The sequence below is a fragment of the Macaca thibetana genome, chromosome 9 (genome assembly GCF_024542745.1).
Source record: "Macaca thibetana thibetana isolate TM-01 chromosome 9, ASM2454274v1, whole genome shotgun sequence".
Lineage (NCBI taxonomy): Eukaryota > Metazoa > Chordata > Mammalia > Primates > Cercopithecidae > Macaca > Macaca thibetana.
The window spans coordinates 39,650,656-39,782,803 of NC_065586.1; the positions used below are offsets into that span (position 1 = coordinate 39,650,656).

Genomic DNA, 132,148 nt, shown 5'->3' on the forward strand with positions numbered 1-132,148 from the left:
ATGGGTGAAAATTTTTCACAAACGAACACTTTTGAAAATAATGTCAAATTTATATGAGACAGAAGTGCTGTGTGTGCAGGTTTGCATGTGTCTTTTTGGTAGAGCGTTGTATTTTCTTTGGGTATATACCCAGCAATGAGATTGCTGGTTTAATTAATTAATAGCTCTCTTTTACATTTTTTGTGAAATCTCCAAACTGCTTTCCATAGTGGCTGACCTCATTTACATTGCCAGTGACAGTGAATAGGAGTTTCCTATTGTCTGCAGCCTCGCCAGCATATGTTAACAAATATTTATATTTCAGGCCTAGATTGTCTGTTAGTTTTGATTTAAGCACATCCTGTGAAGAAGATATGTTTTCCACAACCAAAGATGATTCCACTTTTCAAACATATTTTGTTTTTGTTTTTGTTTTTCTGATGCTGTGTGGAACTTTCTGTCTTTCTCAGTTTAAGGTATAGGTTAAGAGCATTGTACCTTGAAGTGACCCATCTCAGTGGCCCCATTCAGTGTTCTGTCCCAGAACTCTTCACAAGCTCTTTTCCCCTGTGGTCCCAGTGTGGAGAGGAGCCCCCTGATAGTGTTACACTATTAGTGACCAACCAAAGTATTACCACAATCATGTGTGACTGTTCTCAAGGTTCCCAAACATACAAAGGGGGACAGTTGCAGGCAACAAAGCTTTATTAAAGGCAGTAACATCTCACTCATGAGAACTCTGCCCCCATGATCCAATCACCTCCCACTAAGCCCCACCTCCAACACTGGGGATTACAATTCCACATGAGATTTGGTGGGGACATGCATCCAAATCACATCAGCATCTTTGGCAGGGATATCGCAGAAACACTGTGTTCTTGTCATGGCACCCTACCTAGGACACACGACTTCCATTTATCCCATCGATAAGGATCTTCACTTTGATCACTGAAGTCTGCCTGGCTTCTCCATTGCCAATGTATTGTTTCCCCCTCTTGTCATTAAGGTACTTTGATACAGTGCCAATATCCTTGTTCCCCACCAGACTCTAAACTTATTCTTGAGTCTTTTGGTCCCTAATCAAGGCAACTTTGTGCACTGCCCCCCCACCCCCACCCCACAAAGGGATATCTGGCAACGTCTGGAGACATTTTGGATTGTAACACCTGTGGCCACTAGAAAATCTAAAATGTCATTGGTGACTGGCATCCTGTCTGCTGGATGACACTAGTCTAAAGCACTGGTATAGCGGGTGGAAGCCAGGGATTGTGACACACATCCTGCATCACACAAGGCAGCCCAACCTGTGACAAAGAATTGTCTAATCCAAAAGGTCAACAGCATTGGTATTGGGAGATCACGGTTTATTTAGTTATACTTGTGTGGCTTTGCGGCTTCCTATTTTAGCTGATGGGTTATAATCTATCATTATTATTTACAGTGATACTCAAATTGTCCCTGATTTGGCCAGTATGAGTCCATCCAAGCTGGCTTCTTAGACCTTTTGACACGCCCCCTCATTCTTGCAGCACTTTCTTGCTTTCTGGCACAAGATATTCAAGTTCATCTTGTATTTTTCTGCCACAGCCCTGGAATCAGGCATTTCTCCCATGATCTCTAGTTCCTTTTTGTAGGAAATATTTATAAGCCAAAATCCAGGCACTAGATGTGCTCATTGCTATGGGGGGGTTAGGTACTTTCGGCCCCTCTGAGTGGTCAGAGCTAGGGAATACACACACTCCTAACACCTATATTGATTTCACTGTCTATTTCTCTTTTTAAACACCATATCTTCACTCTAATCTACCCAATTCCAATACATCTCAGGGCTCATTCTAGTTTTCTCCCTTCCCATATTTGTAATTCTCTCCTTTAACAGTGGAGAACTCCGCTTCCATGGTCTTTAAACTGTTTACTCATTTAATAAATATCCCTCTAAATAGGTGCGTAAAACAGTTATCTTACAGTGAAACCGGGACAGCTCTATGCTCATTTGCAAGGAAACCCTCGTGCCCACTCTTACTCAAGATAAGGAGAAGCGGGAAAGTTTAAAGTTAAAAATGCCCCTGGTGGTCCCCAGGGCCAGCTTGATCACACCATTCAGGGAGGTGCGGATTGATGCCTTACACCTGGTCACAGGGCCTGGGTTAACTTTGTGACCAAACACAGAAGACAGCGCTCGATGTTTTTGCCCAGTCTCTCCTGACACCAAGATTCCTTGGACACGTCTTGATAGTTTATAATCTAGAGACAAAATGTGCCCTGTGCAGCCAACGAGTGGCCCTGGGTTGCCACACCAGTGTGTCTCTTCGGTCACCGATGCTGGCTTGTGCTTTCTTCCTCCAGCTGAATCACCTCCTGTGCTTTTATTAAGTCCTCATTTGAGTAGTCACTGTGGAATCTTGTGAGTCCTTTCAATTATCTAACACGTGCTCCACTGCAGCAACCAATGTCCCCACCACCCCTTCCTCCTCACTCTGCCCTGAACTCAATGCTACTAAACTCCATGCCAGGCCACCCCCACCAGGACACCCTCCTCGCTCTACTCAGGCCCTGACTTGCCCAACCGGCATGGCTGCTCTTCTCACCCACTAAGGTGCCAGTGTTCTCCCACAAGCCACCCTCTGAATGCCTCTTTTTTCCTGTCCCATTGATATGGTTAGGCTGTGTCCCTGCCCAAATCTCACCTTGAATTGTAATCCCCACGTGTCAAAGGTGGGGCCAAGTGGAGATAATTGAATCATGGGAGTGGTTCCCCCTTATTGTTCATGTGACAGCAAATAAGTCTCACGAGATCTGATGGTTATATAAATGGGAGTTCCCCTGCACACGCTCTCTTACCTGCTGCCATGTAAGATGTCCCTTTGCTCTTCCTTCATTTCCCACCATCGATCTACCAGCACCATCAAACATCTCAACGTGAAGAAATTTCAGTTTCCTACTGAGTTTGCCTAGTTTTACAAATCATTACAGCACTTTTCCTAGCTATATACTATACCTCAGACAGAATAACTGCATTTTCCTCTATCATGCATATCTGTTGAGATGTAAGCTATGGCTGAATCATTTAATATCTGCATGCTAGTGGATATCTATATTCTTTACCTGTTTATTCATGTAGGCTGAGGTCTATACCTTTCTAGAAACCTGAAACATTGGAATTATTCTTTTATTCACAGTAATAGCTATAGCATTCATAGGTTATGTCTTACCATGAAGAGAAACAACAATCACAAATTTACTATCAACTATTCCATACATTGGCACCAACCTGTTAGAATGAATCAGAGGCGGATTTTCTCTTGACAAAGGCACCTTCACACAATTCTTCACCTTTCATTTTATTCTGCCATTCATTGTTTCAGCTCTAGTTATTGTGTACCTTCTATTCCCACATGAAACAGGATCAAATAACCCAAGGAATCTCAACCAATACAAATAAAATCCCATTCCATCACTACCACACAATTAAAGGCATTTTAGGATTTGTTTTTCTACTATCACTTCTACTCAAACTTGTTTTATTCTCCCATGACTTTTTAGGAAACCCAGAATACATTCCAGCAAATCCCCTCAATATACCACCACATATCAAACCAGAGTAATATCTTCTATTTGTCGGTGAAATTTAGGATCTATCTCCAATAAACTAGGAGGTGTTGTAGCCCTTGTGCTCTTAATCTTAATTCTAGCAATCATCCCAATCCTTCAGTTATCTAAACAACAAAGCATGATATTCCAGCTACTAAGCCAATGCCTATTCTGGGTTCTAGTATATAATAACCTCATATTCACACAAATTAAAGGTCAATCAGTAGAACACCCTTTCATTATTATTGAACAAGTATATCCATTGTGTATTTTTCCCTTGTTCTTATATTAATGCCAATTGCTAGCCTAATTGAGAATAAACTTCAATGAAGAGTTCTTGTAGTTTATTAAATTTGGTTTTGTAAACCAACAATGGAGAGCACCTCTCCCCAGGGCAGTCAAAGAAAAGCTTTTCACTCCACTATCAGCACCCAAAGTTGAAATTCTATTCCCTGATTCTTATACTGAATGCAAAGAGACTGCTCTTGAGTTCTATATCAGTATGGAAAAAATAAGCATAAAATCTAATCACCTTGTGTACACCATGCATTATGTAATTTACCCCATTAATTATGCACTAGTACTATAAACACTTCATCATACATTATACATTTATATCTTATAGTGCTTTAAAATCCATTCCCCATGCATACAAATATGCACATCAAACTAATCACAGTGCCTAATACATTAAAAGTACATATAAATGTATTTAAAAATGAGTGTTGTTCCATACAATAAGTTCTTCATTTTACATAGGACATAATATTATTGACCATACATAGCACAGGAAGTCAAATCCTTTTTTGACAACATGCATATCACCTCCAATAGGATTTCTTATCTACTAAGCTTTGATTAATTAGCAGTCTACTCAGGAAGTGTCCATCTTCTCACTCTGGACTCAGAAAACTTGGGGGTTTCTAGACTGAGACTATACCAGACATGTGGTTCTTACTTAAGGGCCATGAGCTTATAAATATCCAGTCATTCCTCTTAAATAAGACATCTCAATGGACTAATGACTAATCAGCCCATGATCACTCATCACTGTGGTGTCGTGCATTTGGTATTTTTTAATTTGGGGGGATGATGTGATCCGACATGGCTGTCAAGGCCTTGACACAACTTGATTGTAGCTGAACTTAAACTGAATGTTATTTTCCCACATAAAAACCATAAAGTGTTAATTAATCCATGCTCAATGGACATAATAAAAACAAGATACAGTCACAGATGCATAATTATTCCCATTATATATGATTAACTCTGCAAATTCCCTCTAGTCCCTTACTTTGAGCTGTTACAGTATTTATGTAAATATAAATCTTTTATTCTTGCTAAACTCCCCAAACAAAAAATCTTTTATCTGCTGATTATTACCTAAGGCTCTAATATGTACCCACATATTATTAAATTCAATTATAAACTTATCTGGAACATTATTTCAGCCTAACTCCTAATTAAAGCATTTTCTAAAACAAACAAAAAAATCCATTAAAAATTTGATTTTCTAGGCTAAAACTTTGTTCCTTAATAAGATTATCAAAAGTCTCTCAATACTAGAATAACACTTAAATTTAGCAATTTCCCCTTGAGAGAGTATTTTCTAGATACAAGTTGTTGTATCTTAATTCACTAAAGCAAGCCACTGAAAATGCCTGGATGAATTCATGTAACTTCATCAACACACAGCTTTGGTCCTGGCCTTTTTATTAATTCTTAGCGAGATTACATATGCAAGTATCTGAATTCCATTGAGAATGCCCTCCAGATCAGCAAAAGATCAAAAGGAGCAGATACCAAGCACATTAATTAGTATCTCATAATGCCTTGCTCAACCACACTCCCATGAGAAACAGCAGTGATAGAAATTAAGCAATAAACAAAAGTTTGAGCAAGCTACAGTAATTCCCCCTAGGGCTGGTAAATTTCGTGTCAGCCACTGAGGTCATATGATTAACTCAAATCAATAAAACCCAGCACGTTTGTGATTATGTCTAACTAAAGCTGTAAGCCATAAAAGGCAATAGCTAAAATGAAAATAAACTACGAAAGTGACTTTATTATGTTCTGAATTCATAATAGCTAAGGTCCAAACTGGGATTAGATACCCCACTATGCTTAGCCATAAACTTAAATAACTGAATAAACAAAGTTATTTGCCAGAGTACTACTACCAGCAACAGCTTAATCTCAGAGGATTTGGCAGTGCTTTATATTCCTCTAGAGGAGGCTGTCCTATAACTGATAAACTCTGACAAACCTCACCATCTCTTGCCAATTCAGCCTGTATACTGCTATCTTCAGCTAACTCTAAAAAGTCTTAAAAGTAATCACAAATATTTACATAAAAGCATTAGGTCAAGGTGTAGTCTATGAGATGGGAAGAAATGGGCTACGGTTTCTAATTAAAGAACACTCCACCTATAATAACCCCTATGAAACTAAAGGTCAAAGGAGGATTTAGTAGTAAATTAGGAATAGGGAGCTTAGTTGAATGGACATGAACACACCACCTATCAGCCTCCTGAAATACTTTAACAAACCCAAATTTACAATTAACACAAATTTATGTATAAGAGAAGGTAAGTCACAACAAAATAATCCTACTGGAAAGTGTGCTTAGGTAAACCAAAATGTATCTGAATTGAAAACACCTGGCTTACACCCAGAATATTTCATATTAAACTGACCACTTTGAACCAAAACTAACAAAACTCAACAATTATACATATTTAAATGAAAACATTCATTCATAACAAGTATAGAAGAAATTTATTTAGGTGCTATAGAAAGAGTACTGTAAGGGAACAATGCCAAGAATAATTTTTAAACTCCAAAAAAGCAAAGCCACGAGGTAGTGATGCCTTGTAGTTTTCATTTACATTTCCCTAATGATTAATGATGGTTGAATATCTTTTCATGTGTTTGACAGTTGTTTATCTTCTATAGATGACTGTCTATTCAATTCTTTTGCCTATTTATTTATTGGGGTGTTTGTTATTTAATTTTGTGGTATTTTTCTATATTTTGGATACAAGTACTTTATCAGATACAATTTTCAAACATTTTCTTCCAATCAGAGGCTAGTCTTTTCATTCTCTTAATAGTGTCTTTGTAAGACCCAGAGTTTTTAACTTTGATGCATTCCTAATTATTGATTTATTCATCTAAGAAATCTTTACCTAACTCAAGGTCACAATCTTGCTCTCCCGTGTTTTCTTCTACAAGTTTTACAGCTTTAGGTTTTATATTTACATCTATGATCCATTTTGAATTGCCTTTCTTGTCTTTTGTATATGGTACTATATATAGATCACAGTTTACAATTATGTACATGAATATCCACTTGTTTCAGCACAATATATTGATAATACCATCCTTTAGACATTGAATGGCTTCTGCAACTGTGTCAAAAGTCAGTTATCTAATATATGTAGGTCAATTTTTAGGTGGTTTATTTTGTTCTTTTGATCTACTTTTCTGCCTTGATGCCAGTAGCACACCGTCTTGATTACTATGGGTTTGTAAGAAGTCTTAAAATCAGGTAGTGTTTGTTATCCATTTTGTTCTTTCTCAAAGTTGTTTTCATAGTCTAGAGCCTTTGTATTTTTACATGCATTTTAGAAACAGCATAGTTTCTTTTAAAACTATATCAGGATTTTTACTGGGATTGTTGTGAATATATAGATCAGTTTAAACAGAACAGGCATCTTAACAATACCGAGTCTTGCAACTCATGAAGACAGTATGTTTCTCTATTTATTTAGGTCTTAATTTCTCTTAGCAATGTTATGTGGTGTTCACTATACCGACTTGTCACATGTTTGGATAGATTATTCCTAATTATTTCATATTTATTGGTGCTCTTACAAATGCCACTATTTTGAATTACATTTCTGCATATTTTATTTTCACTGAGCTGTCAGTGGCCAAATGTTTAACTGTAGCTGTTAGCTAACTTTCTAGGTTGAGATCTCAGACTATAAAATGGAAAATGTACCTGATACTTAACAAGCATTAGCCTGTGTTTCCATGTCAACTTTCAGAAGTTATTGAAAATGTACTGTAACTACAGGAAAAAATGTCCCAGAGACAAATCAACAGGTCATCTCCAGAAAAATCCATCATAAAGTAGTTTAGTAGATTTCAACTTTATATGTGGTCAGAATTTATCTATTGAATTGTGGGGTTTGTAACCTACTCCCCACCACCAGCAATCCACCTCAATGAATTCCTGGGATCTTAGGTGGTGAGAGAGAGAGAGAACATGTATGTAAGTATGTGGGTATGTATGTGTGCATGAATGTGTATATTGCTGAAGCTGTCAGGAAGATTTATTGTGAGGAATGCTTCAGGTTAATTACTGCACTCATATCAGACCAGTTCAGTTCCTAGGACATACTACAAAACAAATCAAAGTGATGCTTATTTTTCTTTTCCGAGCTATCTTGGCCCACATTGTTACCATGGTGACTCAGTGACTGCCGTGAGATTGGGTGAAGAATGAACATTCATTTATGTTTTTTGCCTGAATCACGTATTATTATGATAGTTGTTAAGTGGCTGTTTTCCAATTTTGATATTCCTTCTGGAATTTTTAGTTTGCATTTGAGAAAAAGAGCTTTTTCTTCTCCCTTATTTATCAATGTATTTATTAACATTTATTTATGTCAATATGACTCAGAGATTCCCATGTTCCTCAAAGGGTTGCCCTCTGTAATTATTAGTATATAGTTTTTGTATTAGGCCATTCTTGCATTGTTATACAAAAATACCTGAGACGGTATGAAGAAAAAGGTTTAATTGGCCCACGATTCTATAGGCTGGATAGGAAGCATGGCCCCAGGATCTGCTCAGCTTCTAGGGAAGCCTGAGAGCTTTGAATTGTGACAGAAGGCAAAGCAGTAGCAGGCATGTCACATGGCAAGAGTGGAAACCAGAGAGACAGACAAGGGGAAGGTTTCAGACTTTTAAACATCCAGATCTTGCATGAACTGAGGGAGAACCCTCTTAGCACTAAGGGGATGGCACTAAACCATTCATGAGAAATCCACCCCTATGATCCAGTCACACCCCATCAGGCTTCACCTTCAACAATGGGAATTGCAATTCTACATGAGATTCAGAGGGGACAATATCAAAACCATATCAATATTGGTGCTGAAGTGTTCTCAAAATTGGCCAGTGGGAGCCCCTTGAAGTAGGTCTCATGTCCATTTGAAGCTTCCATAAAATTCTTTGAATATGTACTTGGTCCTCTAAGCCTCTTATCCATCATCTGTAGAAAGGAAGCTCTGATGTCAGCCTCAGAACATCACTTTGAGGGCTTGAAGAGAAAAAGCCTGAAAATAACCTACAGTGTGTGGTACCTAGTAGACCATCAGCAAATGGTAATTCCCCATTCCAACTTGCCTCCTCCATTCTGTCAATGGAATGCCTCTGGCATTAACATAATGGCCTAACTACTAGAGCGAATACTTGGAAATGTAACATCAAGCAGCAATAAGCCCACATTTCCATTATGTGTGAGTTTCAGTGTCACCGCTGTGTGTGGGAGGGGTTCTGGGATGGAGATGAGAAAGAGGAAAAGCATCATTGCACAGCTTCCAGTTAACCGAGTGGGGATAGGCCAGACATCATCGCCCCATCCCCTGCATTTCATGTGTTTTCTCATCCTTTTACTTTCTTCTCTATTCCATGTGCTTTCTTATCCCCTTACTCTCTCTTCTAGTTTAGCATCTGAGACTCTGAAAGCCTCTTAGGTTACTGGAGCAAGAGGAAAGAGACCCAAGTCACATCATGGGGACACTTTAGGCAAGTCATACCTTTCTGCCAACTTTGTCTATCCAACAGGATAATAATCCTCACACCTCTAGACCACCCAGAAATACCCTGAAATTTAAGTGTGATCTCGTGTGGCAATCTGCTTTCTTATGTGCTAGGGAAGAACCAGTGCACTTTTAGCTAATATGTTAACAGAGCAACTGCAGATATCCCAGAACTTTGTATGGTGGGCATTAAACTTATGGTACCCAATTCCGAGCTGTTTAGGTCAGGAGTTTTACAAGTGTGATCTACGGACCACTTCATCAGATTTGTCCACGGTTGCTTGCTAAACTTGCAGATACTTGGGCCCAGCCTAGATCTGCAGAATCAAAACCAGGGAGGTGAGGTGAGAGGTGTCTACGTTTTGAGTAATTTCTTTTGTTGTTTCTGTTACTCATCCATGCTTGAAAAGCACTGCTGTGGATGGCAACACGGTCAATGAAAAGTTCGAATCCTTTGATGTTTAATTTCATTGTTAGTTGCTCCTGCCACTCAGCTTTAAATTTCTGTGTCTTCTCTTCCGTGTCCAGTAGGTAACAATTTTTTCAATTCAGTAATTTTTATTCAGTGATTATGTGTGAGACACTTGAGGAAACATTACAGAGAATAAAACAAGAAGAATCCCTGGAGCTATCATTCTAGTTTGGGGAAACTGGCAAGAAGCAGGTACACAAATCAATGAGTGGGGCAATTTCATATGGGGGTGTTTTGAAAAAAATTAACAGGTAGAGTAGAAAATGACCGAGACAGGGATTATTATACATGGGTTGTCAGTGAGGCTCTTTCTCAGGAAGTGACACTTGAGATGAGTCCTGAACAACAGGAAGAAGCCAGGCATGGAGAGGCCATTTCATCAGTGTCCCTGTGCTGTGTGTGGGCATCACTGATCTAGGAGCAGAGGACAAGTTGGACTGGCTGAAGCTTGGTACATAAGTGCAGACAGGTGGGAGATGAGGTTGAAAGGGCAGACAAGAGCCACATGGTTTGGATCCTATAAGGAGTTTGGGTTTTATTCTGAGTAAGGAAGTTTAGAGTACAGGAGTGACATGATCTAATTCTTGTCAGAAAGTGATTCTGGCCACTGTGTGGAGAATGGACTGGAGAGGGACAAAATAAGGAGTGGGGATAACCATTAGAAGAATATTGCCGAAATTCAGGGAAGAGGCACAGGTGAATGGCACCAGGACTGCAGCTGTGTGCAGAGGAAGGGTTAGACCTGGACAAGTCGTGTTTGGAGGTAGGGCAGGGGGGACCTGCAGTGGCTGTGTGTGTCGGGTTTGTGGGGATAAGGCACAGTCAAGGAGGACGCCTCGGCTGTTTGGCCCTGCAGAGAAATGGTGGGCTGTTTTCTGAGATCAGTCCTTCCAAGTGCTTTTGAGGCATTTTTAATGTAATTAGTCAACCAACGGTGGTTGTAGTGAAAAAAAAGTGATTTTAAAAATGCATCAGTTGATGACTAATATTCATCACTGAGGGTAGAGGGAGAGAGGAGAGTAAGGATTGAAAACTACCTGTCCAGTAGTATGCGTATTTCCTGAGTGGCAAAATAATCTGCATGCCAAACCCCTGTGACACGCAATTTGCCTGTATAACAAACCTTCACATATACTCCTGAACCTGAAATCAAAGTTAAACAAAAACAAAAATTAAAAAAAATAAGTAAAATCAAAAGCCATATAAGGGCAAAGATAGGTAAATTTGACAGCAAAATTAAAAACAATTATTTAACAAAAGATACCTCAAACAAAGGTAGAGGACTCCAACAGATTGGAGGAAAATATGCCATTTTTATAATAAAGTATGAGTATCTGCATCATAAATAAATAAGAAAAAGGAAAAAGAAGACTCATTTGTAAGACTATTAAGCTTTATTGAATTTATTGAATTGGCTTGATTTAATCTTTCCACAATGTAAACATCTATCAAAACATTACAGTGTACCCCATAGTATATGCAATTATTTGTCAGTTAAAGTTAACACTTTAAAAATACCCGAGTTAATAAATAGGATTCAGTTGGAAGACTATTAAGCTTTCTTTCCCCAATATCTCTGCCTTAGAATTTTCAAATTAATGTGATCCCTGGCCATTTATATTTTTAAAAACCAGAACACAGAGACTTTTTTAAAATTTAAGTTCCGTGGTACATGTAAAACATGTTTTGTCCTCTATTGTAAGTACTATATAATCCTGATTTTACTGATAAGTCTTTGAGTGATTTTATGGTGAAATAAAAGTATTCAAAGTCACAAGGTTTTTACATGGCAGAACTAGGGTTTGTCTCTAGTCTGTATCCAGAGCCCACACTCCTAATCAGTACACTTAGGAAGAAGAAACAGACATTTGTTGAACTATGTCAGCCCATGGTGGCTGGTGTAACAGTGAGACCATAGCTCTTTTATCTATGTTTCTGTAGTCATTCTACATTGTAGCAGATGGTATTTATTTAAGAAAAAGTAATAATTTTAAAAATAAAAACATTAATAAACATCATAGTTAATTGTACTAGACAACTTGGCTGTTGATGCAGATAATTCCTTGGACTCCCCCATAATGAATGAATTATTTTTCCTTTTAGGAACTCAGAGTGGTTTTCCAGATGGGAATCACATTGCTCTCTGTCCCTGAGATCTTGCAGGAGGCAGGGATACTCAATCCCTCTTTGCCAGGTGAGCATAGATGCAGTGTGGTGACTTACTCAAGGCACCTAGTGTTAGTGGGATAGGTCTGGCACTGTGGCCGAGTATGTCTCCTGTCTCATATCCAGCTGCATGTCCATTATACACAGGTGTATTCATTTGTTTTAACACTCCTAATAAAGACATACCCAAAACTAGAAACAAAAAAAAAAAGGTTTAACTGGACTTATAGTTCCACCTGGATGGAGAGGCCTCAGAATCATGGTGGGAAGTGAAAGGCTCTTCTTACATGGCAGCAGCAAGAGAAAATGTGGAAGAAGCAAAAGCGGAAACCCCTGATAATCCCATCAGATCTCATGAGTCTCATTAACTGTCACAAGAATAGCATGAGAAAGACTGGCCCCCATGTTTCAATGACCTCCCTCTGGGTCCCTCCCACAACATGTGGGAATTCCAGGAGATACAATCCAAGTTGAGATTTTGATGGGGCCAATGGGGACACAGCCAAACCATATCATTCCACCCCTGGCCCCTCCAAATCTCATGTCCTCACATTTCCAAACCAATCATGTCTTCCCAACAGTCCCCCAAAGTGTTAACTCATTTCAGCATTAACCCAAAAGTCCACAGTCCAAAGTCTCATCTGAGACAAGGCAAGTCCCTTCCACCTATGAGCCTGTAAAATCAAAAGTAAGTTAGTTACTTCCTAGATAGAATGGGGATAGAGGTATTGGGTAAATACAGCCATTCCAAATGGGAGAAACTGGCCAAAACAAAGGGATTTATAGGGCCCGTGGAAGTCCAAAATCCAGTGGGGCAGTCAAATTTAAAGGCTCCAAAATGATCTCCTTTGGCTCCAGGTCTCGCATCCAGGTCACACTGATGCAAGAGCTGGGTTCCCATGGTCCACCCCATGACTTTGCAGGGTATAGCTTCCCTCCTGGCTGCTTTCATAGGCTGGTGTTGAGTGTCTGTGACTTTTCCAGGCATATGGTGCAAACTGTCAGTGGACCCACCATTCTGGGGTCTGGAGGATGGTGGTTCTCTTCTCATAACTCCACTAAGCAGTGCCCTAGTGGAGGCTCCAACCCCACGGTTTCCTTCCACACTGCCCTAGCAGAGGTTCTCCATGAGCGCCCAGCCCCTGTAGCAAACTTTTGTCTGGGCATCCAGGAGTTTCTGTACATCTTCTCAAATCTAGATGGAGGTTCCCAAATCTCAATTCTTGACTTCTGTGTACCTGCAAGCTCAACACCACATGGAAGCTGCCGAGGCTTGGGGCTTCCACCCTCTGAAGCCACAGCCTGAGCTGTATTTTGGCTCCTTTCAGCCACAGCTGGGACACAGCGCACCAAGTCCCTAGGCTGTACACAGCATGGGGACTCTAGGCTCAGTCCATGAAACCACTTTTTCCTCCTGGGCCTCCAGGCCTGTGATGGGAGGGGCTCCTGTGAAGGTCTCTGACATGGCCTGAAGACATTTTCCCCACGGTCTTGGGGATTAACATGAGGCTCCTTGCTACTTATGCAAATATCTGCAGCCAGCTTGAATTTCTCCCCAGAAAATGGGTTTTTCTTCTCTATCACATAGTCACGCTGCAAATTTTCCAAACTTTTGTGCTCTGCTTCCCTTATAAAATGGAATGTCTTTAACAGAACCCAAGTCACCTCTTGAATGCTTTGCTGCTTAAAAATTTCTTCTGTCAGATACCCTAAGTCATCTTTCTCAAGTTCCAAATTCCACAAATCTCTAGGGCAGGGGCAAAATGCTGCCAGTCTCTTTGCTAAAACATAACAAGTCACCTTTACTCCAGCTCCTAAGAAGTTCCTCATCTCCATCTGAGACCACCTCAGCCTGGATCTTATTGTCCATATCACTATCAGCATTTTGGGCAAAGCCATTCAACAAGTCTCTAGGAGGTTCCAAACTTTCCCACAGTTTCCTGTCTTCTTCTGAGCCTTCCAAACTCTTCCAACCTCTGCCTGTTACCCAGTTCCAAAGTTGCTTCCACATTTTCGGATATCTCTTCAGCAACGCCCCCACTCTACTGGTACCAATTTACTATATTAGTTCGTTTTCACATTACTGATTAAGACATACCTGAAACTGGGAACAAAAAAGGGTTTAATTGGGCTTAAGTTCCACATGACTAGGGAGGCCTCAGAATCACAGTGGGAGGCAAAAGGCCCTTCTTACCTGGCAGTGGCAAGGAAGAAGCAAAAGCAGAAACCCCTGATAAACCCATCAGATCTCATGAGACTCATTAACTAGCACAAGAATAGCATGGGAAGTCTGGCCCCCATGATTCAATTACCTCCCCCTGGGTCCCTCCCACAACACATGGGAATTCCGGGAGATACAATTCAAGTTGAGATTTAGATGGGGACACAGCCAAACCACATCAACAGCATTAGCTGTATTCCTATCTGTAGTGCTTCACTTTTCAAGGGCTCAGAGGATATGTGATTCTCTGAGGTTAACCCATGGATAATATACGATAACACTAACTACCATCAAATAAGAAAAAATGGGGTGTTGAATTTTTTATGTAGCCCAAATTGTAATGGGAAATTAGAAGAAAAATTCCTAGAATCACACATCATATTCTCTTTTCTAATTTTTTCATTCACTCAACATACTCTATGTGAGATTTTCATTTATTGTTGTCTAGAGTAGATCATTCATCATCATTGCTGGATATTGTAACATTGAGTGGATATTTCACAATAAGCATATCTGCTCTGTGGATTTTTTTCTAGTTTTTGCCATTATGAATAATAGCATTATGAATGTCTTGTACATATCTTTGGATAAACATTTATTTTTCTTTCTTTTGGGTGCATACCTTTCCCAGACCTAAGAATGAAATTTCTGAGTTGTAGGGTGTATGTATGATCAGCTCAGTCAATACTGCCAAGCACTTTTTCAAAGTGGTTGTCAAATTTATATTTTCACCAGTGCTGTGAGAATTACACAGCTTCCATATCCTCACCAACACTTGGTGTCTTCCATCTTTTTCTTTTTCTGGTGTACATATGGTGGTATCTCATTATGGTTTTAATTTTACTTTTTAAAAATTTCTCATTAATTTAAATCTCTGGAGTTTTAAATCTCTTTTAATCTAAAGACAGTCCTTTCTCACTTTGCTTTTGCTTTTCAATTTACATAATGAATATCCCTAATCTACAAATCCAAAAGCCTCCAAAATCTGAAAATTTTTTATCATTGACATGATGCTCAAAGGAAATGCTCATTGGAGCATTTCAGATTTTGGATTTTCAGATTAGGGATACTAAACTTGTATTTGCTTATTACACGAGATCTTTGGTTTGTGGAGTTTACATTCTCGATTTTGCTGATGTGTCCCCATTGTGCTGGTACTTACATTGCTCTGGCCCCTCCTATTTTCTGTAAATTAGTAGAGTTAGAGGCTTCATCCAGTTCAAGAGTTTTTGGCAAGAGTACCTCAGATGTGTTACATACTTCCTACATCCTTACACCAAGTCTTAGTTCAGGCTGCTTTACCAAATTACCATAGACTAGGTGGCTTAAATAACAAACATTCATTTCTCATGAGTCTAGAAGCTAGAAATCTAATAAGGGTGGCAGTATGGTTGGGTTCCTGGTAAGGATCCTCTTCCTGGTTATGTCCTCACATGGTCTTTCCTTGGTGTGTGCATGCAGAGAGCAAGGGCTCCACTTTGATGACCTAATTATTTCCCAAAGGTCCTATTTGCAAATACTGTCACACTGGAGAACAGGGTTTCCACATATGAGTTTTGGGAGGACACAAGCGTTCAATTCATGGGCATACCAGGAGCCTCATTGTGTCTGCTTGTCACTCCTACGTTGACATTAAGATTGAGCATTAGGCTCAGGTGTTATTAGACTGATTCATCCATTATGAAATTTCCCATCTGCTTTTTACCTCATGATTTTTTACAATCTCTTAAGATCTTTACCAAGATCTGCATTTCATTAAAAATTCTAAAATGATGATGTTTAGATTCTACAATTTCTTTTGCATTTATTAGCTGGACATTTTCTGTAAGAGAAACTACCCTCCCCACCCCCGCCAACCATTAGGCTTAACTGAGGTATGGCACACACAGGGACAGAAGGACAAATATTGATTCATTTTGAAGTATTTCCAGTTTCAAAAATAAGTACTGTTTCTGTAGGATCCTCCACAGATGAGCAGTGAGTTGGTTTTGTGTTTTTTCATTTAGAGTGTCATCACGACTCAGAGATTTTTCTGTATGTGATGTGTTTTAACTCACTGTAGGCATTAATGTTTTTGATGTTCAAATTATTCTTTTTTGGTCTGTGGAAGTCCTATCAGGTTGGCTTCTGAGTCTTTTTGACATGTTTGCTGGTACAATCATTCAGTCCAGACTCATCTGGTACACCTCGACCACGGACTTGGATTCAGCCATTTTTCCTTGTGCCATTTAGTGGATAATATTTTTAAAGGACTCAATCTGGGTACTAGAGTTGCTCATTGCCACTGGGTTGGCCACTATTTCTTTTTAGTGCATCGGACCAGTAAATACATTTTTAAGATAATATACATGATCAGCTTCCATCCTGGGTTGCTACTCTGTTCCCTTATAAGTAATTATTTTTATCAGTTTTTGTCTTAACCTACAAGTTTAAAGAATAGAATATTATATGGATATTAGTTTTCTCTTCTCCTCAGAGGTAAAAAGAGGCATATTCAACCTCAGTCAAATTTCTAGAAGCTCAGAGGTGTGGCGCATGTTGAGATATCCCTTCTGAGGTGAATGATAAAGAGTTGCACCTGGCCTCTCCTACAACCGAAAAAGAAGTACACCATCTGGTGGGCTTCTTTGGATTTTGGAGGCAACATACTCCTCATATGGGTGTGTAACTCTGATCCATTTACTGAGTGACCTGAAAAGCTGCTAGTGTTGAGTAGGGCCTAGAAGAAGAGAACGCCCTGAAACAGGTCCAGGCTGCTATGCAAGCTGCTGTGCCACTTGGGCCATATGATCAAGCAGATCCAATGGTGCTTGAGGTGTCAGTGACAGATAGGGATGCCACTGGGAACCCTTGGCAGGCCCCCATAGGTGAATGGCAACACAAGCCCTGCCATCTTTCCCAGATAACCACTCTTTTGAGAAACAGCTCTTGGCCTGCTAATGGGCCTTAGTAGAGACTGGAAACCAAGTTTTCATGTGACCTGAGCTGCCCACCATGACCGTGTGTTATCCAACCCACATAGCCATAAAGTTGGGTATGTACAGCAGCACTGCATCATCAAAGGTAAGTAGTATATATGAAATCGAACTCAAGAAGTCACTGAAAGCATAAGTTACAAGAGGAAGCAGCTCAAATGCCCATGGTCCTCATTTTTGCCACACTCCTTTCTTTCTCCAAGCCTGCACCTATAATCGAAGTTCCCTATGATCAGTTGACAGAGAAAGAGAAGTTTGGTTGACAGATAATTCTGCATGATATGCAGGCACTACTCAAAAGTGGACAACTGTAGCACCCTGAAGGACAATGGTGAACGGAAACTCTCCCAGTGGGCAGAATTTTGAACAGTGTACCTAGTTGATCACTTTACTTGGACAAATGGCTGGACCTGCCATTTCTATATATACTGATTTACGGACTGTGGACAATAGTTTGGCTGCGTGATCAGGAACTTGGAAAGAACATGATGGGAAATCGGTGACAAAGAAATTTTGGGAAGAAGTACTCAGATAGACCAACACTTACACATTGGGAATCAAGTTTTCAACACATAAACTTTAGGGGACACATTCATACTGCAGCATTCTGCCCCCAGCTCATAAAATTCATGTCCTTCTCACATGCAAAATATTCTGATGCCACCCCAGTAGCCCCAACGTCTTTACTTGTTCAGGCCCCAGTTCAAAAGTCCAAAGTCTCATCCAAATCAAATATGGATGAGACTCAAGGCATGATTTATTCTGAGGCAAATTACCTCAAGTTATGAGCCTATAAAATCAAAACAAGTCCTCTACTTCCAAAATGCAACAGTGAGACAGGCATAAGATATTCTAATTCCAAAAGGGAAAAATAGGCAAGCAAAGAGGAGTAACTGGTCCCAAGTAAGTGCAAAACTGAACAGGGCAAAGAACATTATATCTCAAAGCTGGAGAATAATCTTTCTTGACTCCATGTCCCACCTTCTGAGCACACTGGGGTATGGGTTAAACCCCCAGGGACTCAGGAAGCCCCACCCCTATGGCTTTGCTGGGCTTGGCCCTTGCAGCAGCTCTCATGTGTTAGAGTCTCCTGCCTGCAGCTCTTCCAGGCTGGGGCTGCACACTGATGGGTTTACAGGTTCATGGTCTCAGTGGCAACCCTATGCCTGTGGCTCAACTAGGCATTACCCTAGTGAGAACTCTGTAGTGCCTCTGCCCCTGCAGCAGGTTTCTGCATGGGTCACAAGGATGTCTGATACACCCTTTAAAATCTAGGTGGATGAAGCAGTGCCCCCACAGCTCGTGCATTCTGCTCACCTGCAGAATTAGCACCATGTGGGAACCACCAAAGCTTACATTATGCCCCCTTCACAGGAGCAGCCCGAGCACACGTAGGTCCACTTGAGCTACAGCTGGGGCTGCCAAGCAGCATTGTACTAGAATGCAGGAATCAGAGTCCCAAGACAGCTCTGAGCAGTGAGCCCATGAGGGAGACCCCAGACCTGTCCATTGAAACCACTCTGCCCTCCTAGATCTCTGGACTTGTAGGAAAGGGGCAACTTTGAATATCTCTGAAATGCCTTCAGAGTCTTTCTCCAATGCATTGTCCTGATGAACAGCACCTGGCTTCCTTCTATCCATGCTAATCCCAATATCAAAGAGTCACTTGGCTGCACCCTTGCATGCTTTTTCATTATTTATATGACATGAATTTCAATTTTCTAAATATTTATGTTCTGATTCCTTTTTTCTTTCTTTTTTTTTTTTTTTTTTTTTTTTTTTTTTGAGATAGTTTCATTCTTGTTGCCCAGGTTGGAGCACAATGGCGCGATCTTGGCTCACTGCAACCTCCACCTCCTAGGTTCAAGTGATTCTCCTGCCTCAGCCTCCCAAGTAGCTGGGATTACAGGCACCCACAACCATGCCTGGCTAATCTGTGTATATTTAGTAGAGATGGGGTTTCACCATGTTGATCAGGCTGGTCTTGTACTTCTGACCTCAGGTGATCTGCCCTCCTTGGCCTCCCAAAGTGCTGGGATTACAAGCATGAGCCACCATGCCTGACCTTCTGATTCCCTTTTTAATTATAAATTATGAATTCTGTCTTTAAATCATTTCTCTTTTCTTATATCTTACTGTATGCAGTTATAAGATGCCACATAGTTCCTCCAATACTTTGCTTAGAAATTTCTTCTGCCAGATACTTTAGTTCATCACTCTTAAACTCTGCCTTCCATAAAGCCCTTGGGCATCAAAACAATTCATTCAAGTTCTTTGCCCATTTGTAACAAGAATTGCCTCTATGCCAGTTTCCAATAATATATTCCTAATTTTTATCCAAGACTTCATGAGAATGGTCTTTACTGTCCATATTTCTACCAACACTCTGATCACAATCACTGAGGTAATCTCTAAGAAAATTCAGACTTTTCTTACAGCCATACTCTTCTTCTGAGCCCTCACCAGAATTGCCCTTAATGCTCTATTTATGGCAATGTAGGCTTTTGCTAGCTGGCTCCTCCAAACTCTTCAAAGCCTCTAATACCCAGTTCCAAAGCCACTTTCACATTTTCAGTTATTTGTTATTTCAAAACCCCACTTCTTTGGTACACATTTTCCTAATCCATTTTTTGTGCTGCTAGAACAATGTCACAGACTGTGTAATTTGTAATGAAAAAAAATGTATTGGCTCACAGTTCTGGAGGTTGGGAAGTCCAAGATCGAAGGGCTGGCATCTGGTGGGGGCTTCTTATTGTATCATCCCATGGCAGAAGGGCAAAGAGAGGAGGAGAGACAGCAAGAGGGGGAACAAACTTGTCCTTTTATGAAGAACCTACTCCCACAATAACGGCATTAATCTGTTTCTGGGTGCAGAATCACCATGACTTACACATCTTTCAGGTCCCAACTTCCAATACCTTTATATTGGGAATCAGGCTTCCAACAAATGAACTTTGGAGGACACATTCAAACTATACCATTGTGGATACCAATTAGAAACAAGTCACTAACTCCAGCTCACACACAATGAGACAGATTATACAAAGGAGAAAATAACAAGAAACAATAATAATTGGGGGCGTACTTAGATTCTACTTATCACAACATCATTAGGCCATTTCTCTTTACTGATTACTGGGAATGCTTCATATGTCATGATAATTAGACTCATAATATTATAAATTAAAATTACATTTAAATACTATAAATATTTAATAATTTGATATTATGTATTATATAATTTAGTATTATAGTTTTAAAGTAATATAGTTCATTATGTAAATAAATTAAGTAATACCCGGGGCAGTATTGCATGTGAGCACAGAGAGATTAGAGCATTCAGATTCCTGGTGGCTTCAGGACACAATGCCTTAATGAAATTCCATTTACTACTGAGCAGGCATTACGAAGCAATTTATCTGATTTACTTAACTGTTCCTAAATTCCCATAATTTAATCTAAATTATACATTAAATAATAGGCTACTTGAATACATGTTAAGATGAAAAGAGACGCAAATTAGAGCATTTCTTGCTCATACTAGTTTTGTCAACATTAATTTTCTACCCTCCATGTCATCTGTTCCAGAGGAAACACTTGTTGTTCTGTCTGAGGCCCTGCCTGTCATCTTAAAAGCCAGTCAATTCATATGGTCTCCATATCAAGGTCTCTTGTGCCCAGAGAGAGGATTTCATTTCAACCACCACCATCACCACCATCATCATCATCACCAAGAGGGGTTGCTGAGTGAGCATCTGGGGAGGAGGGTAAAATGATCAGTTTCAAAGTCCTAGTGGCCCATCATCTACATAAGAGGTCACTGGGCAGAGGCAGTGTTTCTCTCACCTTCTTTCATTCTTGTCCCTGTTTTGGAAGACTTTTAGACATGTTCTTCCTCACACATCCTTTCTGCCAAGAATGTAAAAATTTAATACCACAGGTAAAGTGGTAACTGTTTATGTATTGTGGTACTTTGCAGGACCACACACCATTGTAATGTCTACCATACTCCTTACCATCAAAAGCCAATTTTCAGCCCCTTGGGCATAATGTTGCCTCTGTTGACAATGCATGAAATACTGTGATGACAGCAAAGGTTGGACCACATTCCTGCCCCTTAGTTGATGTGTGACGCTGAAATCCTTTCTTAGGCTCTGTCAGCTTGCCCTTAGTCATCTGTAAAAGGAGACTCACTATGTCTTCCTTATATAACTAGTCTATGGTGTAAATAAGAAATCCTGTACACCATAGATGTCACCTAGTAGGACATCAACAAACGTTCATACTGAGCCACTTTTCTCCTCCCTCCTAAAGAAGTGATGACTGTTACCTAAGCCAAACAGCACAACTGCCATAGAGTCCACCTGGAAACACAGAAGCAGTAAGAAGTTAAACCTACTCACATTTGCATTATGAATGAAGTTTGGGAACTATTTCTGTATTGCAGGAGGACTTTGCTGAGGGATCGGGGGAAAGGGAAGGAGATAATTAAAACATTTCCTTTAATCCCCTGTCATTTTCTGCCCCCTTGTTTGATCTTCTAGATTGATATTGGAAAAGCAGTTTCTATTGAGCACCCAAATGAAGAGAGAGCGCAGAACAAGAGGCAGGACTCACAAGTCCTTGACCTTCTCATTAGACTCATTAGCACCTACAGGACCCTGCATCAAGATTTCATCTGCATTATCAGCTTCTTCAAAGAGACAGAGGTTGTTGAGTGAGTACCCACAAGGGCACAGTACTAAAAACATGTAAAATTACAAGTGTGTACGTCCTAAAAGGTTATGATCTATAAAAAAGATAGCTAGGTGTCCTTTGGGGAGGGTAAAGTTAGAATGCCATTTCTGCTCTTTACTAGATGAGTCTGCAAAATTGATTTTACATCAGCTAGTTTAATATAGTAAACTTCAAAATGGTAATGATTTATCCACAGTTATGAGAGAATAATGCAAAATATATGACTACATATTTTAGCTATAAATATATAAATGATATAATAGAGTAAGTGCTCTTTTGAAAATTTTTATGCTCTGAAAATAGTATTACTTAGATATATCTAATAAAGTGATTTGATATTCCTTTAGATATGACTAGCCATGCTATCTTGACCATCTTACATATATGCTGTCTGACCTAAGAGTACAGTGGGTGACAGGTGCCTTGCTTTCTTCTCTCATAGATGTTGCCAAATGTCTCTGCAAAGAGTTTGTACGAATTTATCCTCCCTAGGCCATGTGTGGAGTTTTCATGGCCCCACATTTTCCATTTAGAGAAGATGCAGCATAAACACCAACTCACTGATTGAGTTTTCTCTTCAAACACTATAATTATTCCAGGAAATATTTGGGACATAAAGTGGGATCATTATCTTTGCATTTCATAATTTAAATGTGAAATATGCCATTTATAGGAAAACAGGAAAATGAAAAATAATCTAACATTCCAACAAAAGTATATCACATTTGCAAATACTAATAATATAGTGAAATCCATTATTTGTACAGATCTTGAAAATGAGTGTTCATATCTTGTATTTCATTGTGACAAATTAGTAAAGAGATTTTAAGGTGAATTAGACAAATGTTTAATATTCATGCTCTTTGAGGAAGCAGTGCCATTTGTGGGAACTTATACTCTATAGTTAACAGCCTGAGAGGCCCCTGCCATCATCAATCATGTGTCCCTCCTGCTCAGTGCTGAGCTGACCATTTGCCTAATTGGCCTGGTGCCTTAAGGACTCCCTGACCCTGTTCCATCCATCCTTTTATCCAAAGAGAAAAATAGGTTTTATGGCTGGATGCCCAATTTCAATGGACCATATACTGATCAAACCCAAGGGTTGATATGGAGCAGTGCTCAGATCCTTATTCCTGGAAGGACAAGTAGATCTCTGGCCTCATCCCTATCTGGGATAAATCTCTCTTTCTCTCCTTTCTCTGTGTCCTCAGAGGCCCTCCCTTTCCTACCAGATAACAAGCAGCCCAATCTTTCCCTTAAGTTTTCCTAAAGAATGGAAGAAACTGGAGTCAGACATCTTTGGCTCCCAACCCTGCCATAACCCTCCTCTAAGGCAAGGGGAAGGAACATCAAGCCTGGTTCCTTGCTGGAAATGCAAGGAGGGTAAACATAAGGAGGACAGACATTAAATTCCTCAACAGTATGTGTTCAGATACATTTGCTAAAGATCTGCCACCAGCACTTAAGGTGCCCAGGCTGCCAGTTACTATCCCTGGCTCTGTCAGTTTCTGTGGTGATCAAATCCTTTGCCATTCTACTTTGCCCTTGCTCTTCTGTAGAAGGGGTTTCACAATGCCTTCCTTAGACAAGTTTTCTGTGGAGTAAATGAGAAATCCCACACAAAGTAGATGCCACCTAGTAGAACTTCAATGAATGGCCATCCAGGCCCACCTTTTTCCTCCCTCCCAGAGAAGAGATGACTGTTATCTAAACCAAGCAGCATAACTGCCACAGAGACCACCTGGAGGGGGAGCAGGAAGATGGAGCATGTGCTCACACTTACATTATCCATGAACCTTTGGGGCCATTTCTGTCTTGCAGGATGGTTTGCTGAGATATTGGGGTGAGGTGAGAAGACTGTCAAACCAATCCCCTGTCATTTTCTGACCCTTCATTTGATCTTCTACATTGATTTGGAAAAGCAATTTCTATTAAGCCTCAAATGAAGAGAGGGTGCAGATGAAGAGGAGGCAGGAATCACAAGCCCTTGACCCTCATACCAGACCCATTACCACCTATAGGACCTTGCAGTGGGGTTTCATCTGCACCATCAGCTCTTTCAAAGAGAGAGAGGTTGTTGAGTCAGTACACATGAGGGCACAATCTTGGCAACATAAAAAACTATAAGTGTTTAAGTCCTAGATGGTCATCCTCTACAAAAGGAGACAATGTGTTGTCCTTTGAGGAGAGTAAGAGTTACATTCCCACTCCTGATCATTACTAGATGCCTCCACAAAATTGATTTTCCATCAGTGAGTCTTAGTTGGTCATCTGTAAACTAGAAATAATGATGCCTTCCTCAGAGACTTGTGAGAGAATTATGCAAAATATATAACTGTACATTTTCGGCTATAAATATTTGTCCTATCGTAGAGTAAGTGCCCCTTTGTACCTTTTTCCCCTCTGAAAATAGGTTTCTGAGATTTCTCTAATAACGTGATTTGGGGGCTGTTTAAATATTATGAACCCTGACCATTTTTGTACCATTGCCCAGGCTGCTTGATTCTATCCCAGGCTCCATCAGTTTCTGTGGTGAGCAAACTCTTTGCCATCCAGCTCTGTGCTTAGGAGCAAGTGCGTTGTAGTCATATACGTCCATGAAGAGAGCATAATCGTACCTCACTAGTAGGGTTGTCATGAGAATTAAATTAAGTCATTAAAGTGAAGAACATGGGGCTGGACCCTCTAAACAATGTGCTCCATCAGTATTAGTTGCCTTTCCTCTCTAGATCAGAAAACTAATGTGGCTCCTAACCTGACCCCTCAGGTAGGACTCCTTCACTTGCATGTACATCAGAATTAGCTTAGAGATCCTTTTTTAAACCTTCAGCAGAAACTCACTTGTTGTTGGAAGTAGGACTTCTGTATCAAAGTCCATTCAAGTGATTAAGCCATAGTAATATGGACCTCAGAAAGTAGATATTTCATTTGACAACTGAGGTGTTATATGAAATCTCATTTCCCCTTCATTCCACCAGTACCAAATATGACCAGCTTTTGCCTTTACCGCCACTCTGATCGCTCATTTCCTTAGACCTGCCCATTGAAAGACTCCCTCAGATAATTGTTAGAGATTCGCAACTCTTGTTCCTCTGTGATATCTCCTGTTTCAAGAACTCAACAGGAAAATATGGCATGCTTCTATAACGTTAACCTGCTGATAAAAAGAGGACACAAAATAGATTATTATCTGGAAATAGGATGCTGATTTTTAACTCTGACCCCGAACGTCATGAATGAGATGATGAGATGGCAAGTGACTAATGATGCTCTGTTCTTCACAAGATGCCATCAGTTGGAGATGGAAGCCCCAGTGTGGGCTCCTGGGGCTGCCTGTACTTCCCTCACTCCCTGAATTATTTTCTGTGGACTAAGATTTGTGCTCTGTTTGTGGCTCTGATGGTGCTGGTGTGTGCTTTCTGGGAAGTAGGAATGGGGAGAAACGCTAGGGAGGTGTCAGCTGTTAGGGAAGCCCTGAGAGGAGGGGATCCTGATGTAAGAAAGGAGTGAAAACCATGGCCCTAAGTCAGGTTAGTCCGGCATGCACGTGATGTCTAATAATAAGGGTGGCACACTTCCCCTCCTAAGAGGCACCTGAATTTCCTGTCGGGGGATGTCCCTGCCATGTTTGCATGCCTTGGATTTCTGACACTGTAAGGACAGCATTAGTGTTGTCCTCAGAAGGCTGGGTGGTGGGGTGAGGGTGGGGGAAGATTGAATCCTCAGAGCAACTTTAAAGACCCTACTGACAGAGACAAAACAGCCTGCTCCACATGAGAGGAGGGCAGGAGAGACAACTAGGTGGGCAACAGGTGTCTCTTAAAGCAGGAACCTTACAGTGGTACATGAGGACCTGGACCATCAACTCTGGCTGAGTGAGATGTGAGATGCTGGCCTGAGATGTTAGAGCACTTTTACATGCTTTGATGAGCTGGAGGTAGAACACAGGTGCTGATTGTCAGCTCTGTGCTCTCATGAATAACTGCAAGCTGCCTTTTCAAAGGAAAGGCAGACTTGGTTCTCACTATCTTGGAGACAGTTTCCTAATCTCAAAAAAGGGAACTGACACCACTCCTTTTATAGGGCGGTCCTGAAGACGGACTGCTATCCTGTGTGTGCAGAAAACAAATTCCAAATATAACCCTATTGACATTAATGAGACAGACCCTGGGGTCATTGGAAAATGGAAGGCTCAGCCAACGGTGCCGTTTGCTCAGAGCACAGAGTGCTTGGCACACAGGGCTAGAAAGTGTAGGCTGGGTCCATGGTAGGAGGTGCCTCTGGCAGGGAGAGAAGGTGGGTTGCTTTTCAGGATATTTCGAAGGTATGATTATCCACTTTCTTAACAGTGCCAGCATTACCTGGGAGTGCTCTTCCTTCCAGAGACTGTATTTGTCTCTGAGCCTCTGTTGCTATACAAAAGCCACCTCTGAGCTCAGAGCATGATTCAGCGATACTGGTCTGGGCTGCTGCATCCAGAGTCCTGGGGATGAGATGACAGAGAGGGAGTGGGAGAAGGTCTGGGAAGTCTGTACAGGAGTGGAGTCTTGGTGTCTGGAATGGCCTGCTGTCTGGGAGGGGCCATCTCTAGAGTGAAGACATGTCAGCCACCACTGATGAGAGACAGAGTGAGTAAAGGAGATGGATCAATGAACAATATATATGGAATAGACATAAAATGAAGCTTATGCTTAGCTTTTAATATACATAGGAATTTTCCAAAAAGAATTGGCAACACATTCTCCAAACCATTTCACGAATGACTCTAAAGAATAACATCTGTTTGGTCATCTAAAAAATTAGGAGCTTAAATTTTTAAGAAAGGAAAACCAAAATGGTGACAGATGCCCTTTGCCCATAATTGCAGCTCTAGAATTCTCAGATGGGGACTCAGCAAGAGTGGTAGGAGGGGAGTAGGGACCTACACATGATGGTTATCAGCCAGAGCTTCTGGAATTTTCCACACATTAATAATCTTCTGTATTCATCACTATCTGGGATCTCTAAGCCGTAAGATAGATAGGAAGCCCAGCCCCTCTCTGAGATGGAGAGAAAGCTGTATCTGGGAGTGTGTATTTGGCATGATAGAGTTTAAGCCCTGAATACACAAATACACACAATGTTGTTGTGTTTCAGCAATAGACACACACACACATACAAGTACACACACACCTACTATGTCTAGGCAATTATTTCAAACTGCTGCTTCTCCCACGAGCAATATGTTTTGTACATATTCCAAAAATAGTAGATGTATGAGTTTTTGTCAAACCATGTACAATTTAGTCTTAAAATTATTACCTCAGTGGTTTTCTTGATTATAACATTTCAAAAAGTAAAAATACATATTTATAAAATGAAATTTACATATATGGAGAGAGGGGAAAGAGAAAGTGATAGAAATTATTACTACAGTGAAGCACAGTAACATATCCATCTATTCATATAGCTATAATTTTTTTGTGAATGCACTTGAAACCTACTCTTTTACCAAATTTACAATGTACATTATATAACTATAGTCATCATGCTGTACATTAGCTCTCTGGGCTTATTTATCCTTCATAGCTTCAATTTTATACCTTTGAACAACAGCTCCCTTCTTCCCCAACTCCCCACTCTGGTAATGACAGCTCTATGCTTCTATGAGCTTGGCTATTTTAGATTCTACATGTAAGTGAAATCATGCATAATTCTTCTATATCTAGCTTATTTTACTTAGCATAATGTCCCCCAGGTTCACTCATGCTATCACAAATAGTAGGGTCTCCTTTTTAAAGGGCAAAATAATATTCCATCGTGTTTGTGTGTGTGTGTGTGTGTGTATTATACACACATACATACATATATATATTTACGATACAATATTCCGTTGTATATATAAAGTCCTTGATATAAAACAGGGTGGTATTCCCATATAACCTATGCATATCCTCCCATATACTTTAAATTATCTCTAGATTACTTATGATACCTAATACAATGTAAGTGCTACGTAAATAGTTGTTATACTAAATTGGTTTTAAAATTTGTATTTTATAGTTGTATTGTTTATATTTTCTTTTCAGAATATTTTCAGACGGAGGTTGGTTGCATTCATGTTTGCAGAATCCACAGATACAAAAGGCTAACTGTACTTATTTCTCACCACAACCTATGAGAAGGATCTATCGTTGTCTGACTTTAGACATAAGGAAACTGAGGTACAGTGAAGACAGAGTTAGCAAGTGGCAAGGCTTAGATTTGAAAACAGGTTGTGTGGCTCCCGAGTAAATTCATCTATCCAGCATATGCTGCTGCCTCTCAAATGATAAGAAAAATCTTTTTCAGGGCGGGCGCAGTGGCTCCCGCCTGTAATCCCAGCTACTGGGATCACCCGGTGATCTCAGTGTTAGATAACACCAGGTAAGCAAAGTGTGGAGTTTGCCTAATGGCTGCTCCTGGACTGTTTGCAATGTTACTGTATTATAGGAAAGCAGGGCATGGTGGCTTACCTTTGGAGGCTGAATCGGGTGGTCAGGAATTCGAGACCAGTCTGGCCAACATGGCAAAACCCCGTCTCTACTAAAAATACAAAAGTAGCCAGGCATGATGACGCATGTCTGTAATCCTAGCTGCTACTCAGGATGCTGAGGCAGGAGAATTGCTTGAACCGGGGAGGCAGACGTTGCAGTGAGCCAAGATTGCACCACTGCACTCCAGCCTGGGCAACAGAGCGAGACTCCATCTCAAAAAAAGAAAAAAAAGAAAAAAAATCTTACTTTTTCATCAGGGCATAGCACAAGAAAACAGTGGGTTAGATTGTGTCCCATCTGATTGGAAATGTGTATATTAAAGCACTTTCTTTTGCTCTTGACCCCAAATCTACCTCGCATTTATAGATTTATCTCTTATTTCATCAGTGTAGGTTAGGTTGGGGTGTTCACAGGGTAGAGGAGTCCCTTCCAGAGAACAGGATGTCTATCCTTCATTAGCCCAACCTGTACAGGCTTTCCAGACCTTTGCCCACCCTTCTTAGTCTCCAGGACACTGTGAACATAGCAGCCCAGACCCCACCCCACTGCCCCTCTCCTCTGTCAGTCACCTCCTGCTGGCCCTGCCCCACCTTATGCCTTCCAGCCAGCAACTATCAAGGGGCAGTAGAGCTACCTGGTGTTCCATCATATGGATGCCCCAGAGTATTTTTTTTTTTACAGTCTTCTTTTGCAGTTTTTTGTTTTTTCAGGCAGAATTTGAATCATTCGAATGATTCCATACAGGTTCATAAGCTGGGTTTTTAGGGAGGTATTGTATTTTTTGGTTTTTGCATGCAATTTTTTGCAAAGAAGTTTGATTAATGGAGGTACACTGGTGCCACCTTGTAACAGAAGCCTGAACTGCAGCCTGAACTAGTGTAAGCTGGAAGGTGAAATGGAGGGACTGTCGCCCAAACTTACAAGATAGAACTTTCTGGAAGTCTGGATGTAAAAGGTGGCATACACAGGCAAAAAAGATATTGGGGGTCTCTAAGTGGGAAGTGCAAATTTTTAGTATGTTAAAGATAAAGATGTTTGTGAGAGGAAATAAAAGATCATTTTAATATTTATGCTTTGAGACTTGTGGTTAAATAGCTAGAAGCCTACATAAGCAAAAATGGGATCAGACCATTTATGATTTTTGTAACCCACTTTTACTGTTATTGTGATCACCTTTCTGTGTAAATACATTGTAAGGATAACATTTGAAATAACTACAACAAATTTTAGTTTCATTTTGTTAATGGCCTGGGTATCATCTCATCATGTGGATGCCCTAAAATTTATTTAATTGATATCCTAATTATAAAAATTTAGTTCCCTGTTTTTTTATATTACAAACAATAGTATACTTAACACTATGCTCATACAGATGCAAATATCTTTGTGAGCATTTAAAATTCCTGAAAATGTCATTTCAAACCCTTTGAACTATATTCTTCAAAATACTATTACTAATTTATATTCCTTATATCACAGTATGAAAATACCTGTTTTTCCACACATGTGAATCATTAATCTCATGTGCAAGAAATCATGTTTCCATCATTATTTTTATTATAATTTGTTTTTGCTACCTTCTAGGATTCCATCCTATGGATGTGATATTATCAGTTTTACAACTCTACGTTATTCAGAGTGTTCTGATAGTTCCTATTGCTGACATTCTGTGGATAAAATATGTTCAGAGTTTGTGCACTGCAGAAGAGCACAGTTCTGGGCACAGTTCCTGTAACTGTTTGTACCGGTGAGCAGAATGTGTCCTCCTAGAATTCTGGTATTGTGATAACAGAACATGATTGTTGTATGAAAGAGAGTCTGTGTGTGCTGACAACTATGTTTCCCTCTTCCTTCTGCCCCTTTATGGCCTTACGTCCCATTTGGTCTCTAAATTCAGGCTCTGCAGTGAAGGAAGGGAATTATCAGGATGAGAGGCCTTATCACTAGATCCTCATCAATATCTTCCACTATGTCCTGAAGATAAACTTCTAAAAGAGAATTGTTGGTGCAAAGGGTGTACACCTATGTAACCCTTTGCTAGGTATTGCCATACTGACACCCATAATGGTAGTTCCATTTAGGCTCCCCAGGTGGAGTCATGTGGCCACAGAAGAATGAAGAAACTGTAATATTGACACCTAGTCACACAGGGCAGACTCTGGACTTTGTCACGGATCAACTCTCAAGGCACTGCCATAATTGGAGGATGTGGAAGTGATCAGAAGTTATCAAATTTTGCACACAAACAAAATCCAAGGTAGCACAAGGGAAAAGGGTACACTCATTGCTTGGAGGAACACAGGAAAGAGTTAGCAGATTGAGATATAGCAACAGTTGTGTACATTCATGTTTATATGAAGCAAGTACATCATATCAATATCAGAAGGCCAGATCCATACATTTTTAACAGCTTTCTTGCAGCTAAACTTACAGACAATACAATTTATGCATTTAAAGGGTATAATTTGATGAATTTCATTAAATGTATAGAGTTGCTCAACCATACCATAATTTTTAGACATTTCCATCACTCCAAAAAGTCTCATCATGCTTGAATGCAATTAATCCTTGCTCCCACCCCAAGCCTCAAACCACAGATACACTTGGTGTCTCTGTGGATTTCTTTACTCCAGAAATTTCATATAAATGCAATTATATAATATTTGGTCTTTTGCATATATCTTCTTTCACTTCACATATGTTTTGACAATTCATCTATATTATAGCATATCCATACTTCATTCCTTTTATTGGCAAAGAATAATCATAATATATCATATTTTAAACACATTCATCAATTAGTGGACAGTTGGGTTGTTTCCAGTTTTGGGCTATTGCAAATAAGGTTGCTACATACATTTATATACAAGCTTTTATGAAGATATATGTGTTGATCTTGGGTGTGTACCTAGGAATGGAATTGCTGGGTCATATAACTCTATCCATGTGAGAAACTGCCAGACAATTTTCATAACTGATAGTCTTGAGGATTACAGACTTAGTTTCTCTTGTGATTAGACCAGTGTTACGGGTTTTGAGAAGGAATATCACAGAGTTGAAGTGCTCTTCTTGTCACATCATATCTGGGTTTACATAATGCCCACATGAAGTCACTGGGATAACATTTCCTCACTTGGTTAAAGTGGTGTCTGCCAAGTTTCTAATAACTGTTTTTCATTCCCTACTCTGTTCTTTAGAAGAAAGTCACTGAATCAGTCCTGCCCTCAGCAAGTGGGGTACAGAACTAAGCTTGACCTCAGGGAGAGCAGATAGTTACATATTTCACTTAGAATTATTTGAAAAAGACAATTTTCCTCCTCTCACCCATTTCTTTATTAACTCACACTTTTATTTATATTGGGATGGATTCATGCATACCTATGTTAAATGCTGGGATATTTTATTGAACAAATGCATCGCAATAGAAACTCCAACATTTTGGTATCTGTGGTGCAGATTGGAACTTGAGTGCTAGGGAGATTAGAGCACTCAGATTCCTGGCAGCTGCAGGGCACAAAGCTTTAATGAAATTCCGGGTTCTATTACTGAGCAGGCATTAATAACATAGTTCCCCTGATTTACTTAACCTCTCCTAACTTCCTATAACCCGACCTAAACTATGGATTTCACAACAGGTTACTTGGATGAAGGTTAAGGTTAAAGGATATACAACTTAAGAGTATGATATGATCACATTAGTTTTAAAAACATTAATATTGTCTCTCCCAGAAGAAATACCTGTTGTCTGACTGAGACCCTGTCTGCCATCTCAGAAGACAGTTCACATGGTTCCCATACACAGGTTTCTTGGCCCTAGGGGCAGGATTTCACTTCCATCATCATTATCCTCATCATCACCAAGAGGGGTTTTTAGTGAGCATCCATGAGGGAGTGTAAAATGACTAGTCCCTAAGCCTTGGTGGCTCATCATCCACAGAAGTCCCCGAGTAAATGCAATGTTTCTTAATTTTCTTTCATTATTATGATCCAAAGGAGGCTTTTTAGACATTCATTTTTCCCTCATTAGCTCCTTCCTGTCTGGAACATGAAATTTTAATAGCACAGATACAGTGTTAACTGTTTATGTGCTGTGTGGTTCACTGTAGTGCCACAAACCATTGTAACGTCCACTATTCCCCTACCCTCCAGAATCAATTTTCAGCTCCTTGGGGACAATATCTCCTCTGTTGAGAATGCATGGATATTGTGGTGAGGGCAAAAGCTGTAACTTCATTCCTGTCCCTTACTTGATGTATGACACTGGAATCCTTTCTTAGCCTCTGTCAGCCTGTTCTTGGTCATCTGTAAAACAAACGCACGCCGGGCGCGGTGGCTCAAGCCTGTAATCCCAGCACTTTGGGAGGCCAAGACGGGCGGATCACGAGGTCAGGAAATCGAGACCATCCTGGTTAACATGGTGAAACCCCGTCTCTACTAAAAAATACAAAAAACTAGCCGGGCGAGGTGGCGGACGCCTGTAGTCCCAGCTACTCGGGAGGCTGAGGCAGGAGAATGGCGTGAACCCGGGAGGCGGAGCTTGCAGTGAGCTGAGATCTGGCCACTGCACTCCAGCCTGGGTGACAGAGCGAGACTCCGTCTCAAAAAAAAAAAAAAAAAAAAAAAAAAAAAAACAAAATCACAATGCCTTCCTCACAGAACTGTTCTGTGGGTAAGTTGGAAATCCTGTACAGAGTACATGGCACCTAGTAGGATTTCAACAAATGTTTTTCCTGGCCCACCTTTTCCTTCCCTCTCAGAGAAATGATGGCTGTTACCTAATCCAAACAGCATAACTGCCACAAAGGGTACCGAGAAATGGAGCAGGAAGAAGTAGAACATTATGAATGAAGCATTGGGGCCATTTCTGTGTTGCAGGAGAACTTTGCTGAAGGATGGAGGGAGGCTGAATAAGCTCAATGAACCATTTTCTTTAATTCCTTGTCATTTTCTGCTCCCTTGTTTGATCTTCTAGACTGATATTGGAAAAGCAGTTTTCCATTGGGTCTCAAATTAAGAGAGAGTGCAAATAAAGAGGAGGTAGGAGTAACAAGCCCTTGACCTTCATACTAGACCCATTACCATCTACAGGACCTTGCAGTGGGATTTCATCAGTACCATCAACTTCTTCAAAGAGAGAGAGATTGTTGACTGAGTACACATAAGGGCACAATCCTAGCAACATAAAAAACTGTAAGTGTTTAAGTCCTAGACGGTCATCATCTATAAAAGGAGACCATGTGCTGTCCTTAGACAAGAGTAAGAGTTACATCCCCACTCCTGACCATTACTAGATGCCTCTGCAAAACTGATTTTCCATCAGTCTGAGTTGGTCATCTGTAAACTGGAAATAATGATGCCTTCCTCACAAACTTGTTGTGAGAGAATTACACAAGGCATACAATTGTTTCCATACTTTTAGCTAAGTTAGTGCTATTATCCAGCTTTTCATTCTATGAAGATAGTGTTTCTGAGCTTGTATACCTTTTCTGGTGCAACACACGTGATTCTCTCTATAGTTCATAATTAAGAGAGTAGCAGCTGATGGGGGCCTCATTTTGTTTTCTCATAGATGGTGCCAAATGTCTCTGCAAAGAGGTTGTACCAATTTGTTCTTCCCCATTAGTGTATGAAGTTCTTTTCACCTATGTTTTCCATTTACATGGCATGTGGTATAAACACACACTATCAGTTATTAGGGTTTATTTCTAAACACAAAAATTATTCTATGATATATCTGAGGCATAAATGTAAACTATGTCATTTATTTAAAAACGTGATAGAAAAAATGAAAAGGAATCTAACATTATAATACCAGGATTATCAGATCAGCAAATACTTAAAAAGTCTTGTGAAACTTACTTGTTCAGATCTGTAAAAGCAGGTGCTCTCTTCTCATTGTTGGTTGGGATACATATTAATAAAAAGATTTTACAGTTCAATTAGACAGTACATCAATGTCAAATTTTCATGATTTTTGAGGAAACAGTTACAATTCTGCGAATTTAGCCTCCTGATATAGCAGGAAGAGCCCTGGCAGTCATCACTCATCTGTCCACATGACTCAAGGGAGAGCTGCCCATTTTCCTAGCTGACTCAGAGCCTTCAAGTCCCCTCTTCCTGAAGCCTTGTTTTACAATGTAAGTTTTATTATTATTTAGGATAGTGAGGCCAAGGGATCAGGAGACAACTGCCATTAAGGAGATAGTTTATTACTCAAAATTCCCAAGAGGAGGCACTCTCTATTCTACATAAGTCCACTCAGTCCACCAATTTAGGCAGGAGGCAGATGGAGCAGGAGGTAAACAGGGAAACTCTAAGACAAAAGGGGAGGAAAAAACAAGGAAGACACAAGAGAAAATTTTACCCTCTGACACCCACAGCTACAAAAATGTGAGAACTCACACTAAAAGCCTATTTACCTCAGTTCCTTTTACCCAATACATCATGCCTGGCTTAGAACGAAATTACAAGGTACTCTGAAAACAAAAAAATACCGGCTAAGGAGAGAAAGCAAAAGAAGCACACTCAGATATAGCAGATATTTTAAAGTTATCTGACTAGGACTTTAAAATTACTATGATTGATATGCTAAGAGCTCTAATAGAAAAAGTAGACAACATGCAAGAAAAGATGGGTAATGTCAGCGGAGACAAAAGCCCTAAGAGAGAATCGAAAGGAAATACTAGAGATCACAAACACTGTAACAGAAATAAAGAGAGCCTCTGACTGGCTCATTAGTAGAATGGATACAGCCAAGAAAAGAAGCAGTGATCTTGAAGACATGTCAACAGAAACTTCCTGAACTGAAAAGCAAAGAGAAAGAAGAGGGGAAAAGTTAAACAGAATATCTAAGAAAATGTGAAAATTATAAAAGGCATAACATGCACATAAAGGGAATATGAGAAGAGAGAAAGGAACAGAAAAAAATGTTTAAATAACTCAGAATTTTCCAAAATTAATGGCAGAGACCCAACCACATATCCAAGAAGCTCAGGGAATACAAAAAAAGGATAATTACCAAGAAATCTACACCTACATGTATCACATTCAAACTATAGAAAGTCAAAGACAAAGACAAAATATTGAAGGAAGTCAGAGGAAAAAAAAAAAAAAAACACCTTACTTATAAAGAAACCAGAATAAAAATCACATTGAACTTCTCTTAAGAAACCATGCAAGCGAGAAGAGAGTGGGGTAAAATATAAAGTGCTGAAGGGAAAAACACCCTCCAATCTAGGATCCTGTATTCAATGAAAGTATCCATCAAATATAAAGAAGAAATACTTTCTCACCAAAATAAGAATTGAAGAGACATAAAATGTGTTAAAAACAAGCTTGTCACAGAGAATAAAAATGATACAGCAGAAAATAGCATCTACATAAAGGAAGAGTGTTAAAGAATGAATAAAAGTAATATAAAATTGTTTGTTTTTCTTATTCTTAATCTAACAGATCACGGATTGTTCAAAATAGTAACAGCAGCAATGTGTTGGTTGATTACAGTTTACGGATAAGTGAAATGAGTGATAGCAATTCTATAAAGGACAGCAGGAAGGAACAGGAAATGTTTGATTTTAAGGCATCTGCACTGGCTCTGAAGTGGCACAGTGTTATTTAAAAGTGAGTCAACATTAATTGTAAATATATATTGCAAACTCGAGGGCTATCATCAAGAAGTTTTTATTCCTTGCCTTATCCTCCTTCTAAAAACAAGAAATTTTTACATGTAAGTTTGCTGAGAGGAGAGAAAATGGAATATGTTGTGAGGAGAGAAAATGAAATCATAAACATGCTCAAAACCATGGAAAGCAGAAAAAGAGTGGAAGACAAAAAAAAAAGAACAAGAATAGAAAATATTTATTATGTAGGTATTAATCTAAGTAATATCAGTGATCACATTAAATGTTGATAACCCAACATGCCAATTAAAAGACTATCAGGGTGGATGTTTCTTTAAAAAAAAAAAAAAAAAAAAACAGGATCTAATGATATGTTATCTATGAGATATCCACTTTAAATATAAAATATAGAGAGAAATAAATTAAAAGTAAAGGGATGGAGAAAGATAAGTGACACTAAACACTAAGCAAAAGAAAGCTGGAGTAGTCATGTTAATTTTAGACAAAGCTGACTTCAAAGCAAGGAAGATTATCAGAAATAAAAGGCGGTATTATATGATGATTAAAAGGTAAACTTTCCAAGAAGACACAGTAATCCTTAATGTGTATGCATCTAACAACAGTGTCAAAATAATAAGACAAAAACTTACAGAAATATAAAGAGAAAGAAACAAACCCGCTATTATACTTGGAGACTTCAACACTCCATTGTATTAATAATTGACAGATCCAGCAGGCAGAAAATCAGTAAGGACAGAGTTAAAAACACACTACCACCATCAATCAACTGGATATAATTGGCATCTATAGACTACCCCATCCAACAGAAAAATATACATTCTTCTGAAGCTTGCACAGAACATTCATCAACATAGACCACATTCTGGGCCATAAAACACCCCTTAAAGAGAATAGAAATTATATAATATATGCTCTCAGTCCACACTGGAATTAAACTAGAAATCAAACAGAAAGATAGCTGAAAAAGTCCAAAACATCTGGACATTAACCATATATTTCTAAATAACACATGTCAAAGAAATCTCAAAAAATTTTTAAAAATATTTTAATTAAATGAATATACTACTTATCAGAATTTGTGAAGTGTAGGGGCTGGGCACAGTGGCTCATGCCCGTAATCCCAGCACTTTGGGAGGCCGAGTAGGACAGATCACGAGGTTGAGAGATTGAGACCATCCTGGCTAACATGGTGAATCCCCGTCTCTACTAAAAATACAAAAAATTAGCCAGGCGTGGTGGCAGGCACCTATAGTCCCAGCTACTTGGGAGGCTGAGGCAGGAGAATGGTATAAACCCAGGAGGCAGAGCTTGCAGTGAGCAGAGATCACGCCACTGCACTCCAGCCTGGGTGACAGAGCAAAACTCTGACTTAAAAAAAAAAAAAAAAAAAAAAAAGAAGCACAGCAAAATCAATGCTAAAGGAAATTTATAGCATTAAATTCATGTATTACAAAACAAGAAAGTTCTGTTAGGTTGGTGCAAAAGTAATGGCTAAACGGCAATTACTTTTGCACCAACCTTATAAAATCAATAATCCAAACTTCTATCCTAGGAAACAAGAAAAATGAGAATGAATTGAACTACAAGTAAACAGAAAAAAAAATTAATAAATATTAGGGCAGAAATCAGTGACACTTAAAAGGGAAATCAATAGAGAAAATCTCTGAGTCCAAAAGCTGATTTTTGGAAAAGATCAATAAAACTGGTAATCCTCTAGGGAGACTAGCTGAAAAACAAAAAAGAATTACTAACAACAGAAATGAAAGAAGGGCCATTACTACTGATTTCATGGATATTAAACAGATAATAAAGTAACATTATGAACAACTCTATGTCCAAAAATGTTATAACTTAGATAAAATGGACCAACTGTTGGAAAGGCATAATCTACCAAAACTCACACAGGGAGAAATAGATCATTTTAGTAGGCCTATGTCTATTAAAGAAATTGAATCAAAAATATTAATAACCTTCTAAAATAGAAAGCACATGCCCAGATAGGTTTACTCAGGGATTCTATCAAACATTTAAGGAAGAAATTATACCAATTCTCTACAATGCCTTTCAGAAAACAGAAGCAGACAGAACAATTCCTAACTCATTCTATGAGGTCAGCATTAAGCCAAAGACATTACAAAAAGGAGAAACTACAGAGGAACATCTCTCATGAACATAGATACAAAAATCCTCAACAAAGCTTTTGAAATTAATTCAAAAATGTATTAAGAGTATACACAATGACCAAATGGAACTTACTCCAGGTATGCAAAGGTGGTTCAAATTCACAAATAAAAGCAATCCATCGCTTCAAACAGGCAAAAGAAGAAAATCCATATGATTAATTCCATAGATGCAGAAAAAGCACTGGACAACATCCAACACCCATAAAAACCTCTTAGCCAACTAGGAATAGAGGAAAATTTTCTCAACTTAATAAAAAATATCTACGAAAAACTTACAATTAACATGATACTTAATGGTAAGAAACTAGTTGCTTTCCTACTATGGTTGGGAACAAGGCAAGGATGTCCCCTCTCAGCACTTCTAGCCAAAATCATATGGGAAGTCCTAGTTAATTCAGTAAGAAAAAGCAGAAAAATATATGCAGATTGGGAAGGATGAATTAAAACTGTCTTTATCCACAAATAATATGATGTCAATGTAGAAAATCCCAAATCATCAACAAAAAAGAACTGAAACTAATAAACAACTACAGCAAGGTTGCAGGATACAAGGTATATACAAAGGCAATTGCTTTGCTAAATAAATAATTAGAATTTTAAATTAAAAACACATCATTTACATTAACACCAAACAAATTAAATAGTTAGATATATAGCTAACAAAATATGTACAAGATCTATATGAGAAAAGCTTCAAAACTAGTATGAAACAAATCAAAGACCTAAATAATGAGATATCCCATGCCCATGAATAGGAAGACCCACCATTGTTACGATGTCAGTTCTTTGCAAGTTGATCTACATATCAATTCCAGTCAAGATACTAGAAAGTTTATGGATATCAACAAACTGATCCTAAAATTTACACGGAAAGGCAGAACAGCCAATGCAATATTAAAGAAAATACAATTGGAGCATTGACACTGCCCAACTTCAAAACTTAATATTAGAGTGTGGTATTGGCGAAACAGTAGACAAATAGATTAGTAGAATAAAATAGAAATCCCAGAAATAGACCACACAAATATAATCAACTAATCTTTGGCAGAAGTGCAAAGGCAACTCAGTGGGAAAAGGAGAGTCTTTTCAACAAATGGTGCTGAAACAGATGGACATCAACACACACAAAAATCAATCAAGACAAAGACCTAACACCTTTCACAAAAATAAACTCAAATCACAGACCTAATATAAAACACAAAGCTATCAAAATTTCTAGATATAACAAAGGAGAAAATCTAGTTGACCTGAGATTTGGCAATGACTTCTTAGATACAATACCAAAGGCACAACTTATGAAGGAAAAACTTGATAAGTGAGGCTTCATTATATTTAAAAATTTCTGCTCTGTGAAAGATATCATTAGGGAAATGAAAGACCAATTCAAACAAGGAGAAAACATTTGCAACACACATATCTGATAAAGAACTGGTATCCAAAACATATAAAGACGACTTAAAACTCAACAACAAAGAACCCAATTAAAAAGTACATAAAAGATCTGAATGGACATCTCACCAAAGAAAATATACATATGGCAAATAACATATGAAAAGAGGCTCAGCATCATATAGTCATTAGGGAACTGCAAATGGAAATAATGAGATACCACTGCATACCCACTAGAATGGCTAAAATCCAAAACACCAACACCACCAAATGCTGGTAAGGATGTGGAACAACAGGAAATCTCATTCTTTATTGGTAGAATGCAAAATGGTACAGCCACTTGAGAAGACAGTTTGATAGTTTCTTACAAAGCTAAACATAGTCTTATCACATGATCCAGTGATCACATTCCTAGGTATTCACCCAAATGTGTTGAAATCTTCTGTCTACCCCAAAATCTGCACAAGAATGTTTACACCAGCTTTATTCATAATTGTCCAAAGTTAAAAGCTGCCAAAATGTCATCCAACAGGTGAATGGATAAGCAAACTGTGGTACATCCAGACAATGGAGTATTATTCACTGCTAAAAAGAAATAAGCTATCAAACCACAAAAAGACATGGAGGAATCTTAAATGCATATTGCTATGCAAAAGTAGCCAATCTGTAAAGACTATATACTGTATGATTCCAACTATATGACATTCTGGAAAGGGTAAATTATAGAGACAAAGGCAAACTGTAACATTTCAGTGGTTGTCTGAGATTCAGGAGGTAGATAATGAGGGAGAGGGGATGAAGAGGTAGAGTGGAGAGGATTTTTAGGGCAGTGAAACTGTTCCATATGATACTGTAATGGTGAATACATGCTGTTAATTTGTCATAACCCATAAAACTATACTATATAGAGTGAATCTTGATGTTAGCTATAAAATTTAGTTAATAATAATGCATCAACAGCCTGGCCAACATGGTGAAACCCCGTCTCTACCAAAAATTTTTTAAAAAATTAGCTGGGCATGATGGCACATGTCTGCAATGCCAGCTACTTGAGAGGCTGAGGCAGAAGAATCACTTGAACCTGGGAGGCAGAAGTTGTAGTGAGCCAAGATCATGCCATTGCACTCCAGCCTGGGTGACAGAGCGAGACTGTCTCAAAAATAAAAATAAAAACAATAATAATAATGCATCAATATTGGTCCAGGAATCATAGCAAATGTAACACACCAATGCAAGATGTTAATACGGGAAACTAGGAAGGGGAGATGGAGGAGAGATGTGAATCTGTACTTCCCACTCCAGTTCTCTGTAAATAGAAAAGTGCTCTTAAAAAAAAAAAAAAAAAAAAAAAAAAAAAAGATAGCAGATAGCATATGCATAGAAACAATTGCTTTTAGCAATACTGACATTAGTAAAATTAGTATTGTTAATTGTGTGTTGGGTACCAAACATTGTGAGATTATATCATCACCAAAATCTGTGAGAGGCAGGGCTCTGAGATGAAGGGAGAAGGTCCAGATGAGGCATCGAAGAAGGAGTTAAGTAAAAGCCTTGCAGTCTGTTATGTATTTCCATCGGAACTACCAGTATAAGCTCACGAGGCTGACAGTCTCATGACTTAAAGGGAGAGTGACTGGGAGGAGCAGCAGCTCCTAATGTGCTATTAATGTTTCTTGCTATGAAAATCTGTCAACTTGGCCGGGCGCGGTGGCTCAAGCCTGTAATCCCAGCAATTTGGGAGGCCGAGACGGGCGGATCACCAGGTCAGGATATCGAGACCATCCTGGCTAACACAATGAAACCCCGTCTCTACTAAAAATACAAAATAATTAGCCGGGCGAGGTGGCGGGCGCCTGTAGTCCCAGCTACTCGGGAGGCTGAGGCAGGAATGGCGTAAACCCGGGAGGCGGAGCTTGCAGTGAGCCTAACTGCACTCCAGCTGGGCAACAGAGCGAGACTCCGTCTAAAAAAAAAAAAAAAAAAAAAAAAGAAAATCTGTCAACTTGTACTGTTATATATGCACTTATCTATACGAATACTTCAATAAAGTTTTTTGGAGTAGGATTTTTTTAAAAACTATGTGTATTTTTGGAAGATGAAGGTTCCTGTTTCCCTGGTTCAAACGGTATCAACATAGGTAGGTTGCATCCCTGAATGCATTCCTAAATCGATACAGAATCATCAGCCCAGACAGGGCAGCTACCATGGCTTCTAGAACATGACCAGATGGCCACAAGCACTCAGCATGCTCGCTGAATTAGCCGTTCATCTTCATCTCCTCCACGAGGTATGTGTACATGACTGTCAGAAACGAGTAAGGCAAAACAGGGTAAGCTAAGAACACTGCTTCTAAGTCTGCTGGCGTGGGTTCAAATCTGAGCTCTACCACTTATTTTCTGGGTGACTTTAAGCAAGTTAGTGAAGCTCTCTAAATCTGTTTCCTTACCTATTGACTAGATAATGATAATAACAATTAAACTGTGAGGTTTGAAAGATTAATCCATAGAGGGCTTAGCACAATGCCTGGGACATAGTAAATGTGTGCGTGTATTAATACATCCCATGCATGTATGGCATGGTATTTCAATCCTATTGTCTATTATTTTCATCCTTCTAACAAAGGGTGCACACTTTGTAGAATACAAATATATAATAAATCATATAGGTATCTTTGACACAGCCTAAAGACTTAAGCATTTACAGCTGTTTTATTATTTGTTCATTTATTTTGAAACAGGGTCTCACTCTTGTCACTCAGGTTGGAGTGCAATGGCGTGATCTTAGCTCACTGTAGCCTCCGTCTCTCAGGTTCAAGTGATTCTCCTGTCTCAGCCTCCCAAGTAGCTGGAATTACAGGCGTGGACCACCATGCCCAGCTAATTATCATATTATTAGTAGAGACACGGTTTTACCATGTTGGCCAGGGTGGTCTCAAACTCCTGACCTCAGGTGATCCACCTGCCTTGGCCTCCCAAAGGGCTGGGATTGCAGGCGTGAGCCACTGTACCCGGCCTCACTTATAGCTGTTAAGAAAACCAAGTTACATAGACCACCATTCAAATACTTAGATTGCAAACCATATTACCATTCCCTGGTCTGGACTATGTCGTGAAAAACTATGAGGCCAAACCCCTGTTCCAAGTAACTGCCTGTTCTGATGTGTGCCTTTCATTTGGCCTCACCCTTAAAATTATAAGCTACACAGAGTCCAAAGGAATAATTAATGGATATGCAGAGAAATAGATGAAATAAAAAGGATATTTTTGAGGTATGGGTACTGTAACTACAACTACCATTTAATGTAATTCATGTTTATTCTGTTTGATACATGAACCAATATTTCCCCAACACAATCTTTTCCAGCACCATACTTTGTACTGTTTTAAACTAATGTTCTAAGTTTGAAGAGAGAAGAAAATGAATTAATATATGGTATAAAAAGATCTTACATATGATCATTCCATTCTGCTGAGATAAATAGTTTTTTAGGAAACCATGAAGAAAGTGGCCAGGGTTCTGCTAACATTGATCAGATGGAGATTAAGTTGCTTCTTATGTTTTCTTCAATAGTTAAAGCTCTGCAACCATCCTGTAAACCCAAGTTTCCAAGCTGGCAGGGTTAATCCAATGACATGTTTTATTTGCCTAACACAGTGTTTTAAAGAATTCTGAAAATGAATGCCTTAAGGTAACACAGGCCCTGGAAGTCACCTCTCCTTGGCATCCAAGCCTGGCCCCGGTTAGCCCTTCAGGGCTAGGAGACAACAGCACAGTATCACAGAGCAAAGCTTTCAAACACATTCAAGAGTGAACTCCAGCTGGGCACGTTGGCTCACACCTGTAATCCCAATACTTTGGGAGGCCGAGGTGGGTGGATCACCTGAGGCCAGGAGTTTGAGACCAACCTGGCCAACATGTCGAAACCCCGTCCCTGTCTCTACTAAAAATACAAAAAATTCACCAGGCGTTGTGGTGGACACCTGTAATCCCAGATACTCAAGAGGCTGAGGCAGTAGAATCGTTGAACCCAAGAGGCGGAGGCTGCAGTGAGCCAAATCATGCCATTGCACTCCAACCTGGGCAACAAGAGCAAAATCTCATCTTTAAAAAAAACAAAAACAAAAAACAAACAAACAAAAAACCAGTGAACTCCATTTCCACCACTGCCTAAGTGACACTGGGGACTTTATAGAATCTTGAATCTTGATAGTGCTCTGCTTTCTCATCTATAAAATGCTGATGATTATCAGGTGAACTGAAGAGGGATGTTAGGAGTGTGAGAAGCACTTATCACAGCGTAGGCACATCAGGTCTGTATCATCTGAGAACTTCCAATCTAGATGTTATGGAATGAACTATGTCTCCCCAAAACTCACATGCTGAAGCTCCAACCAACCTCCAATACCTCAACATATAACTATAATTGGAGACGAGGCCTTTAAAGAGGTGATTAAGTTAAAACGAGGTCCTTGAGGTGGACCCTATCCCAATCTGACTGCTGTCCTTATGAGAAGAAGAAACTGAACACACTGACAGACACCAAGGATGCAGAGGAAAGACTACGTTGAGGACACAGCAAGAAGGCGGCCACCTGCAAACCCAGGAGAGGGGCCTCAGGAGCAGCCACCCCTGCTGACACCATGATCTTGAACTTCCAGCCTCCAGGACTGTGGGAAATAAATTTCTGTTGTTGAAATCACCCACCTGTGGTATTCTGTTTTGCAACCCTAGGAAATTAATAAAGTAGGTATTGTTAATCCTATTATTGGCCTTTTGGGCCTTGCTAGCACCTCAAACCTGAAATGCTGTTTTACATCATTAAGCATCACACACTGATGGAATCTGCTCAATGGGGACACTGCAAATTCCATTTCCTTTGATTGGATACATACTCTGATCAGTACTTCTCTACTCAGAGGCCACATACAAGGCAGCTGTGAAACACGCCAACCTCACAGATGCTCTGGTTGACTGTAACATATGTGAGATTTCTTTCACTGTGAACTAGACAGATGAAATGTCATTAAGAGTCCATCTCTTTACCCAAAGAAAAAGCCTGGTGAGCAAAGGTAGAAGAACTGTAGAGGCAGCAAAGGCCAGTGCAGAGATGAGATGTGCTGTGTCCAGCCTCGCAGCCCAGGAGCAAACCACACGAGCTCAACACTGACCCCTGCTGATCACACACTTGATCTAGAACAACTACTCCTTGGCCACATTTTTACATTATCTTTTGGTTTAAAAAATAAAAAATTTGAGGAGGGGTTCCAAGATAGCCGAATAGGAACAGCTCCAGTCTACAGCTCCCAGTGTGAGTGATGCTGAAGACGAGTGATTTCTGCATTTCCAACTGAGGTACCGGGTTCATCTCACTGGAGTGTGTCAGACAGTGGGTGCAGGACAGTGGGTGCAGCCCACTGAGCAAGAGCCAAAGCAGGCTGAGGCATCGCCTCACCCAGGAAGTGCAAGGGGTAAGGGAATTCCCTTTCCTAGCCAAGGGAAGCCATGACAGACAGCACCTGGAAAATCAGGTCACTCCCACCCTAATACTGAGCTTTTCCAAGGATCTTAGCAAATGGCACACCAGGAGATATATCCTGAGCCTGACTTGGAGGGTCCCACACCCATGGAGCCTTCCTCCTTGCTAGCACAGCAGTCTGAGATCAAACTGCAAGGCGGCAGGCAGCAAGGCTAGGGGAGGGACACCTGCCATTGCTGAGGCTTGAGTAGGTAAACAAAGCTGCCAGCAAGCTCGAACTGGGTGGAGACCACCGCAGCTCAAGGAGGCCTGCCTGCCTCTGTAGACTCCACCTCTGGGGGCAGGGCATAGCTGAACAAAAGGCAGCAGAAACGTCTGCAGATTTAAAGGTCCCTGACAGCTTTGAAGAGAGGGGTGGTTCTCCCAGCATGGAGTTTGAGATCTGAGAACGGACAGACTGCCTCCTCAAGTGGGTCCCTGAGCCCCGAGTAGCCTAACTGGGAGGCACTCCTCAGTGGGGGGAGATTGACACCTCACACAGCCAAGTACCCCTCTGAGACAAAACTTCCAGGGGAAGGATCAGGCAGCAACATTTGCTGTTCAGCAATATTCGCTGTTCTGCAGCCTCCACTACCAGTACCCGGGCAAACAGGGTCTGGAGTGAACCTCCGGAAAACTCCAACAGACCTGCAGCTGAGGGTCCTGACTGTTAGAAGGAAAACTAACAAACAGAAAGGACATCCACACCAAAACACCATCTGTACCTCACCATCATCAAAGACCAAAGGCAGATAAAACCACAAAGATGGGGGAAAAAACAGAGCAGAAAAGCTGAAAATTCTAAAAATCAGAGCACATCTCCCCCTCCAAAGGAACACAGCTCATCACCAGCAACGGAACAAAGCTGGACGGAGAATGACTTTGATGAGTTGAGAGAAGAAGGCATCAGTCGATCAAACTTCTCAGAGCTAAAGGAGGAACCACGTACCCAGCGCAAAGAAACTAAATACCTTGAAAAAAGAACAGATGAATGGATAACTAGAATAATCAATGCAGAGAGACCTTAAAAGAACTGATAGAGAGGAAAACCATGACACAAGAACTACGTGACAAATGCACAAGCTTCAGTAACCGACTCGATCAACTGGAAGAAAGAGTATCAGTGATTGAAGATCAAATGAATGAAATGAGGCGAGAAGAGAAGTGTAGAGAAAAAAGAGTAAAAAGAAATGAACAAAGCCTCCAAGAAATATGGGATTATGTGAAAAGACCAAATCTACGTCTGATTGGTGTGCCTGAAAGTGACAGGGAAAATGGAACCAAGTTGGAAAACACTCTTCAGGATATAATCCAGGAAAACTTCCCCAACCGAGTAAGGCGGGCCAAACTTCGAATTCAGGAAATACAGAGAATGCCACAAAGATACACCCTGAGAAGAGCAACTCCAAGACACATAATTTTCAGATTCACCAAAGTTGAAATGAAGGAAAAAATGTTAAGGGCAGCCAGAGAGAAAGGTTGGGTTACCCACAAAGGGAAGCCCATCAGACTAACAGTGGATCTCTCGGCAGAAACTCTATAAGCCAGAAGAGAGTGGGGGCCAATATTCAACATTCTTAAAGAAAACAATTTTCAACCCAGAATTTCATATCCAGCCAAACTAAGCTTCATAAGTGAAGAAGAAATAAAATCCTTTACAGACAAACAAATGCTGGGAGATTTTGTTACCACCAGGCCTGCCCTACAAGAGCTCCTGAAGGAAGCAGTAAACATGGAAAGGAACAACCGGTACCACACACTGAAAAAACATGCCAAAATGTAAAGACCATTGATGCTAGGAAGAAACTGCATCAACTAATGAGCAAAATAACCAGCTAACATCATAATGACAGGATCAAATTCACACATAACAATATTAACCTTAAATGTAAATGGGCTAAATGCTCCAATTAAAAGACACAGACTGGCAAATTGGATAAACAATCAAGACCCATCAGTGTGCTGTATTCAGGAGACCCATCTCATGTGCAGAGACACACATAGGCTCAAAATAAAGGGATGGAGGAAGATCTATCAAGCAAATTAAAAACAAAAAAATGGCAGGGTTTGCAATCCTAGTCTCTGATAAAACAGACTTTAAACCATCAAAGATCAAAAGAGACAAAGAAGGCCATTACATAATGGTAAAGGGATCAATTCAACAAGAAGACCTAACTATCCTAAATATATATGCACCCAATACAGAAGCACCCAGATTCATAAAGCAAGTCCTTAGAGACTTACAAAGAGACTTAAACTCCCATACAATAATAATGGGAGACTTTAATACCCCACTGTCAACATTAGACAGATCAACAACACAGAACGATAACAAGGATATCCAGGAATTGAACTCAGCTCTGCACCAAGCAGACCTAATAGACATCTACAGAACTCTCCACCCCAAATCAACAGAATATACATTCTTCTCAGCACATCAAACTTATTCCAAAATTGACCACATAGTTGGAAGCACTCATCAGCAAATGTAAAAGAACAGAAATTATAACAAATTGTCTCTCAGACCACAGTGCAATCAAACCAGAACTCAGGACTAAGAAACTCACTCAAAACTGCTCAACTACATGAAAACTGAACCTGCTCCTGAATGACTACTGGGTCCATAATGAAATGAAGGCACAAATAAAGATGTTCTTTGAAACCAATGAGAACAAAGATACAACATACCAGAATCTCTGGGACACATTTAAAGCAGTGTGTAGAGGGAAATTTATAGCACTAAATGCCCACAAGAGAAAGCTGGAAAGATCTAAAATTGACACCCTAACATCACAATTAAAAGAACTAGAGAAGCAAGAGCAAACACATTCAAAAGCTAGCAGAAGGCAAGAAGTAACTAAGATTAGAGCAGAACTGAAGGAGATAGAGACACAAGAAAACCCTTCAAAAAATCAATGAATCCAGGAACTGGTTTTTTGAAAAGATCAACAAAATCGAGAGACTGCTAGCAAGTCTAATAAAGAAAAAAGAGAGAAGAATCAAATAGATACAATAGAAAATGATCAAGGGGATATCACCACCGACCCCACAGAAATACAAACTACCATCAGAGAATACTATAAACACCTCTACACAAATGAACTAGAAAATCTAGAAGAAATGGATAAATTCCTGGACACATACCTCCTCCCAAGACTAAACCAGGAAGAAGTTGAATCCCTGAATAGACCAATGGTAGGCTCTGAAATTGAGGCAATAATTAATAGCCTATCAACCAAAAAAAAGTCAAGGACCAGATGGATCCACAGCCGAATTCTACCAGAGGTACCAAGGAGGAGCTGGTTCCATTCCTTCTGAAACCATTCCAATCAACAGAAAAAGAGGGAATCCTCCCTAACTCATTTTACCAGGCCAACATCATCCTGATACCACAGCCTGACAGAGAGACAACAAAAAAAGAGAATCTTAGACCAATGTCCCTGATGAACATTGATGCAAAAATCCTCAATAAAATACTGGCAAACCGATTCTAGCAGCACATCAAAAAGCTTATCCACCATGATCAAGTGGGCTTCATCCCTGGGATGCAAGGCTGGTTCAACATACGCAAATCAATAAACATAATCCAGCATATAAACAGAACCAAAGACAAAAACCACATGATTATCTCAATAGATGCAGAAAAGGCCTTTGACAAAATTCAACAGCCCTTCATGCTAAAAACCCTCAATAAATTAGGTATTGATGGGACATATCTCAAAAGAATAAGAGCTATTTATGACAAACCCACAGCCAATATCATACTGAATGGGCAAAAACTGGAAGCATTCCCATTGAAAACTGGCACAAGACAGGGATGCCCTCTCTCACCACTCCTATTCAACATAGTGTTGGAAGTTCTGGCTAGGGCAATCAGACAGCAGAAAAAAACAAAGTGTATTCAATTTGGAAAAGAGGAAGTCAAATTGTCCCTGTTTGCAGATGACATGATTGTATATTTAGAAAACCCCATCATCTCAGCCCCAAATCTGCTTAAGCTGATAAGCAACTTCAGCAAAGTCTCAGGATACAAAATCAATGTGCAAAAATCACAAGCATTCTTATACACCAGTAACAGACAAACAGAGAGCCAAATCATGAGTGAACTACCATTCACAACTGCTTCAGAGAGAATAAAATACCTAGGAATACAACTTATAAGGGATGTGAAGGACCTCTTCAAGGAGAACTACAAACCACTGCTCAATGAAATAAGAGAGGACACAAACAAATGGAAGAACACACCATGCTCATGGATAGGAAGGGTCAATATCATGAAAATGGCCATACTTCCCAAGGTAATTTATAGATTCAATGCCATCCCCATCAAGCTACCAATGACTTTCTTCACAGAATTGGAAAAAACTACTTTAGAGTTCATCTGGAACCAAAAAAGAGCCCACATTGCCAAGACAATCCTAAGCAAAAAGAACAAAGTTGGAGGCATCATGCTACCTGACTTCAAATTATACTACAAGGCTATAGTAACCAAAACAGCATGGTACTGGTACCAAAACAGAGATATAGACCAATGGAACACAACAGAGACCTCAGAAATAATACCACCATACAACTACAACCATCTGATCTTTGAAAAACCTGAGAAAAACAAGAAATGGGGAAAGGATTCCCTATTTAATAAATGGTGCTTGGAAAACTGGCTAGCCATACATGGAACACTGAAACTGGATCCCTTCCTTACACCTTATACAAAAATTAATTCAAGATGGATTAGAGACTTAAATGTTAGACCTAAAACCGTAAAAACCCTAGAAGAAAACCTAGGCAATACCATTCAGGACATAGGCATGGGCAAGGACTTCATGTCTAAAACACCAAAAGCAATGGCAACAAAAGCCAAAATTGACAAATGGGATCTAATTAAACTAAAGAGCTTCAGCACAGCAAAAGAAACTACCTTCAGAGTGAACAGGCAACCTACAGAATGGGAGAAAATTTTTGCAGTCTACTCATCTGACAAAGGGCGAATATCCAGAACCTACAAAGAACTCAAACAAATTTACAAGAAAAAAACAACCCCATCAAAAAGTGGGTGAAGGATATGAACAGACATTTCTCAAAAGAAGACATTTATGCAGCCAATAGACACATGAAAAAATGCTCATCATCACTGGCCATCAGAGAAATGCAAATCAAAACCACAATGAGATACTATCTCACACCAGTTAGAATGGCGATCATTAAAAAGTCAGGAAACAACAGGTGCTGGAGAGGATGTGGAGAAATAGGAACACTTTTACACTGTTGGTGGGACTGTAAACTAGTTCAACTATTGTGGAAGACAGTGTGGCAATTCCTCAAGGATCTAGAAGTAGAAATGCCATTTGACCCAGCCATCCCACTACTGGGTATATGCCCAAAGGATTATAAATCATGCTGCTATAAAGACACATGCACACATATGTTTACTGAGGCACTATTCACAATAGCAAAGACTTGGAACCAACTCAAATGTCCATCAATGATAGCCTGGATTAAGAAAATGTGGCACATATACACCATGGAATACTATGCAGCCATAACAAATGATGAGTTCATGTCTTTGTAGGGACATGGATGAAGCTGGAAACCATCATTCTGAGCAATCACAAGGACAGAAAACCAAACACCACGTGTTCTCACTCATAGGTGGGAATTGAACAATGAGAACACTTGGACACAGGAAGGGGAACATCACACACCGGGACCTGTCGTGGGGTGGGAGGAGGGGGGAGGGATAGCATTAGGAGATATACCTAATGTAAATAACGAGTTAATAGGTGCAGCACATCAACATGGCACATGTATACATATGTAACAAACCTGCACGTTGTGCACATGTACCCTAGAACTTAAAGTATAATAAAAATAAATAAATAAAAATAAAAAATTAACCCACCTGCACAAACTTGCTATCCAAAGAAGCAAAAGGTCTTTATGCAGCATTAAAACAAGTCATCTCTAGTGTTTTCTCTGTAACAATGGATCTCCTGTATCTAAATTATGTTTTCTTTCAACCAGGTTCATGTGAATTTATGAACAAATAATAGAGGGTATGGTTTTCAATTATTATCCATACCAATTGTAGCACTGGTTATAATGGCAAAGCAGTGAGTGTTATGGTTTCTTATGGTGAAAATATAACTACTTCACATCTAATAAACACCTTATAGTCATCGTAACATAGCAAATAATACTTTGTCACTAGATAATTTTAAAATTCAATATAAGGCTGGGTGCAGTGGCTCACGCCTGTAATCCCAGCACTTCAGGAGGTCGAGGCGGACAGATGACTTGAGGTCAGGAGTTCGAGACCAGCCTGGTCAACATGGTAAAACCTCATCTCTACTAAAAATACAAAAATTAGCTGGGCCTAGTGGTGGGCGCCTGTAATCCCAACTACTTGGGAGGCCGAGGCAGGAGAATCACTTGAACCAGGGAGGCAGAGGTTGTAGTGAGCCGAGATCGCACCACTATACTCTAGCCTGGGCAACAGAGACTGTGTCACAAAAAACAAAAAAAAGAAAAAAATAGAAATAATAAAATTCAATATAAACTCCCAAACGGACTCTACTTACAATAATGCCTATCATAAAAAATACATTCAATAAATTGTTATTGCAGGACATAGAGTATTTTAATTATTAGTTAAAAAATCACCAGTTTCTAAAGCATGTCTTTCATTCTCAACAGAAACTTGGCCACAAGCACATCCCAACAAAAGTCCTGCTGCTGTTGCCCCAGCCACCCCCTGGGCTATCCACAGCTCTGAACTTGCCAATGTGTGGCCATAACTGTTCCTTTTGATCCCAGCACACTGGGCCCAGCCACACTTCTGGGAATTCTGAATCAGATGAGGAATGAGGCAGTGGGTGTGCTGGTACGATGAGACCATGAGACAGGTAGGCAAAGACCACTGAGAAGTACCATCACCAAGATTTCCAAGAAATAAAGAGATACTGTTTGGCATTGGTTATACCATCACAGATAAAACGGTTTTTAAAATAGTCATGCACCGCTTAATCATGTTTCACTCAACAATGGACCATCTGGGAGGCCAGGGCAGGCAGATCGCTTGAGTCCAGGAGTTCAAGACCAGCCTGGGAGACATAGCGAAATCCGATCTCCACAAAAATTATCCGGGAGTGGTGGCATGTGCCTGTAGTCTAAGTTACTTGGGAGGTTGAGGTGGGAGGATCAGTTGAGCCTAGGAAGCTGAGGCTATGGTGAGGCGAGATGACGCCACTGTAGTCCAGCCTGGGCAACAGAGTGAGACCTTGTCTCAAAAAAATAAACAAACAAACAAATGGTAGACCACAAATATGACAGTGTCCACTAAGAGTACAATAATGTACTGCATTTTTGCTGTATCTTTTCTATAAAGACACAAATACCACTGTGTTACAATTCCTTATGGTATCCAGTACACTCACATGCTGTGCAGACTTGTAGCCTAAAAGCAAAAGCCTTAGTCACAAGCATACTATCTAGACCAGGTGTGTAGTAGGCTATACCATCTAGGTGCGTGTAGGGACACTCTATGATGATCGCACAATGACAAAACCACATTAAGCATTTCTCATAACATATCCCCATCATTAAGTGATGCATGACTGTACTAATAATAGCGAGTATTATTAAAACCAATAGGTACCAGGTGGTACGCTAGACCCTTATAGATATTAACTCACACCGACCCTATGAGGTGCTCTTATTATTCCCAATTTATAGATGAGGCACCTGAGGCACAGAGAGGTTAAGCAACTTGCCCAAGGTTACACAGCTAGTAACAAACAAAAAAGATGCTTACAAAAAAGCCACTGTGGCCACTGGGGCCGGAATGTCAGAGGGCTGAAGAACAGTCAAATGTCATTACTGGCTCAGTTATACCAAAGAGGCTATAACTTTTGTTTCAATGAAACATTTCCCGTTTAACCCTATCCTACAATCAAAAATAGAAGTTGTCAGTTCCATCTTGTTCCTGATAGCTGGAAACTACTTCACTCTGGAAACTGGGGAGAAACCTGCAGGAAGGAGACAGAGTACATGCTCTTTCTCAAGAGCTATGCTTTCTCCCTTAACTAACCTGCATCTCTCTTTTTTTTTAGATGGTTTTGAAAGAAAATTTTCTTTTTTTTTAATTATTATACTTTAAGTTCTAGGGTACATGTGCATAACGTGCAGGTTTGTTACATATGTATACTTGTGCCATGTTGGTGTGCTGCACCCATCAACTCGTCAGCACCCATCAACTCGTCATTTACATCAGGTATAACTCCCAAAGCAATCCCTCCCCCCTCCCCCCTCCCCATGATACGCCCCGGTGTGTGATGTTCCCCTTCCCGAGTCCAAGTGATCTCATTGTTCAGTTCCCACCTATGAGTGAGAACACGCGGTGTTTGGTTTTCTGTTCTTGCAATAGTTTGCTGAGAATGGTTTCCAGCTGCATCCATGTCCCTACAAAGGACACAAACTCATCCTTTTTTATGGCTGCATAGTATTCCATGGTGTATATGTGCCACATTTTCTTAATCCAGTCTGTCACTGATGGACATTTGGGTTGATTCCAAGTCTTTGCTATTGTGAATAGTGCCGCAATAAACATACGTGTGCATGTGTCTTTATAGCAGCATGATTTATAATCCTTTGGATATATACCCAGTAATGGGATGGCTGGGTCATATGGTACTTCTAGTTCTAGATCCTTGAGGAATCGCCATACTGTTTTCCATAATGGTTGAACTAGTTTACAATCCCACAAACAGTGTAAAAGTGTTCCTATTTCTCCACATCCTCTCCAGCACCTGTTTCCTGACTTTTTAATGATTGCCATTCTAACTGGTGTGAGATGGTATCTCATTGTGGTTTTGATTTGCATTTCTCTGATGGCCAGATGAGCATTTTTTCATGTGCCTGTTGGCTGTATGAATGTCCTCTTTTGAGAAATGTCTATTTATATCCTTTGCCCACTTTTTGATGGGGTTGTTTTTTTCTTGTAAATTTGTTTGAGTTCTTTGTAGGTTCTGGATATTAGCCCTTTGTCTGATGAGTAGATTGCAAAAATTTTCTCCCATTCTGTAGGTTTCCTGTTCACTCTGATGGTAGTTTCTTTTGCTGTGCAGAAGCTCTTTAGTTTAATGAGATCTCATTTGTCAATTTTGGCTTTTGTTGCCGTTGCTTTTGGTGTTTTAGACATGAAGTCCTTGCCCATGCCTATGTCCTGAATGGTATTACCTAGGTTTTCTTCTAGGGTTTTTATGGTATTAGGTCTAACATTTAAGTCTCTAATCCATCTTGAGCAGTAACATTCTTACTTCAATAAATTTTTCCCAAGCATTATGCCAAGTAGAGAGACATTTCAGCTAAGTTAGACGGGATGGTGGGTCAGAACTGAGTATACTCGAGGGGCTTCCTGGAGGAGGTGACATGAAATGGAGTCATGTGAATAAATAAGTCCTTTCTTCTTTCAACAAGCACTGACAAGGGGGCAAGGGCTCGCTGGAGACAGAAAAGGGAAAAGAGCTTCTCAGGCCAAGATGTGGGATGTTTAAAAACACAAAGGTGGGCACATACACACAACTTAGGGGAGTGAAAACATAAATGATTTTAAAGCCAGGCACAGTGGCTCACGCCTGTAATCCCAGCACTTTGGGAGGCCGAGATGGGTGGATCACTTGAGGTCAGGAGTTCAAGACCGAGGCAGGTGGATCACCTGAGGTCAGGAGTTTGAGACCAGCCTGGCCAACATGGTGAAACCCCATCTCTACTAAAAATACAAAAAATTAGCTGGCCATGGTAGCACACACCTGTAATCCCAGCTACTCGGGAAGCTGAGGCAGGAGAATTGCTTGAACCCACGAGGTGGATGGAGGCTGCAGTGAGCCAAGATCATGCCACTGCACTCCAGCCTGGGCAACAGAGTGAGACTCTGTCTCAAAAAACTAAATAAAAAATAAATGATTTTAATAAAGATTATAGCTAAAATTACAGGTTCTCCCCAGCTCTTTTATCTTTCCCCCAAAGAAGGTCTACATGGATGGCATCTGTTACAGGCTTAACAAGAATTTTGAGACAGCTCTTCCAGATAACCCATGATCATACTTGTTTATTATTTTGCCTGGTCCTTTAGAAAGACCACTCACTCCCTTGAAAGTAGGTTGTTTTTCAAGATTTATGTGAAAAACATGTCAGTCTAACCTGGAAAAAAATAATAAAGGCTTGACCACCCAAAGAGGGCAATAAACTTGAAGAGATTAAAAAATCAGGAAACAAGAGACATGAAAGAAAGTTCCTCTGGCTGCAGCTGGGATTCTGTCTCTATGGAAATGGAAGCTGATTACAGGGCCCTTAAAAAAAAAATCAACTTTATTTAACAGTTGAAGATAGTTGCTGCTTGGGAAAGAGTTTCTGCAGTGAAATCTCTTTAATAAATAAAATCAGCAGCATTACAATTATGCTTGGAAGTTTTTTTTTTTTTTTTTTTTTTTTTTTTTTTTTTTTTTTTAAAGAGACAAGGTCTTGTCGCCTAGTAACACGATCATAGCTCACTACAAACTCAAACTCCTAGGCTCAAGCAATCCTCCCACCGCAGCCTTCTGACAGCTGGGACTGCAGACTGGCACACCACCCTCAGCTCGTTTTTTAGTTTTTTGTAGAGATGGGGTCTCACTCTATTGCCCACACTGGTCTTCTTGGAAGCTTTAAGGAGAATGTGTGTACAAATTACATGTCATGTTAAAACAAAATGAAGGAAAAGAAATAAATTAGGACAAATTTTAAATAAATAGCTATCTAAATCAATTAGAACCCTAGGCAAAAGTACCAAACACTGCAGGTTTCTAATAAGCCATACAAAAAATTCCAACACTGTTACAAATGCCTTACCCAGTCTAGTTAATGAAGCGAAATTCTTAGTTCAGGCCATTGACTATGTTGGAACTGGGTATGTCTGAGGCATTTGGGCCTATAGCTGGATATTCACATTAATAGTTAACATTTTATGTACATTATTGTATCTAACACTAACTAGTTAATAACTAACATTTAATGTGCATTATTGCAGTTAACGTGAACCATTAAACCAGTCTTATGAAATGGTTATTTAGGTTACCATTTGTTAAGGAACTTGAGGATCAGGGAGGTTAAGTAGCTTCTCTAAGGTTACACAGTACAAAGTAGCAGAATTTGAACCTGCATCTATCCAAATCCAAGTTCCCCTCATATGCTCTCTGTACTCCTCTGCCTCTTAACGGTAGGAACTGAGCATTTCTAGAATCTGGCTGTACTACAAGAAAACTGTAGAACCTGTCTGACATCTGCCTCCAGCCTAAGAAGCCTTCCCCAGCAGAAAGCTCTTGGTACCTAAACTCCTCAAAACATCTTTCAAAGGTAATTTGCTGTCTCTAAGGAAGTGCTGCGTTAGAAGATACAACTCTCCCAAGAAGAAAGATGGGCATCTCATACGCTTAGTAATACAAAACCTTACTGTTATCTTCAAAGCTTAATTCTTACCTTTTGAGAAATTAAACAAAGTAAAATAATGAAGGGAAAGCTTGAGATACAAGAACTATTCTCTGTACATGCAAGTTAACTGTTCCCTGTCTTTAATCTGGATACTAATATATAAAACTTCCTGGTTACAGCTAAAATTTTACCGGTAAAGAAATATGGAGGGAGGGTGTGGTGGCTCAAGTCTGTAATGCCAGCACTTTGGAAGGCCAAGATGGGAGGACTCCTTGAGCTCAGGAGATTGAGGCCAGCCTAGGCAGCATAGCAAGACCCCATCTCTACAAAAAAATAAAACCATTAGCCAGGCGTGGTAGTGTGTACCTACAGTCCCAGCTACTTGGGAGGCTGAGGTGGGAGGATCACTTGAGCCTGGGAGGTTGAGGCCACAGTGAGCTGTGATTACACCACTGCATTCCAGCCTGGGTGACAGAGCAAGACCCTATTTTCAGGAAAAAAAAAAAAAAAAATCTTACACTTATAATTAATGCAGCCAAGTGAAATATTTTAATACTTCTATATATTAAGCACTGTGTCACTGTGTGTGCAATGCTGAGGACTGAGCCCTAGTGGAGGCTCCAAAGAGCATGCTGGAACCCCCTAGGCTCTGAGGAGTTCCGAGGTCAGGGAGTTTGCAGAGAGCAGCCTTGGGTCAATGCTACAGAAGCCAGAGGAGGTGGACTCTTGAAATCCCCAAATTCACTTTCACCCATCTTCCCAAAAAGCACTATTATTCTTTGTTAGTTACTTCTTTAGGAAAATTTAAGAATGATCTTGCTTTTCAGTACCCAATGTTATGCCGGAAATATATTTCAGGAAGCAAGTGGCTATATTTTCTGCTTAATAAAAACAAAGGCTTCAAAGAGATAACAGAGTTGACCGAAATAGCTAAGCCATTCTCCCCTTTTATACATATTACATAAAGTCTCCTCTTCAAAAGCTGAAGGGCATAAAGCTCCTCTGCTGAAAGCAGCTTCTCTCTTCTACCCAGTGAGAACGAGAGCTGGAGGGAGGAAAGCTGTGGGGCCAAGGGTCCCGCTATGCCAGGCATCATCTTCCCGATCCCCTTCTCCTTTTCCTCTATATCAACACTGCCCCCAATAATGACCATGATCATGGCAGAGCCAGACAGGGGCAGCAAGGGGCACACACAGATCTTCAGTTCCAGAGGCATCTGCTCTGTTGCTGACAGCAAGGACCCTTATGGAATGCAAGAGATCAACACACACTAAGGCTGAGACGCTAACTAGTACACAACCTAAGTTTAATGGCACACATTTTCATAAAGGCTATGAAACACAGATCAACTACGTTTCCTCCCTTTTCCTTCTGCCAAGACATATCAGTAGCATCAACTCCAATCTCTGTCCCAGGCAGGTTTTCAAACCGGGAAAAGCATGGCTTCACAGTAAACCTGACTCTGCCATTCTCTCCATGCCTAAATGGCTTTCCATCACCTTTCAGGCTCCCTTCTTCTCTCGTCATATCCTGGACCTGATCTCACACACTCATGGGCCTACTCCATCATTCTTTCATTTTTTTTTTTTCATTCCTCAACTATTTCTGAGCATCTACTGTGCTCCAGGCACTATTATAAAAAAAAAAAAAATGCAAGCATGAACATTGCACAGCTTCTGTCTTCCCAATGTCCCACAGGAGAAGGGAGACTTCTAGATTAAAAAAAAAAAAATCATTACAATCCTATGTGACAGGAGTCACAAAGCAAGGCACACGTCCAACTTCACAGGGGAGAGAGTAGCTATGTTAGCTTGGTGCAGACAGAAAGTTTTACACAGGTGGTGATGTCTAAGCTGACTCTTAGAAGTAAAAGGATTTCAGGTGAAAAAGACTGAGGAGGAGGGAAAACAGAATTCATAAAGGCACCAAGATCTGAACAAGTAGGCCCTGGTCCAGAAAGGACAATAGGTTCAGAATGGCTGAAATGCCAACTGCATGGAAGGGTAAGGTTGTGTTCAGATTTGGAAAGGCCTTGTGCATCACGCCAAGAAACCTGGAGCATTACAGTCAGTAATGGACAACCTGGAGAAGTGTGGAGAGGGTTTAAACCAAAGCCACATCAGCCTGAAGAAGTGCTTTATTTCACTTATCACAGGTTTTTCAAATATTGGAATTAGTGGCCAACATCTAAAAATTAGCAAATTTCATATAAAATATAGAATCTTTGCTCCTTTAATAATCTGGTACACTGGGCCAACATTCCTACGGTGACATGTGTCTGAGTAGCAGTTGCAGCAGCTGGCCCCTTCAGGTGGAATACATATCACCTAGTTCATGACTGCCCTCACTTGGAGGCACGTGAATTTGCAATCCCTGATTTTACGGGAGAGGGTAACACCATTGACGGGGATTACAGGAAAATAACACTGAAAGTGACCCACTGATTAAACGGGGCAGTGAAACTGAAGGCAAGAGGGCAAGTTAGGAGGATTTCACCACAGCATGAGGAGGTAACAAAAGCCTGAACCAAGTTAGGAGAATAAATACTCAGAAGAAAGTTAAGATTAAAGAAATGCTTAAAATGTTCCAGGCACAAGAATACCTATTAATTCTGGAACTTTTATGTGTCATTTGTTCATGGACAGACTGTATTAGGAGACAGTAAAGACTCAAAATTAATTCTCTATTAAAAAATAAAGACGCTATTAAGTAAACTATGTGGAAAATCCACCCCAATGCCATACAGCAGAGACAACCGATGAGGCACAGCTGTCTATTTGATTCTCATCGTGGACTCTCAGGATCATTTTCCAAGTGGAACAGAACAAATCCTACTGCAAACACTCGGCGCGAAGCCCCTGACAAGTGATGTTTACAAGCAGGGGTTGGGGTCTAAACCATTACAATCGCTCACAGCAGGACTAGCAGTGACTTGGCAAACTTAGAAACCCTTCCAGCTCATCCACGGGAGGGTCCTGCCCGAGAACTCACACAGAACTCATACAGCATTGACATGCAGCATATTGGCAATGTCCCGGTCACTCATGTCCACTTCGGGCTGGTTCTCCTACCGGCTCTCCTCCACCAACTTCTCCAGAGACTTGGACATGGTCTGCACCAAACAACATCAAAGCACGTGGGCGATGGCACCAAGAGAAGGGGCGGAAAGGAAAGAGGCCTTCGCTGCCACCCTGGGGCTTCCCCAGGGTTGGAGAGGGTGGGCGTCCGAGGGCGTCCCCGGGGCTGGTCCGGGTGCGGGGAGGGGATGGGGCAGGGCAGGGGAGTGGGAAGGGTCCAGCCCCGCTCCGGCCACGCAGAGAAAAGCAACCCCAAGTGCAACGCCGCACACACCCACCGCAGAGCAGAGCCCCTAAGAGGGTGGGCGTGCAACCACAGGCTTCGGCAAGACGCACTCCGGCGGCGAGAGATGCCCTCGTTCCCTGCTACACCTGCACCAAACAACTAACACGCCCTATCTCGGCGCCCAGAGCAGGCTCACACCTCGCCGCTGCCAGCTCCACGCCCGAACCTACCCCATGTTCACAGAACGGCTCGCTAGACGTGGCTCCAAGGGCCACGCTCCGCCCTTAAAAGTCTGTGGAAGAGGCTGGCCAATCACGTTCGTTATTCGGCTTCGAGACCCCGCCCCACGCTGCGGTTAATTTATCCCCGTGGCGTCCACCCCGCGGTTTGGGACTCTGATTGGGCCGAGCTTGGGGCGTGTGCGCTAGGTTTGGCGCGTGTTCAGTTGATGGGTCGAAGCCCAGAGGGCTGTGGGAGAAAGTGGGGAGGTTTATGGCGCGACTGCGTAAGGGAGGGTAGTGGCTGAGGGTGGACCTTGCGAAAGCTGGAAGTAAATTGCCTCCTAATGTTCCGCTTCTGTAATTGCGGCTCCACTTGCCAGAAGTTGCTACCCTGAGTCCAGTCTCCACAATGTGCCTCTGAAGGACCTTGTGTGGCACGCAGCCTTCTGCCCTATTAAGAGCTCCTCCGGGCAGGGATTCCGGCGCGCTCTGCGTTTCCCCAGCGCCCCGCTGGAAATCTTTTTTGACAGGTTTCTAAGGCTGGCTTTTACCCCTGACCCTTTTGCCCTTGAGCAACAAGAACTACCCTCAGGGCTGGAAGTTACAAGTAAAACCCTACCATTTTAAAAGTCATTGGAAAACAGCACTAAAGCGATGTGTCTTTCCCGACTATGACTTTTACATCTGTGAAACATGACGTTCTGGCTTCCAGGAACCTCCCGCTTTCTCTTCCAAAAGCAACCAAATTTTAATTTCTAGCAAAACTGCTGCCCTCTGCCTCCCTATTTCCTGACCCAGTCTCAGTTACCGAGCAATATCCTGTGTTTCTCTCACCAAAAGCCCTGTCCTGAGAGACAATTTCATACTATGGAATAAAGATTGGCACCAGGCACTTTTCTCCTATTGTCACCTAAATTGATGATAGACGGATACCACACATATGCATTTATATACTGTAGATTGTAGCGGGGATCAAAGTCTTGAGATGTGGTAAAAATAATGTAATTCTAGCCCTGAACCAGTTGGATTAAAAAAGGATCTGCACTCTTAAATTCGAAAGCAGAAATTTCTTGCTTAAAAAACATTCCAGATGAAAGTGTTATTCCTGCTTTGATCTGTGTTATTCCTTCTTTGATCTGGAACCATTCCTTAGCTTTTATATTTATTGAAATAAATGCTATTTAAGAGTACAGACCAGGTATTGTGTGGAATATCGTTTAAAGTGAGTTTGTCTTATGTTCCCTTTCAGGTTATGAATTTTTGGAGAAACTCCACTAAAGTGGTGTGTCTTTTCCAGTGCATGATATTAAGGTAGAGATGACATCGGTTTCTCCCAGTATTGCTGATGTTCACTTGGATAAGGTGGTGTCTGCAAGGTTTCTTCACCATAAAGTTACTATTTTTTCTTTGTGATTAAAAATAATGCCGGGGGGGGGGAGGTGCTACTTGATTACGTCCCATTCCTCATCTAATTTTTACCCACTTGTTTTAGCATCCACTGATGATTTTCTAACTTCATAATTTCATCTGTATGTATTAGTTGATAACCTCCTAATACATTTATTTCTTGAATCATTAACTCTTTTAAAGCAAAAACTTTCTTGAAAAAATCAGAATTGTTCTTGTTCCATCAATTTCTAATAGTGAATCTTGACTATGTAGGCTGAAGACATTATTACCTGTGTTAGTCGGCTAGTCCTGTCATAACAATATACCACAGACTGGATGGCTTAAACGACAGAAATTTTTTACAATTCTGGAAGTTCAAGATCAAGGTGCCAGCAGATTTTATTTATCCTGTGGACTCTCCCCTTGACTTGTGGATGACTGTCTTCTCTTGGTGTCCTTCCAGGGTATTTTTTCTCTGTGCAATCACACCCTTGGTGTCTCTTCCTCTTCTTAAAAGGACACCAGTCCTATTGGACAGCCCCACTCTTGTTTCTCTATAATAATCCTGTATTTGTTTCATAAATGTACTCTCTTCTCAAGTATCACTGAGGATAAGTTTTTAAACCTCTCTCCTGTTCACTAAATTATCTTTCTTCAAGACTCCATTCTTATGTGTGTTTATCTAGTCTTTCCCCTAGAAAAGAAAGATTCTTCCCTTCTCTGGTGGTTTATTCTTTGTTGTCCTTTTGAGTTCAAGTGTGAAGATCTGAAATGGTTTTTCTAGATAACTGGAGCGGTTTGTTTCCTCTCTTGTTTGTGTGTATTGTTTTCCTCCTAGATCCCTGGGCTGATGGTTGAATTTCTTTGAGGCAAGAACCCAATGTTATGCCTGCAGGTCATCACCAGGCTACCTTTGCTGGTGGAGGGAAATGATGGATTGTGAGTGCCAGTTAAGGCAACTCCATGACTTTGGTTTTAGCTCCTCACACTGCACCTGCCAGCCCCACATCCAGACAACACCTGGAACAGAGAGTCCCAAACCTCCTGCATTTCTCTCTCGAAGTTATTTTGGACTGCAAGGCTCCATTCACTCCTGTTTCACAGGAATTTGTTTTCACTCCTATTTGAGATAGTAAAAACCAAACTGTTTTTGCTACTCTTACACGCTCAACACTTCTGACACCAGAGATTTCCCCACACATGAAACAGTCCTCCAGCAGACACCAGCTGGGTGTCCTACAGTTTAAATTAATTCTGATACTACCTCAACTTACAGGCAAATCCCACAAGTTAAGAGTGCATTTCCACAAGACTGTCCCCTACTTTAGGGTGACTGTCACCTATACTTCTGACCAGCTATAAATCAGTGTTACCACATCCCCTTCTCAGGTTTGATTCATTTGCTAGGATGACTGTTAGCCTGTCCAGGGTCCTGATTGCTAGCAGTGAAACTTCAAGGTGACACAATTTGGAATCCAGAAACTTAACCCTTGGCCACTAGGTCTGGGAAGCTGGCTCAATGTATGTTTCACCAGATAAGAATATTAAGGTTTTTGCCTCGGGACTGGCTCAGGAAATCAAGCAAGATGGAGCTGGAAAGTGTGCTTTGTGAAGTCGGGAGACATCAGCTGATAGTCTTGTGTAGCTGGCTGTTCTCTGCTTTATCCTCAGTGCGCTTGGTATATGTCACATAGCTGATGCTCAATAAATATTTGGAAATGAGTAAATTAAATGTAAAGCAGAACCAGAAGATATACGATGGGTCTTACTAATGAGAGTAAAGACTCTTTTTTCCTTCTTCAAGCTGAATTACTCAAAAACTGAATTACTCAATAGCTACTTCCCTTTGCTATACATGAAAATGTCATTCTCCCAAGCCTGACAATCTCCTAACCCACTAAAAAAATCACTGCTTATTTCCTAGATGGTTAGCCTGGAAGATTTTGTAAAGCTTCATTTTGTCTCTTTTTTCTGTATTTTTAATTTTAAAATTACGTAATAATATTGACTATGCTTTCCTCAATTTCATGTACACACCTCCCGGATATTCCAATATGCCTCCTAGAAAAGCATGCCCTTCTGAGTGGAAAGGATATCATTACTTACTCTAATGATGCAATCCATGATCCAAGCATCATTTTTTTTGACAGCAACATCATATTAATCTTGCTTTCAGAAAAGTACTATGTCATTTCATCTTATTGTTAAACTTTCCCTGTATTCTATACCTTTGCAATTCATTTTTTAGATAACAGAGGAAGATCGTATATTTGTCACATTTCATCTGTTGCAACTGGCCCATTTTTCTAGCTTATTAAGACCCTTTGGATTTGATGGTGTTATTCATTGTGTTCACCATCCTTTCCAATAGAAATGTCATCCATAAAGTTGATATATCTATCCATAATAGCAAAAGGGAGCAGGAATTTTTTGTTGTTGTTTGTTTTTACGAGATGGAGTCTCACTCTGTCGCTCAGGCTGGAGTGCAGTGGCGTGATGTTGGCTCACTGAAACCTCCGCGTCCCTGAGTTCAAGCGATTCTCCTGCCTCAGCCTCCCAAGTAGCTGAAGTTTTAAGGTGAGAGTATTTTCTTTATGTGGCTCCATACTCTGTCCAGGAATAATTTCTCTGACATTTGAGTATTAGAGTAAGATGAAGTAATATATTCCACAGCTTGTTTCATTCACTTGGTCTCATGTTCTTAATAACTTGATTTTGCATAATTAACATAAAGCAAATTTACTTGTAAAGGCTTCTGCTTTTCTAGAGGCAGTGAAAAACTTTATAAAAACATTGGATTTTCTTATTAAAAGGAAGCTAATAACTACTTCACTGAGTTACATGTCTGGCAGCACTGGAGATAAGGATGTGCTATTGAACTTTCTACTTGTTGTTAAATAGCAAACTATATTGTTTATTTATAACTTAATATATTGTGTGAAGGAATAGGCAATGGTGCTGCTTACGGAAACTTTGTATTCTTGAGAGTAAATATATAAATATAGTTTGGATATTTATCCCTGCCCAAATCTCATGTTGAGTTGTAATACCCAATGTTGGAGGTGGGTCTGGTGGGGGCTGTTTAGATCATGAGGGTGGATCCCCCATGAATGGTTTGGGCCATCCCCTTGGTGATAAGTGAGCTCTCACTCTGAGTTCATATGAGATCTGGTTACTTAAAAGTGTGTGGCACCTGCCCCCTACTCTTGCTGTCTTGCTCCTGCTTTCACTATGTGACATGCTATTTCCCCTTCACCTTCTTCCATGAGTGTAAGCTTCCTGAGGCCTCCCCAGAAGCCAAGCAGATGTCAGCACCATGTTTCCTATAAAGCCTACAGAATTGTGAGCAGATTAAACCTCTTTTCCTTATAAATTACCCAGTCTCAGGTATTTCTTTATAGTGATGCAAGAATGATCTAATACAGAAAATTCGTACCAGGAGTGGGGTTTTGTTATAAAGATACCTGAAAATGTGGAACTGACTTTGGAACAAGGTAATGGGTAGAGAATTTGAAAGAGTTTGGTGGGCTCAGAAGACAGAAAAATGAGGGAAAATTTGGAACTTCTTACAGACTGGTTAAAAGGTGGGACTAAAAATCTGATAGTGATATGGATAATGAAGTCCAGGCTGCCAAGCTCTTGGATGGTAATGAGGAACTTAGTGGGAACTGGAGCAAAGGCGACACATATTATGCATTAGCAAAGAGCTTGGCTGCATTCTGTCCATGCCCTAGGGATTTGTGGAAGTTTGAACTAAAGAGTGGCAACCTGGGATATCTGGAGGAAAACATTTCTAAGCAGCAAAATGTTCAAGATTTGGCCTGGCTGCTTCTAATAGCACATGCTCAGATGTGGGAGCAAAGAAATTACTTCAAGTTGGAACATACATTAAAAAGGAAAGTAGAGTGTAAAATTTTGGAAAATTTACAGCCTGGCCATATGGCAGAGAAAGAAAAAGCTTTTTCAGGAGAGGAATTCAAGCAGCCTGTGGAGCATCCACTTGCTAGAGATATTTGCATAACTAAAAGGGAATCAAGTGCTAATATCCAAGATAATCAAGAAAAGGCCCCAAACCATTTCAGAAACCTGTGCTGAAACCTCTCCCATCACAGGCCCAGAGGCCTAGGAGGAAAGAATGATTTCATGGGCCAGGCCCGGTGCCCTGCTTCCCTGCACAGCCTCAAGACACTGCTTCCCACATCCTGGTCACTCCAGCTCCAGCTGTGCCTCAAAGGGGCCCAGGTACAGCTTGGGCTGCTACTTTGGAGAATGAGAGCCATAAGCCTTGGCAGCTTCCACGTGGTATTAAACCTGCAGGCACACAGAGTACAACAGTGGTAGATTCTTGGCAGCCTCTACCTAGATTTCAGAGGCGGTATGGGAAAGCCCGAGTTTCCAGGAAGAAACCTTCTGCAGGGGCACAATCCTCACAGAGAACCTCTACTAGGGCAGTGTAGCAGGGAAATGTGGGGTTGGAGGCCCCACACTTGGTTCCCACTGGGGCACTGCCTAGTGGAGCTGTATGAAGAGGGCCACCATTTTATAAGAGAGTGGAGAATACTCAGAGAGATTAAATAACCAGGGGCACACAGGGTCCTGGGGATAAATGGAGAAAAGGTTCAGCATGGCCAGGAGAACCAGAAGTTTGAGGCAAATGGGAGGGAAATAGAGAATCAGAGGTTACAGCAAATTTCTCTGTAGTCACGGCAAGGTCTTTGGAGAAGCTCAGATTGACTTAGGGGCATGGCAAAAGGTAAACATAAGTGAGACTTGGGCCTAGCTTTGTAGGAGTATGGGAGAAGCAGATGCATCGGTATGTTAGGGAGGTGAGTCTACTACTACAAACACTACTACAAATTGACATAGAAGCTAGCATTTACTGATTGATTACTTAATATTTTCCAGGTATTGTTCTGAGTCTTTACACATATATACATAATTATTGCAACCCTGTGGGACAGGTACAATAATCCCCTCATACAAATGAAGAAACTGAGCACAGAGAGATTAAGTAAGCACTTAACTAGTAAAATTAAAATTCAAACTCAAGCAGCTTGGCTCCAGAATTGATTCTCTGGAAGATTCATATGTATATTAAATTCTTTTCCAAAATGTAAAAATTAAACTTGAAATTGTATATATGCCCCATAGTGAAAGACAGAGTTTTAAGTCAAAAATTAATGCAGCATAATTGTGTACAATTCAATAATATTTATTACACCTAATTGAACATTCATGTGAAATGTATTCTTTTATATTATCATTAACTTTTGTTCTTGTTGTTGTTGTTGTTTTTGAGACAGGGTCTCAGTCTGTCGCCCAGGCTGGAATACAGTGGTTCACAGGGTTTCACTGCAGCCTTAACCTACTGGGCTCAAGTGATCCTCCTGCTTCAGCCACCTGTGTAGCTGGAACCACAGGTCCATGACACCATACCTGGCTAATTTTTGTATTTTTTGTAGAAATGAGGTCTCACTTTGGGTTGCCCAGGCTGATCTTGAACTCCTAGGTTCAAGCAATCCTCCCACCACAGCTTCCCAAAGTGCTGGGATTACAGGTATGAGCCACTGCCCCTGGCTATTATTATTAAATTTGGAAAATGTACATCACATATGCCATAATCATTTCCAAGTCTTTCCAAGATTTTTTTTTTAATTTCAGCTCAAAATACTAGAATGAAATGCGCACTCAAGACTAAAGAAAGTATATTCTATGCTCAAGAAAATGTACAAATATTGATTCTTTTTTCTTTTTGAGATGGAGTCTTGCTCTGTCGCCCAGGCTGGAGTGCAGTGGTGTGATCTTGGCTCACTGCAACCTCCACCTCCCAGGTTCAAGCAATTCTTCTGGTTCATCCTCTCAAGTAGCTGGGATTACAGGCCCCCACCACCACACACGGATAATTTTTGTATTTTTAGTAGAGATGGGGTTTCGCCATGTTGGCCAGGATGGTCTCAAACTCCTGACTTCAGATGATCCATCCGCCTCAGCCTCCCAGAGTGCTGAGATTACAGGCATGAGCCACTGTGCCCCGCCTACAAATATTGATTCTATCCATGGTTTGGTGAAAACCATAAAAGTTCAGCTTATTCTCCATGGCATTGGCAGGGGTCGTGTATAAAGATGACGAAGTCCTGTCCAGCATGCTGTAGAAGGAAAGTGCTGAGTGAACGTGCTGAGTTACCCACTTAGCTGTCCCAAGTTAATAGGAATGTGGATGGACGCCATGCACAATCAGCATGAAATTTTACGAAGACCTGATTTGAAGAAGCCACAAAGGGAGCTATGCTGGTGTCCTAAAATTGAAAAAAAAAAAAGTACCAAATTATATACTTCACATATTTGGACCTTTTTCTAGAAATGTTAGCCTAGTAACAAAGTACCACATAAAGAAATTTTATAGAATTTACGGTGAACCTGCATATATTTCTTGAAGTAACTTTGCAAAGAATGAATGCAAATGCTTTACAAAGAAATATTTCCGGGTGTGAGAAGTTGAGGGAAAAGGGGGAAGGACTGCTAATGGGTACGGGGTTTCTTTTGGGGGTAATGAAAGTGTCCCGTAATTGGCTGTGCTGATAAAGGCCACACAACTCTGTGAATCTACTAAAAACCATTGAATTGTATACTTTAAGGAGGTGAATTGTATGGTACGTAAATTGTATGTATATAAATGTATAGTATGTAAATTATATCTCAATAAAAGTGTTATCGAAAAATTTGAACTTCTTTTCAAGTTCTTACTGCAAATTTAATTTTTCTTAAAGAAACATATGTAAGTGAAATGATCGCACTAAGTAAAGTATACTATTTTCATCCTCAATGTTTACAATTTCCTCTTGGGATTTATTTTCATATACTTCTGTGGAACAGTGTGTGTTTGTGTATGTGTTGGGGGGAATAGATGGGTCCCCGTTTTCTCTTACTTTCTGTTCATTCATTTGGCAAATATTGATCAAGGCACTGCCACACTGCAGGTATTGTTTTTAGTACTAGGGATATTAAAAAATGAGCAAAACAAGCAAAAAGCCCTGCTCTCATGATGCTTACATTACTGGGTTTTCCTGCCTCAGCCCCACCCCAAGTCATCAAAACACAGACTTATTTCCAAGATACTCACTTTTTCAAGTGAGTGTAGATTTTTCTCTGTAAGAGATATATCAAGGTATATACAATATTTTTATTCCTATGCGCATCTACATTTTACTTTCATTGTAATCTGCTTCCAAATTTCAACAACTTCTTTTCCATTGACAAACTAGTATAGACAGTCAACAGAAGTTTTAGAATGTCCTTTGATTCTCCATGTTTTTCCCATTATTCTTTCATTTGCTTGATGTTCATATTCTGTAGTTGCAAGGGATACAGGATTTCCCTGTGAACAATGGTATTTACCATAACATAAAATATCATAACATAAAATACGACTTTTTTTCCATATATTATTTACCATATATTACCATATTTTTTCCATATATTATTTACCATAACATAAAATATGACTTTTGTATGTGAATATGCATGTAAATATGTATGTAAATATGTATGCATGTAAATATGTATGTATGTAAAATGTAAAAGTTTTAGGTATGTAAATATTAGCAAAATATTACAACTTACAAAAAGTTACATACTTACAAAAAGTTGTAAGTTTGTAAATATTAGCAAAATAAGAGCTACCTCTAGGTAAATTGACTTTATGTTTTATACTTATGTTTTACATTTTTTAATTTATGTTTAACATTTAGAAAGTGTTAAAGAAATCAGTGTACTTTTAAGGAAAAAAACAATTAGACATGAAATTATATCCACATTTATAAAAGAAAATGTAAAACTGGGAAAATACTGTGATACGTTTAAAATACCAACGGTTTAAAAAATTGATGTATCTTGCTGTGTATTACAACTTAATGTGGCATTGGATTAAATGGCAATCACTTCTCTCAGTAACTCAGTTTTCTTTTATCTGCAAAGTCCAGGATATACTTGTTCTTTCCACCCTATGGGATTGTCATTGTGGGGATCAAATGGGGTTGTATGTTTGCAAGCCACTGAAAACCATACGCACAAAAAAAAAAAAAAAAAAAAACCTATCGATATAAAGTCATGATATTGTTAAAATCATCTCTTTTCCTCCCTTTTGAAATGTTTGTAAATTTCAATTCAATGTCTCAGAGCTGGTTAGCTTCTAAATCTGATGTGTGGCACATTTACTGGGGTCTCTGTGGGTCTTCTATGCATCCCGGTGATACAGTATCTGCTGGTCCTGTGATCACCATTTCTCACCAAGTAATGTAACTCTGTGTATAAAGATATCACTACCAAAAAGTTTATTAAGTGTCGTCTGTAGTTGTGAAAAGTTAGAGAGAACTAAATGTCCACTTAGAGGGGCTTCGTTAAATAAATTAGGCTGCACTTATGCAATGAAATACTCTCCAAAAATTAAATATGATGCACCAATGTTTTTATTAATATAAGATATTAATGATATGTTGGTAAGCGGAAAAAACACACCATCAAAGAGTAAAAAATATGCATGTAAAATATATGCAAATATATTCAAAGAAAGGTGTTAAGAATATATGAGAATGCCGGGGTGTTAGAAAAATTAGTCTATTTTCTGATACTTCTGAAAATAGCATTTATCAATTTTATAAATCATATATTTTAAAAACTATCTAGATTTCCAGCTGATATAATTCTCTGTCTAGTTTGATTACAAAGCCTAAGTGATTAAAGAGCAGAAAAATTAGAAACAGATACCCACTTGCCAACAGCCACTTTTCCCTTACTTACTCACTTGTTTTGTTTTTGTTTTTTTTTTTAATGTTGCCACAGTACATAATTTTTTATTCTTTGACTTTGTTTTTTGAGACAGTGTCTGGCTCTGTCACCCAGGGTGGAGTGCAGGGTCGCAATCTCGGGTCACTGCAACCTCCACCTTCCAGGCTCAAGCGATTCTCCTGCCTCAACCTCTCAAGCGGCTGGGATTATAGGCGTGTGCCACTATGCTGGCTAATTTTTGTCCTTTTAGTAGAGACGGGGTTTCCCTGTGTTGGCCAGGCTTATCTCGAATTCCTGACCTCAAGTGATCCAACTGCCTGGGCCTCCCCAAGTGTTGGGATTACAGGTGTGAGCCCATACTCTAAGTATCTACTTGCACATAAAATGAGAGGACCATAAGCACAGATGCCTGCAATATTGAATCAACATCAGACTCTGAGTTGTTGAGCGAAGATATCAGAACTTTACAAAAACAAACTATCAGTCATCATTTCTTCAAAGAATTCCTGCAATTTTCAGCAAGAAGTAGATAAAATAGAGTCACGTGTCCAAATTTTCTATGCTTTTATTTATGCAGAAATAAACATGGGTATTCAACTCTAGGCAGTGCACTGATGTCACAGAGGGAGCTTTTTAAAAACAGCATGCTGTGGCTCCTCCCCGGGAAATCTTGATTCAATAGGTTTCTGTGGGAACTGGAAGTCTAATGTAAGTAACTCCACAGGTGATTCTGACGCAGAGCTGATTTTGGTAACTATTAATAGTAATTTAATGCAATGCCCACCAGATGGCACTCATGCTCCAAGAATAGAAAGGCAAGTCGGAAAACTGCTCAATCTGTTAAAAGGCTGTGCTTTGTACTCTGCATGTGTCTGCCTTTAAAAGCCTACACTAGGCCGGACGCGGTGGCGCACGCCTGTAATCCCAACACTTTGGGAAGCTGAGGTGGGAGGATCACCTGAGGTCAGGAGTTCAAGGCCAGCCTGGCCAACATAGCGAAACTCCGTCTCTACTAAAAGTACAAAAATTAGCCGGGCATGATGGCAGGCGCCTGTAATCCCAGCTACTCACAAGGCTGAGGCAGGATAATTGCTTGAACCCGGGAGGCGGAGGTTGCAGTGAGCTGAGATTGCACCCCTGCACTCCAGCCTGAGTGACAAGAGCGACACATTGTCTCAAAAAAAAAAAAAAAAAAAAGTCTACATTAAGTGACTCTCATTGTCTAAAAATAACAAAAAATCACAAATGGGAATATAAAATGTTTGTTCTACTCACGCCTCTGCAGTATGGTCCATAGGACGGAGACATTGGGCCCATCGTAGTGTGAGATTGTTCTGGACACGGTCTCCTGGATCGTCAATGCTAATGAAGTAAAAGTTGACGGTGAGAAGCCTTCCAGCAGGAGCTAACAGGGCTCACTCGCAGTGCTTGTTGTTTGGATACATGCCTGGATAGCCGGGGCTGGTGAATGAGCCTCTGTCTCCATAAAGACACACATTTCCTTGCACATCCTGCAAGGAAAACAGGACAGGAAGTTTGGTTCAACAATGTATAAACCCCCATTCAGTCTGGCTTGTTAGGTAATAAGACTTTATTTTCTTAAGGTGCTGAGACTCTTTGCAAGAATAATGGAGGCAGAAACCCCTTTTCCTGTTCCTCTTCATTGGGCTACACCCATTCTCCTCCCTTCCCCTCTCTTCCCATCGCCCTCCACCTCTTCCATCCTCAACACACATGCCTTTGACTGCATATCATGACCCAGGGACAAGTTCCTCCAGGACTGTACTTTGAAAATTGGGGGTTGAGAGCAGAATGGGGGAAAAAAAAAAAAACTTGATAAACTAACTGTGGGAGAAAATCAAGTTGTTGTCTCTGTGCTTTCGATGGGGCAGAGATGTTTGCATGCCCTGAGTTGATGCTAATGATGTGAGTGAAGTAAAATTAGAGGTAAAATTCAGCGCTAAACCAAAGGGAGTGTGTTACTGTAGGTGGTGGCAGGAATGACTTCATTATAAAAGTGACTTTACCAGCCTAATAATGGACATACTTAAGGTCGACTACTTCCAGTTTTGGTGTTAGTTTGTTCAATTTGTTAATCTGTATATGAAGGCTGTCATGATTTAGACTACATATAGACTACATATCTGTGGAGATCCAGATCGCCTCCAGGACAGGAAGAAGCTGGCATAGTTACAGAGCACCTGGCTGGGCCTCTGACCACCGAGGTCTACTCCCACCTCCACCTCAGTCTAGCGGAGCACTTTGGGCAACTCATTAATCTTGGTGGGTTTTTTTTTTTTTTTTTTTTTTGAGACGGAGTCTTGCTCTGTCGCCCAGGCTGGAGTGCAGTGGTGTGATCTCGGCTTATTATAGCCTCTGTCTCCCAGGTTCAAGTGATTCTCCAGTCTCAGCCTCCCGAGTAGCTGGGATTATAGGCATGCGCCACCGTGCCTAGTTAATTTTGTATTTTTAGTGGAGACAGGGTTTCACCATGTGGGCCAAGCTGGTCTGGAACTCCTGACCTCAGGTGATCCACCCACCTTGGCCTCCCAGGGATTACAAGTGTGCAACACCACGCCCAGCCTAATGGTGGTGTTTTATTTCCTGATAAGGCTGATAAAATTTCAGCATTGGAAGTCATCTGTATCTTCCTTTGGGTGCCAAGATTCCATTACCCGTGATTATCTTAATAGAACCATTTTCTTAAGATATTTAAAGTGATTTCTGTTTATCTTTTTTATTTTGAAGGTATTTTGGTATTTCAGGACATTTCATAAAGGTGTTCCTCCTCTTTTGCATTAAATGTATTGACATGACTTAAATTTTCTTTAGCTGTTTGATAAGTGGCCAACCAAAAATGTGAGAAGATACTTACTACGTTAAAAAAGCAATTTCTCTCCAGGACTGCCAACAAATGTCAGGGCCTGCGAGAAGCACAACCACTCATATATATGCCAGAATGTGTTCATCAGTTGGATTTCTGGTAAATATTGTTCCTTAAATTCTCAAAGAACTTCCTTGATGGTGAAACCAAAAGCCAAAAAGTCTAACAAAATTGAATTTATGAAAGAAGATTTTTAAATCTTCATACCTTATATATGCTTCATATATGATTATGTATTCTTTTATAAACGGAAGTAATGAATAAATGTAGAATTTAAATTAATCTGGCCAGGTGCGGTGGCTCATGCCTGTAATCCCAGCACTTTGGGAGGCCAACATGGGTGCATCATTTGAGGTCAGGAGCTCAAGACCAGCCTGGCCAACATGGCAGAATCCTATCTCTACTAAAAATATGAAAATCAGCTGGGCGTGGTGGCGTGCGCCTGTAATCTCAGCTACTCGGGAGGCTGAGGTGGGAGAATCACTTGAACCCAGGAGGCGGAGTTTGCAGTGAGCTAAGATCGTGCCACTGCACTCCAGCCTGGGTGACAGAGCGAAACTCCATCTCAACAACAACAACAACAAAGTAATGTGTACCTTCATTGTTAAAAATCTCTATTCTTAACATGAATTAACCAGGTACACAGGTAGCTAAAAATACAAGGTTACTTTGCCTTTTTCTATTAGACACCTTATGTTTTTCTCACCTACATTGCTTTCCCGTACAAAATGCAGATAAATGTCTTACCAGTGGGTGATGAGGTCCAGATGATTTCATATCCACGATTGAAAATTACACTATCACTCTTAAATTGTAGGTATAGTTCATTATTTTAAGAGAAGACGGGGTTTGGCAGCAGAGTTCCACAGCACTTGCCCAGTAATGGTGAATTGCTGTTACTTCCATTTCTCACCCTTAGGAAGATGTCATTCATTATTAAACTTACACTTTCTTCTCCAATGTATATACATTACAATGTGAGACAGTTTGAAAGATGACACTTTCGGAAAAAGCTTTGTCTTCTTATATACCTAAGAATGAAGGGTTTTCTGAAAATACATGCAGAAGTCACCTTCACTTGCAAAGGTGAAAAATGTTCCATGTGTAGATCAAAAAACATTTGTATTTGGATTCAGGAATATCTGTTAACCTACAGCAATTAAAACATCAGACTGCTTTTTTATACAATAGTTTGTGCTACGATCCTGCAACCTTTGCTTTTGAGGAAACATTTGGAAGAATGTAGGTAAAGTGAATTTTTAAAGGGTGGGGATGGGTGGGGACAATGTTGCCTGCCCTGTTTCCAGTCAACTATTATACGTTTTTCATTGTGTGTGTGTGTGTGTGTGCGCGCACGCGCACGCACACACAGGTTTCCCATTGATAATTACTTGGCTGTAAAGGGGCTATGAAAAAAATACAATGCAAAGTATAATAAAGTTCAGAACAAAAGGAATTTCTGCATGGGTGAAGGACAGAATTATAAATCTATACAACTTTTGACTGTTATTAAATGTGTTTTAAAAACACATTCCGAGACCTTGTTGCTTTTTTGTTTCAACTCCTCATTTTTGAGTAGAGACATATAAAAACAGAAAATGAGTTGGTGTTTTGGGAGGAGAGAGAACCACACTGTGAATTCAACCACTTTCTGTCCCCCAGCCTGGCTCCTACCCTGCATTCACAACCAGCCCTGCTTCCAGAAGGGCTCTCAACGCTTCTTAAGGAAACGTTACATAGGCAATGTATGTCGGAACCAGCCTGACACGTAGAAATGCTGATTTTACTGATCTATGTATTTGTTTATTGGAAGTTCCTGTCTTCTATTTGTAATTCCATGGTTTAAAATTTGGTTAATTGCTGGTATCTTAAGTCACAGAATTAAGACAGTCTAATCTTGCTGGGCTGTGTTGATCAGGGGAGATTCCTTTTAGGTCTATGTAGTAGCCCATGGGAGAGAATAATGCCTTTCTAGTGCTTCAGGGATTATTCTGCTAGTGTTTAAACAAAGTAGAGTTGCCATGACAGAGTAGCCAGTTATCCACTAGTAGATGGCAGGACTGCCATATTTAAGACCTGCCAGCACTATACTCTTGAGTTTGGGTGTTTTCACCTAGGGGTCCTCTTTTAAAATGGTGTTGCTCTGAGAGGAGCAGCAAGATACTAATTTCCACTGACACTGCCAATAACTTGTCTTATTCACTTTCCTCTCCTAGGAGGAATGGGGCCACCGAGAGCAGCAGGCATCCCTGGGACATCAGAGGATCCTGAAAGGGGAGGTGAAGGTATGAAAACAATTGCAGATTCCAGGCATGGTCTAGAGCTCGGCCCTCGCTTGGTAGTAACACAGAATCCTCAGTCAGACATTTCCATTCCCACTGCAGTTCACAAGAATGGAATGCTGAGGCTTCCTGGTCCAGCTGCCAAGAAACTATGCCCACAGTCTTCCCACTGAGAGCCAGACATAGCTACATTTTACAGGCCTAAGCTGTGGTTTCCTTTCTTTGCTTAGGGGACAGGAAGTTTCAGATCCATTCTATGGAGTAAGGAAGGACAGCGAGGAGGAATAGTTCTCACTCTCCATGGCTGGAAAGCAAAGCTTTGCTTCCCAGCATCTATCAGGCAAATGGCAAATGTTGACTCTGATCAATAATGGTCCATTCAAGCTGGAGTGAGTTAAGAGTTAGTTGAACTGTGACTCCAACCTAACGGGATTATTCCATCTTTCCTCCAGATCCCACTCCCCTCATTCTTTCTGCTTTATGCTTCATATAAATATATGAATCTCCATGGTGACAGAGGTACATAGGTCTAAGTTGAATAACTTGACTGGCACAAAGAATACTGTGTTTGTCTTTTCGTTTCCTCCCTGCTACATACATCTTTTGGTTTCCTATCATGTGAATATTCTTTTAGAAAAGGCATGAGCTTACTCTGAGTATTATTTATGGCACTACATGTTAAGGCTATTGATTAATAAAGGATTTAGATGAATTCCAAAGGGGAGAGCTTTCCAGGATGATAAAACTCTGCATCAGGAATCATGCTGAAGCTAAACCCATAGGCAAAGACCATGTGCTGGAACACCCTTCCTCACCAGGCTGGGCAGAAGGTGACAGCAGCTCTAGAAGCCAAATCAGATGAGGTGGGTTGCAGGCGAGAAAATATGTTTTGTTGGAAACAAAAGCTGCAGCTACCAAGAAACTAGCAGCTGAACAGAAGCCCACTGGAAAGAATCCTCCCACAGAAGGAAAGGCGCCTGCTGCATACACTGGTACAATTACATATGCTACAAAGATCAAATCATCTTGGGCAGCTTATTTTGAATGAAGACCTGATCAAAGAGGCAGCGAGAAAAAACATAATAAAAAATACAACTCCAGATCAGGTGTAGCAGAACAAGCAAACTTTTTGGAAACCTTACTGAAGTCTCTTGTATGGTGAAACAAAGCCAATTTAGAGAGCATCAGGATGAGGTTTAGATTTAAATTCCACTCTCAGAGGAACTCAGCATCCTTATCCTTTTGGGTCTTAGGTTCCACCTGAGTTTATTTCCTAAGGATGAATGCATTTTCAACAGGGCTTGCAAAGGTCACAACCCCATGAGCTCTGGGGTTTTTCTGGCAAAATGCAGGTGCTGAGTTCCACACACTGGGTCTGCATCAGATGAGGCTTATTCAGACCATCTTCTGCCTATGAGCGATGATATTCATGTTCCATCTCACATTCCCAATGCAGGTGATGGGGCAGAAAGAGCACAGAGGGAGCTCATCGGGGGCTCTGGAGGACTCCAAAGGTTCAGTCCCACAAGGGGCATGGCTCTGCCTGCTCCAGGCTCAAGGGGGGCTTCTCTCTCACTGTGTCCTGGGGTGGGAGTGGAAGGTGGATGGGTGGAGGGTGGGCAAACAGCAAAGTCACTTCTGTGTCCAAATTAGAGCCCTAGAGTTGTAGTGGAGAAAGGACAGACCACACCTCCTGCGACCAGGGAGCACTTATTCAAGGAAACACTTGTCTTTAGAGGATGTTGATGATGCCCCAAACTTACCATAGGTGTCAGGGAAATCAGGTGAGCTATTTAGTATCATTCAGTTTCATTTTACAGAATCAGCATATTGTTCTTAAACTTTCTTCTGATCCTTTTAGGTCTCAACTTACATATTGCCCTCTTAAAGAAGCCGTCTAGTTCCCAGACTGAGTTAGGAACCCCTACCCCTGCTGGACTCAGTTAGTCCTTTCCACATTGTGCTGTAAGTGGCTATACCCCATCTGTCCTTCCCACCAGATTAGGAGTCTTCCGAGGGCCCTAAGGTTCCCAATTTCCAGTGTTTGGACTGGTGCTCTGTAAATGTTTAGGGAATTAAAAGGTAATGAACAAATTAATGAAACAAATAAGAATCATAGAGTATTAGCAGCACTAGAGAAAAGGTGTAAAATCTTAAGTGATCCATCATCTTTTAAATAATTCATTTAAATGATATTCAAATGTGTATTACCTCCAAGAAATCGTTTCTGCATTCAATTGAGTTCTTAATGCCAAACAAATGAAAAAAGAGGGAAATGGTGTGGTTCTGGGGGGGCTGTGAGAGTAATGGTGCAATCCATGTCATTGTCATAGTTATCTGGCCATCCAGGACTCCTCAGGTTGCCAAAAGCCTTGTGATAGTCTCTGTTGCAATCTTAGAGGAAAAATATGCATAATTAATGTATGCATTCCAATATTCAGTGCTCTTTCAACTTCACAGGAATAATTCAAAAAGATCATTGCATATGAACAAACTTTAGAAAAAAGTAATCCAGCTTCTTTGTTTACCTTTGAGATGATTGAGATCCTGAGCAGTGAAGTGAATTTCAAGCAGCACACACAGATGCAATGCAGCGGCTGTTCACACAAACACCCCTACGGGAAGCATGACATAGGAGATTTCTCCTTTAAAGAGGAATACTCGAGGATCCTTTGAACTTTTCTGATCACATTGAGGTGGAAGCGGCTAGCATTCAGACTCTCTTTTAGGACAAGAACACTACCTCCAAGACAGAGTTTTGCACAAGGATTTTAAATCCATTGGTGACTTATTTGTGGGAAATCGTTCTTTACCTTTTTTTTTTTTTTTTTGGTAAAATAAATATCAAAAGTACTTTTGTTTGTTTAACCAAAGGCAGCTTTCATTTGAATTAATTCAAAATAAATATTAAATAAAGTGTTCTGTGAAAATAAACTTCTCAGTGATAATAATCAGGTAACTCTTTCAAGGCTTTTTGATTTTTTTTTTAAATTAAAAAGTAAACTTTAATGTCGAAAATGCAAACTTGGGGAAGACAGAAAAGATCACAGATAAGGCTGTCACTTCACACTTGGAAGGCTGCACAGCGGCCGGGCAGAGGTCCTCCTCGCTTCCCAGACGGGGAGGCGACTGGGCAAGGCTTTTTGATTTTTACAAAAATAATTTTCTAAGATTTTCAATTTTGTGAAAATATTAAAAGTCTCTGAAATATAAACTTCAAATGGGTAAATTGTATGATATGAGAATTATATTTTGATAAAGCTCTTGTAAATATACATATATTTCTTGTAAATAAGTATGTATATTCAGTGTGGTTAAGTGGATAAATTAACAAAATAACTGGTATATTTTTAAAATCAACTACATAGACGTTGAAGAAAATGCTAGCATTCTAAGCATCTTGGTTAGTGTTGTATTCTCTTTACCTCTTTAAAAACCAACTTTAGTAATTTGCTAAATTGGGCCTTTGTTCTAGTTAAGAGATAGGTATGGTTTTTGTTAACAAATCCTAATTTACTCACAGGAGTCAATTCTAGAAATAATTGCAACTATTCTAGGAATAATTGTAATGATGGCAGCTTTTCTGAATAAATGATGAAGTTCCAGGACTCACCTGCTATCTGATAGGTGAAACTCATTCTAGAATTTCTGTTTAAGACTCTAGATTTAAAATGACAATTGCAGTACTCATAGAAGAATAAAACACTGGCACAGCTGAAGCATTTCTGCCACACAACTGAATTCTTGAATTTCCATGACCCTGAAATGAAATGGAAGCCAAATCATGTTAGATTTATTTTAGAAGAGAACAGCATAACAGAAATTAAACTGCATGTAAAAGTATGGTTTAAATATTTAACCATGGAAATCAGCTCTGTTGTTGGAAGTGCTCTGCAAGAAGACTCACGTTGGCCTTGGAACTGACACAAGCGCACCTTCCCAGAGGAGAGTGCGGAGGGGAGGCAAAGTTTCTGCTGAAACCACAGACACTTCCCTGCTGAAAACAAGACCCCTCCCCTCTCATGCGACTTCCTAGCTGAGGCCTGTGCCATTGCTCTGAGTGCCACCAGGCTGTTTGAGAGCTCACTGGATTTCTCCTCCTGGGGCTTTTGCCATTCCTAAGCTCAATGAGACTAACAACCATCATTGCCCTGATCCAGCCCTTGCTACCCCTTAGCAAAACTAATCAGAGCCTTTGGTTCCACTATACATCCCCAAGCCAGCCAGGGCCTGTAATGAGCTCCCAGTTCCCCTTTGTAACACTTGGGCAGCCCTCATTACCTCTCAAAAGCCTGAAGTAAATGCAGTTGAATGCCCATCAGTTCTTGCATAAAAACAAGTTGTACCAAAGTCAGGGTATTTGCAGCCTCCCTGTCTCAAGTATGTCTCTAATATCTGCAGTCCTTCAGAACCTACTGAAAGACCCCACCCACCTCTGCTTGCAAACTCCTCTTAGTGCTTGGGACTTCCATTCCTCCTCCCCACCGTCTCCTGCTCTTGGTCCTTGTCTAACTTTACTGTATCTTGTGAACTTTAACTGCACTGTCAATCATTCTCTGTACACATCCCCCACCTTTCCACTTTGTAGCCTTAGCAAAACCTGGTTCTCCACCAGCCTCCTGGTAGAGGTCATTCTTTTCCCGTGCTCCACAGTTCATTGAGTAGGAAGGGTGGGGGGCCAGCCTAGGGGGAAGGGAGGGATGCTCCACGTTCCTCACTGCAGCTTCCATCCTCGCCTCAAAGCTGGTTCACCTTTGAGGGTCTCTACGTCTAGCCAAATATATTCTCGCCATTGTCATCACTCTCACTTACTTTTCTCCCGGTTACTTCCCTGCATTTATGAAAGACTTGAGGTGACTCAGCTCATAGTAGTCTCCTGCCCCTGATTTCCTTTCTGGACCCTTAGAGGTTTCAGTGTTTTTACAGACAAGCCATTAAACACCCTCACTTTGTATTTCTTAACACCAGTGACTTCCATCTCTGTGTCTCTGTTCATCTCCAATGCCAGTTAGCTACTGTACATCCTCTATAACAGCCCTACACATCATTCTTTCATGATCTTCCAATTAGACCTGCTTTGTCTATTCTTGGATACTCTGAGAATGCCAGTTTCTCCTAGCTCATCCATCAATGTTTGTCTTTCCTCCCTACCTACCCAGGCTGAAACCCTTGATTGTTTCCTGTATTCATTCAGTTGAAAACATTATTCAGTCATGACAAACACTGGGTCTTACTTGCGGCCACTCCAGCTGCTGTTATGTTCCAGCTGGTACCCAGTGCTCTGTAAGTGGCACTCGGTGCCCTGTGGAGTGGTCCACCGTGATCCCCATTGTCTTAGCTTCATGAAGCAGTGGCAAATTGAAAGAGCTTTCATCCAAAGGGCCTTGTTCCACTTGGCTCTAAATCCTTCCAGTAAGGGTACCGCTGGGTAATGGGGATTTTGTCCTGAAAACCATTACCAACAGAATGATGATAATCTAGCATCTTGTCCACCTTGAGAGCTTGGGAGCTCATCTCAGTGTCTATGCCTTGCACAAAACTGAGCAAGTCCAGGGCCTATTCAGCTGCCAGCACATCTTCTAACTCTCCACATTGGAGTCAGACAAACGGGACTTTTCTCTCCCCAGCAAGACCACGTGAGAAGCAGGGGACCCCAGATTTATAATGAAGACGACCCTGAAAACTCAGAAAACAAATGGGACTCCACTATTCCAGCACATGGGGCTTGAACATGACATTCTTGGAATGAACTGGTGAGGGTTAGTTCCTCCCCCAACTACAGAAAGACAATCCAGGTATTCTCACATGTTCTCCCTGGTATCCATCCACAGTTCATGGCCTCTCCCTTTACATATTTTCCCTGGATAATCTCATTCTTCTCATTATTTCAATTACCTATCATGATAATGATGATGCACAAAAATCTTTGGGCCTTTGGTCAACATCCCACTTTGTGTCCAACTATCTCCTCAACATCTTATTCCAGAGGAAATTTAGACTCAGCATTTTTTAAAGCTCAAAATGACTTTCTCTCTCTCTCTTTCTTTCTTTCTTTCTTTCTTTCTTTCTTTCTTTCTTTCTTTCTTTCTTTCTTTCTTTCTTTCTTTCTTTCTCCTTCCTTCCTTCCTTCCTTCCTTCCTTCCTTCCTTCCTTCCTTCCTTCCTTCCTTCTTTTCTTTCTTGTTGCTGTCATTGTTGAGACGAAGTCTTGGTCTGTCACCCAGGCTGGAGTGCAGTGGCACAATCTTGGCTCACTGCAACCTCTGCATCCCGGGTTCAAGCAATTCTCCTGCCTCAGCCTCCCGAGTAGCAGGGCTTATAGGCACACACCACTGAACTGGGCTAATTTTTTGTATTTTTAGTAGAGACAGGATTTCGTCACATTGGCCAGGCTAGTCTTGAACTCCTGACCTCAGGTAATCCAACCGCCTCGGCCTCCCAAAGTGCTAGGATTACGGCATGAGCCACCGCGCCCGGCCCTTTTGTTTTTATCTCTCTTACATTACCATGAATATAGACCTCTGAAACTGGCGCCAAATGGCCTCTTCACTGATTCTCTTGTGTTCTGTATTGACCCTTTCAACTCAGCCTATAAATAAATCCTACTAACTATATGTATTTCTGCAAGCATGGTCCATGGAGCTCTGGTATTGGCACCAAAACACCAGAGATGTTTGTCAAAAATTCAGATAAATGGGTGTTATAACTCAGTCTCTGAGGGTGGGCCAGGGAGGATGCACTTTTAAGATGCATCTTAATGCATTCTTAGGCATGTGAAGCTTCGAGAGCTCTGGACCTACAGGACCAAGTTCAAGTTTCTTGACACACCTGATTGGAGGGCTTTGTGTACAGATGAAAAGCACATTAAACTGGAAGTAACTAAGAAAATTATTTAATCATGGCCTCATTATTTCAAGTGTTTTGCAAATGCTGGTGAAAAGGTCACTAGATGCGACTGTCATTCATCCTATAATTGTTACCTGTGGTGAGTCCTGAAGCTCTAAGTAATTCTGCATGCAGTCTTACAAGCTCACACAGTTAGCTTGACCTGCTGATGTGGAGGAGTGTGAAAGACCCAAGTACAGATGGAAAATGTGACCTCTGGGTCTGATGAATTGGGTGATGAAATATTTTATGGGGTCCAAGTTGCATTGTATGTTCCACCACAAGGCACTGGGAAGAAAAAGCAACACAGGAGCTATTTTATTCATGTCTCATCTCAGGCAATCTTTAAAATTCTGTCTTCTCTGTCTCCTACCCCAGGGGAGCTATATTTTTATCATTCCATTAAGAATTGGGAGTTTATATCCTTGACTAAAAATTGTATCAGATTCGTACCACAGATTAAACATAGAGTGAATAATATGGTGTTTAGTAATTGACATTGAGTTTAGATAGTAATTGACATTGAGCTTAGTAATTAACATTGAAATTTCAATATAATAAGCAGGGCATTCTTTTCAGTGCATGAATACATGTGTTATTTCATAACATATAAAAATGCTTCTATTTACTCACTGTCCATGATGGTGTATGTAGCATTAAATCCTTCCCTTTCTAATGTTAAGTCACTGACGAATTGAACCAGAAGGAAGTTACCAGAAGAGATAAAAGGAGCAGGTATGGTGGAACCACAAAACATTCCAGCCAAGTTGGCATTTTCATTAACCCCATAATGTAACTGAAGAAAAACAATTCATTACTTCTCCATTATTTACAAAAAAGTTGCATCTTTCACACTAAATTGGATGCGAAGTTGCAATAGGTCACGATTAAACATTTTTACATTGATGTTTTTTGAGGTGGTCTTAATTTAGGAACAGAATTATAATTGGATTGATTATATTATGACTTTCAGTAAAGACCTGGTATGATGCCTAACATTTTTTTCCTGTTTGGGAAAGTAATCTGTGGTTTTAAAAAGAATGTGTCATGAGAGTCCGTTCACCCACTGCTACCTTAACCACTGCACCTACTAACACTCTGGCCTCAGCTGCTCTGATCTTTTGCCTAGATGATCACTGAGCCTCCCACGAAGTCCCTGATTCTGCTCTTGTTCCTCTTTAGTCTATTCTCAAAATGTCTTTAAGAGGATACTGTTAAAATGTAAGTCAGACCAGGTCCACTGCTCTGCTGAAACCCTCCTAACTGCCTCCCATCCACTCAAAAGAACAGCCAAAGCCATCACAATGGCCGTCTCTCCTCCTCTGCCACCCCTGACCTTTCTGATCTAATTTCTTATTGTCTCCATTTTGTTCATTTTGCTTCTTGAGTGAAACCAGGCATGCTTCTGCTTCTTGGGTATGGCCTTTGCCTGGAATGCTCTTCCCTGTATATCCACATCGTTTGTCTTCCTACATTCCTTCAGGTCTCAGATATCCCCAACTTGGCCAGCGTGGTGGTACACGCCTGTAATCCCAGCTACTCAGGAGACTGAGGCAGGATAATCGCTTAAATCTAGGAGGTAGAGGTTACAGTGAGCTGAGTTTGTGCCACTGCACTCCAGCCTGAGCGATGAAGCAAGACTCTCTCAAAAAAAAAAAATAAAAAAAATAAAAAAAAGATAGCCCCAACTCAATAAGGCCTTCCTTGTGTAAACTCTCCTAACATTCCCATTCCCATCTCCTTTCCTGCTTGACTTTTCTCCACAGCAAGTATTACCTTCTACTATATACTACATATTTAACTTTTTTTTTTCTTTTTTTTGAGACAAGGTCTCACTCTGTTGTCCAGGCTGGAGTGCAGTGCTGCACTCATAGCTCACTGCAGCCTTGAACTTCTGGGCTCAAGTGATCCTCCCACCTCAGCCTCCTAAGTACCTGGGACTACAGGTGCATGCCACTATGCATAGCTAATAAAAGAAAAATTTTAGAGATGTGGTCTTGTTATGTTGCCCAGGCTAACTTGTTTATTTCATTGTCTTTCCCGCTGAAGAGAATACAAGTTCCATGAATGCACAGATTTCTGTTCTGCTCACTGCCATGTTCCCAGTTTTTAGGTGTCTGCACATGAGAGGCACTCAATAAATATCTAATAAATAAATAAACAAGTGCTTTGATTCCTCTCTTCCACAAGCCCTCCCAAAACTGTTCTCCCTGAGGCTTCTTTAGCTCAATGTTTCAAGCCTACAACTTCAGTCATCTCTGATTCCTCTCTCTCTCTTCACTCCACATCCACTCCATTCTACCTTCAAAATATATCTCAGAGGGCTCCATCTCCAGGTGACCACCATTGTCCTTCACCTGTTCCCACTGAAACATCTTCTTAATAGACCTAATTCCGGAGCAGCCATAGTGTTCTCCACTGAACTGCCTGCATGTCTGCAAACTCCAATGAGATGATGCTCCTGCTCTGACGAAAATGCTCCAGCAGGTCCCCGTTGCACCTAAAGTAAAATTCCAGCTCCTTCCCACAGTCTCCAAGCCCCAGCTGCTCTGACCTGTGCCTGCTTCCCAGGTCGCCTGCACCTCACTGCTGGTTACACTTCCTTCATCCCAGGAGGACTCCTGCCCATGGCCCTGCTCTTGCAGCTCTTGCTGCCGGGAGACGTCTTTCCTCAGCTGAAGCTGAACCCGCACAGCTAAGGACTCCCTGTCATGGGCCCTCACCTCACATGTCACCTCCTCAGAGAAGCCCGTGCTAGCGAATGTTGCCCTCTCTCAGCAACATCCTGTTTTATTTTCCTATTATAATAAAAACTGATCTTATTTATTGTTTATTTGCTTTGTTTGGTCTCTTTCACAACAAGCATGTAAGTCCCATGGGTGGGGAGACAGAGACTCTATCTGACTTCTTTACTGTGGTGTCGCCAGCACCCAGAACAATTCCCAGCCGTGGTAGCCTTCTAGAAACATCCTTTGAAAGAGTGGGTGCTTGGATTTCTCTCAAACACAGAACTAGAAAACATTTGTTTTTTTCTGAGTAATCTTCATTGTATTTCTAAATGAGTATCTGTGTGTATCTAACTCCAAATATTAAATTCATAACTGAGCTATGATGTGCTGAAGGCTGCAGAACAGCCATGACCATGACTACTGACATTATTCTAAATTGCTAGGATTATATAAGACAGGAATGGCTAAAACCAGTCATTTTGAAAGAAAAATAAATGCACCACTAGATGGCACCGTCTTTCCAACTTAAACATGATTTTAGTTAATTCAGAATCTGAAGAAACTCGAGTTTTCCAATCTTCACCCCCTTGTTTCACGGAAGAGCACATTTGCCAAGTTTTAGATCATGCACTTTTTCTGGTAAGCAAGTTAAAATTTCATGATAATCATTGCTGTCTTTATGATCACGTTTATATTAGCAAGCTTTTTTTTTTTTTTTTTTTTTTTTTTTTTTTTTTGACACGGAGTCTTGCCCTGTTGCCCAGGCTGGAGTACAATGGTGTGATCTTGGCTCACTGCAACCTCCACCTCCTGGGTTCAAATGATTCTCCAGCCTCAGCCTCCCAAGTAGCTAGGATTACAGGCACCCACCACCACACCCAGGTTTAAGTTTTGTATTTTTAGTAGAGACGGGGTTTCACCATGTTGGCCAGGCTGGTCTCCAACTCCTCACCTCGTGATCCACTCACCTCGGCCTCCCAAAGTGCTGGGGTTACAGGCATGAGCCACCACTCCCGGCCACAAGCATCTTTATTCTGGGACCTGTGTGCCAGGCCTCAGTGCTGGGTCCTGTGCATACAAGGATGTATAAAGCCCTATCTAGACCTTCAAGACATAGACCTCCTCACGAATAAAAGGGAGTAAAGGTCTATAAATTAAATATACATACACTTGTGTGTATATGCACATACACTATATATATATACATATAAATATATGTATGTATATAAATTATATACAAATAGAGAAAAATAAGTGCTACAATAAAAAGAATGGAAGTGTATCATGAGAACCCACATGATGGAGACAGACATTTGGATTGGCCCTTAAATGTAAGTAGAGACCTTCCAGACCTACAAAAGAGGAAGGGTATCCCAGCCAGCCAGACATGAGTGCCAGGCCATGGAAGTGTGAAACACATGGCATGTGTCAACAACTTCTGACCCCCTTCACTGGGCCTGGAGGCTAGGGTGAGAGAACAGGAGAAGTGACGAAGTCCAACAAACAAAGCTGTGAAGTTCCATACATTTCATGCTAAGGAGTTTGGATCTGATCCTACATGATGTAAGCTTGGATTTGGGCTTTAAATGGATAACTGGTAAATGTGAAAGAAGGTATGAGGAAGAAGCCAGGGCTAGATGGAAAGAAATGACGTATGTGCCTGGCCCCAAGCTGGTGTTGGATTAGTTCATTCACTACCACAGTAACATTTCTCCTAAGTGAGCTGAAATAGCTTGTAGCCTCGGGATAACTGACATAGGAGGCTCTAGACTGTGTGTCAAACCCAAGATCTCTATCTGCTCTCTTGTTCTCTGATAACACTAAGTCTCCACTACAGACTTTTGCCAGGTTGCCCTACAGTGCATTGCAGGGGGTGCCCTATACAATGATGAGGAGAGGGAATCATATATAAACCAGGATATAAATGGTGTCTTTAGATCTACACCATCATACACAGCTACGGGCTGCATTCTGGGAGTATGCATTTCCTAGCACAACTGCATTGGCCTGGAGCTTGAATTATGTTCCAAGTCTTGTGGATGTGGGTAAGTGCTGAGAAGAATGTTATATTTTCTCAACTTTTAGAACTCTGATAGTTTTAGAATCTGCTAAAGGTCCTGAAGGCATTGTACAAATAAATTAGTGGCAGGCAGGCTCTGCTACAACCACGGCAAGATCCCACACTTCACCCAGCTGTTGACTTGAGCAGTCAGAGAAACTGGGAAAGAAAAGTTTTGGATTTTAATTCCTATGAACTTTTAATGCACAAGGGCAATAGGCTTTGATATTGGACTGTAATTCTTTTCAAATTTAATAATTTTATACATTAATGTCCTTAGGACTTTATCTTTTAATATTTCCCTGAGAATTTGGTCACAGGAGGATTTTGATATTCTTACTTGGAGCATCTTAGAGTATCTTCATGAATTCTTTGATCTTATTGCAGAACGTCTGATGGGGCCTGCCGGGCAACATGCCAGGGCATAATTTAGTATGGGAAGAAGAATAGAGAGTGACTTTTCAGGTTTGGGGCTAAACTCTGACTCATTTCAGAATCTTCTGGGGGAAAAAAGTTATATTAGTCCCAATTGCCTCAGAAAAAAGCCACAAAGAAGCAATGATTAGAATCAGCTCTGCAAGTGCAGGAGTTTTCCTAGTATTGTTTTCTAAAATCTCAATGTTCTTTTCTAGTTGTTGGAGCAATGTCTAGAATATAGTAGGTATGCTAATTAACACTGATTGAATGAAAGAATAAATGAATAGTAGGTGCGACCTCATAGCGATAGGAACATGATGCCTTCCGTAGACTGCTGATCCTCTCCCCAGAGATGGACAGCACCTCCTCAGCGCCAGTGTCTGACACAGACTGAATGGTTAAGCCTGGTGTGTTAAGTCAGACCTTCTCAATGAGGTCAATACCACCCCATAGGGAGTGTTTTGCACAAGTGTGGTGGTTTTTGGGTCATCACTATAATTTGGGGCTATAACTGGCATTTAGTAATTCACAATACAGTTTTGCAAAGTGAAAAGTTATGTCCCACATAACTTTTGGATGTCCTGTCTGACATTTGTGTAAAGAAAACTTTTTGTAATTATTTGATCCCAGAACCTAAATCCATTTTATATATAAACACAAAAATATTTTTGCACAGTTTCATTTTGCACCAAATTTCCAGAAATGTAATTATTGTGTAAGCTGTGGGAAGACTGCACTTTGTTTGGTTTAGAAATATTTGTTTTGAGTCTTTCCACCAGTTTGGAAATTCATGCTGCAGATGGCGATGCTGCTATTGGCATGTGGGTTGCAAAAGCAACCCATTCATATTTGTTTAAATGTATACTTGTTATTCAGCACCATTCCATATATAAAAAGTATCTATTTTATTACGTGACTTTGTGTAGCAGTGTTAGCGTATGTACATATGTGAACATACACTATTTTATGTACTTTCCTTTTCCTTTTCATTGCCTTCAGGATATTATAGTGATTTTTTGAAATTACATTATGGGTACGTTATAGCATAGATGATGTTCACTTCAGGTGGGAAAGGACACATTACAAAATATTGGCTATGAAAAGGGGCACAGACATCTGTAATCCTCTTACTTTGGGAGTCTGAGGTAGGTGGATCAGGAGTTTGAGACCAGGAGGTCAGGAATTTGAGACCAGCCTGGCAAACATGGTGAAACCCCATCTCTACTAAAAATACAAAAATTACCCTTTATTGACAGCTCCTCAAGAAGCCGGAACTCCTCAAGATATGTCCTTAGCTCTCTATACCTCCAGTGATGCTGGTACAGGGCCTGGCACATACCCTTGCCAACTAACTCCTTTTGCAATGGATGTGATGTGGATTTCAATAGAGGCCACTCAGTGAAATGCACAATTCACTAGGTGATTCAGTTACTGTAATTACTCTCCAAGTCAACCCTTTCACAAACAATCATGATAGAATTATGAATGAATAATGGAATTAGTATGATTTTACTTGTGTATCTACCACAGAGTTCAGTTAAATTAGCTTTTCTAAAAAGTGATTTATAATCTCTAAAAAGAATCTAAAAGGGATCAAATGTCCCATTTATCACAGAAAAGTCTCTTTAATAAAGAAACCTTCAAGCTCCACATTCCAAGGGTTGTTCTTTGATCTGCCAGTTTACTGGTAGCTGGAAACATTGCCAATAGAAGGAAATTGCTTTTCCAAGGGGGAAAACAAGAATAGTTCTGAACAGAATTTATTTGAAAAAAAAGGTATTTATTTTGAAGCAAGAAAATAACCCCTTGTTTTTGATATTGCAGTTTCTGGCCTAAATGAATTGCAAAAATTCAGACAATGACAAGCTATTTTAATGACATTATCAAGTCACACTCCATAAAAATGGATCTTGAGAGTAAATCCAATCAACTCTCCTAGCAAAGCCATCCTCAAAATATTCTTGAAATTGTAATTTTATATGCAAATCCATTGTTTTTAATTTTTAAGAAAAAGAAATTCCGTAGTGCCCATGCCTATTTGGAGTTACTCCAAGGGGGGAAGAAAAAGGGAGGTAAATTTGTTTACAATTTATGTCAGGCACAGTGCTAAACACTCTAGTACACATAATTTTAATCCTCAAAGCTGCCTTTCATGGGAGGTACTATTATGTGATTTAAAGAAAAATAGATGAAGTGATGAGGAATTGGGGAGATTAGGAAACTAGTCTGACAGCAAAATTGAGTTTGAGTCCCCATACTGTCTGTCTCTAAACCTTATTACCTTTCTGTTAGACCAGGGGAGCTCTTGAACAGCTCTGAATTCAGCTTTAGGCCTGCTCTAGTCATTTTGGTCTCTCCCCACCATTTTTTTTTTTTTAAGTGTCTCACTCAGTTGCCCAGGCTGGAGTGTAATGGCACAATCACAGCTCACTGCAGCCTCTACCTCCTGGGTTCAGGGGATCCTCCCACCTCAGTCTCTTGAGAAACTGGGACCATAGGTGCTAACCACCACACCCAGATACTTTTTTTGTATTTTCCATAGAGACGGGGTCTCACTGTGTTGCCAGGGCTGGTCTCAAACTTCTGAGCTCAAGCAATCTGCCTACCTCTGCCTCCCAAAGTGCTGGGATTACAGGTGTTAGTCACGGCACCCAGCAGGCCAGATCTCATTTTAAGAAAGGAGAATTTAACCTGAATTGATATTCCTTGTTACCTTTAGTCGCTCATGAACTCCTCTGATCCAGCTTCTGTGCCAATACTTTCTTAAAATGGTTGTCATCCAAAGGAACGAGGCTGTTCTTCATCTTTAGCTTTCTTGGCCTCTGCTTTACAATTTAATAATATTGACCACTCTTGCTTTGTAAAAGAATCCCCCTGCCTCTTGACTTCAGGGATACTACACTATTCCTGGTCTTCACATTTATTTTTTCATGATGCATCTGTTTCTTTTTCTGCCCGTTTTGCCCTCTCCAACTGCCTCCCTGGGTACCTTTCCTGGAGCTGAGAGCCTGACTCTCTGGAATCCATGCTGACTTCCTCTAAGAAAGCATCCTTTCTCTTGCTGGAAGGAAGGCTCTTTGCTGCGTCCTCTCTATTCAAGGAGTTGTCTTCCCACTGGAACTCCATTCTATTCTCTGCCCACTGCAGTCTCATTTGTCTGTCTTGCTCTCACCAAAACCACACTGCTATTTTTCTGGTCTCCCAGCCTTAGCCCTTTTCATAGTAAAAGCATAAGCATATCTTAAGTACTCAAATGGGTATTCCCTCCACAAATTTTCCTTCCTTTTCTTTTAAAACAATTTTCTCTTAAGTTTATGACAGTCCTAGAACTTAAGTTTCTCTTGCACCTCTCTTGCCATCTCCACCATGGCTGCACCCCTGATCCGGGTCTAAGAGTGGCCTCCTCACCTAGGAGTGACCTCTCCCTGGAGCCCTCCCAGCCTCCTCTCCTTCTAGTTCCCACACTGCTGATTTCAGATTAGTCTTCTCTAGCTACTGCTCTCATCACATCACTCATTGGAAAACCTTCAACAACTCCTTATTTTCAGTCACACAAAGTCTAAAGTCATTAGTTTGACTTTCAGGATCCTTTGTAATCTCAGTATTTCTCTACTTATGCCATCTTATTTCTTGCTACTCTTTAGCACTATTCTGCTTCAATTCAGCCAGCCTCTTTACTCTTTTTTTTTTTTTTTTTTTTTTTTTTTTGAGACGGAGTCTCGCTCTGTCGCCCAGCCTGGAGTGCAGTGGCCGGATCTCAGCTGACTGCAAGCACCACCTCCCAGGTTTACGCCATTCTCCTGCCTCAGCCTCCCGAGTAGCTGGGACTGCAGGCGCCCGCCACCTCGCCCGGCTAGTTTTTTGTATTTTTTTTAGTAGCGACGGGGTTTCACCGGGTTAGCCAGGGTGGTCTCGATCTCCTGACCTCGTGATCCACCCGTCTCGGCCTCCCAAAGTGCTGGGATTACAGGCCTCTTTACTCTTTCGAGAACACGCACATATCAAGTTCAGCGCCTTTTTGAAAATGTTCACCTTGCTTGAATTCTCTCCTGACTTGAGTAAGCTTTCCCTCACTCTATCATGTCTTTCTTGATCATGCCAGAGTTTCATGAACTTTCTTTCCTTTTAAGCTTGCACATTGCTTCAAGCCTACATCAAATGCATTCCCTTAGCGATTAAATGCTTACTATCCTGAACTGCACATTCTTAATTTGCATGTGTCATCCCATAATTTTCCAATCAGACTTAAGCTCCTCATAAATGGAAATCTTGTCAGACTTTTTCTCCTGAGAGTGCAGTAGTAAATGTTGATTGATGCTACTTAACTTGCAATCTGAACCCATATAACCTGATAGGTATAATAACTTAATATTAAAGAGTCTTAACAATTGAACAGAAGTTTCTTGATTTACGTTTTTAGTTTTATTTTTATTTTTTGAGACCTAGTCTTGCTCCATCACCCAGGCTGGAGTGCAGTGGCAAGCTATCAGCTCACTGCAACCTCTGCCTCCCGAGCTCAAGGGATTCTCCTGACTTAGCATGCCTAGTAGCTAGGATTATGGGTGCCCACCACCACACCCAGCTAAATTTTTTTGTATTTTTAGTAGAGACGGGGTTTCACCATATTGGCCAGGCTGGTCTTGAACTCCTGGCCTCAAGTGACTCGCCCACCTTGGCCTCCCAAAATGTGGGGATTACAGGCATAAGCCATCGCGCCCAGCCTTAATTTACTTTTAATGTGATTTCAGGACCATTTTACTATCTAAACATAATATGATAAGCAAATCTATAAGCCTAAGAAATAGACAAATTAAGAGGTGATTATTTGTGTCACTGACATTGTTTATTTTAGGATTTGCCAAAGCTCCTTTGAGTATCTCTTTCCAGAAAATTGACCTTCCCATAGATCGTCTCTTGCAAGACATTGATGAATAGGAGATTTTAATGCTAATGTTAGAAGCCAGTCACACAAAATATTTGAGTCACCCATATTAAAGATTAATTTGATATGAAGGTAGGGCATCTATAATATTAAATGTTGCATCATTGAAGAATAGGTCATTTAAAAAAGCAGTAGTACCTGTACTCACAATTTTCAGAACTTCCTGTAATGATATAAACTGGAATACACTATATTAGAGTCTGGGATGAGTAGACTCAGTTAAAAAAAATAAAACAGCCTTACCTTTACATGATCATAAAGGCATCTTTGCCGAGTACTTGCTGCCTCCAGAGCAAACGTATTGAAGGTGAGGTGAATTAGTTTGTTTACAGGTAGAATTATGATCCATACACAGTTTAAATTCTTGTCATATATTCCATTCGAATCAGAATCAGGAAAGGCAAAGATATTATTCGACCTGTCAGATAACCACCACATCCTTGCTGAGGCCCTGCATTAAAACAAAGACACATCACTATGCAGACCAAACAGAACAGACCTTACATTGCACATGGAGGGTTTTTAAAAGAACATAGCTTCCATTTTCTGTCACACTCTGAGAACATGATCAGATCATTCTCTCCTGGGCTCCCTCCTTTCCTCCCTCTCTCTCTCCCTTCTTTTGGTCCTTCCTCCCCCCAACCCCGCTATCCGTCCCTCCCTCCCTCTATCCCTCCCTCCCTCGCTCTTTGCTTTGAGAGCAGAGTCTTCAGTTCTCCTTCTTACTCATAGAGTTGCTGAGTGGGAAAACACATGGGGTTCTATATATGTTTTTGGAACTGCTGATGTGATTTATTGAAGATTTTCCTAGCCTTGAAAAATCCAATTTTATACAAAATCAAGTATTTTGCATAATAAAACTGGTGGAAAATGTTCATATGTTTTACTTTTATATTCTGCTTTTATGAACACTGTCAAACTGAAAACTGAATTTATGAAGAATTTACCCAACACACCAAGAAAATTGCTGCCAACAAATCTTTTATTTACATAGTGTGATTGAAAGAGGCTGAGTGGCATTTAACACTGCAGTCCTGTTTATATTCAGCCGCATTCTATATTTAACTTTTTCTTTTCCAAAACATGAGAAGTTAAAGAAAAAAATCTTTATGGAAGAAAAGGCCTTCTTTGAGATCAAAATTTTATAATTCAGAATAAAAATACAAAGGAGAGATAAATAATTATCTCAAGATAATTAAATGGTCTACCATAAAAACATACAAAAAACAATTCTCAGAACATAGGATTTTGTTTTGTCTACTCCATGGCCTAAGCAGATAGCTCAGAAATGATTTGAGAAGAGCTTAAAGGGATGAACAATTTGTTGACAATTTTATAAGAAATGGTGAGGATAAAATAAGCTCAAAATAGCCCTAGTAGGAATAAGAATTAAATAGGTACTGAAAGTAATGTCTGTAAACCTTGCATTCTACACAAATACAGGTCATTGCTAGTTCCAAAGTTAAACTTCACTGGGATTGGCCTTCAGTCTATTTTTCTTATTCCAGTTTTTGCTCACAGTGAAAGCACTGCTTTCAACATCAGGGAGTGCTAAGATTTTGTACTTGGACCCTGGCATGAAACATAAACAATGGTGGCTCTCCTCAACTCTGACTGTAAATCCAATGGATAGCAAATGGCCAGGATGATTTTTGTTACAGGTACATTACTTAGTAGGTCAGGCTTGCCCTGTCCATAGCTTCTAAGTCAGGCAAAACCATAGAGTATTTGCATAGTCAGACATTTCCCAAAGTTGAAATGCTCCCAAAGGCCCAGTCCGTGATAGATGTATTCACAGATGGCATCTAGGACAAAATTATTCTGAAATGTAAGCAATACACAGTGATGAACCACATGTTGCTAATGATTCTGCTCATCTGAAATAGGCCTGCAAACTAAAGAGAGAGTTGGAGTTTGTGAAGTTTGAATAGCTTTGATTTCAGTGTGAACTGATTGTTACTTAAGGAAACCACTTAAACTTCTTGGCATTCATAGTACAGAAGAACAACGACTGAGGGTATGAATGGATTGGTAAATTTATTTATTACATATTGTTTTAATATTCAAGGAAGTATATTTAGTATTTAAGTAGAAAAAGATCAATGATAATCCATCAGTAGTGATAAGGCATAGATAAACAATGATGACACAATTTAGAAAATGATAGGTTCAGTAAAAGAGGCAGAAAACTCTTCTAGCTTTAGAAAAATGTGAAGATTACTTTGGGCTACGAGGATCTCGACTGTTCCAAGGAGGAGGTGACTTGGATCTGGGTCTTGAAGCATAAATAGAATAAAACCATGTAAAAATGGAACTGGTATTGGCAATTCCAGCCTGAAGGAATCTCATGATCCAAGTTTAAATGGGCAAGAATTTACATTGTATGTATGGGCAAGCGTAACTCTGAGAAAACAATAGGGCACATGAAGGAGAATAATGAGAACTAGGTTTGGGAAAACAGGATGAGGTCTTCTATAGAGGGCCTCAAATGCCGGATTATATAGAGTTTGGCTGTTAGACTATGTTGTGTGGCTAATGGGATCCATTTGAAAGATTTTTAATCAGAGAAGTGGTAGAATCAGGATGTACTTGCTAATCAAGTCTGATCTAAAAATTTATCCAGAACCAGCATTTTACATGTAAGGGAATGGGACTGAAGGAGATGAGACCAGGTAAAAGGACATTGCTGTGGCAAGGGCTGCAAGTAGGAGCGCTGAAGAGTTGGAGGTAGGTAGACAGGAAAATGGTGTTACTGGGCATTATTCTAATAATACATCAGCTTCAAAAACTAAATGTTATTTTATCACTACCTGTTTATTAATTGTTACTAATAAGTTCATAATGGCAAAATGGCAATTGTACTTGGGCACAGTGAATGCCATTACACACACTTATTATGTAGTGCTACTACTATGACTAATGCCATAAGGCACACACCCTCATTCCAGGGAACCCCAGAACAAGAATCACTGATGTGTTTGCCATGGATTGAGTGGTAGATTGACTGATCCTTCCTTCCTTCCTTCCTTCCTTCCTTCCTTCCTTCCTTCCTTCCTTCCTTCCTTCCTTCCTTCCTTCCTTCCTTCCTCCCTCCTTCCTCCCTTCCTCCCTTCCTCCCTCACTCCTTCTTTCTTCTTCATTTCCTTTCCTTTCCTTTCCTCTCTTTCTCCCTCTCTTTCTCTCTTTCTTTTCCTTCCTTCTTTCTTTTCTTTTTTTTTTCTTTTCTTTCTTTTCTTCTTTCCTTTCTTTCTTTCTTTTCTTTCTTTCTTTCTCTTTCTTTCTTTCTTTCTTTCTTTCTTTCTTTCTTTCTTTCTTTCTTTCTTTCTTTCTTTCTTTTTCCTTCCTTTCTTTCTCTCTTTCTTCCTTTCTCTCCTTCTTTCTTTCTTAATTTCTTTCTTGCTTTCTTGCTCTCTCTCTCTCTCTCTTTCTTTTTTTCTTTCTTCTTTTTTTCCTTTCTTTCTTTCTTCTAGATGAGGACTTTCTATGTTTTTCAGACTGTTCTCGTATTCTTGGGGTCAAGGAATCCTTCCACCTCAGCCTCTTGAGTAGCTGGGATTACAGGTGCATGCCACCATGCCCAGCTTAATTGGCTGATTTTTAATTCTTCAGTCCCTCTGTCTTCAGTCTCTCTCTTTGCACTGCACTAAAATGGATACAGTATATTTTTCTGTGCACTTGATGTTAGGCTTTGGCTGTACGACTTGCTTTAGACAGTGAGTATTAGTGGTCATGAAGCATGCAGAGGCCTTAAACGTGCTTATGTTTTGTTCTTGTTTTTATTTTTGTCTAGACTTTGTGCTCCCGTGATCTGCTAAGATATCATGCCCTGAGTAACTGCTGGTTCAAAGAAAAAGTGGATTCATGTGGAGCAGACTTGAACCTGGACTCAACTTTACAGCCAATTACAGCCAACCTGCAGCCTGGAACAGTGGCAGGCAAGCTAGTCCGTGGACCCATAAGTGATAAAAACAAACGTTCATTATAAGACACTGAATTTTGGATGGTTTGTTATGCAGCACTGTCATGGTAATAGCAGACTAATACACACACTAATATTAATAGCTGGTTTGAGCTATGAAATTATAATAGAGCTTAATGCTCAATTCATAAAATATACACACAGAATAAAGAAAATGGAGAAAAATTATCTTCAGATAATCCTGGCCAAAACAGTCAAATATTTGAAGTGAATATCATATTACATGAGTGAACAGGTATTTGTGTAGTGCAGGAAATAGCAATTGCTCTAATTCCTCCACTTTAGTGCTTAAACATAGCACAACTGCTCTATGTAAAATGAAATGTAAGTATATATGTCTAAATGTAAGGATCAATATTAACAAAAGAAGGGTTCTTTCCCAAAAGTAGCTATTGCCACGTTACTCTTTCTGTGTTTCAATGGTAGAGGAATATAAACAAGGGCGACTTCTGTGACTCTGAAATGAAGTCCTATGCATTAGAAGGTCATATATATTTACTATACTGATATTTTGAAATTGCCTTTCTTTAATGTATAAGCCATCTTAACCTTGATATGTTTAGCATCATCAATTCATCATTTCCTCATTACTACACATTTTTGAACCCCCCAGACGGCTCTCATCCATCAGCACCTGCCTCATCAGGCAGGTGTGTCAGTCACTCTCTGATGATACACCCTGTGTCCAAGAACAAATGTCACTCTAACTTTCTTTCCTAAATTGGAAATATCTCTGTCACACAAAAGAGCCATTTCTTCAGAGAAAATAAATGTTTTGGCTAAAGAAATATTGGAAGCATAACCCCATAATAAGCAGTGAGATCCAGGTCTAAATCTACTTACTTAAAAGTCAGTAACTGAATCCTGAAGTATTACCTTCCAATGACTAAACCTCAGAGTGAAGCTCAAGCCAGGATCAATCTGATAAGGGAAAAAATAGTTGCATTCTCTAGGGTAAAACATCTTGAAGGCTTCTGTGGAGTTAGATACATTTTTAAATTGTTATTTGGAGAACTGACATTTTTGTGGCTCACATTCCATGTGGCTGACATTTTATTGAGGTTGTCTAGATAGCATCTCTGCCTGTTTCTGGACGAACACTGCTGAGAAGGTGCACAGCAAGCTGTACAGGCAGATACTTACTGCCTTGACAGGCACTTTCCTATTTCCAGCAAGCCATCTGTGGCTTTAGGCTGCAGGTGAAGGAGGTTTTACTGGAAACTACAGGAAGCAGAATCCAAAGGTATTTAAATCTGGTGCCTTAGGGAAATGCGAGCACACCTAGACAGCCTCGTTTCTATCACACAGGGATTCAGGGCTAGAACAGCATTATCCTTTTTTGGAATCAGCCTTACTGTGGTTTTTAAAGCTGCAGATACACAATTGCCCCAAAGCAGTGTATTCATGTAAAAACATTCAACTAGGTTTCAGATGATCCTGTTTTGTCTTTTTTTCTAAAAGTAAACAGTGTTTACTATTTTACTCCCTAACCTCTGGTTATGTATAATATTTATGTTACACAGGAAACATAAGTATAATATTTACATTATACAGGAAAAATTAGTAGTTTTTGTAATGAGATTTTTAATTGTTTTGTTTGTTTTTAGTAGCTTCACTCAATTTGACTCATTTTAGTTATCCTAATTTGAAACCTAGCCTAAATTAAAATGTGTTTTTAGTTTGGTAATAGTTAGGATCATAAAACTAAAAGAATGGTAATTTACTAAAAGAAAGTTAATTTCAGCAAGCTCATTAGTAGCTGTAGTTAATAGAAAAAGAGCAATACCGTACAAAGAACTTAGAAGAAGAAAAATTTTATCATTATCCTTTAATTTATCTTGCATTATTTAGATATCACTGAAAATGCTCTATGTATACATCATTAGTCCCAGGGCATTTTATGAGAATCATTCTTTCCAACTTGGAAATTTAAAAAATAATTTACTAAGCAAAATGATATGATCATGTCAGTTGATGCTGAAAAAGGATTTGACAAAATCCAACGCACAATCATGATAAAAACTCTTGGCAAACTAGGAATAGAAGAGAAATTTCTTGACTTGATAAAAACTACCTGCAAAAATCTACAGCTAACAGCATACTTAATGGTGAAATACTAAATGCTTTCTCCCTATGATCCGGAGCAAGGCAATGATATTTATTTCACACCCCTCTAACTCAACATAGTATTAGAATTCTTACCAGAATAAAGCAAGGAAAAATATAGAGAGAGAGACCGGAAAGGAAGAAATAAAATGCCACTTTTGCAAGTTTAACTGTTATCTGCAGAAAATCCTAAGGAAGATAGAAAAATATTCTTAGAACGAATATGTGAGTTCAGCAAGAACTCAGGATAAAGGAACAATACACAAAAATCAATCAAATTTTAATATACTAACCGTTAACATGTAGAGACCAAAATTAAAAACAACACCATTTATAATCATTCTAAAAAATGAAATATTTAGGTATATACTTAATGAAGCATATACAGGCTTATGTGATGAAAATTACAAAATAATGAAATAAATAAAAGAAGGCCTAAATAAGTCTAGATACATACATGCTCATGGACTGGAAAACTCAACATAGTAAAGACATCAATTTTCCCCAAATTGATACATAGATTTAATGCAATTCCTATACAAATCTTAGCAAAGTTTTTCTGCAAACATAGCTTAATTTATTTTTATTTTTTATTTTTTAGGATAGGGTCTTGTTCTGTCACCCAGGCTGGAATGCAGTGGTGTGATCACAGTTCACTGCAACTTTGAACTCCTGGACTCAAGGGATCCTCTTGCCTCAGTCTCCCAGTTAACTAGGACCACAGGCGAGCGCCACCATGCCCAGCTAATTTTGTTATTTTTGGTGAAGACAGAGTCTTGCTATATTGCCCAAGCTAGTCTCAAACTCCTGGTGTCAAGGGATCCTCCCACCTTGACCTCCCAAAGCTCTGGGATTACAGGCATGAGACACTGCACCAGCCTTTATTTTAAAGTTTGTATGGAAAGGCACAGGCCTTCAAATAGCTGAAACAATCTTCACAAAGAAAAATTAAGTGGGAGGAATCACTCCACCTGAAATTGAGGCTTACCATGTAGCTATAGCAATCAAGACGGTGTGATATTGGTGAGGAGTTAGACACATAATGGAATAGAATAGAGAACCCAGAAACAGACCCACACAAATATGCCCAACTGATTTTTTTCAAAGGTGCCAAAGCAATTCAATGAAGGAAGGACAGCCTTTTCAACCAATGGTGCTAGAGCAATTGAACATCCAGAGGCAAAAAATTGACTTCCACCTAAATCTCATATCTAAACCAAAATGAACTCAAAATGGATCATAGAAACAAATGAAAAATGTAAAATCATAAAACTTTTAGAAGAAAACAGCAGAAAAATCTCTGGGACCTTGGGGTAGGCAAAGAATTATTACATTTGGCAACAAAAACTTAATCTATAAAAGAAAAAGTCAATAAATTGGACGTCAAAATTAAAATTTTTTCTTCAGTGAAACGCCAATATAAGGCCAGAAAATGAAAAGGCAAGACATAGACTGGGAAATAACATTTGCAAACCACATACTGACAAAGGATCATTATTAAGAATAGATAAAAATCTCTCAAAACCCAGCAGTAGAAAAATACACAATTAGAAAATGAGCAAAAGATATAAATATATATTTCACCAGAGAATGGATATACGGATGACAAAAAGGCACATGAAATTCTTCACCATTAGGGAAACACAAATTAAAACCACATGAGATGTTAATACATACCTACCAGAATGGCTAAAATAAAATTAAATAAAATTAAATGGCTAAACTAAAATAAATAAAATTAAATGGCTAAAATAAAATTGTTAAAAACAACAGCAACAATAACAGTACTCTACAATGAGATGACTGAGGGAGGGATAGGGGGTTCCCAGGTATAGAAAGCAATGACTTCCTAATCAAAATAATACAAGCCAGAGCATGATGGAATAGCATTGTAAAGTCCTGAAAGAACATAAACTCCAAATTGGAACTCTATATTCAGAGAAAGAATCCAACAAAATTTAAGAAAATCAAGTCACTTTTGAAAAACAAAAACAAAGAACACATTTTACCAGAAGATCTCCAATAAAAGAAACATAAAAGAGAGGTGTTCCAAAAGAAATAAATTGATCCCACATGGAAGTATAGAATTTCAGGAACAAAAGAAAAAATAATAGCAATGGTAATTCTACATTGTTAATAATTGTGTAAAACAACAAAAATGTTTTGTGAACCTAATAGGTATGTAGAATTAAAATACTTAACATATATAGCACAAAAGACAAGAAGTGGGTAAATGGGTTTAAAATGTTCCAAGATCCTTGCATTGATTATAACATGATAAAAGTATTGATTTTTAATTAGATTCTAACATATCAAGGTTGAATACTGTAATCTCTAAGGTAAATATTGAAATAAGAGTAACAGGATGTGTAAGTAATAATTTTAAAAGGGGAGTAATAAAAACGTGATTAATTTTAAAAAGAAAAGATAGTTAAAGGAACATAAAAAGAGGTGGGACAAACAAAACACAAATAGTAGAAAGGTCTATTTAGAACTAATACTGTTAGCAATTTTATCAGATATAAACACATTAAATTCTCCAATTGAAAGACATAGCCAAACAAAAGTCAAATATATTCTTCAGGATAGAGAAAAGTTGAAAATAAAAGCGTTTAAACATATGTCACGCAAATATGAACCAAAAGAGAGCTATGGAAGTTATACTAAATCAGAACAAGTAGAAATTAAGGCAAAAAGCATTTAAAAATGTTGTTACATAATGGTATGAGTCAATCTACCAGAAAGATATGATAATTACAAATGTATATGTACCACGCTGGTTTCAAAATTAAAAAGAGCAAAACTCTAGCCAAGATGATTCTACTGATCTTCTAACTCTCTTATCTGACTACCTACTGAACACTAGCTGGATATCCTAAAGGCATCAAATTCTCCAGACAAAACCTAAAGCTTTTATTATTTTATTCTGCAAAGCGCTGTCCTCTCCTAGTAATTTTCTATTTGAATGATGGTGTCTCAAGATATTGTCCAGAAACTTTAGGAGCATTATTATTTCTTTTTCCCAAGCCACCTCTTTCAAATGGAACACTGTGTTATTGATTCAATATCTTGAGGATTTCTCCTTTCAGTCCCTTTCTTTCTTTTCATAGTACCACTGCTCTTAACATCCCATGCCTAAACTATTGCAGTGCTTTCCTAACTTTTTCCCTGGACTGCTGCTTCAAAACATCATGCCCACGGTGCTAGGATGTGCTTTCTAAAATAAATCTGACTAGATCATAGCACTCTCCAGCTCAAAACAATTACGGGCTCACCTTTGCACATGATACAGAGCCCTCCATGTCCAGCCTTTGCCTATCTCTCATGTCTCAGCACCTGTTGTTCTCCACCTTATGCCCCGAAGCATTACAATGGGCAGTTTAGTCAGTATCCCTTGAAATGGGATAAACCTGTAACTTTGTACATATGTGTTTCTTCCCCATAAATTGTCCATTTTCCCAATGAATGACTTCTTTTTTTTTTTTTTTTTTTTTTTTTTTTTTTTGACAGAGAGAAACTCTGTCACCCAGGCTGGAGTGCAGTGGTGTGATCTCAGCTCACTGCAACCTCCACCTCCCAGGTTCAAGCGATTCCCCTGCTTCAGCTGCCCGAGCAGCTGGGACTACAGGTGCGTGCCACCACGCGTTTTTGGTAGAGATGAGGTTTCACCATGTTGGCCAGGCTGGTCTCAAACTCCTGACCTCAGGTGATCTCCCTGCCTCGGCCTCACAAAGTGTTGGGATTACAGGGGTGAGCCACCATGCCTGACCAATGAATACCTTATCATCCTTCCAAAATAATACTATTTATATCTAAAAATTCTTGCTTGCTAAATGAGTGACAAGTATTTTCTAATTTAGTCATCACTGAACTCTATATGGTTGTTACTATTAGTGTACTCTTTTTACAGATAAAAAAAAAAATCAAGACCCTGAGTGGATAGGTAAATTGTCCAAGGTCAACCTCAATGAGATGTACAAACTGAATATGAATCTGGGATACGATGCTCCAAGTTTAACTTCTTACCCATTGCACCGTAATTCAGGACTCACATTCTGTGAGGTGGATCCTCTAACAATCTTGTGTCCTTTTTTCCACCAAATATCCAAGTACCATAGATCCCTTCTTTTGTGCTTCCAGTGCCCTTTGCAAACACTTCCGTTAAAAAGCATCCCTGGGGTCTGGGTGCAGTGGCTCATGCCTGTAATCCCAGCACTTTGGGAGGCTGAGGCAGGTGGATCACAAGGTCAGGAGTTCCGGACCAGCCTGACCAACATGGTGAAACCCTGTCTCTACTAAAAATACAAAAATTAGCCAGGTGTGGTGACGCACGCCTGTAGTCCCAGCTACTCAGGAGGCTGAGGCAGAATTGCTTGAACCTGGGAGAAGGAGGTTGCAGTGAGCCGAGATCATACCATTGCGCTCCAGCCTGGGCAACAGAGCAAGACTCCATGTCAAAAAAATAAACAATAAAGCATCCCTGGGCATTTTTCATCAATTCCCACAGAGGCAATGAAGGCTTATTAAGAAAATCATGAGTTGGGGGACTGTCAAACCTAGTTCAAAGCTTGGCTTTACCTCTTACAAACCCTTTGACCATAGACAAATTACTTAATCTCTTAAGTTATTATTTCTTCCGTTGTAAAATGGGGTAATTCTTGTCTCATGGGGTAGTTCTGAGGATTAGATGAAGTAGTATACATCAAGCAGCTCATGCTACATCTTGTAGGGCACAGTCTTGAGGACAGGCAGTCATTTTCATGATGCCTGGGATTTCCTGACAAGTCTTTACTTGCGAGCAAGCAAAATGTACAGCTACCACATAAAGTTAACAGACTTTCCATATATTAGTATGAGGAGAACACAGTCCCACTATTTTATTTCCTAACAATTCATTTATAACAAAAGAATCTTTTAAAATTTTTATTGCTGACTGTATATATTTTGCTTTTACCTTTTACCTTCTTGGGAATACTGTATCAAAACCAGGCTGATCTGAGTAAGGATGATGATTATTATAGGAAATTTATGGGTAATTTAACCCAAAATAACCAGTTACCTGCAATAAAACTAGGTCGTTTCTTGTGTTTTAGATTACACAAAATAAGTGCTTCTTCCCAGCACTTGTTCCCTTCAATGTTTTTCAAAATGTTATCTTATAATTTAACATTAACTCAATTTTATCACTTAGTCTGGTCTCCACAATACCATCTGGTTTTATTTTCACAAGGACAGCCCCACCCTTCAAGACCAGGAACGACAATCTAGTCATCGGTGGGGCACAGACTCCGGTGTTGAAATATATTTATTAAGAACCTTTCCTTTCTTCTTGCTGATTTGGTATTTAACTCCTGTCTACTCGCTTTTGTAAAGCTTTGGTGAACTAAGTATTTGTTGGTTTCTTTATCCTGATCCCACATTCTCAGCTCTGCAAAAAATCTTTCCCCATAAAACTCACAAAGAATAACCTGAAGATAACCTTGTCTTTGGTATCATCCCCCAAGGGAAGTCTAATCACCAGTGAAAGGTACAGGGCTTAAAAAGGGCAGAAATAAGCTTAGTTGGGTTTTTCTTTGAATGGATTTACAGTTTCAGCTCATCTCATTCTCAGACTTCATCAAGGGAGCAAATGACATTAGGAAACCAGAAAAATAACATGCCTTGGTTGCTTTCAAGTAATACCCCCATTATTACTAAACTGAGAGTTATTTGATCAGTGATTTATTGAATTATTCAAGTTATAATTCAACTTCTTTATTACATTTGTACTTCTAACAGTAATGTGAGCTGACAGCTTCAGTCAGGCTGCTGACAGGTACCTAGAGACACATACACATATATTTTTAATGCCATTTAATTTTTAAAAGTTTATTCTTGTATTGGTTAGCTATTTTTAGAATGCCTCACAAAGTTTAAATTTAACATCAAAACCAGGAAAATTAAAAATAGCTGCAAGCAGAAGTCTGAATTGTACTTGTTAGGTTTTTTCTATTTGTTGTGACCATATTTTCCATCTTTGTGGCCCTAGACCCTCTTCAGCTTTCTCTGTCTCCTTCTTTCTTTCTTCTCTGTTTCCTTCTTTTTTTTTTAACTCCTTCAACTTCCTCCTGCCACTCCCACTGCCTTCCTTTAACGTGTTTGAGAGGCATTTTCCAGATGTTTAAGATAACAGGCAAAAATCCACAGGTGAGAAACACAGATGACCCAAATATTGAATGTGATCTGGTATTCCTAATTCTCTGAGGATGGAAGTGATTCAATTTACCTCCCTGTGTAGAGCTTAAGCAGCAGTTTTATAAACCAGGATTGAATTTTGAGAATGAGCTGAATCTAGATTAAAATCTGATGTATACTATGCGGTATATTATTATTTCTCATTATAAAATATGATTTTTGAAGTAGGCACAATTTATCCATTTATTCTGTAAATCACTCATATGGACAATATTGATGGAGTAAAAATTATGTACCAGGCCTCTGCAAGGCCTGAGGATTTAATCAGAATGTAGCTTTTGATTTCAGATTTAGGTTATGAAATGTACTTTAGGATTTGAGGGTTAGGTGTCACTGCAAAGTGGGTAGGGATGAACAAGAAATCATTGTAGCATGATGTGGTCCTGTTGAGAATGTTGATCCCTGCCCACCCCACCCTCAGCCATCCCCTAACCTTAGCAATAGGGTCAGGGGGAGGGGCTTGAAAATTTGGGACTTCAATATTACTTTCTAATGCATAGATTCTTTCACTCTGACAGCTAAGGTGCTTTCCAGAAATTATCTGCTTCATCCCCATCACATTCTTAAAAGATAAACGGTTGTAATATTTCAAATTGATCAGTTTTTTGGATAAAAATTGATTTCCAAAGTGTTATAGATCTTTTCCAAAGCCATATCACCAGGCAATGACATCAATCAGCTCTTTCCATCTGGCCATATTACTTTTTTTGTTTTGTTTTGTTTTTGAGACAGAGTTTCGCTCTTGTTCCCCAGGCTAGAGAGCAATGGTGCAACCTCGGGTCACTGCAACCTCTGTCTCCCGGGTTCAAGTGATTCTCCTGACTCAGCCTCCCAAGTAACTGAGTTTACAAGCATGCGCCACCATGCCCAGCTAATTTTTTTTATTTTTAGTAGAGACGAAGTTTCACCATGTTGGCCAGGCTGGTCTCGAACTCCTGACCTCAAGTGATCTGCCTGCCTCAGCCTCCCAAAGTGCCAGCATTACAGGCATGAGCCACTGTGCCTGGCCTATCTGGCCATATCTCTACATTTGTTGGACTGTAATTCATTCTGTCCTTGTTACATATGTGCTTGGGTATTTTTGCCTTGAACTCTTAGTAAAGGTCTCTGAGTCCGACCTTAATGGAACCTGACTCATCCTCCACGTGACAAATACCCAAGGTGGAGGAAGACAGACAGTGGCCCTCCTCGGCAGCACATGTGCTCTGGGCAACAGGGACTGCCTGGGAGCTTTGAGTCCAGCCACTGACCTGGCTTGTCCCTGAGGGTGCATCTTCCCCATCTGTCCTCCTGTGCTGTCCTGCAGGGGGCACTCCTCACTGCCTTCTTGACAACTCACTAATTGAGATACCTGCAGACCTCACATCTAGTAGAGCCAAGTTCTATTTTTACACTGAAGTTTCGCTGAAGTGTTATAGAATACATCATTTTAGAAAAAAAGTGAGACAACGAATGTACTGCACAGTAAATAAATAAGTTCACTGAAAGCCCCTAATCTAACCCTACGTGTAGAAGAAGTTTGGTGTGTAGTGTGATGAGCATATTGCGAATAGACTGAGCAACTCTCTGGTAAGAGACCCATTTGGGAAGAAGAACATGGAATTTCTGATGGTTAAAAACACGTTTGCAAGTGTGAAGTGCTTTGTGCGGGACATACATAAGCAGAGTCAAGGCTGGAGCTGACTCTACTGGTAAAGGAAGGTGCAGCAACTAATCTAGCAAAAGTTAACAGAACAAAAGGCACTTAAAAGTATCTGTTCTGCCTACAGGCCATGCCCATTTAGCCAAATCCACAGAACCAACAGCTTTTTAAACTTTATAGAATCATAGAAGCCATTGACAATCTGATGCAAACTATGAACTTGGTTAAGAAAAATGCTCAGATTTGCAGATTATTTCAGAGTTTCACAGATTGCTGCAGCCCAGTGTGATCATTTTGCTTGTTGTCAGCCATTCATTTATTCAATTATTCATACCGTGTTGAAGCACATGGGAGAAACAAGCAGGCACATTTCCACTGCAGTTAGAGATCAGCTCCTGCTTGCCAAATGTGCTTTCTCCTTACCTCACATCCCACGCACATGGGCCTCCAGCGGCAGAAATTCCATGGAAAAAGGAGACCCAATTTCACTACATATTTAGTAATTAGCAACTAAGGGATAGTTCTCCCAAATTTGCTGTGACTCACTAGCAATACAAATATAACAAATGCACAAGATGAAATTAACCTAATAGTCACATAATTATATAAGCCAGTCTCTTTGTCAACTCCTGAAAAATGGAAGCAGATGTACATAAAGCATTGTCAGCTGTATAATCTAAATAGCAAATCTGCAAAACCCTACGTAGTGTTTTAGTTAAGATCAAAACAGAAACGTCATAGAATAACATGGTCTCCTCTTCACATCAATTATTTACAAAGTGAAGATATTGTTTTCCAGGCTGAACAGTCTTGTAAATGAAAATTCACTATCTGGTCCACAAAGTTACTTTCCCTCTCTTTAGGGGAAAGGCAGAGTTGTTTTACATAAATGAGTTGGAGGTGAAAGGGGCACCTTATTAGCCAAGTTTAAGTGTTTTCATCCAGATCTATGACTAAAAGACCCTATAAACCCTATAATCAAAGCTATTCTTATTGTTCCTTCCTCCTTTCCTCACCACAAACAACAAAAATTAAAATGAAACAAAATCTAAAAGTTATGCGGAATGATAAATAAACTTGTCAATGTGATCTCGAAATCTTTGTAAGAGCACTGCAAGGCAAAATGATAATACTCAGGTTTTTCACTTAAGCATTACCATCAAAGAGTAGTTACAATGACTTCTTAAGTATTTCCAAGTGGCTGATGGCATCTATACAGATGAAAAAGAGGTAACAATCATATTCATGAAATATAGGGGTAACACAACACTGGCAAGGAGTTCCATTTTTGCATTCTTCACTTAAACCTTTTCTCTAACTGTGGCCAGAGGAAAACAGTAAGTGACTGTAATTGTTCAATGACTCATGCATAGACAATGCTTCTGACAGTGTAAGATTTTTCCTTCTGTTAAATAACAATAAGTCTAAAAATGTATTCTTTGTGGCTCGGAAAGACACAGTAATTTAATAAAGCTAGGGAACCCTGGCTCACTTGAGAAGCTTCATGCAGATGACAGCAGTGAGAAGAGTGTTAACACAGTGATTACCATTTTCTTGTGAGAATATATTAGGAAAAAGAAAAACAACTTGAAAGGTAGCAAAGCAAATGCAGACATACGCCCTTTGGTCTAAAGTCTGTGCTAAAGGCAAGAATATATCCCTTTTTTTGTGCAAAAAAAAAAAAAAAAATCTCCAAAGGAAAATTAATTTTTCTTTCAAAATAGCCTTGTGTCTTTTGTATGCTATTTCACTTACACGATTCTATCAAGGCAACGCTCTCTGACTGCCCATGAGACTTGCTTTCAAGTTACTGTTGAGACAGCTAAGTAGGAAAAGTGGCAAAGGGATTTCCTGATACAATTTGTCATGAGGTGTGTGGTTTACTGGGAAGCCTTCAAAACACAATGTCTAATTGCTTTCCTCAAGAAATGCATAAAAAATTTCATATGCCCAATATCAAGAAGTTGAAGGTAAATTCTGCTTTGCATCAGAGAAATGAAGTTTATCCACACTATGGGAGAAAGAGAAAGAGTTTGAAAAGTGAATGAGGGTTATTATTACAGAAAGCTGCCTGGGTTTCTCTGAGTCTTTACAGAGTATGAGATTTGTTTGGAGAGCTATGCATTTTTAGCACATTAATCACATCTATATTCAAATGGAAAAGGATCAAAACACTTTCCAGAGTAGAATATTAATGATCTTAGACTGTGCCACTGATTTTAAATTATTCCAAGTTCTGACTTAATTTGATCTGGGTGATTATTTCTCACATGCAGTGTTTGATGTTGATAATTTATTTCTCACATGCAGTGTTTGATGTTGATCATTTATTTCTCACATGCAGTGTTTGATGTTCATAATTTATTTTTCATATTCAGTGGGAGTAATCTGGGGCGTATTTTCAGTTTATCCTCACACCTAACTTTACCTGTTCCACCTACATCACGCTCTCCAGCCCAAATTCCTTCTCAAGCATCAGCTTCCAACTAAACAGCTCTATTTAGACAGGTCTTCCAACCTAAAATGCCCCAAATTAAATATAACATTTCTCCCTTAAATCATAGTCTCCTAAGGCACCACCATCCAACAAATTACCTACAGAAAGTCATCCTCAATACACATCCTCATTAAAATATCGTCAGAGTCCAAACACCGTGCTTCCAATGTATCCTACCTTCCGTCTCTCAGATTTCTGCCGTTTCTTTTATCTGTTTTCCCTCTGTATTCGTTCAAGGCTTTGACATTTCCCATCAATATTTCTATCATAAGCTTCTTCCTTCCCAGGTTATAGGTTCTTCACACCTTCCTCCACCACGCTACCAAAGTTATCCTTTTTTTTTTTTTTTTTTTTTTGAGACGGAGTCTCACTCTGTCCCCTAGGCTGGAGTGCAATGGCACGATCTCGGCTCACTGCAACCTCCACCTCCTGGGTTCGAGTGATTCTCCCACCTCAGCCTCCCACCTCAGTTGTTACAGGCCACAACACCCTTCCCAGCTACTTTTTGTATTTTTGCAGAGAAGGGGTTTTGCCATGTTGGCCAGGCTGGTCTTGAACTCCTGACCTCAGGTGATCTACCTGCCTTGGCCTCCCAAAGTGCTGGGATTACAGGCGTGAGCCACCGCGCCCAGCTGATAAAGTTGGCATAGGCAATGGGGCTTTCTTTTTTGACCTGGCCCTTGTCTACATTTAGGCTCAACTTATACCATTTCTATAGGTGATAAAATGAGTCTCGGGTCTTTTCTGAGTGTGATTGTGTAGAAAGACTTCGTCTTTGTATGCTGGAGAGGTACCTTTATTGAGTGATTTTTTACAACAGTAAAATATGTCATACATAATTTTTAAAACCAAGCCTTTACATGGCATATTCTTCTAAGCTTCAGTGAAAAGCAATTATAGTCAGGTGGGGAAAAAATGAATAAAGCAGAAAGGTAACAGTCCTGAAAAATAGATTTACATATCCGGAATGCTTACCCCAATGACTGCCGAAAAGGTATCTTCCAGCTTCTTGCTGTTTGAAACGAATCTGTCTTGAACACCAGGAGCATACTATTATTGTGGCTCTTCATATTTGGTGGGCGCTTGGAACCACATAATTTGCCAAGAAGGGGATCGCTGGTATTGGCACCATCATTAATTGCCAGGTAGTCATGGGAGCAGGAGGTGGAAGGAACCGCATCAAAATCTCTGAACCTGTGAAATGTACCTTGTTAATACTGATGTTTCCATTTGGACGTCTACTAAATTGTAGCTTTAGCTATTGCAAAAAATGACAAGGAAAAAACTAACAGCAGAGCATTCAAGCCTCACTTGATAGGAAATATTAGAAATCAGACAGTACCTTACTGATCAGTTCAAAAGTTTCGCCAAATTTGTTTTTAGTAATTACAATACACCAAAAACTGTGATAGCAGCTGGGGATGTCAAGGTGAGTAAGATACAGTCTTAAGACTTCAAGGAATTCACAGTCTATGGCATATTAAAGTCCATCTGAGATCAAGTTTTGAAAAGTTGAACTGATACTTATTATCCCAGCAACACTTCAGGTTTTTAGGCCTCATTAAAAATATGGTATTTACTCTTCCCTTTTTATTTTATGAGATGAAGTAGAACTTATGGAAAGCACACTAATATAATAGAAGAAATGCTGGTTTTAGAATCATAGCTCCATTCTCCTTCTCACAGTCTCATTTCCCTCTTTTAAAATGGAGTTTCTATTAAGGTCAGGTGAAAAACAAGAAATTCCCATATAAGATCTCTGTGGTGGTCACTGACTCTTCTGCACATGGTTCCAGCTCTCTGCCTCCCCAGCACCGGTAGGATTGCCCTAGGTGCACACTTTGAGGTTTGGAATGGCTGCTGGGAGTTGCTTTGACCACAGAAATGTAAGCAGGAGGGAGACATATTACTTTATGGAAGAAGTTTTACAAATGACTACTTGCTTTTCCACATTGCCTTCCCACTGCAGTGATGATCATGGAAGCAAATGTAAAAATGAAGCTTCCATCAGCCTGGGTTGTTGAATGACCATGATGAGCAGAGTTTCCATGCCAGGCCACACTGAACATACTCATTTAAATGAGAAATAAACTTGTTGAGTTAAGTTGCTGTGCCATGGGGTTGTTTGTTACCATGCATAACCTATCCTGACAGATGCTTTTCTCTGTCTTATACAGTGTTTAATTTAGGCCTTATTCTTGATCATTTGAAATAACAATTTCCAGAGTTCCTGAACAAGCAAGGCTTCCTACATTTGGTTTTACTTTAGAGTTTTATGGTGGGTTTATTATAGCTTATTTTTTAAACTTGTTTAAATTATTTGTGATCTTGTCCTCATTTTTGTAGGTTCTTCTGCTTTTCCTTTTCTCTCTCTCTCTTTTTTTTTTTTTTTTTTTTTTTTTTTTTTTTTGAGATGGAGTCTTACTCTGTTGCCCGGGCCGCAGTGTAGTGGCACAATCTTGGCTCACTGCAACCTTCACCTCCCAGGTTCAAGCAATTCTCTTGCCTCAGCCTCCAAAACAGCTGGGATGACAGGTGTGTACCACTACGCTCAGCTAGTTTTTGTATTTTTTTTTTTGTTAGAGATGGGGTTTCCACCATGTTGGCTAGGCTGGTCTTGAACTCCTGACCTCAGGTGATCCGCCTGCCTCTGCCTTCCAAAGTGCTGGGATTACAGGCATGGGTCAATAGGCCCAGCCTGCTTTTTCAATTTATTTTTGCCAGTAGCTCTAATAAATATTCCATAATATGGAATAATTTTGAAAATATATAATAAGCTGTCCCTTGAGATAGCTAAATACTTATTGTAATGATACTACGATTGGTCAAAATATGCTTGGAAATAATATCTGGACTTTTTATTATTAGTAGTATACTTTAAAGTTCTAGGGTACATATGCACGGCATGCAGAATTGTTACATATGTATACATGTGCCGTGTTGGTTTGCTGCACCCATTAACTCGTCATTTGCATTAGGTATTTCTCCTAATGCTCTCCTTCCCCATCCCCCCACCCCATGACAGGCCCCAGTGTGTGATGTTCCCCAGCCTGTGTCCAAGTGATCTCATTGTTCAATTCCCACCTATGAGTGAGAATATGTAGTGTCTGGTTTTCTCTCCTTGTGATAGTTTGCTCAGAATGATGGTTTCCAGCTTTATCCATGTCGCTGCAAAGGACATGAACTCATCCTTTTTTATGGCTGCATAGTATTCCATGGTGTATATGTGCCACATTTTCTTAATCCAGTCTATTATTGATGGACATTTGGTTGTTTCCAAGTCTTTGCTATTGTGAATAGTGCCACAATAAACATACATGTGCATGTGTCTTTATAGTAGCATGGTTTATAATCCTTTGGGTATATACCCAATAATGGGATCGCTGGGTCAAATAGTTCTAGATCCTTGAGGAATCGCTACACTGTCTTCCACAATGGTTGAACTAGTTTACACTCCCACCAACAGTGTAAAAGTATTCCTATTTCTCCACATCCTCTCCAGTATCTGTTGTTTCCTGACTTTTTAATGATCATCATTCTAACTGATGTGAGATAGTATCTCATTGTGGTTTTGATTTGCATTTCTCTGATGACCAGTGATGATGAGTATTTAGCCATCACAAGGGACAACTTCAAAAAAGGCAGTACTCTTTTGGATATAGAAGTTTTCATATGTTAGTTAAAAACTAGTCATATTATTTTGTAATATTCATCATTTTATAAATTTAACAAGATGGACAGTAACTTCCTAAATCATCGCCCCCATGCGGGGTCTTTTTGTAAACCATAGAATATTGTGTATTGATAATGATTAAATTCATTTGTGATGGCCTGTTTCTCAGATGTGTTCTCTTCATATCACCTTCTGGTTTAGTTTCATTCAATTACGTTTATTACTAAAGTGTGCTCCTTGAAACACTAGGTCCATAAGATCAAGCATAAGTACTGTAATGAAATACATTTAAGAAATGTAGCCTACTGTATTCCCTCTTGGATTTTCACAATGCATATAAACACACCAACAGCACACACTAAAAAGAAAATATATAATAAATGCTTCCTTTTAATAGCCTTGAGAAAAAAAATGTTAATTTTTTTTCTAAAAGGTTTTGGTTGGTTGAAGGTTTTCAAACTGATGATAAGGAAGGAGGTGAAAAAATTATTGATTTTCTTTTACCACATGTAATATTTAATGTTATTGTAAAAGATTAGAGAAGAACAATAGCTAGATAATTTCCAACAACACTGCATTCATTTTAATTCTCAACAGAAAACATATTTATTTTCCACAATAAGAATCCACAAAGAAAGATAAAATCTCAGTTTCTGAGAGTACTTAAATCTGCTTTGGCTTTTTATTTTACATAATTTTCCTAGGAGAGCACAGAAGAGATCTGAAAAAGCCCATTGACAGAAAAATTTGTGTAGCCAGAATCTTTGAGAGCCTTTTATTAATATCTGCATCTTCTACCACACCTGGAATCTTATTTGTTTCATAGAATGTAGGCTCTTAGTTCACAATAAATAATTCTCTAAACCTGCAGACGTAGGCTGGGTGCAGTGGCTCACACCCGTAATCCCAGCACTTTGGGAGGCCAAGGCAGGTGGATCACTTGAGGTCAGGCGTCCAAGACCAGCCTGGCCAACATGGCAAAGCCCCATCTCTACCAAACATACGTATACAAAAAAAATCAGCCAGGCTGGTGGCACACACCTGTAGTCCCAGCTACTCGGGAGGCTAAGGTGGGAGGATCGCTTGAACCCGAGAGGCAGAGGTTGCAATGAGGCAAGATCACGCCACTGAACTCCAGCCTGGGTGACAGAGTGAGACCTTGTCTCAAATAAATAAATAAATAAATCAGTAAAATAAAATAAAATAAACATGCAGACATAAATTTGATTATGGTGAGCTCTAGGATCCAGGCTGAAAACTGAAAAAATATATTTAGATTATATATATATACACACACACACATATATATAGAGAGAGAGAGACAGAAAGAGAGAGAATATATAACATACCTGTATGAGTTGGTGTGTATACCATGGTGGGAATGTTTGTGTTCCCCTAAATTCATATGTTCCCTAAGCTAATGGTATTAAGAGGTGGGGCCTTTGGGAGGTGATTAGGTCATGGGGGAGGAGCCCTCACAAATGGGATTAGAACTTTACAAAAGAGGCCCGAGAGAGAGCCCTTATCCCTTCCATCTCATGAAGACACAGCAAGAAACTGCCTTCTATGAGCCAGAAAACAGGAGCTCACCAGGCATCGAATCTGTCTTGACCTTGGACTTTTGCAGCCTTCTGTTGTTTATAAGCCACCCAGTTTATGGTATTTTGTTAAAGCAATCTGAACAGAACAAGGCAATAATCCTACACATATAAGAAACAGATAGTGAGTCACAGCAGCAAACAGCTCACCGTTACGCTTCCACGCCTGGGCAGGTGTACTTCACAGGCCTCCTGCTCCTGGCCATCTGACAGTTTTTGTTCTTTTGTCCCCAGGACCTAAAGGACGCTCTGTTTTCCTACAAATAGTCCCGGTGGGAGCTGCAGTTTTCTTTGAGGTCCAGCCTATAGAACACTTACTGCCTGATACAGGAACCAAATCAGGCTTGATGAGAGATGTCTTTCAGTTTGAGAGCCAACTGATACATGAGGTCTTTGGAAGTAAACTGCAGGGAGTACAGGATCTTTAGGGCAGAAAATGATAACAGACAAATAGAGGGGAGGTAGGTAGGTGTGGTCTTAGCCCATCAGGCTTCTATATGCAAAGTCCTATATGGCCATGAACTATATTACCTTTCAGAGTTTCCCACCACATGCCGTACACCACTGAAACAGGCTGTCGGAGAAAACAGTCTTGAACTTTATCATTCTGGAGAATGGGAGGTTGCATTACCCTCATCAGTCTTGTTGGGAATAGGTAAGACTGGGGAGAAAATTGACCAAGGACGCAAGCCATCTCTTATAGCATCAGTTTAGAGGTGGTCTGATACAGGAATAAAAATAGATATCTTAAGTAGTTAGAAAATGTATCCTTGGAGGCCTGGCGTGGTGGCTCACGCTTATAATCCTAGCACTTTGGGAGGCTGAGGCGGGCGGATCACTTGAAGTCAGGATCACTTGACATGTTAGCCTGACTAACATGCACTCCAGCCTGGGTCACAAAGTGAGACTTTGTCTCAAAATAAATAAATAAATAAATAAATAATAAAAAAGAAGAAAATGTGTCATTTGAGGACAGTTTCGGTAAACACTGAGGACCTGGTGTTCGGAGGAAGCCTGGCAGGAATTCAGATTTTGACTCTTTATGTGTGTGTAACTTTCGGAAAGCAATTGGACCCTTCTGAGCCTTAGTTTCCTCATCAGTGAAATCGGAATAATCTATACAATTCCCAATCTATAATCTATATATACCTCATATGACTGTTTTAAGAATAAAATGAGACAATTATTGCAAGTGTGAATCAAAGTTCTTTGTGTATGATAAATATTCAACAAATGGCAACCGCTTTCTCTTGCCCTTCCTCTCTGCTTTGATTTCAAGAGGGGTTTATACCTTGACAATCCATTCTATGATGCTCCTTCACAAGTGCTGGGAAACTACAATGACTGTTTTAACTGGTGAGTGCTTGTTTTTCACCCTTAGTTACTACAGGCTTGTGTGGAGAGGGGGAGTGTCATTTCCCAGGCTGAACTATCATCTAGGAACCTCACTCCTCTGTGTAGATTTCCGTCCAGACTGCCCAATGAGAATCAGTGCTCTCCAACAATAAAGGAATGGCTCTTCTGTAAATAATGCTGAGAGGATTTTCTTAAGAAAGCCAATTTGTCTTACGTACTTGAGCTTGATAACTTTGTCGTCACTAACGGTGATGGTATACAGACAGTGCATATTGTTTGGGTAGTCTGAGTACGAATAGGCAGGACTCTTGATGATTCCAGAAAAGAAACAGAACACACCACCACAGGCTGCAACAGGAGACAAGGGAATATGAAGAGAATAATGATTAGTACCAGCATGGAAAAATGATTTTGAGAGATTCTATACTGTTGTGCATTTTTCCCTAAGAGAGATAATAATTATTTTTCTTAAAGTGACTTGTATCTCCCTTCATTGTGTTTACAAATAATTCTGATTTTTTTTCATCTAGGAAGGAAAATAAAAGACAGAAAATTGAGGGTAAAAGACAGGGAAGAATATTTAAAGGCACATATTGGAAAGGAATCAGTCTGAGTCAAATTGATAGCCAGAGTGAAAACCCACCACTGAATCACGCACCTCTGATAATGGTTATCGGGGGCACCTGAGTGGGTAGTCTGTCCCCAGGGGTCCTGCCTGGGGACAGGCTGCTCCTCCAACCCAGGTGGCTCCTGAGCAAGTGGCCACCTGAATGCACGCCACCGTCTGTGCACACCTCTCCCACGCCTCCAACACAACTTCAGGGTCTGCAAAGTGATAGCCAGAGATTAGGTGAAACCTTGCGTAACACATTTTTATGAGATAGCTTATCTTTCCTTGCCTTTGTTTATAAATTGTCCTTTAAAAAGTTGGGGAAGGTTGACTGCCCTTGAAATGATTTGCTGGAAGCACCCTTTTGCAGATTGAAAGCAGTTAATTTTTTAACATTTTTAGAGCATGGGTAACTAATGAAAATATTTGATTCCATGTGGTTTAACGAAGAGTTTGTTTCTTCTTTCAGAGGTGTTGGCTGGTTTAGCGGAAGGAGAATGAGACTAAGAGCCTGCAGGCCTGGCTGAAAGTGCTGCGCTGCTCCCTAACCAGCTGTGTCTCCCTTAGCAAACCTCCCTTCCTAACTTGGTTTCTCATTTGTCAAATTGCAAAAATATAATGTCTACCTCACCTGTTTCATGTGATACCTGTGCGATCAAATGTAGGTCAGCTCTTCTATCTGATCTCATTTTTATTTTAATTTGTAAAATAATTTCCTCATTTGTCTCCCAACTAGAACAGTGTAAGTGCAAGTTCTTTGTAAAACTGCAAAAGTAGTAAATCATGTATAAATACTCACTAGGTGTCAGGAATTGTGCTAGGTGTACAGTGTATTCTTTATTATTTACAATATTTATTGTTATTATTTGAAAAACCTTTATTATTTTATTTTCTATTTTAGATTCACAGGGTATGTGTGCAGGTTTGTTACATGGGTATATTGTACAATGTGAGGTTTGGGCTTCTATTGATCCCATCACCCACACAGTGAACATAATACCCGATAGGTAGTTTTTTCAACCCTTGCCCCTCTCTTTTCTTTCCTCTTTTTAGAATCCCCAGTGTTTGTTTTTCCCATTGTTGTGTCTATGTGTATGTTTTTTGTTTCAAGAGACAGGCTCTTGCTATGTTTCCCAGGTTGGTCTCGAACCCCTGGGCTCAAGTGATCCTCCTGCCTCAGCCTCCTGAGTAGCTGCCGTTGCAGATGTGCACCACCACACTGGGCCACAATGTGTTCTTTTATCATCACAGTGACCCTTTGAGGAAAATAATGTATTATCCCAGTTTCCAGCTCAGAAAACTGAGGCTCTGATAAGTGGAGCCAACATTCAATCACATATTTGTTTCACTGATGAGCCTTTTTTTAATCACTGTCCACACAGCCACGATTACTATTTTACTTTTATTGTTTCAGCCAATAACAGTGACACAATGAGGGCACAGAGGATTTTATTTTCTCAGAGATGGGAGTTCTTATGGTTGACCTGGTAACATTCCATTTACAGAGCACCTATGTATTCCTCAGTTATAACTGCATTTCCACAAGAGATGTTAAATAGTAACTCCCTAGAAGACTGTGAGAAGGGAGAAGACCTTGGCGACATTGACCCCATCCCTCACAAGTTAGCCCTACTGCTTGAGTACAATTATTGAGTCATCCTTGTCAGATAATCAAATATAATTTTTTTAAGAGACAGGGTCTTGCTTTGTTGCCTGGGCTGGAGTGCAGTGGCACAATCACAGCTCACTGTAGCCTTGAACTCCTGGGCTCAAACGATCCTCCCACCTCAGCCTCCTAAGTAGCTGAGATTACAGGCACATGCCACCATGCTCAGCTAATTTTTAAAATTTTTTTGTAGAGATGGTGTCTCTCTAATGTAGCCCAGGCTGGTCTCAAATTCCTGGCCTCAAGGGATCCTCCCTTCTCAACTCCCTAAGGTGCTGGGATTAGAGGCATGAGCCATCAGGCCTGGCCTGTGAATATGTTCTGGATATAAGTTAAGAGCTTTTGGAAATGAATTTCTCACTAGATTCCTACTTTAGTACAGTGAATGATATCTCCTCTCTGCTGCCTTTGGTCATTTATATTAATAAAATGAGAAGAAGAGCAAAGGGAAACACAAATATATTATGCAAGGCTTTCTGGTAAAGGATTTTTGTCATAAAGGGCTTAATTTTTCTAAGCTAAGCATGGTACTTGTTACTTATTTATGTATTTATTCATTTATTTATGTTGGCTTCAGAGTATTCACTTCCTTGTTGTTGGATAATAACTGTTAGAAGAGAAATTTGTCACTCCCCCTTCTGGTCCCCCTGCACTTACTCTGTGTCTGATAGCATTGGTGGGTTAGCAAGGAGTGATTTTCTATATAGCCCACACCTGATGATTCTGCATGGAGACTAGTAAAGACCAGAATTAGGAGGGTTGGTGGCAAGAATGAAAATGACTTCAGAAAGAAGAAAAGGGTTTTCATTCCGTAGAAGTGATTTATGCTCTAAGGATCAGCCACCCGACCAGCCACTGGCTGAGCACTGTCAACATTCTCAGCACTAGGGATGCAAACGCTGTTGGTTGGAGCTCCATTTCTAGCGGGAAGGTGGTCTTGGATAGGGGTGGGGGTAGGGGCAAAAGGATGGAAATTGCTCACAGGGGCCAGGTGAGGACAAATAACTTTCAGGAAGAAGAGCAGAAATCTCTTTCATGGAGAAGAGTTGTTTGATCAAATAGTTTCAGATGCTCAAAATTTGTGGTGACCAGAGGGGTGGAATTTAGTTAAGACATCCTTCTACTGAGGATAAACAACATCCTGTGTCTACTATGTGGGCTTACAATTAACCTAACTTGGAGGGAGTTTATGTCTTGACTCACAGTTGCATTTTTTTATGAAGGAAGTCTCATTAGAAGAGGCCGTGGCTTTTGGGGTGCTTTATTTGCAGAAACTGGACTCAGGGCAGGGCTGGGGAAGGTGGAATGGCGGTTATGGGTCATAGCCACAAAGAACCAGGTGCAAATATGTCATTAAAAGCAGGGGGCTCTGTTGCCTCAAGTCTTGGGGTGAGCCTGGGGTCTTCCTTCAGAGCACTATGCTTCTGACTTTTGAGAAATGTCTTTCCCTCACAATACATATAGATTCTTTTCTTTTGTTTTCTGACTTCTCCTGTGGGCCTGATATGGTAAGAAAAATGAAGAAATGCTCATCTAAACTTGTTTTGACATGCACCTTTTAACATTCTGCAGCTGCCACTGCTTTTGATGTAGGATTTTTCTTCTCGGTCACTTTGCAAGCCAGGGACTTCTGGCTGGCAATGCCCGACATGAGCCCTGCTTGGCTATGCTGGCATGCCCCAGCTCACCTGTGTTACAGCTTGTACCTGCGTTCAGTGGTTCTGGAGTTCTTGTATCACATCCAAGAAGAATGAGGATATTGAAGGCTGGACATTGAAGGTTGAGGAGGGTGGTAAAGAATTTTATTGAGTGATAAAACAGTTTTCAGCTGAGAGGGGACATGGGGTAGTACCCCAATCCAAAGGTAAGAAAGTTCTACATGTGGCTGGGTCCAGGGCATTTTATGGACTCAGAAGCGGGGTGTGTGCTGATTGTTTTGTGAGTATGCAAAAAAGGTTAAAGTGAAGACACCACTTAAATGTGGGCATGACAGTGTAGAAAAACCAATTAGGGAAGAGTAGGTATATGTAAAATAGGTGAAGGGTGGGGACCAGTCAGAGGAAAGCACATCAAATGGGAAGACAAGTTCTCAATCTAGTCTGAGGATTTAACTGGTAGTTTGACTTTCAGACTTTGTAACAGTCTTCGGCTGGGGGTTTCACTAGGACCCGCCCCTATTTGCCCAGGCATTTGACTGCCTCCTGTCACTATCGCTGTCTTCTGCTCTCAAAATAAAGTCACGTCCAGCAGAGAAAATTCAGTGTTGGCGTGAAGGCTGAACACATAGTCTCCCTTACTCTTATTTTGTGTTTGGTAGTTGATTCATGGCTTCATATCAAGGCAAAAAGTCCTGTCTTAACTTGTCAAAGCCACTGCAGATTTTTCTCCCGGCAAAGTGCAGGCAGTAGAACTATCAGATTCAGCTGGGTTTTGCAGAGAGTCCCAACTAGCGATCTCCTTGCCTCTTCTCATCTAACTTCATACCTGGGGTGGCTGTTGTGACTTTGTTTTCTGAAGTCATAATCAGACACCCACCCCATGTGATTTCATGGTCAAACATCCTCTATGATCCCATAAGCAGACACCCCTATAATCCCATGAGCAGATGCTTCCTGTGACACAGTCAGGTGTCCTCGGAGCTCCCTCAAGAGCCCCTGGGCCCCACCTCCTTCATCCTATTATCTGACACTCTCAGAACACCTTGCCAATTTCCCCATTTGAGCACTCCACCCCAACAAGTATCAGAATTAGGGGGAACAAAAAGTAATGCTTCATCAGGAACAAGTTGCCCTCAGCTGAAGGGAGAAGGGTAGAGGAAAAGAGAAAGAAGTCCCTAAAGGCATCATGGATTTCACAGTCCTAGGGTAGATACTTGGAGAAATAAATGCTCTGAGCCACAGTCTGCATGTAACATGAGATGCAGAAAAATTACCCTTTCAATTCCTTCTCTTTTCTTTTCTCTTTCCTCCCTCTCTTCCTACCTTTTCTATTTGTTAAATGCATTTGCTGTTCATAAGATCTCAGAGAATAAATCATTCCCTAAAATGCAGAGGTCTAGTTATATAGTGCCATTAGCATCTTCCTTCTCAACACAAGCTAACCACCTAGAGTCCTGACATTCATTCATTATTTTCTTTGTTCATTTCATTTATTGAGTGTATACTTTGTTCCAGTCCTAGTGTTTCCAAAAGAATAAAAGCAATGACAACTTTTGTTTGTGGAGTATTTTCCATCAGTAGACACTAGATTAAGTGTGTAACCGGCAAAATACATTCACAAAATGGTCCCAACAACTTAATTGTTACTGCCTGTTTTCCAGATGAAGACTGAGGTTTCAAGAATTAAATCACTTGGTCAAGGTCAGCAGAGCCAGGCACACAGCAGTTTGAGGATGGACTCTAACCTTGCTGTATGCTGTGCTCTTTCCAGGACTGGTTCTCCAACTTTAGCTGCATCAAAATGCTTGGGGGACTTTTAAGAACATCCATTTCTAGGCCCTGCTCTCAAAGTCTGTGATTTATAAGTTTGAAAATTCTCATTTCCAACAAGTTCCCAGATATTGTTAATGGGGACCCGACTTTGAGGACCGCTGCTCTATGCTATCCTGCCTCTCACGCAGTTTCCCTCAGGTGCATCTGCTTGAGGGAAGGTGAAATGTACCCTGCAATTAATTTGCAGCTCAAATTCATGCGACCTGTAGACAGAAGAGCCCGCTTTCCCCACCCGAACTCCACATGCTACCCTTTTCCTGCCCTGTATCCGCAATTGAGAAGTCACCTTGGATTCTACTTCTTCCTTCGAGCGTTCTAAGAAAATACTCTCTGGGGAGAAAACCGCTTTGATTCAAGGTGCTGGTTGCTCTTAGCGATGGCAGAAGAAGCTACTCCGCGTGTTTCAGGGCGCTGGGAATGAAAGTGTGGAACACAATACAGGCTGGTAAAGAATCCGCACATTCACTTCTGCTCAAAACACCAGCATCAGACTTCAGTTGCTCTAGAACACCATTCTGAATCCTGAAAACAGATAGCAAGAACAGCAGCTGTACAGGAACTCTTTGTTTATGGAATCCCTCATGTAAACACAGCGAGGGTGATGGATCATCACTCGGCCCGTAAACATGGCTGTGCTCCAGCAGGAGTCTTGTCCTCATCTGAGCCCACTGACCTCTTCCTGTGTCTGCAAACAGTGGCAAAGCGGAAACAGAAAGGAAACAGAAGTGAGGAAATGGTGTTTGCGTTGCAAAACATGGAAGAACAATTGGCATTGTGATTCCCAGGATGAGCAGGACCCCACCGGCTTGCAGAGGCACCAACTCTAGAGGGGGTGGTTCCATTCTCTGGCCCTGAAAGTATGTGCTTTCCGCAGCCTTGAATTTGTCCTGCCTCTAAGGAAGTTATTTACACTTTTGCACAGTGGGATAGTTTTATGAGCCAACCCTCTCATTTTTATGAGGGTTTCCAGGGTGAAGCAGTTATACAATCTTACACCAACACACCAGCTTCAGTGAAGAACAAACAATATAAAGTAGGCCATCCAGACCCATAAAGCAGGCAACACCGAACCGTTGTGATTTAAACTCAGTTCAGTGATGACCTGGCTTATTACTATAAGATAGAGGAATGAACAGAGCCTATGCAGAGAGAGGGAGCAAGTGAGTGGGAAATAAATAATTCATTGTGCTCCTTCCAGAAGCTATAAGTTGAAGGGACAGAAATCTCATTATCAGAAAAAGGACCAAAATTCAATTGTTAGGATGTTCTTTCAAATTACTTTTCAGATTTGTTGGTTGAAGGAAATGACACCACCTTCTACCAAATATTTGGTAAGCAATCCATCATCAACGCAAGGCTTTCAGACTTTAATATGGCTTTCTGTGTATGACAAACCAACTTCTCCTCCATGAATCTGTGGAGAACGAGGTCTCTGAGTGTGCTTGTATTTACAAATGAGTTTGCTAAGCTTTGACTTCATAAGAAGACAGGGCTAATTAGGAACTAGACTGTGGATCTTAAATTTATCAGCAGGCTAAGTAGCTAGTGACTGCCCCAATCAGAGCCAGCTTCTAGGAAAGGAAACAGGACTTATTTACATTTAGAGTGATGCCCAGCTTCTTAATCGCCTCAAAGTATTTACAGATTAACTTTACTACCAGCAGTTCAAGAGGCAGGATGAACCCTGGCAGGGCGTGTGCTTCTCTGCCTCTCTCTTCTTCTGGAGCTGCCGATTCCTTATTTCAGCCTGTGTTCCTTGACTGTATCTTTTTGTTAAACCCTGGAAAGTTTCTTTCTGATGCTGTCCTGCAAAGTAATCTGTAGTTTATTTGGCAAGCCTCCTGATAAAGCAATTTTCTAAAGCCTTACCAGAATTGCTAAGGGTCACCAGCATGGCCTGGTATATGTGCACAATATAAGACAGAAATCATTCTGGTAAACTTTCTTTGACAGAAAATGTTTGTATTAAATTGTTGGGTTATTATGGATTGCACATGCTGGATAACAGAGGTGACCCCAGACTTCTCACATGGCTCTGTGGTTGCTTATAAATGAACACTACTAAGGATTAGATAAATTTTGGATTAGAAATTTCTAATTAGTCAATAAAAGTGACCAGAGCAGTTAGGATGGTAGATACATATATCAGTAGCAGTTTCAGTCACATTTGAGTTTAACACAATCTCCAATTCAATTTGAAATTTTTATTACAGTATTTGAATCTGCAGTCTCTAATTATCTTATGGTTTCTGAACTCAGCAGAGGATGATAAGATTTGCTGGTGGGCTGTGTGTGATACCTTCCCTGCCTTATCTAAAGAATTGTTGTAAAGATTTATACGATATTTGTTGTCAACTGAAAGGAGTTGTGCAAATATAAGCTAACTTGACATTCAATTATTTAATATTCTAATAACATGTTTACTCATCTTTTGTGTTTTAGTTTTAAAAATTGAAACTACATAAAATACTATCTCTTTAAAATCATTATGGTTTTCTCTTTATGCAATAAGCTACCATGTCAAATCTTTAAAGCAAACTGTCTTCTAGAACAGATTAACGAAAAAAATGGACCTAGTTGGTGCATTGTAAAGAGTACCTTTTTGGTTATTGAGGTATGAATGTAATATTTATTTGCATTTAAAGGATGCATATGCCTTATATTTAGAAATCCAATATAATAGGAATTTGGATAGGAGGGAGACCCTTCCTTCTTGTTAAATGACAGCAGCTATGAGGCCAAGAAATAGGTTTTTAGGGTTTCAACTTTGACCACAGAGGTCAGTTTGCTTATTTCAGCAAAACATGGTACACTTGGGTTCTAAGAGCCAACTCTTAAAAAAATGAGCAGAAGCCAGTGAGTCTGGCTTTGTATCTTCATAAGAGGCAGAACATTCTATACTATACTGTTCATATTATGCCAAGTCTGCTGGAGGAAGATTGGCGGCTACACCTCTTGGGCTTTCCCATAACAAGATGTTCATCTCTGGAGTCTATCCTGGAAAGCCAACTGCACATAAATCCATTCTAATTAAATATGCCACTCTCCAGGGAAATATGCCTTCATTACAGGACTTGTTTCAGGGGAATGTAGATATGTGCATATCTACATTTTAGTGATGGACACCAGAGTCTGTTTGTAAGCAAGACAATATACCATCCCCCTCTTTCTCCTCTCATCTTACATCTTGCTATCTAGAGACTCACACAAAACAAATCCCTTGGGATTGCACTTACTTTCAGGTATGTAAAGTTAAACTCTTCTCAGACACACACGTCTTTCCATTAAAAGTACAATGAGAAGTTTTCTATAACTCCAAATCCAGTGGTGCCATTTCCTAATTGAGACACCTGGCCCAATTAGGAATTAATGAGCACCTTGCTGATGATAAAGTTAATGAGCAGTTACTTACAGCCACAACTAAGAAGCATGTCTTTTTAAAAAAATTATATGTATGTATATATATTCCAGAGAAGAAATGTGAACCTACAAATAAGTGGTCATCCTTTTACTTGTTTTCAAAAATGAAATATTATCTGAACTGAGATGTCAAGTCTTATAAAACAAAGTTACATTCAAACCCCAAACTGACTCATTAACCAGACTCTGCTTTGGAAACAGCCAGGTAAAAGAGGATTCTGGAAGCACATTCCTTGCTTGGAAACAGTGTTGCCACCTTCCTCTCCCACTCCCTCCTTCCCATTCCTTCTGGGAAGGGATCGCTTGGAACCAGTGGCAAGAATATTCAGGTCAGGTTGGTTTCTGTTTTACCTCCACTACACCGCAAGTGAAGAAGAGCAAGACAGAGACACTTGAAAAGCCACGTCAGGCCAGGCATGGTGGCTCACACCCGTAAAAGCACTTTGGGTGGCCAAGGTGGGTGGATCACCTGAGGTCAGGAATTCAAGACCAGCCTGACCAACATGGAGAAACCCTGTCTCTACTAAAAATACAAAATTAGCCAGGCATGGTGGCACATGCCTACAATCCCAGCTACTCAGGAGGCTGAGGCAGGAGAATCACTTGAATCTGGGAGGCGGAGGTTGTGGTGAGCAGAGATCGCGCCACTGCACTCCAGCCTGGGCAACAAGAGCAAAACTGCATCTCAAAAAAAAAAAAAAAAAAAAAAAAAAAAAAAAAAAAAAGAAAAAGAAAAAAAAGAGAAAAGCCATGTCACCCTTTCTATCCCAAGGATTTAGCTGTTGTAGGACACCAGGTACCAGACAAGAGAGAAAGAAACTACGGGGCACACATTTTTAAAAAGTCTACATGTAATCATACTCAAGACTTTTGAGTTATTCAAAAGCAGACTTTGACTTTTATATGGAGAATACTCTTTAAAATGTCTTTTTATGCCAAAAGGAATTACAACAAAAGCAAAAATTGACAAATGGATCTAATTAGACCTAAGAGCTTCTGCACAGCAAAAGAAACTATCAACAGAGTAAACAGAAAACGTACAGAATGCAAGAAAATATTTGGAAATTATGCATCTGACCAAGGCTTAATATCTAGCATCTATAAGGAATTTAAACAAACTTATGAGATAAAAACAAATAACCCCATTAAGAAGTGGGCAAAGGACATGAACAGACACTTTTCAAAAGAAGGTATACACACAGCCAGCAAGCATATGATAAAAAGCTCGTTAGAGAAATGCAAATCAAGAGCACAATGAGATGTTATCTCAAACCAGTTAGAATGGCTATTACTAAACAGGCAAAAAATAACAGATGCTGGTGAGGTTGTGGAGAAAAGGGAAAACTTATATACACTGGTGGGAGTATAAATTAGTTCAACCATTGTGTAAGACAGTGTAGCAAATCCTCAAAGAACTAAAAGCAGAACCACCATTCAACCCAGCAATCCCATTACTGGGTATATACCCAAAGGAACATAAATCATTCTACCATAAAGACACATGTATACAAATGTTCATTACAGCACTATTCACAAGACATGGAATCAAGCTAAATGCCGATCAATAGCACATTGGATAAATAAGACATGGTGCATGTACACCATGGAATACTATGCAGCTATGAAAAGAATGAGATCATGTCCTTTGCAGGAATATGTACGGAACTGGAGGCCATTATCCTAAGCAAACTAATGTGGGAACAGAAAACCAAATACGACATGTTCTTACTTATAAATGAGAGCTAAATGATGAGAACACATGGAAATGGAGACAGGAACAACAGACACTGGGGCCTTCTTGAGGGTGGAGGTTGGGAGGAGAGAGAGGATCAGAAAAAATGCCTATTGGGAACTATGCTTAGTACGTGGGTGATGAAATAATCTGTGCACCAAACCCCCATAACATGAATTTACCTGTATAACACACCTGCACATGTACCCGTGAACCTAAAATAAAAGATTAAAAAAAAATTTACAAAGTCAAGCCACATCAGATTGCTATGTATTTTTTTTATTCCATTTATGTGACATTCTGGATAATACAGAATCAGGAAACAGATCATTGATTGCCTTGGGCTGGAGGTAGGGAAGGGGGATTGACTATAGTGAGGCACAGGAGAACTGATAACATGTGGTATATCAAAGTCTGTCTTTAAGAGAATGTTCTGAACTAATGGAATCCTTCTATGTACTTGTGGTGGATACAGAACTTTATATTTTCAAAACTCATGGAATTGTAGTCCTAAAAGGGGTAAATCTGACTCTATGTAAATTACATATCAATATACCTGACTTTAAAAAATAAAAAATAAATAAAATATCTTATTAAATGTCGATGTTTTCAAATAAATATAAATTATATTGGAGAAATTTACACTTAGGTGAGGAAAAAATATTGTTCTGATGACACCTGAGTAAGTGCTTAACCAGTTGTCCATTTCATAGCATGTAGACCTACTGCTATAGTATTTTTGTCTCTATGAAAGTTATCACTGATTTATTTGCCCCTCATTGATGATCTGTCTGCTCTTATGTATTCAGATGGTGTGCAAATTCTCTGAAGGTTTCCCTGGAGACAGTATCCAGAAACTTGTGGTGAAATTGGACATTACTACCTTGGTATTCTCATGTTGAGATTCACTTGGGCTAAGGGGCATTCCTTTTGGTCAACAGGGCTGATATTTCTGGGTTCCTGACAATGAGAATGCATGCAGGCAGTCTATTTCAAAGTGGGATAATGAACTTTTAGTCCCATGTGCACTTTTACTTTTCTTTTAAAAAAATTTTTACTTGAACTTTGGGATTAATACCCTTTGTTCTCAATTAAAATTGTATCCTGCAAGAATTTCTATTTCTGAGTAAGAAGTAAGTCAGACGAAAATAATCTTTGTGAAATGACTTCTCGGGTGACTTTTGAGAAAGCTTTTGACCAATACTCCATGGGATGACTGAATTTCTTTTGATTTATTGACGGTATATTGAAAATATGACACCCTGCCCTAACATGATAAACACATGTCTGCCCTCCTCTGATAATATGTGGTATATTAAAGTCTGTCTTTCATGAGGGTTTAGTCAGTGGAACTACAGGAGAATGTTAAGAATGAAGTCTTGACCACACACAACACACATGCCCTTTACCAACGGGGTATGGAGGACACAGAGCTCTGATAACAATACTTATTTAGGGTGCCCCAACCACGCCTTTGTCTAAGGGATGAAGCACGTACCTAAGTCTTCTTGGTAGTAAGTGTATACATATCATTAAGAACAAATATTGGTTTCAGAAGCAATGCATCGCATGCTGAAGTTTCAGCTGGCTTGATAGAAATGCTATGGAAAAAAATATAGAACTAAATTCCAGCAATTGCATTCTAAGCTATGCCCTGCCAGGTGGTGACGGGGGACACTTTTTATTCATGTCAGAGATTACCTTAGTGAAGGGAAGCAAGGAAGAAAATGATTTAAAAGGAAATGTGGTTCTTATCCTTGAGAACCTTAGAATAAGGAGGTGAAACAGACTTGATGATTTAAGAACATGATCAAACAATATCATGTAAATAAATATACACTTAATGATTACCTAAAAATTATCCTTTTTTTTTCCTTTTGAGATGGAGTCTTGATCTGTCACCCAGGCTAGAGTGCAGTGGTGTGATCTTGGCTCACTGCAAGCTCTGCCTCCTGGGTTCAAGTGATTCTGCCTTAGCCTCCTGAATAGCGGGGATTACAGGCACATGCCACCACTCTCGGCTAATTTTGTATTTTTAGTAGAGATGGGGTTTCACCATGTTGGCCGGGCTGGGCTCGAACTCCTGACCTCAGGTGATCCACCTGCCTCGGCTTCCCAAAGTCCTGGGATTACAGTGAGCCACTGCACCTAGCCTATCCTAATTTTTTCATGTAAAAAAGACTGTCTTGCTACTCTGGCAGAGGAAGTCCGTGTTGTGCAAGCCCCGTGGCTCTAAAAGGTGCTTAAGGCTGGATCTGAGCGCCAAGTGGACTCGCATTTTGTCCCCACTTCTTGCTTGCTGGATGGATTTAGGGGAAATTTCTTTACACACAGAGAACACACATCCTTGCCTCCTCTCCAAGACTAAGTGGGGACTGGCGGTTCTGGGCAGGGTTGATTGGAGCTTCCAAGGAGAATCAAGCTTAAACATCTTCACCCACGCCAGCTGCAAAAGGGAAAGGCTATCGAGTTAGCAGGTTGAAGCATCGCTCATAAAGTAACTGCTTCCCCTTGCAAAAACTCTGCATAGAACATCTCCAGCCCCAACCTGGAGGAGAGCAAGAGGAAAGGCTGTCAAAGCAAAGAGAATTCTGCCAGGGCCTAGAGCCCCCTGGAGTCACAGAATGGGTAGCAATAGGTCAGTTGAGACCTATTCCCACCCATTCTGCCTATTGGCAGATGCCCTGGTCCCAGTTTGTATCTCGCCCCTTCAGTCATCATTGCTCATGTTCTGCTAAGATGTTTGGCCATGAGAATAGGAAATGTTAGTGAGTCCTGCTATGGAGCTGCTTGAGAATCTTGAACCAATGTCCTGGACCTGTCAGGGGCTTAAACCAGAATTCCAATAAGCTCCGGGAAGGCCTGTCCTGAGGCTCCTGTTCTAACATCGGTAGCTGGCTCTGCTTTCGGGGGAAAATGCTGTGGATGACACTCTTCTTTGTGGCTTTGGGGCATGAAGTGCCTGTCGGCCCCTCCTGTTCCTGGGGAGGATCCCCTCTCCACCCCTAGGGGATCCTCCTGCCTGACACTGATCTTGAAACCTGGCTTATCTTAGACCTTATTCTTGTGTGATGTTGCCTGATATAAACTCTTCTTACTTCCTCCACCCCCACATTCTTAGATTTATTTCAAAATTGTAATCTTTACTTACTTTAGAATAAAAGTTAGTGCAGCTAAGAGTGCGAATGACTCCCGATTGTGAAGCAATGCCAGACGGCAGCACTGCCTTACTTTAGGGTGTAGGAACCCAGACACTCAGAAAGTCTGCTCTCACAACAAAGGTGTGATGAATACTCCTATTGGGGTCTACAGAGCTCTCAAACCTGCCTTCTTCTTCTCAAACCTGCCTTCTTCTTCTTCTTCTTTTTTTTTTTTGAGACGGAGTTTTGCTCTTGTTGCCCAGGCTAGAGTACAGTGGCATGATCTCGGCTCACTGCAGCCTCCACTTCCTGGGTTAAAGTGATTCTCCTGCCTCAGCCTCCCTAATAGCTGGGATACAGATGCGCACTACCACGTCTGGCTAATTTTGTATTTTTAGTAGAGACAGGGTTTCTCCATGTTGGTCAGGCTGGTCTTGAACTCTTGACCTCAGATTATCTGCCTGCCTTGGCCTCCCAAAGTGTTGGGATTACAGGCATGAGCCACCGTGCCTGGCCAAACCTGCCTTCTGTCCCAGTTAAATGACAGGATTAGGTGGCAGTGGAGAAGCTGTGGGTCATGGTCGTGGCAGGTGGGTAGGCTGTTGGGAGCAGGACCAGGACTGTGTTTAGGGGAATGTCCCAAATTGAGTAGTAGCATTATTTTAGGGAAAAAAAAATCCTTAAAACTCACCATGCAATACTCTTCCTCCGAGAAGCAGCTGTCCCCGGGAGGCATCAGAAAGCCGCCGTCTGACTCAGTTTTGGGGTGGTCTAAACTTAGTGTGCGTGAGACATCTTCTCCCACTGTTTGTTTCTTCTCTCGCTTACTCTGGTTAAGCGACAGACAAATCAGCTTGGCCGGAACATTATGTTTCTATTCATTTGCTGGAGTGCTGGACCCACAGAACAGCCTTGATAGTGTTCAACGCTAGTGCCATGATGATCAGGCAAAGCCCTGGAGCCATGGGTGGCATTTGGAGAAACCAGTGGGAAGGAGGGGTCTGTAAATATCTACAAGCTTGGGCACATCACTCACCTTTGCCACTAAGTGGCTTCCAAAATAGACTGTATCCTGCGAGGGATTTGAATGGAGACATTCTTCCTGAGTGGGAAAGTATGTGCAAATTGTACTGAGATCAAGCTGCAAGGACAGGAAATCACATGCAGACGAGCGGACAGAGTGGCAGCGGATGAGCAGGCTAAGGGAGTGATAGAGTCCAGGGGCAGCGTAGACACTGCCAGCATAATTATCTCTGGACCTCATCACCTTAGCCAGTTTGGCACCTGGGCCGTGGCTGCAGGTGGAGGATGGAATGCCGCTGGCCAACTGGATACTACCTTTCCAGAGCTATCCTGAGTGCTTCCTTTGCTCTCATCCTGGAATGAGAGACAGTGGTTCTTGTGAACCAAAACACAAGATAGGTAAATCATATTTTTTAAAATGTTTAATTTTTATGGGTACACAGTAGGTTATTGGGGGAACTCACCCCCAATATTTCAATGTAGGTTTTTTCTATTTTGCCTAAGTGTTGGCCAGTCTGAGAAATAAAGAGAAAGAGTACAAAGAAAGGAGTTTTACAGCTGGGCCACCAGGGGTGGCATCACATATCAGTAGGTCCCTCATGCCCACCTGAGCTGCAAAACCAGCAAGTTTTATTAAGGATTTTAAAAGAGGAGGAGGTGTACGAACAGGGAGTAGGTCACAAAGATCACATGCTTTAAAGGGCAAAAAAAGGAGAACAAGATCACATGCTTCTGAGGAAACAGAGCAAGGACAAAAGCAAGGATCGCAAGGCAAAGGGCAAAATTGGAATTATTGATGAGGGCCTATGTTCAGCCTTGCACGTATTGTCTTGATAAATATCTTAAACAACAGAAAACAGGGTTTGAGAGCAGAGAACCCGGTTTGACCTCAAATTTACCAGGGCAGGATTTTTTCCCCACCCTAATAAGCCTGAGGGTACTGCAGGAGACCAGAGTGTGTTTCAGTCCTTATCTCAACCACATAACACAGACTCTCCCAGAGCCACCATTTATAGACCTCTCCCAAGGAATGCATTCCTTCCCCAGGTTATTAATTATTAATATTCCTTGCTGGGAAAATAATTCAGCGATATCTCTCCTACTTGCACATCCGTTTGCAAGAAGAAAAATATGGCTCTATTCTGCCCAATCCCACAGGCAGTCAGACCTTATGGTTGTCTTCCCTTGTTCCCTGAAAATCACTGCTATTCTGTTCTTTGTCAAGGTGCACTGATTTCATAATGTTCAAACACACATGTTTTATAATCAATTTGTGCAATAGTGGTCCTGAGGTGACATACATTCTCAGCTTACGAAGATAACAGGATTAAGAGATTAAAGTAAAGACAGGTGTAAGAAATTATAAAAGTATTAATTTTGGGAACTGATAAATGTACATGAAATCAC

The 132,148-nt window shown here is 40.2% G+C and overlaps 1 pseudogene; it reads right to left on the reverse strand.

The window, feature by feature from the left end:
• Nucleotides 1-67,781: 67,781 nt before the first annotated feature.
• On the reverse strand, nucleotides 67,782-121,423 carry LOC126962222 (cubilin-like; annotated as a pseudogene).
• Between the last annotated feature and the right edge of the window lie 10,725 nt (nucleotides 121,424-132,148).